Raw genomic sequence first — 107,226 nt, forward strand, 5'->3', positions numbered from 1 at the left:
TCTCTTTTATCTATAGTAAAATTGTATTTTTATTCATTTATCATTTTTAAATTTCAAGACAACAATATTTATCAATCATAACATTATATTTCACTTGATTTTAATTAATTTATACATAATAATTAACATATTTGTAAAGAAAAATGAAAGAGGATATAATAAAAAATGTTAAAATTATTTTATAAAAAATAAAAATAAAAATATATTATATATTTTTATTTGCGTAAGTGAACCTTAAATAATTATTATAAAAAAGAAGAGATTAATAAATATTAAAGGAAGGAGTAAATAAATAAGCAGGATATGTTTGATATTTTGGAGACAAATACTAGTTGTGCTAAAAAACTACTCCTTTTTCCTTTCTTTATCCTTTCGTTTCCTAGCCAGAAAAATAAATGCCTGAAAAGTAGCATCATAATAAAGGATTAAAATGTTTAAAAACATAATGCATGCAACTTTTTATTGATTAGCATCTACGTGTAATAGATTATAAGCTTTAGATAGTCTCAAACTCGAGGCAATTGGTCATTCGTTTAATGGAGAAGCAACAATTTGTTACTTCTTATTTTGATGCATTGCACATTATAAACGATTTTTCAAACATATACACCATTTTTCATGAATGAGGTGTTGTTTTTAAAGTATAATTTTTTCATTATTTCCACATATACCAACCAAGAATTAATATTATTGTAAGACCCACTAATTTTTAATTTATTGTCTTCACTTTATTGGTACCAAACACACCAACTCATTTTCACTTATTTATCTTAATTTGTTCTCTTTTTCTTATTTTCTATATGTATTTATTTGATACAAGATAGATCGTAAATAAAAGTTGAGAATAGATAAATGAATGGAAAAATATAGTTTTATATTAATTATTTTTAATAGATAATTCGATAAAAGAGAATGAAAAAAATCTTATCTAAATTTTTTTTCTCGAATAAGGAGAAATGACGAATTAAATGATAAAAACATAGACACTTTAAATTACAAATTTAACATTATTATTATTATTATTATTATTATTATTATTATTATTATCTATTTTTCACAAAATCTATTATATGCAATTACTTAAGTTCTTATTATGTTATAATGGATTCAATAAATATCAAAATCCATTTACTTTTTTTCATCTCATTTTCTTCTATCTTTTTTTCATATCATTTATGATATTTGTCACTTTCTTTCTATTTATAGCACAACGTCTCTCGCAGTATATGTCAACATACAAATAAAAGTGAATTTATGAAACGATGAAAAGCATATTTTATCAATTACATCAACTCTAGAAAGAAAGAAGAAAAAAACATAAACGATGATCTTAATATGAATTACTCACCTTAATATTGCCAAATGTTTCCATAATTTACTATCAAGTGGGTTTATCTGATAATAAAATCAATATTTTAAATTAAAGTTATATATATATATATATAAAAGATTAGCAACCTTGTTAAAAATGACTAATCAAGTTCATCCATCAAGATTAGTCATTAATGACAAGTAAATATTGCATATTAATAACACGGTTGAAAGAAGAAAAAAAGTTTCCATAATTTTAAGAAAATTAAAATATGTTTTTCGTTGTATATATAAAATTAAAAAAAAATAATTTTTTTAATTATTGATAAAACATAATAATTAACAAAACTCATAGTGTTACAAAAAAATAATAATTATAAATATTAAGAACATAAAATGTAAATAAACTTTTTTACTGTAATTAAAATTAAAATTTATTTATTTTACTAAGTATGCATTACATTAAAAATATATTCATCATGACTAAGTATGCATTACATTAAATATGATAAACATATAATAAGACATATTTTAACAGATAATGTTAACGATCCTTTATGTATTTTTGTCACAAAATTATTGGTAATATATTAAAGATTTTTCCATTAAATCAAGATAATTATGCGTTAGGCACTACTTTTTATGAAGATGTTTTAACTGATACGTACCTTTAAGTTATTTTTTAATAAATTATATTAAAAATTAATAAAGGTTTTGTTTGGAGTTTCATTTGATGGATTTATGTTAAATAAATGACACAATTGCTTATGATGTTTAGTTATTAGACACAATCAAAATTATATCATCAATTTTGAATTTGTGATGGTGTTGAAACATATAAAGTTAAAAAAAAAATAAAAAAATCATACGAAGATGATACATATAATATTTAAAAGCTAACAACTAAAATTAATCTATATTAACTTGTGACAAGGCTTAAAAAGAAATAAATAAATAAAATTGTGCATACAAAAAATGTAAGATTTATAAATATAGTAATTAAAATGTAAAGTTTGGACAGACCAAAACATAAATGATATTTTCAAACAAGACACCTTAGCAAGCCAATAGCACAAAGTTGGACCCCACATTATCATGTCATATTTTTTTAAAAATGGTTTTATGTTACAATTGAAGATTAAAAGATTAAAAAAAAACATTATAAGGGCTATATCATAGAGATTCTAAATATATATAGAAACTAGAACACAGAATGTGAGCTAATATAGAAACCAAATAAACAATTTAAAAAAGTGTAAGTCAAGGATTCACGGCAAATGGTAAAATAAATGTGAACAGAAGATGCATTACAAATCCATTTTCAGCTAATTTTGACCATTGTAGGGTCAATTTACAAACATTTTAACAATATGAAATTGTTTTGAAATAATTGGCCAATGTAGGGAAATGGATGCTAAAAACGTTAGTCAAACTTGTGTTTTTTATACCATGTCATCTTTATTTCATGTAGAACATAGGTGATATTTAGGTTGACTGAATTTCTGTCATCTTTATTTCTAGTGCTAACGTTTTCGGTGCTAGTTTGTACTAAAATATAAACAAACTTAATAAATGGTTAAATTTGTTATAAATTAATTTTCCTAGAGCCTAATAAATATGTCAAAAAATAAACATCTCTTGTCTAATGCATGAACTCCACTGTCAAATCTCCAAAAGGCAATTATTTTGACTAATATTTTTTGTTTGACCAACATATGTATGTTGCGTGAAAATCTTTGAGACAAACACTAGTAATCAATACTAAAAGTCTTTAACAAAAGAAGAAGAAAAAATCAGTGTAAACTAACCACGTCATTCTCAAAAACTTTGCTAGTGCTAAGATTTTTCTCAAAGAAACAAAAAATTTCAATCAATCTAAATGTCATGTGTACTCTTTATATAATAAATGTTACATATGTTTAGAGTTATGAAAGTGAATAATTTAATCCGATTAATTATACGTTGGATAATAAGTGGATTGATTTAACTTAAGTTACCTTTTAGTAAAAAAATTTTAACCCACTCGAATTAATGAATTAATTGGATTGACTCTCTTAAATTAAAAAAAAACAACAAAATTTATTAAACTTTATAAGAAATATATATATTAGTCTTATATTTTAAAATTATAACTATGTAAAAAATAAGACATAAAATTGTAAAAAAAAATAGACATCATTCACAATTATCTTAATCAACTTATAATATTAAATAATATCAAATTAATATTAATTAATGATATCAAATTTAGCCAATAATTTTAATATTATTAATTAATGACATCAAAATTGATATTAATTATTATAATTTATAATTAATATGTACAAAATTTAGCTAATAATTTTAAATATATAATCATATAAATTAATATTTAAGAACTAAAAAAAAGAGTATATTAAGTAAACTAATCTATGAACCAACCTAACATGTCACGGATGGATCCATAATGAATCAGACAAAATATTTTTATAATTGAAGCAAACTAATTTTATTTACCTAACTAAACTTAAATTTATGGTAGATTAAGTTAACTCATGAGATTCATCTCATTGTGACCACAAAATCTTATTTTATCCTTGAAAAAATGAAATGTTTATAAAATAATATACAATGCTCAATTAACCTCCATTTTTTATTCTTTAACCAAATTAACCTCCAAATTTAGATTTCATAACTAGAATTGAGTGGTTAGATTACAATATTGTTATCATTTTAATTCAACCGAAATCGTCGAATTTATCTAATGAAAACCATTCAATACAATTAATTTATTATTATTATTTAGTTTGTTATGTCTGCTTGTATCTATATTTAGAAAGGTCCACATGCATTGAGTAAACAAAATATTTAACAAGTAAAATGGGTATTATTAGACCCACATGCAAGAGAAGATTAGGACTATAAAAAACTACAAACTTCTGTAAAGTAACATGTAACCATGCTTTTATCAAGGAGAGGAGAAAATAAAAACGAAATACCAATTAAAATTTATCATTATTAAACATGTTGAGGCAGTTACTTTGGTCAGGCAGGGTTGTATTGCATAATAATGATACACGTATTTGTACAATATATTGAAATATTATTTTATTGAAAAAGAATTAAGCTAAGATAACAGAGAGTATAAATAGCTGCATCCTTGTAATAAAATTCATTTTTTTTTAATTTTGACGGCGATTTTGCAATGATGCACAAGAATTTGATCGGCGTCATGGAACATTGATAAATTTAGACCAACAAGCTAGTTGGAGTGGACTTAAATTTTTTAAATAACATTTTTTAGACCAATAAAATAATTAAACAAATTTATATTTTTTTATTTATCAAAATTATAATGACATTAGAGTGAAGTAGATTTTAATAGTTAGAATTAAATAAATTTGAGAATATAACATTTGAAAAGAATAATAATTTTAAGAATTCAAAATGGAAAAGTTTAGATAAAATGCATAGTTTATATTATAGTCTCCTACTTAATAATAATAATAATAATAATAATAATAATAATAATAATAGTTGACTTTAGATACAGTTGGCTGTGGAACACAAGGGAGGAAAAAGTACATTTGTACCAACCAATTAAACCGATGTTCACGGGTAAAGACACTTTTGGTCTAATTAATTTAAAAAAAATAAAAAATTTAAATAAAATTAAATTCCAGACAAGTGTACGTTTGATTTAAAAAAAATACCACATTTAAGAATTCATTTACAAGGATAATGCGTCCAATTTAACAAAAAGTGGATTGAAATGAATTTAGCAAATATACAAGTATATATGGCCAACACATATTTTTTAATGCTATATTCAGATTGGTTCCCTCTTTCCGTAAGAAAAGTATTTAAAATTGGTTATTGTATATAAATAATCTTTAACATCAATGTCTACAAATTAACTGCTATAAATAACAAGCAAGCTTTACCTATATAAAATTGGAAGCGCAAAAAAGAACTAAATTAACAGTTTAGAAAATGAATGTAACAGAAGATTAGAAATGGAAGGTATGAGTCCACAATAGGAGAGTCACAATAAGCCAACTAATTAATTAATTAAGTAATTAATGTAGGTTTATATATCGAGGGTGTTTTGGGTAATTCACACAGGAATAAGATCCGCGCCTTGTCGGCATGTCATTATCGCTCAGATTTGTGATGGCGATTTCCAGTTTCCAGTTTTCTCTCTCCTCACTCTTCCCTCTTACAATTCTTAACGTTCCAATGCAGAAAAAGTACAACCAAACGATGCACTCAGAAAGACCCAGGTGGGTGAAAATATAAATAATAAATTCATTCCAGTTGCATGCTCGTCAAGAGTTGTATGCGGCAAGTGGGAGCTTTCAAAGTTTCAATTTTTCCGACACCAAGGTTGATTCATGCTTCATGCTTCATGCTTCTTGCTTCCTGGTTCAGACTTCACTCACTCTCCAACTCCACAATTCATACCAAAGCTCCAAACTTTGTAGTTGTTGTTTGAGTAGAAAGATTGGGTTTCTTGTGAAGCTATCATGGACTTGAAAAAGATTATAACTTGGGAAGGAGAAAGTGAGGCACAGTTGGTGTGAAAAGAAGATTATTAGCATTGCAAGGAATGAGCGAGAGAGAGACTGTGAGGGCTTGACTTGGCTGATGTACTATATTTGTGTGTTGTGTTGTGTGTGAAGTGGAAGGGAGACAACAGCGTATCTGGGAAAATCGTGAAAATTCGATTTAGTTTTGTTATAGCGAAGAAAAAAAAGTAAACAACAGAAAAGAAAAGTAGCCACACACAATAATAAAGGGTATAAAAAATAAACAAGTACATATAGAGAGAGAGAGAGAGTGAGAGAGAGAGAGAGGCACACACAGATCAAGACCAAACTGGTTCCAATTGTTCATTGTACATCCACCTTCTTCTCTTTCTTGTACAGACAGGTAAACAAGGTTTTTGTTTTTTTTTTTTCCTCTAAAGTCTCAACAACCCTCCCTTTTCATCTCTTTCTCTTTCTCATTGGGTTGTGTGCTTCGCTGTGTGTGTATGGTTTTTTGGGGGTCAATCTCTGGCTTTGATTATTAAATGGAGGAAAGAGGCTGAACGTGCTCTTCTTTGTCCTTAAGCAAGCACTAGTTTCACGCCTACTCAGCATGATTATTGATTTGAGTTCTCTTTCATTTTTTTATTCTGATCCTTAACTCTCAAAACTCTGTTGAAACACACTAATATTGACTGTTGGGGGAGGGCAAGGTGGTTCTTTGGAATTTGAGCTTTTTTTTTTTTACATCTTTTGAGACTCATGCTTGTCTCCCAATTTTTCTTCTTTTAAATTCTGGGTCTATTGTCTGAGATGTTTTTCTTTTTCTTTCTTTGGTGGTTTTTGAAATAAGCTTTCTTTAATAAGAGAAAATAAAGAAAAGAATTTGCCCATTTGGTCAATCATTCATGGTGCTTGGTTTGCTTTTGCTTCTTCTTTCTGAGTATTGAATTACGCAAAACAATGCTGCAATGATGCCATACATGGAGTTTTGTTCTGTGGCCTTTTTCTTCCAACTCGCAGAGAAAAGTGTCTAAGTTTTTGCGAGTACTTTCAACTTTAAGCAAAGTGAGGTCCTCCTATATAAGCACTAACCGCAATTATTTTTGGGGCTTCTTCCATCTCTCATAGATAATGAAGAGGGCAGAAAGATAAGGGAAGGGAGAAGTTGTTGGTGATGGGTCTTGGTTTGAAGATGAAGAGCCTGGGGCACCATCCTGTGACTTCGAAGTTACATGAGCAAGCAGGGAGCAATAGAAAGTACACTTTCATTCAGGCACATAGGGCATGGCTTCCCAAGTTTTTGATGCTGTGGATCCTTCTCATGGCTCTAATTGGTTGTTGCATCTATAGTAAAATGGATGCTGACACTAAAGTCCGAAGGAAAGAGGTGCTAGGTAGCCTCTGTGATCAAAGGGCAAGAATGCTGCAAGATCAATTCAGTGTTAGTGTCAACCATGTCCATGCCCTTGCCATCCTTGTTTCAACCTTCCACTACTACAGAACCCCTTCTGCCATTGACCAGGTTGGTGTGCTTGATCTTCCATTTTGCTTTGGATTTTGGAACTTGTTATGGCATGTTGGGCTTGTTTTTTTGACATTTCTGATTTCTGCATCATATGCTTCTAATCTAATTGTTGTGTCTAATTTTCCTAATTAGGATTTTGTATATATTGACTATTGTTTATTGCTCATCAGGAAACCTTTGCTGAGTATACAGCCAGGACAGCATTTGAACGGCCATTACTCAGTGGGGTGGCCTATGCACAAAGAGTTGTTAACTCAGAGAGAGAAACATTTGAAAAGCAACATGGATGGGTTATAAAGACAATGGAAAGAGACCCTTCTCAGGTTAGAGACGAGTATGCACCGGTGATATTTGCACAAGAAACTCTCGCTTACCTTGAATCTCTTGATATGATGTCCGGGGAGGTAAACTACAAACCTTGTTAACATTGTTTCTGCTTATCTTATCAGTCTTTAACTTTTTAACTGTAATAAAATATCTCATTCGAATTATGCAGGAGGACCGAGAGAATATTTTGAGGGCTAGGGCAACTGGGAAAGCTGTTCTCACTAGTCCTTTCAGGCTGTTGGGTTCTCATCATCTTGGTGTGGTTTTAACATTTCCTGTTTATAAGTCTAAGCTCCCTCCAAAGCCAACGATGCAAGAGCGCATTAAAGCAACAGCAGGGTATGTCCTCGTTTCATTCCTTTCTGGCTTGTCAAGTTTGTTTCCACAATGTTTTGGTGATTTTTGTCTTTGTGGCTCATATGAGTGACAAGAGGACGAGGGGCGGTTAAAAGCTTAGGTGCATTATCGCGTGAATGATGCATTTTGAAAAGCATTGGTGGATAGTTGCATGTCATTTTATCATGATAAAAGACAGACTTCACTCTGGCTATTGTGTCCTTTACTGCTACATTGTTTGTACTGTATATCGAAAGATGTAATAGCCATTTCTGTTTCATTTCCATTGTAATTGTTACTTTTGTGCTACCAGTCTTTTGTTATTGTTTGATTTCATAGTTGCTTTCTATATAATACCTGTAGGATAAGTTGGATAACTTTGTAGTTCAATCTGATGCCTTTATGTTTTGCGTAAGCTTCTTAATGCCATGATTTGTTCAATAAACTTTTTAATTGGAAGCAGATATGTTGGAGGATCCTTTGATGTTGAGACCCTCGTGGAGAATTTACTTGGTCAACTTGCTGGCAACCAAGCAATTTTGGTTAACGTATTTGATATCACAAACTCTACGGATCCCTTAATCATGTATGGCAACCAAAATGAAGAAGGCGATAAGTCTCTTATCCATGAAAGTAAGCTTGATTTTGGAGATCCATACAGGAAACATACAATGATATGTAGGTAGGTGCTTCTGGCTGTTGCATAGTTTCTGAAAGGAGGTTCAATGTTTAGTTAGCACATGCTTATCATCAAGTGTTTGAACAGGTATCACCAGAAGGCACCAACAAATTGGATAGCACTTACCACAGCATTCTTATTCTTTGTGATTCTTTTTTTAGTGGGTTATATCTTATATGGTGCTGGAAATCATATTGTCAAAGTAGAGGATGATTTTCATGCAATGGAGGTATTAAAAGTCCGAGCAGAAGCAGCTGATGTTGCCAAGTCACAGGTGCTTTTCCTGGCATATTGTTAGCATGGTTCATTAGTACCTTTGATTGATTACTCACTGGCCACTAAAACTGATTTTTTTTGAATGTCAGTTTCTAGCTACTGTCTCTCATGAAATTAGAACACCCATGAATGGCATTTTAGGTAACTTCAAGATTCTCTATCCCCCCTTAAAAAGTAACATTCTTTTGATACCTTCCACTTTCTCATTTGTGATGCTATCATTAAACTCCATAATCATATTACTGTAGGAATGCTTGGTCTGCTTCTAAAAACAGAATTGAGTTCAACTCAACTAGATTATGCTCAGACTGCTCAAGCATGTGGGAAGGCTCTGATAGCATTAATAAATGAGGTGCTTGACCGAGCTAAAATTGAAGCTGGCAAGTTAGAGTTGGAAGCAGTTCCATTTGACCTTCGATCCATACTTGATGATGTCCTTTCTCTTTTTTCTCAGAAGTCTCGGAAAAAAGGTTTAGAGGTATGTCTAGTTGTTGCCAAACAGATTGTGAAGGCCTGAAGGTCATTTTGGTTTATATGAGTTGTAGAATTTCATAATTCTATTTCTTATTTCCTTAACCATTGATCCTATTTCATTTTCCTCTGTTTCACCCTTCTGGGTTCCTATTCACACTTGTTCTGGCGTGGACTAAATATGGTGTTGGGAAGTATAGCTGGCAGTGTTTGTTTCTGATAAAGTTCCAGACATAGTAATGGGAGATCCTGGGAGATTCAGACAAATAGTAACAAATCTTGTTGGCAACTCTGTTAAAGTAATTGAAAATTTTCAAAGTTAAATCCTCTAATGTTATGTGCATACATTTCCTATATTGTTTCCAGTAATTTATTAGAGAGGTACTACTTTTTGATAACATTACCAATTATTATCTTGCAGTTTACTGAGAGAGGACATATATTTGTGAAAGTCCATGTAGCTGAAAAAAGGATGTCCACAATCAATGGAAAAATGGAGACTTTTCTAAATGGAGGATCAGATGAAGTTGTGCATATGTCTAGTGGTTACAATTTCAAAACTTTAAGTGGATATGAAGCAGCTGATGAAAGGAACATCTGGGATAATTTTAAGCATCTAATTGCTGATGAAGAATTTTTCATTGATGCCTCAGTTAAAAAAGTAGCCTCCAATGAATATTCTGAGCAAGTCACCTTGGTAGTCAGTGTAGAGGACACTGGTATTGGAATTCCTGTGTCTGCGCAAGATAGGATTTTTATGCCTTTTGTTCAGGCCGATAGCTCAACTTCTAGACATTATGGTGGTACTGGCATTGGTTTAAGTATTAGTAAGTGTTTGGTTGAACTAATGGGTGGTGAGATAAGTTTCATAAGCCGCCCGCAGGTTGGGAGCACATTTTCATTTACTGCAGATTTCGGAACGGTTAAGAAAAATTCAATAACTGACATGAAGAAACACAATTTGGAAGAACTGTCTTCAGGTTATAGAGGGCTTAAAGCCATAGTGGTTGATGGAAAACCTGTTAGAGCAGCTGTTACTGGATACCATTTGAAGAGACTAGGGATACAGGCTAAAGTTGCAAATAACATCTATAAGGCTGTTTCTTTATGTGGGAAAAATGGCTCTTTGACTTCGGGGTAAGATTTGAATTCCCGTGTTGGTGTCAATTATGAAGAAACTGAATTTCATAATAAACAAGCGCAGTATCAACATTTTAGTAATTATTGTTAACATATCTTTATGAATTATGAACTAATTCATGATTTTTGCAATACAGTAAAATGCATTTTCTGTCATTAAACCAGGGAGAATATCCAGCTAGCATCTCACCAGATTTTTATGGTTTTTCATATATATGTAGCATAGTCTTGTCTTAATAAAATGCTAAGTTGCGATATGATTTTTTTCCCTTGGAGGAGAAATTATTAGGTGGTTCTGGATTATTATGGATTTCCATTAATCTTCATATGACACATAATTGAGTGTTATCAACTATTTCTTATAACTGAAGACTTGAATACATGTCATGCAGAATTATTCTTAGTTCTACTTAATGAAGAAATTGCATTGACGGGTTCTTTTTAATTACTTGAAGATATTGATTGTGTTTTTTTAGTGAATAATTGTTGTTCTAAATACTAGTTTAGTTTGAACATCCTCATGACATGTTGATGACTTGTCTATTTAGACCTTAAATGAAAAATAATATGCTGGTCTGTAGAAACCATTTGAAGATGTGGAATAAAATAGCTTTTGTTTATGTCTGTGCGGTTCAGTTCATTCACCGAGTTAAACTTCTTGGCTGTGGCAGATTATTTCAGCCGGATATTATTTTTGTTGAGAAAGATTCATGGGTTTGTGGAGAGGATGGGAGCTTCAATGTGTGGCAACTGGACTGGAAACAGAATGGACACATGTTTAAGATACCTCAAATGATCCTTCTTGCGACCAAAATTGACAATGCTGAATATGATAAAGTTAAAGCTGCAGGTTTCAGTGATACTGTGATCATGAAGCCTCTAAGAGCTAGCATGGTGGCTGCTTGTCTTCAGCAAGTTCTGGGAACGGGGAAGAAGAGGCAGCTAGGGAAAGACATGAAGCCTAATGGTTCATCTTTTGTACGAAACTTGCTTTGTGGAAGAAAAATCTTAGTGGTTGATGACAATGTTGTAAACCGGAGGGTCGCTGCAGGTGCATTGAAAAATTTTGGAGCTGATGTCAAATGTGCTGACAGTGGCAAAGCTGCTCTTGAAATGCTTCAGTTGCCTCACAGTTTTGATGCTTGCTTCATGGATATTCAAATGCCAGAAATGGACGGGTACGTTTGTTTGCATCAATTATCTTATCTCACTTCTTTTCTTCCTATCTCTGTTGTACAATTTTTTGTATAAAATTTACGTAACATGCATGAGCAAGAATTGTCAACGAGGAACCATGTTAGAAGATATCAACGAGATTCAGCACAATTGCTAGTAGTTTTGGGTCCTCCCCAAGCATGTTTTGAGGAGTTTGATTCAAGTCATGTGTATGAAGAACATTTTCTTGGGAGAGACAAAATTCATTTCAATGATAACTACGCCTAGAAAGAAATGAGTCTCTGAGTATTGATTGAAAGATATCTTTGGTGCAAACCAAAATACAATGTTAGAAGATTTGAAATAGAACATTAATTACTCCATGGAAAATTTATTGTGCTAGATGCCATCCACAACCAGAACTTTGAAAGGAGATTTGAAATGTGTTGGGTCTACTATCGCATTATAAAATGATAATTTCCTAAGTTTTTGTATATTATATTCTCTGAAGACTTAGTATTTCGTATGATGAACTTTTCTTGCCATTATGACCACCTCATATGGGATGGATTTGATAAAGCATCTAACAAGGATCATAACATTTGCAGGTTTGAAGCAACTCGGCGCATTCGGACGATGGAGAGAAGGGCAAATGAGCAACAGATAAATGGTGAAGGAAGTGGCTGGAAAAATGAGTACCATATACCTATATTGGCCATGACAGCTGATGTAATTCAGGCAACATACGATGAGTGTGTAAAATGTGGCATGGACGGGTATGTATCAAAGCCTTTTGAGGAAGAGAATCTGTATCAAGCAGTTGCAAAGTTTTTCAACCCCAAGCCTTCCTCAGACTCACTACAGAATGGCACTACTTAATTCACTACCGGCATTTTTCATAGTTTGCTGGTAATTTTGATGCAGAAAGTAGGATCAGTTGGTTTTTAAGATATCTGAGGATATGCATGCATGCAACTTGATACAGGCATATGCAGTGATCATTTCTAACCAGCTGAACATGATTTCGATCTCAGTAAATGTATACCACTAGCCCCAACTTGTGTACAGATTCTCCCACGGGATGAGGAAAATCATGTAAATTCAATATTTTTTTATTTTCCTTTTGCATCTTGATACTTCCCTATGTGAAGGGTTCCACTATAGTTTCTCTATTTTTTTCGTCTTATCCTTTTTTCTGTAAAATTGTCTCTTATAAGATTTGGTTAGTTACTACATGAAGAAGTAAAATGATTGGTGCTTAATGCCTACACCTATTGGCTGACTGCTCGTACACCTTTTCTTTTTTTAACCTTGATATCCGTACAAAATAAATATTCTCTATCAAGAGTAGTAATTAATCTCTGTTAAAGTTTATGAATGTATATAAAGTAAATATTTTCTTTTTAACGTAATTTATTTAATATTCAATATCAAGAATTGAACTTGAATTAGTTGGTTAAGAAATACAAGGTATTATTACTTGTGTCAATCAATGATAATTTTTTATATTTTTTTAATTCATTTTTTTTAATTGAAATGCATTGAGGTCATAGTAAACTAAAATATTAACGTAATAAAATTATTCATCTCTTATCAAATTTGTTAATATTGAGAGAAATTTAAATTTTACTTATTTTTAATCATTAAAAAAGGTTATTTGTTATGTATTTATGCATCAAAGTTTAATAATGTTGAATGTGAAAAGATGTGATTAATTAGGATGTTGATGAGTATATGATTTGGTCATATTTTACATAGTAAAAAATATTTGGAAAAAATATGATTAGTCATTAGAAATTGATAAGTTGGAGTAAAAATAAGTTGTTTTAAGAGTAAATTGAAATTTCTGTATTCATTTTATTGATAAGTTGGTAATATTTTATGATTAATTAGAATATTAATATATGAGTACATTATATGTTCATATTTTGTACAATAAAAAATATTTGAAAAAATATGTTTAGTCATTAAAAATGAACTAATAGTGAGAGGTATAGATAATTTATGTATATTCATTTAGTTTAACCTTAATTATATATTATACTAAAAATAAAAGTTGTTGTAGAGTTATAAGTTGGAGTAAAAATACTTATTAAAAAAATTATTAATAATTAAAATAATTTTATATTAAATTATTTATTACAAAATAATCTTTTTTGTCTTGCTAAAATATTAGTTAGATATTAAAATCACAATGTATTAGAAAAGTGGTCGTTTTATGTAAATATTACGTATATATTTTTCAAAAAATATTATATGATTTATGGTATTAGAAAGGCTTTTTTAAAAAAATCCATGAATGAATCCGAAAAGCTAGATAGGCTAAAATACTAATCCACACCTGAATTAGCCCAAACTAAAAATGTAGTAGCAGACGACCCAATTGAACTGCTCTAGGAAAAATGGAAAAAGGGAATATTTTATTTTATTTTATTTAGAATAGAGATATATATACAAGTAAATAAAAAGTGGTAAAAAAAATTGTGAAACTATAATTCGGTGATTCTAAAAATCACATTTTTATTAAAAAATTAATCATATTATGTAATAAAAGAGTGATATTGAAAGTAATAATATTATTGTGAAACTATATGTGTATTGTATTAGTAAAAAAAAAAAAAAAAGGAAAAGAGAAAATGTTTAGTTCGTGAAAGATCTGCAGGTAGGTTTAAGATGGTGACGTGGCTATCGCAGAAGCAATGTGAAGAGACATTTGTCAAGAGTTGGTAGCAGGCACAGTGACGTGGCACCTGAACCGTTTCCATATATACTATGGTTTATAATTATATCATATGACTAAACGAAAACTTAGAATAAGAATGGCACATTATCAGAACCAGTACGGTGCTGTTCCTGCTAGTGCTGCCAAGGATCCAATTCAGAAGGAAATGGAGACTGCCGGAGACACCACCGGCGTCGGAGTTGGTGGCGGCGGTGGTGGCCCTACACAAGTCATAGCTGAAGATTATGAGAAGGAGAAGCATCATGATCATCATCATGGTCATGGGCATGGTCATGGTCATGGTGATGATCATCATGATGGTGATGATCATAGTCATGAGAAGAAGGGAATATTGGAGAAAATTAAGGAGAAGCTTCCTGGGAGTGGAACTCAGCACAAGCCACAACAATAACTCAATAAGTAGCAATACCAATAATGTAAATGTTTTTACTATATAACTATGCATGTATGTGTCCTTCTTCTTTGCTACTACACTGCTATCTAATAAAGATTATGCTTCACCTTCACCCTTTGCTTAGTTAATTCTTCATCTTTCTTTATACGTTTCATCCCTTCCAATTAAACTCTATTTTCCATTTGAAGGACCAGAGGTTGGCTAGAACTAGAACTCTACTTTTCAGCATGGCACCAAAATATTCATTCAATTAATTTAATTTTTCATGCCACGTAATACTTCCTTTCATATAAATATAAACTAAGAAATGTAATTAGTGTTTTATGTTTTATATTGATTAAATATTTAATTCATATTCCAAACTGATCGGGGAAAATTGGTTAAATATCACATGGGAGTAATTAACATAACTTTTTACTATATTTTTAATTTTAAACATAAGTAGTATTCAAAAAAGTTCCCAAATAGCATTATTAAAATTAGCAAGGCACTCTGTGCCTGCATTTTATTAAAAGGAAAAAAAAAGAATAAATAAAAAAAAATTGAAAAGTTACTCATTAAAAAAATAGTTATTACAAAATAAATAAAAAATAAAATGATCTATTTAAAAATAAAAACTAAAACAATTATTAAAAGTGGTATTTCCTATATATATATATATATATATATATATATTAGTATAAATACAAATTATGTATATAAAATCAACGAAAAAAATAAATAGGGAAAAAATAATAAACTAATTAAATGAGTAAAAGTTTGAGAGAAAAACTATAAGAATGTTTGAGAGAAAAAAGTATTAAATTGAGCAGGAAAGTAATGGAAAAATATACAACAGGTAAAAAAATAAACGTAAAAAATCATAAAAATAATATTAAAAATTATTTAAATGAGTAAAAAAAATTATGGAAAATGAGAAAATAATTTATACTAGTAAAAAAATTTATATACAAATGAGCAAATAAAATGATGGAAATGTGAAGGGAAACATCATTTAAATTTATAAAAAGAAATAGAAAAAAAAATCATGTGAATGGATAAAAACTATCGAAAAATTAGATTTTGAAGAAAGTTCTCAGTTATAATGTGCAAATAATTATTAAATATTTATAATTTTTAGATAAATAATAAAAAATATTTTCATCGTTAATTAGTTTTAATTGTTATATTTTGCAAACATAGTTATTGTAATAATACTAATTATTATATTATAATATATTGTTTTATAATATCATAATGTATATAATTTTATTATTATATAATTTACATAATAATGACAATATATTACATAATGTGATAGTCGAAATTTTAAATTATTTAAATTAGTAAAAAAATATATATATACAAATGAGAAAATAAATTATAGTCGAAATAAATTGAAAACAATGATAGAACCATAAAAATTTTCCACTTTTTATTCTCTTACCTAACGTCTTAACTTATTAAAATTATTTTTAACTTTTTAATGTGAATTCCATTGTCATTTCTTTTTCGTTTACAATAAATGTAATGCAATATTTAAAAAATTAAGTCAAGACCATGAATGGTTGCATTTCACACTTCTTCATCAGTACTTCAACAATATAACTTTCATTAAAAAATATTGTACCATACAACTTGATTAAAAAAAATTGACTAACTATCAGTTTGCTTTGGCGTTGTCTTAATTTTAATGTACGTCTTTTAGAAGTTTTATTTTATTTTTTATTTTATTTTATTTTATTTATCATTCGAATGGTTTGACGAATCTAGATTCATGGGTTGACATGGTTTCAGTTTCAATTGTGCTCTTTAAAAGTCATTTCGAAGACCTTAAAAACAAAAATTATGGTAGACCATGAATGTAGAATATATAAACAAGTATTTAACACTTCTTTGTATTGTAGATCTCTAATTATTTTTTATGTGAATTTCTTTTTTAATACTTAAATTCAAATCTAACTGAAAATAGACCGCACAATAACCTTTCTAAGTGATGTTAATGTGTATATTTATGTAAGAATCCCTCAGCATCTGCACCCATATTTTTCTCATGCGTCCAAAAGTGAAGACACCCAATTCGGTCTGTAATTTGTGGCGGAAAAGTTCGATAACAGAGTTCATTATTTTAAGCATGTCTGTTTCAATACAAGTTACTACGGAATTCCATTTCATTATTGTATTTTCTATTTACCAAAAATCATTCCGTTTTCTACACAATTAATGAATATCAACTAGTTTTAGAATAGTATATTACCCAATTCGGTCATATCACGTATATTTTTCTTTTTAGTATTAAATCTTTGTTCTTATATACAGTTTTTAGTATTCATCCAACTTTGATGAGCTTTATTTTGTAATGTGAATGTGGCGTTTTCAATATATGAAAATGTTTAGTATATAGGTAGAACACAAGTCACAGCAGACAAACGACAAAGAATATGTTCGTGTATTAGTTATTGAAAAATGACTATCAACCATTAAAGTATAACATGGTTGATAATAGATAATTTTGTTCTTTAAAGTCATTCTTTAAATAAATCACAATAATTCGAAAAATTAATACTTAGCTTCCGGTTAGAAGATACCCTATTTACCAAAAAAATTACCACCACAATAGTAAGTCATCTTTGTAAATCAGGTAATAACTGTGTTTTTATACCATTTTCATACAACATACTAGATAATAAAATAAAAATTCCTCATTAAAATGCATTCCCTTTATCTTTACTTCGCTATGTAAGAAAAGTGTCAAAAGTGCATATGAATTTCGATGAGAAAAGAACCAGAAGTCTGAAGTAGTAATAGAAAACAATAGAGGCAGTGAACCAGAAAAGGAAGAGGAATACGACAATTCGCTGAGAAAACATTTCGAGTTTAGAAGATGATAGAGTTGACTATATAAACACAACATGAAAGCAGTAGTTTTCTTTTGACAAGTGTTAATATAGCACGTCCGACTTAAAAATGAAAATAAAAGAATGAAGTTATCAATATTCTAAATATAGTATTTGCAATAAACATTTTCAATTCATTGATTCTTTAGGAACTGCTTTTAGAATAGAGTAATCCTTAGTGCTTGTAGTTACAATTAATTGAAAACTTATAATGTATTAAAATTACAAGGCAGTGTTAAAATCATTATATTACAATCAAGTTACCCACTAATATCTGATATATGCATTACGTCAATGAAACAAGAGATGTACTTTTATAAATTGACCAAATTTAACCCAATTCCTTCTGATTGCACGACTACCCATAACCATTAATATTAACAAGAGACGTGAGCATGAACTCTATCAGAAATTCGTGATTGCTAGCTTATAAAAGTAAAACACGAAAGATTAACAACTTTTTAAAGAGAAAGAAACTCTTTAACAGTGTCACTACCCTACAAATAGAATCCTTGGCCTCCATTTGGTGACCACAAATTGGACAAGTTCAAAAACAAATCGGATACGATAAAATGAACACATTAACACAGCAGATTGGCCGCACGCCGCTTCTGCGCCCCACTTTCAAAATATTTAGTAAGAATCAGATCACATATTAAGTACATAATTGGAGCAAAGACCACAACCAGTGCATTAAGTATAAAAATGAAATTCCAAGCCCCATAACTCGACTTCAAGTGGGTCTCACAGAGCACAAGACTTTAACCATTCAGGTAGCTACTCTCCTCGGAATACCCAATTTTCGTAAGCACCATCATATATATTTGAACTATTCGAATCACGAACAAACTCATGAGGTGTATTCAAACGGTTGAGGAGGTTGAGGTTCCTCGTCCACCGCCATAGCTGATGAAGAACTCTGCAATCCTGTTGCTGACCCACCAGCAGCCGACGTGGTAGATGAGGGTGTATCGGTTAAAGCAAGCACTTCTGGCTCAGTAGGACGCAAGTCTTTCAGAAGCACAAATCCTGAAGGTGCCAACTTAACTGGAACGTATCTGCTATCCTGCAAAAACTTGATAAACTTCTCCTGCGCAGGAACCACCCTTGCAGGATTAGTCAGAATCTCAAAAGATGCCTCGGGCTCTGATTTCTTCTCCGTTGTTGGGCTATCAACCTTCAAAAAAATTAAATTTGAAAAAAGTCATCAAACATAAAAACACGGGATGTGACAACTCATAAGCTAACAAAATATTGTAATCAATACTTCGTGTAAATATCAATTTTGTATTAAAGAAAAATTTCTACTATAAATTCCCACACGCAAAAATAAAATAAATAACAGCCAACAGCTTTCGGGGACTGTTTGAAATCCAGATCAAATCACAGCCAAGTTACTTTAACTAGCAATTTAGCTACCTTCCCCCTCCTTACATGCATACCAAGTCTTAGACCTACTTTATAACCACCAAAAAATATAACATCAGTAACACAACTGCAATCCACAATCACTATTCCATCTACTTCAAAATAGACATAATATTAGTCATATAAACTAAAAAATAGCAACATATAATTTAGAGCAGGGGTAATCGGTACCCACCATGCGAACCTTACCCTTTCCTTCCTATGTTCCAAGTCTTTTAAATAGTGCCTCGAATTCAAAAAGATCCAAGGAAAGCTTTCATTAATTAATAAAAAAAAAACGCATTACCTGCATTGAGTCTCCATCCTTCTCAACAGATGACTTTCCTTTTCCACCACTAGGTGCAGCTGATGTAGAGTCAGGAGCAGATGAAACTTCAGCATTTGCCTTCTGTTCTTCAGCTTTCTTATTAGCCCTAGCTTTAGCCTTAGCTGATGTTGACAGAACAGCAGTGGGAAGTTTCACAGTTGAAGTAGTGGTTGGAACAGTAGTAGGCTTAGGGTATTCAAAAAGTGAAGGCTTTGCATGTGACAAGAACTCAAACTTCGGAGATTTCAGATCATAGTTCAAACCAATAAAAGCCGTGGGTGAAAAGGCCAAGCTTATAAAATAGATCAGAGGGTACCAATACCAAAACTGGCTGAAAACTGCAAGGCCAACCACTGCAGTAATTTTATCATGTTTTGTCTTAGAAAGTAGCCTTATGGTCACATTTCTGCCACCAGCATCAAGGATTCCGGAGGCTAAAATTGCTCCCATCTTGCTCATGGTATCCTCATGCTTGTCCAGAATAATTTTCTCCAATTGCCGCCTAAAACACAAGCAATGTCAGGAAACAACAAATCTATTTCCACTGTCCAAAATAAATAGTACTTCCTTACCTAAATGTTCCAACACGTGAGTCACTAGCTTCACTGATCTGAACCATGACCATAGCCATTGCTATAAGGGCACCTTGACGTACAAAATCAACAACATCTGATGTCAAAGGCTCCAATAACGAGATAGCCTCACTGAGACCTGTACCCGCACAGGAAATACCCACAGCAAGAGCTGCTCCATATCTAACATGTGGGTTGTAAGACTCTGACAAAAGGGAAACTATTCGTGGAGTCTGCAATAACACAACATTGCAAATATCAACAAAATATCCACACAAAAGAACAACACAACCAAAAAAAAGCAATTCAGAACAAGGGAACATAAAATGAAAAGGACAGAACTAACCTGCTCTGGATCAGAGTACAACACAAACCCAAGTGCTAGAACAGCAGTCCTCCTGACATCATCACTCACATCAGACACAGCAAAGTGCAGTAACTGGCGAATGGCCTTATTGTTTGCTGTTCCCCTATATGCCAAGGCCAACGCATACATGCCACCATAACGCAATATTGGATCTTGATCCCGGGTCATCTGCTCAATCAAAGTGTCTGCATCTTCTTCTCTTCCGTAAACTGTAAGAGCTATTCCCAATGCTAGCCCCCTGAAACATTGAACAATCATAAATATCAAAGCAAACGAGGCCACAGTTTCACACCCTGTCCAGTGGAACACCTTTACCTAATAATCTTTTCATGTTGTGTTTCATGGGCATAAGTGAGCATCTCATTCGCCTTGTCACTGCCAGTTCCGACCATGAGTAAGCCCATACTTATACCAGCAGCCTCACCAGCAACAGCACTATCAGTGTAGAGAACATTTTTTATTTCTTCATAAATATCCTCATCAGCAGTCCCTAGGGATGCCAATCCAAGACCTAAACATGCACCATGTTGAATAACCTGCCCATGAAACTTGTGTTAAATATAACAATATCTTATTTCTTGTTCTGCAGAAAGAACATAAGCATTATTTATGAGCACCTCAACAGTAGTACTGCGCAGGCTATCACGAAGAAATTGTTTGATGCCCTCTCCATGATTAGCATGAATAAGTCCAAGGGCATAGAGAGCACCGCCTTCTGAGTATGGACTACCACCACCTCCAGTCCCACCCTGAGGTAAGTAGGGTGCCATTAGTGACCTTCCCTGCTGCAAATGACCTCTATGGATAACACCAAGACCAGCTGTTGCGCTAAATTTGGCCCAATTAGTAGCTCTGCTCAACCAATCCTAAAATTTTCAAGTGACAAAATTCTTAAGGATGCAAAGCAATCAAAATGCATGGGAAACCATAGGGGGAGGGGATAAAGATAAAATAATAACTGACCAAATTTTCCCTGAGGAAAGTATCCACAGTTGTTCCAGCATGCATTATTGCATTGGCATATATTGTAGCACTATGACAGACACTATTCCTCATCTCCACAGACTGCTTTATTGTCTTTAGAATAAGGAGGTCGGATCTAAATTCAAATTAAAGCATAGCAGTATAAGAACAAATAATACATCAGTGAGACTAAATCCAACAAAGAAATAACAATATGCTATAACATGACCATAGAAATAGCCTCACTTGTTATGACTGTAAAGGAATTGCAGAGTCAACTGTATTGAAGTTTCCCCAGACAAAATTCCCTTTATTTTGTTTAACCTCTCAGCATACATGGTTTCCATTGGATCCTCGGGTACATTAACTGTAGGTGTAGAAGTGGAATCACCATCTGTCATTTGAACATCATCCTGTCCAGTTGCACTTGCATTTTCAGCAGAAGCTGTCTCACTGGGCTTTGGCTGTGCAGATTCTGAAGGCTGGGACTTAGGTGCTGAAAGGCGATCTCTAACATTTAGAAGAAAAGCTTGGTGCTCATTCTCTACCAAGTCAAAAGCTATTTGGAATGCCAAAAGAGCATCATCTTTGTTTTCAGAACGTAAAAGCTTCTCTAATATGCTTGCAACACCCTCTGGCTCATCCAAGAACATAAGACATTGGCAAATGCTCAGATAATCTGGTGAAGGAAGCTTTTGAAATACTTTAACAAGGAGACGCAGGACCTGAACAAAAAGAACAAGGATCAATGTAAACCTTCTGTCATAATCACTATTGTTAAAAAGTATTTATCACATTGTGTAGTTTGCAAGTCATCCCACAAGCCAATGAGTAGTCAAAGAACAAATTTGATCCATTCCTACGATTTTTTTTAGTTTCATTTCGGATAGTACTAATCAGACTCCTTGATAGTGTAAAGCCATCCAGTGGCCAAATATTCATCTCATTTGAGTACACTACACAATTGATAAAGATGTAATATTCCAATTAAGAATTAAATCCCAGAGGGATATTTTGCAGATAAATAAAACCATAACCCATCTTTATAGAATACAACCCTACAACTAAATTTGAAAGGTGGTGTAAGGAAATGAAAATACCACCAGAGACATACTGTGTATAGAACTTAAATACAACCAGAAAATCTTCATTTCCCTTACCTCCTGTCTGTACTCTCTAAGGTTCACAAAGGAATGAGAGACATAAATGCAGTAAGATAGAGTTCCTTGAACGTTGTCACTCCTTGTAATTGCCTCCTCTAGTTTATCTAATCTCCTGCATTCTATAGCAGTTCCCATAGCTTGTTGGTATTTTCCATCCACAATACACCTAAATTAGGAAAAAGCAACAAAAAAGTGAGGGATGTCCGAGAAATAAGATAAAGAAACCAGAAGAATGATTATGGCTCACATACTTATCCAACAGTCTCTCCACAATTGCTTCCAACCTTGGATCCACTTTGATTGATTCATCACTTGACTCGGCTGCCTTAGACTTAAGACTAGCATATTCATCTATGGCTTTAGCTGAAGATAAAAGTAAAAAAAACAAAATCAAAATGACATTTGGAACTTATAATGGCATGAGTAATCCGTGTTAGGTATATCAACAGACGGCAAGTTTTACATTGCCTTCAGAGGGCCATAAAACTGTCATCAAAAAGAAAAACAAAATCAGATTATAACTCTTACCTAGAAGAGTGTGCACATAGTCAGAATCCTCTGAAACATCAAACAGAGGACCAGCTCCAAGGGCATAAGATAACGAATCATTAAGTTCCCCCAAGTAATAAAAGACCTGAAAAGATTGAGGAGTGAAGCAACATCAGATCATAAAAAACGAGCTATGAAACAAACATCAGAATCTGGGAATAAAATTTTATGCCACTGGGAAAAAATGTACGTCCTTTGGTGACTGCTTCAAAAGTATACTAATATGGAAAAATAGAGAAAAGCCAATACTTATTTCTTATATCTCAAATCTCAAATATTATGAAAAGTGAACCATCTCAAACACAATTATTTCAAAAACAAAAAGGATATCACATGAATTAGCAATAGAAGATGCCAGTACAAATAATTAACACAACACAAATACCTTTGATACAAGAAGGGCAGCAAGTTGTCTTTGATGTTGATCAAACTCCTCATCTTCATGCAAACTCTCGCTGTTCAAAACATATCAAACACACACAGGTTCAATCCTCTACATTCCCATTTCTAACCACGCACACCAAAGATTTAATTCAACCAAGCAACAATCATCAAGCCAAATAAAGACCAAAATTAATAACAAAGTTTACAAATTGCAGCACAAACAAGATTCAGCTAAAACTATTTCCCTTGATTGAGAAGCCATGCTTTCAAGACCACACATTGAATCATGGATTTTTACCACTAAATGCATAAGGGAAGTGAGTTACTACACGAATGCAACGGATCCCCGGCACATTAAATTTGACTACTAAACCGTAATTAAAACAAAAAACAAACCAATTAAACAGTTTTTCATCTTCATTACTTACAAATATACTCATAGAAGCTAAAAGGGCGTATCAATTGAAACCATAATACTTTCACCAAAACAACGCAAAACCCAAATCCAAAGAGGCAAAACGCAGAGATCGAGAGAAAAAGGAAAATGCGCACATCTTTGGGAGACTGGTGGAGATCTCGGGCCAGAAAGTGTCGACCAAGTTGTTGAGGTTGGAAAGAGCGTGAAGCTTGAGGGAGATATGAGGCTCGTTCAGCATCGCCAGCATCCCACCAGCGGAACTCACCAAAGTCGTCGCCATGGTTGTGCGAAGAGGAAGTGAATTTCAGAGTTGGAGGAAGAATTGGAATAGCTAGGGTTAGGGTTAGGGTTTGGGTTTGGGACTTAACGGAACTGGCGATCTCGGAAGGATGAAGAACTAAGAAGGAATTGAGAAAGGGTTTGGTTTGTATGTGTACTTTGCCTTTGTATATTACGACTTTGGAGCATCTTCAATTCTTATTCAACACGAAATGGATCATTTTCTCTATTTCTATAAAATATCAATTCTCCCTTCCTTCTCTTTTTTATTCCAAACACACAATTAATTAATTTCGGCAACTCATGTTTAAAAATATTTAAATATTGGTTTCTTTTTTTTTTTTTTAAAGAAGATTTCATCATATTCAAAATTTAGATTCTAGGGAAAAAACTGGATACCTTATATTTTTTTCTTAAATATGTTTTTATTTATGTCAAATAAATGAGTTTTAATTTTAATTTCTATAAAAAAATATCTTTTAGAAATTTGAAATTATTATTTTTTATTGTGTAAAGTGAGAAATTTTTTATTTTAATCCTTATAAAATATTTTTTTAGTTTTCTTTTCTCTAAAATTTAAGCTCGTTGTTTTTTTTAAATAATATTTTAAACTAAATAACAATATTTGTTTAAAAATTTATAAATAAAAAAATTCTACTCACATACTCACTTAGTAACACAATTCTTATAGGTGTTATTTAATATAGTCATTTAACCTTATGATAAATTCATAAGTAAAAAATAGGATCACATAGACCGGACTTTGCAATAAAAAATAATATAAACCAAAAATAATAATTTTTAATTTTATAAAAATGAATAACTAAAAAATATATATAGACTAAAATTAAAATTTGTTAGTTTTAAAAAAAAATCAATAATTAAATATGAAAAGACTTAAAAAAAATATGCATGCTTAAAAATAAATAATAAAGTAAATGTATGAGTCATAAAAAACTTAAATACTGTGAAAAGATTATATTAAATTAATATAAAAAATTCCAAACATTATTACTTTAATTTCTAAAACAAAAATTGTTAAATTAATTTTATTGTTTTACATGTAGTAGGAAGGTTGTTTTCGTTCCTTATCTTTCCAAACTCAAAATTTGTTATTATATATATCTTTAAGTAATAAAGATTTTGAAACAAAAAAATTGAAATCAAAATTTAATTAGCTAATTAATACCTAAAAAAGAAAATTAGTAAATGAAAAGATGATAAACAATAACTTAAATTATGTAATTTGTGCAAACATTAGTTATTATAATTGTGAAAATAAAATAATAATGGAATTTAATTTACTAAAATACCCTAATTTGATAGATTTTTTAAGGAAAAAACTACTCCAACATTAACAATTTTATATAATAAGATGAAATTTTCTTTTGAGTTAGGTAGCAATAACTTTTTATTATATATAATTTTCATTTCCTTAATTAAAAAGGTATAACTTGTGACTTTTGTTATTCAAAATGTTAATATATAATATAAGAAAATCTCCATGTTACAAAGGGAATATTAAATTAGAAATTGTTATTTAGCTTTCAAGTCTTTTAAGTTCAATAATATTTATAGAATGCCTAAGAATTTTTATTTTTCAAGAATTTGGTAGGAAAAAAGTTTCAACCACTCACCATAGTGAACCAGTGCTTTACGAGGTGAAAGGCTAAGAAACCAAAACGGAAGACATTTAGTGCTTTTATTTAAACTCATCTCAATAAAAAAATAGTGGGTAGTTAAAGGCTTTTACAATTTTTTTCATTTAATTTTTTATTATTTTTATTTAAAAGATTAAAATTATTTCTAATAAAGTGTATAAAAAACATGAAATCCTCATTATATATAGATAGACATACATTATTTTCTATATTATTTCCATTCTAATGGGAACATATCTCTTATTAAATATATCATGTATTCGTATTGCCACATTTGTATCGTTCCCTTGTGATTTGTTTTTTTAGTTGATTGCAGTATAACTATTTTTTTTTTTCAACTTGTAAACCAAAAAATATAATAAACAAAGTGAAAAGTTAACTTATAAATTACCATATTTTGAATTTACCATTCTTATAAGACTCCAAAGTGAATAATCGCATACAACAACACTATAATGGTTTGTACACTCTAGGAAAAATATGTTAAAGATATATCTTTAGAGTTTAATTATAATTATAATAACGTCAATGACTTGGTGGTTGAGTTACATGTAGCCCTTATATGAGATACTAGAGGTAAAAAATTTAATAAAAATTTACGAATAAAAATCTTAATTTGATCAGATTCGACATATTGTTCATGTGGGAAACTTTTGGCTTCAAATTTAAATTTTTTTAACAATTTTTGGTGTTTGACGGTAATAAATTAATATTAAGTTTGTTTTTAGAAATACATTTTACTTAAAAATGAAAAATTACATTAAGTACTTTATGTTAAGTTTTATTATAAACTTTTATTCCAAATATAAATATTTTTAGTTCAAATCTAATTTTAACGTAAAGCAATTTTACAAAATTAAAATCACCTAAAATTAATTTTATAAATGTCTACTATTATAGGAAAGTTTAGCTAGTCGTGCATGGTTGAAATAATTATACTCAAACTATTTTGATCTATGAATGAAAGTTCTTATTTAAAGTAAACACTATTTTTACATTTCAATTAAAAAATTCCTTTTCTACTAATAGACAATAGATTCCAGCATAATTAATAATTTTATATTTAAAAGGTGATGATAACAAATAAAAAAAAAAAGAAAAAAGAAGGGAGGGATTAATAATAAGAATAGCACGTAGTGTTGAAGTTAATTACTACAAAGATTACGTGAGTGGGATAGGAAGATGCAATGCAAACCATTGATTGTGAAAGATCCAAAGACACACACATGCATGTCTCCCCCACCATTTTCTCCCTTACCCAAACAAAAAGAAAAACAACCTCTGCACTTTTGTTTCTGTTTTTCGATTTCGTTTTCTTCGTTGGGAGGGTCTTCCTCCGGCTCCTCCCCCTCCTGAAATACCATGTGAACACCTTCCCCCTTAAACCCTTGGCGTGTTTCTTCCCCTTGCATGCTTTCTGTTTTTCTCCAACCAAAATGGTGAAACCTGCATTGGGTTTTGGGGGTTCCTTGATATATGGCCTCGTCTTCCTAGTTGTCTCAGCCACGTGTCAAGACGCTGAGGTCATGGAAATTCTGAAGAACTCCATCAACGCCTCCCTTACCTTCCAATGGACAGGTCCAGATGTATGCAAATGGAGGCACGTTGAATGTGATTCATCAAGACGCGTGGTGGCTATTCAGATTGGGAACCAGAACCTTCGGGGATCTCTCCCCAAGGAGCTTGCGAAGCTAACCGCGTTGGTACATTTCGAGTGCCAAAGCAACACTCTCTCAGGGCCATTCCCCTACCTCTCTAAATCCCTGCAGAAGTTGATAATCCATGACAACCAGTTCAGCTTCATCCCCGGCGATTTCTTCAAGGGCATGAGCAATCTGCAAGAGGTGAGAATCGATGACAACCCTTTCTCTCAATGGCACATTCCCCAAACTCTCAGCGATTGTGTTGCACTCCAAACTTTCAGTGCTCAGAGTGCTGGCCTTGTGGGCACAATCCCTGACTTCTTCGGGAAAAATGGCCCCTTCGCAGGTTTGGTTCTTTTGGCCTTGTCTGATAATTTCCTAGAAGGTCCTTTGCCTGCAAGCCTCTCCGGTAGTTCAATAGAAAACCTTTTGGTGAATGGACAGAATAGCGTGTCTAAGCTAAATGGAACTCTTGCTGTCTTACAAAACATGAGATCCTTGAGGATGGTTTGGGCTAATGGTAACTCATTCACGGGTCCTATACCTGACATGTCACACCATGATCAACTTGTTTATGTGAATCTAAGGGATAACCAGTTGACTGGTGTTGTTCCACCCTCCCTAGCAGCTCTTCCAAGTCTCAAGTTTGTGAACTTAACCAATAACCTTCTTCAAGGGTCCCCTCCAAGGTTTAAATTTGGTGTAGGAGTTGACAATAACATGGATAGAGGGAGGAATCAATATTGCACAAACGTGCCGGGGCAGCCATGTAGTCCTATTGTGAATGCTTTGCTATCAGCTGTTGCACCTTTGGGTTATCCTCTCAAGCTTGCTCAGAGTTGGCAGGGTAATGATCCTTGTGCTAATAAATGGGCTGGTATAATTTGCTCTGGTGGAAACATTTCAGTTATTAACTTTCAGAACATGGGTTTGACTGGCACTATTTCTCCATCTTTTGCTAGCTTCACTTTTATGACAAAGTTGCTTCTTTCTAACAATGCTCTCACTGGTACCATACCACGTGAGCTTGCTACTTTGCCCCTTCTGCAAGAGTTGGATGTTTCAAACAATCATTTGTATGGTAAAGTACCATCATTCCGTAAAGAAGTGTCTGTTAAGGTAGATGGGAATCATGATATTGGAAAGAATAAACCAACTGTGATTGACTCAGGTTCTAATAAAGATAATGCTGATGGTAGCAACCATGGTAGCAGCAATAATGCTGGAGTCATTGTTGTAATTATAGTGGTGGTTGCTATTGTTCTTGTTACCGGGGTTCTAATACTTTTTAAGTTCGGGGGGAAGTGGAAATATGCGAGGAAAACTAAAAATCCAAGTGGCATCTTGGTTCTTCCTCACTATTATGGGGATGGAAATGCTACGAAGACAACAAGTGGTGGAGGTTATGGGGAAGGAACTACTAGTACATTATTAAGTCCCACAGCTAGTGTTTATCAGGGAGAAGCTGCTAACATGTTAATTTCAATTCAAGTTTTGAGAGAAGTTACCAACAATTTCAGTGAAGAAAACATATTGGGGAAAGGGGGGTTTGGGACTGTATACAAAGGAGAATTGCATGATGGGACGAAAATTGCGGTGAAAAGGATGCAATCAGCAGGGTTGGTGGATGAGAAAGGGTTGAGTGAGTTCACAGCTGAAATTGCAGTGCTTACTAAGGTTAGACACAGAAATTTGGTTGCACTCTTGGGGTTTTGCTTGGATGGAAGTGAGAGACTTCTTGTCTATGAGTACATGCCTCAGGGTGCACTTAGTAAACATTTGATTAACTGGAAAGCTGAAGGGATAAAGCCATTGGAATGGAAGACAAGGCTTAGCATTGCCTTGGATGTTGCTAGAGGTGTTGAATATCTTCATGGTTTGGCACAACAAATTTTCATCCATAGGGATCTCAAACCATCTAATATTTTGCTTGGAGATGATATGCGTGCTAAAGTATCAGATTTTGGATTGGTTCGACTTGCTCCTGAAGGGAAAACCTCATTTCAAACTAGACTTGCTGGAACTTTTGGATACATGGCACCAGAGTATGCAGGTTGTTAGCTACTAGCTAGGCTTTCAAATTCTCTTTTTTACATTTGTGTTCCCTCTCCTTCATAAACAATTATATGCAATGCTTCTTATATCTGACTTTGGTTCTTCTGCATGAAAATGTAACTAAGAAATACTTTAACTGTTTTCGTTTGTGCAATGTGCATATGCAATCACCAATGGCAGACTACAATTTTAAAAAATAAGCCACTTAGCCAATTAACTAGTGACTCTATTCACCAATGATTACAGCGCATGTTTGGTTTTGGGTCAATGATCCACGTTGGCCCTTAAAACCACGTCAAAAAGAGGAAATTGATGGAGAAGCAAGCCCGAGTTACTTTTTGTTGATTTACGTCAGAATATAATTGATGGGTTACCAAACATGCACATAATTTATAGGATGAATAATAGTTGAAATTTTATAACATAAAGTTCATTTTATGGTTCAAATATAAGGCACTAACTTGGAAATTTTGTGAATGATTGGGCAGCCACTGGAAGACTTACAACAAAGGTTGATGTATATAGTTTTGGAGTGATTCTTATGGAAATGATAACCGGAAGGAAAGCACTCGATGATAGTCTGCCAGAAGAGAACATCCATCTTGTTACATGGTTCCGGAAGATGCTACAGAACAAAGATTCATTCCCAACAATCATCGACCAAACAATTGAAGTTGATGAGGAAACCTTAGCCAGCATTAGTACTGTTGCACAGTTAGCAGGGCACTGCTGTGCAAGGGAGCCTTATCAACGTCCTGACATGAGTCATGCAGTGAATGTGTTGTCATCTCTTGTTCAGGTTTGGAAGCCTTCTGAAACAAATGTTGATGACATATATGGAATTGACTTGGATATGACATTACCAGAAGCACTCAAAAGGTGGCAAGATTTTGAAGGAAGTAGCACCACTCAAGAATTAATTTCTCGTTCATCACTGCAACTTAATGGAAATAACACATCTTCAGTTGTAGGTCCCTTTACACCTTCAGATGGACGATGATGTTATATCAATGTAATCACTTATTTTGTCTCCTACTCTACAATATTCCCCCAAACAATACCCTCAGCTTAATGGATTCTTTTATTCAAAAGGAAATAAAAACCCAGGTATTTAAGTTTTGAGCTGCAATAAGATAGAAGTTCTGAATATAGAGTTTATCTTTGTGTTTTTTCCTTTTCAAGGACTTGAATATGATTATAGTAGTACACCATTAGTGCTTGTACCTGCACCTTTCGCAAATGACATTCAAAGAAATTTTGTTCTATTTAACAATAGTAGCATATTTGCAAGTTGCCATAAAACTTGGTATCCATTACTTCTGCCTATACTAATACAAATTACATGTTACTACAAGCTTAATTTCTTGTTAAGGAACCTGTACCTGTTCCGGGTACGACGTGGTCTGACTCCAACTTCGCTCTTCAGTCTTCTTACTTTCCCATCCGGTGCCCAGGTTATACTGAAAGGAGGATATGCTTGCAAACAACACTCCAATGTTCAAGTCAAATATCGGTTCAATACAGATATATTTATGCTATTTATGATGAGACCAGATCCTAATGGACCTTAGTATGTGATTATCAATTATGTAATACGTGATAATCCATGTTTTATTGTGGTTAGACTTAATTATTCATTTATTTTTAATAGTTAATCGGGCAGGTATTCGGCAACACTTAAAATGTTTTGGTGGCTGGGTATTCCGAAAAACATGAATCCTCTTGTCCATAAGCCAAGGTAGCAGTGAGCCTAAAGCTCTACCGGTTATGGTTCGGTGTCTTCGGCTACCTATAGGATTCTAGATATAAGGGAACCAATGATTTGCGACTTTGGTTCTGCACCCTCGGTTTCCTATAGGTTCTAGGCATTCGAGGGTGGTGATGACTACTAGTTGTACCTACTTCTAATGTTGGGTATCAGGGTAACTAAATAATAACAACAAAGATAAAAGATGAGAAAATATAAGGAAAAAAAAAAGACAATAGACACAATGGAAAAATTTTATTATAAGAGAAAATTACACTATATCTAGAGAAAACTCTCAAAATAGGTAAATTAAGGAGAGGAAGATTTGGGATGAGAAGAAGGGAGATCACTAGGCTTTATTTATAGTCTTAGTGGGGTCCAAGTGAGAATGATCCGGATCAACACTACTATTTCTTCTTTGTCATTCCGTACTGCTTATGTTTCTGATAAGTCATATGACAATTGACACCATGTAAACTTATCAGTGTTAATCAACTTTGTTATCACATCTGTCAAGTTGTCTCTAGTATGAATCTTCTGCATATCCACTTTTCCTTTTTTTACTACTTCACAAACAAAGTGGTATTGTATGTCTATGTGCTTTATTTTGGAATGAAAGGGTGGATTCCTTGCAATGTGCAAGACACTTTGACTGTCACAATACATAATAGTCTTCTACTGTTTGTGGCAAGTTCCTCCATTAGCCTTATTGCTTTCTTGCATACTTGAGTAAGTGTCATGTATTCAAATTTTGTAGTAGATAGAGTCACAACAGTTTATAACTTGGATAATCATCTTATTGTCCCTCTAGCAAGTGTAAACACATAACTAATAGTATATTTTCTTTTATCCATATCACCTGCAAAATCTGAACCAATGTAACCCTTTACAACAAATTTTGATCCTTCAAAACATAATGATTTGAGGTTCCTTTAATGTATATGAGAATCCTCTTCATAGTATTCCAATGCTTTCTATCGGGATCTTCCATAAACCTACTAACCATTCCCATTGCTTGTGGAATGTTTTATCTTATATAAATCATGGCATACTTAAGGCTTCCCACCGCTGATGCATACAACACTCGAGACATTTCCTTCCTTTTCGCTTCATTGATAAGACTCATACTTAAAGATAATTTGCAACTAATAGGAAGTGGGGTAAAAATTAGTTTACAATCTTGTATGTTGAAACACAATAAGATTTTCGGTAAATAATTATTCTGAAAAAGCAAAATCTTCCTATCTTTTAAGTCTCGGTCAATTTGCATCCCTAAAATCTTATTTGTTGATCCCAAGTCCTTGATATCAAGCTCCCTAACCAATCGTGCCTTCGGTTATTGAATCCAAATATATAATATTTGTTAGGACTTACCACTAACATGTCATCTTCATACAACAACAAAATGATAAAATCATTGTCATCATACCTATTGTAGTACATACAATGGTATGAACTTAGTCTGATGTAACCAAAACTAATAATGAAGGAACCAAATCTCTTGTACCAACATCTTGGCCCTTGCTTTAAACTTTATAGAAATTTGATCAATCTATAAATCAAGTTTTCTTTTTCTTGTTTTTTAAAACCTTTTGGTTGGGACATATATATCTCTTCTTCATGTTTTCCATGAAAAAAAAAAGCAATTTTTTCATCAAGTCGTTCAAGATATAAAATCAAATGCAACATACATAACTAGAACAACTCTAATTATGATCAATTAGAGAACTAGCGAGAATATCTAATTAAAATTGATACCTTCTTTCTGAACATATCTCTCAACCACCAATCTTACAAAATATTATTTCACTTAATCATTGTCTATATATAAAATCTATAATTGAGAATAATTTGAGTACAAATTCTAATTAGATTGAATGGTTAAAAAAGTAATCCTTTTAAAATTATATATGTACTTGAATACTATGTTGAATAAGTTTTCAATATATATATATATATATATGTATACTTTATACTAAAATTAGAATAAAAAAACCATTTTTAGTGTCTTTCGTAGTTTATTTCAGCGACATTCATACATGTATACATTTTTTTTTAAAAATAGTGTTTTTGTTGTTAATATCGACAACGTGTTTTTATTAAACTTTTTTTTTTATAATTTTAGAGAAAATAGAATAAAAATTTGTTGGGTCCTTAGAATCTGAATCAGACGATTAGCAGCATTCATTTCAAAGTTTTTTTTTTTTAAGTCTACCTTTAGGATGCACGCAATATTAAAAAAGCTAATTAAAGATCAATATGCGTCAGTAAAACGTGGCTTTTGTTATTATTTGATTCCTATTTTTTTTTATGATATATATATATATATATATATATATATATTTTGTATTATTAGGTGAATTTTGTTTTTTTTGAAGCAAAGGTGAATTTTGTTAAACAATTAAAATATGTGTTTTAGTATATATTTGAAAAGTTTACAAAGACGTGATAATAGGTGTCAATTTGCCCCCTAAATATAAAAGTTACATATATTAGTTTTGAGATGTGAAAAATTACACTGAAAACTCAACCAACACACATTATCAATTAGGGGTGAGTACGAGTAAAATTAGATTGAATTCCTGATTGACTGATTTTTTGAAACCCAAACAACCTAACAAAAACTAAAAAATATGAGATAAGATTGAATTGTAAAATAAAAGAAGTAAAAACTTAAATGAAGATATATTTTATGACATATAATTTAAAATAAATAGTTTTATCTTAAATATAATATTATGTTTTATTATTATTGTATAATAACTTAAAAAAGCTTATACTTTTCAAAGAAATATTAATTATTAAATTAAGTTGAGCCGATTTGAAACTTAAACTCATCTTAAAAGTATACAAAGTTTAATTTTAAAGTCTAAATCAATCTTTAAACTCGATAAAATTAGGAAACAAAGTTGATCATGCTTACCCCTTATCTCTTTTGTCAAAAGAATTGAAAGAATTATATATATTTTTGAATTCTTTTTGACCATGAAATTTATTTTAATTAATATTAATATTTAATTTTTAGTTGTTTAATTATTTAATTTAATGTTATTTATTACTCATTACTTATGTATAAAACATGAATAAGAAATATATTTTATTTTAAAAGTATTAAATAACGAGTCCGAAAGCAAACGCCCCGGTATTGCATTTAATTTCAGGGAAGGTTGAATTAGAATCAAATCAAATCAAATGGTATAAAGGGATTTTAGTTTATTTTATTTTATTTTTTCTGTAAAATTCAATCACCGCAATCCTCAATGTTCCGAAACGCTAACCCCTTCTTCCTTCTCTGAAAACCCTAAAATTTTTGTGAATTTGCGTTTGGTTCATGGAAGTGTGATTCTCTTCTTAAACCCTCCTTCCCGATTCATTTGCTCACCTCGAATCTCACGCTTCCCACCTTCCGAGAAATGTCTCTTCCACCCATAGAGTGTGTATACGTTACAGAGGACTATGTTCGCGAATGGAGGAGTGGCAACCCTGCCCTCAAGGTTTCCGAGCCTGTCCCAATGCTTCGCTTCCTCTACGAGCTCTGCTGGACTATGGTTTGTTCCTTTTCACACCAATGAATTAATTTTAATTTTGCTTCTTTGTTTATTTGTTTTGATTGCTTCATTTTGTGGATTGGGGACTGATTTTTTGTTCTGGGTTGCTTCCAGGTTCGGGGTGAATTGCCGTTTCAGAAGTGTAAAGTAGCGTTAGATTCTGTCATATTTTCAGATAAAGCTTCGACTGAGAAAATAGCTTCAAATTTTGCTGATATAGTCACCCAGATGGCTCAAGATGTGAGTTACTTACTGCCGCTGTTTTTTTTTTTTTTTTTTGCTAATCCTTCTTTATTTCTCCTTCTCATGCCTTCAATATGCTGTTATAGCTTTGAATTCGGTCTCTCTCCTAGTTCCATTTCTAGTATATATAAGCTAAGTGAGAAACATGGAAACTTCTAAACAGTGTTTTTAAATCTGAAGAGACACTTCAAGTATTTTTAGCTGCATTTTTATAGTTTTATACTTTTATTTTTGAACTCTACTGAGATTGAATGCCATCATATAATAACTAGGAAGCATAGACCCTTTTAAATAGTAGTTATGTCCATTGTAACTGTTCTGAACACTTGAATATACCCTTTGGAATGTTGCATGGACATGTCAATTACTTGTAGTTGCATATTTAAAAGTGTTTTACTCGTAGTTGCTACGAAATTGAATGTGATAATAGGTAAGAAGCATAGACAGAAGGTTTTAAATTGCGAGAGTGGTTTCCTTGATATTGTGGGAAATGTTGGACAATTCGATTGCTGTAGCCACAATCGTGGTCGTGGAGACTCTCAAAACCTTGATGTTGTGATTGCAATTGCATTTGTGGACCTTTTTCAAAAATCTTACATAGACCCTTTTAAATAGTAGCTGCATCCTGTCGTAACTGTGTTGGATACATAAATTGCATGGTCATGTCAAATACTTCTTTAGTTGTAGCACTTTTGTGGTCAAAATTATAGCAAATATTAAATAATATTAAAAAAATAAAATACATTTCTGTCAAGCTCATAAATTGTAGTGTTTTTGTGGCTAGCTGTGCCTGTCACATGCCACCATTTGGGATAGATAACTTTGATACTTAATGGAAGATAAGAATGTAAGGGAACATTAATAAAATGATGTATTGATATGTGATTGTGAGTGAGTGTCTGATGATTTATGTCTCCTTGGTTACAGCATACAATGTCAGGAGAATTCCGTTCTCGTCTTGTCAAACTGGTCAGTGTTTCGTTGTACATACTTTATTTGATGCTAATCTCAATGTGTAAATCTTTATCTTTTCATAGTAACCATTATGCTATTCATTCCTTGCAAAGTTTCACAATTTATTATAATTTTTTTTATCTTTCTAGGCAAGATGGCTTGTGGAATCTGAAATGGTTCCAGTTAGGCTACTTCAAGAACGTTGTGAGGTTGCTCTCCCCCTTTCTCCCCCTTTACGTATTTCATTTTATAGCTTCTGGTTCCCTTGCTGAAAAACTTTGCTAAGGCATATTAGTTAATGCATTAGTAAGTTTCTTGCAATTAGGAAATATTATTTGTTATTTATTATTTATGTTATGTTATACATTTGTAGGAAGAATTTTTGGGGGAGGCTGAGTTGATCAAAATTAAGGCTCAAGAGTTGAAGGGTAAAGAGGTGAGCTATTTATTTCTGTATATATATGCTATAATACCAGGGGCTTATTTTTATTTCTTTTGTTTTGATTATTCCTATTGTTTCGGCTTTCTTTTTATTTTAAACACTCATAAAAGTTGAGTTTTAAAAGGGGAAATAAATTGATTTTTTGTCCAAAGGAAAAGGTGGAGACTGTTAGCCTCCATCAAAAGGAGAAGTTAGCAATCTAATATGTGTGCATGTATGTGATAGAAAAAATTGTTATAATTTTAGAATTATCCTTCAAAACACATAGTAGCAAAATGATGATAGCAAAAAAAAAACTGAAAAGCTAAGAATGCAGCAAGGCTACGCACGAACAATCATGGACAGAAAGCCAAGAGAGGTTTAAAATGTAATCTTATTTGAAAATGGATTTAACATCTAGGTGGGACTCTCCAAGATGCATTGGTTTAAACTCTAACCAAGGTATACACAGAATATAATTAACTGTATGTTGCCTTGGAAATGTGGCTTCTTTCTTTTCATTAAAGCAAATATAACAAACCATCAGGAACTGCTGCAAGGTAGAAGAACAAACCCATTGCTTATTAAGAAACCCAAAAGATTGTTCCAATGGAAAGTAGTTGACTGCATTGCAGAAATAAGCGATTGGGCATTTCAGAATTAGACTTACCACAAGTTAGGGAGAGCTGTATGATGCCTATGGTCTATATCAATGTAACCAATCTGTCTATCTGCATATCTATATTAGAAAGGCCTTTGAAACAGCTGAGTAGAGCACCGAGGAAAAGCCATAAGCACAAAGTTATCTTGTGGTATATACAATTGCAAGTAGGACATTGATTACCTAACAAATACACCTGATTGCATAAACTGCACAGCTTCTTTGATGTTAAGCACTTGTTGTATCTGGTTCTTATGTTGCCTGTGTCAAACATACAATAATTGTGTGTCAGCATGAATGGAAATTCCATTCTTGAATGCATATGATTCATTTGTGTTGATGATTTCAGGTCCGAGTTAATACCCGACTCCTATATCAACAAACCAAATTCAACCTTCTCAGAGAAGAGAGTGAGGGCTATGCAAAGCTGGTATAATCATAGTTTCCTATCTCTAGACCTTTCAGGATGTTTTCTGTGAATTATTTATTACTTAATGCTTATTACAACCTTTGAAATTTTGGCTTAAGAAGATCTCATCTTTAACAATTATTTTGTTATTGCATGATTTTGTTCTATATACATTGTATGGATCCTTTATAAATGCATGTACCTCATCATTAATTAGGTTTGTTTGCTCTTGATTAATAGTAATGCTTATTTTGTATTTTGGGCGCTTTGTGTTTTCTTTTTTAGTTGTTTTATTTAGACTAAGACATGGCCAATTGAAATTACATTGAAGTATATTCTTTCAACTGTGTGGGCTTTTTTAAGTCATACAGTTCTTTATGATGTCGTTACATGTTGTATGGTTGGGGAGATGCAAGTGTAACTATAGAATATTCACCATAATCTGCATGTTATCTTTAAGTTGGATATTTTGGGAGAATTGCGCATCAGTTTTTTTTTCATATTAGATTCTTTCGTATGTTATATTGAATTTAGTTTAATCGTGTAGGTTACTCTTCTTTGTCGGGACTCTGAAGCACCTACTCAAAAAGCATCTGCTGCAACAATTGGCATTATTAAGGTTTTAATAATTTTAAGAACATTACTACTCTGGTATCATATTTTTCCACGATGATGATCATAATACTGATTTTAATTATTCTGCAGTCATTAATCGGCCATTTTGATTTGGACCCAAATCGCGTTTTTGATATTGTGAGTTGGATCATTTTAAATGGTTTTTTCATTAACTAACATTCCTATCTATTTTTTCATTTCATGTTTTATCTAGCTTCTGATGTTTGTTTTTTATCAGGTTCTTGAGTGTTTTGAACTGCAGCCTGATGATGGCGTGTTTGTTGAGTTGATTCCTATTTTTCCAAAGGTGGATAAAATAAAAGCATAGGTCAACCCTATATTTATTTTGCAATATTGAAGGGACGAATTTTCATGTAATAATTTGTCCTTTTTATTGCAGTCTCATGCTTCACAGATTCTTGGATTTAAATTTCAATATTATCAGCGCATGGAAGTCAACAGTCCTGTTCCATTTGGGCTCTATAGACTTACAGCCCTGCTGGTGAAGCAAGATTTTATTGATCTTGATAGCATGTAAGATGTGTTAATTCACTGATTACAAATCACAAGCAGCTTTCTTATTTAAAATTAAACACATAGTAATCCAATACTGAATCAATTTTTGGCTCCATGATTATAAGTGGTGGTGGTTGCACTGAAGGTGACGTACAAGATCATTATTGTAATTGATAAACTCTCATTAGCACTCCATTTAATGTGAGTTGTGCTATTAACTTTTTTAGGAAAAAATGTTGCATAGAAGGATGCACCATATAATCATACCAAAAACTGAGTAGTAAGTTGTAGATGGGTTTTTTAGAGCATCAAGTTTTTTTTAGATCATTCAAGTTTATTTGGTTATTTTGTCTATTGCAAAATTAAGTAATACATTTGCTCACTTAGCTTTTGTGAATGTGTTCTTTGCTCTCTTTTGGTATTGAATTCTTTTTTGTTTTCTCACATGCATCTTGTCATAAATCAATTTAAGTGATTTTAATTGTTAGATACTTTCTTTTTTCACTTACACTGTTACAGTTTATAGTATTTGGATATTTAGGTATGTGAAAATTAAGTGTATTTGTTTGGCACCAAGTCATGCTTGCGTTAAGCTTATTTGTTTGGGTTACTATTTTGTGTTAATTTGTTTTTCATATGTACTGCTAATGTATTGTGATAATGCAACTGGCATTTGAATCAGATTTATATTATGTGATGTTTGAGAATTTTCTAACTATCATTTTGACAACAGATATACTCATCTACTTCCCAAGGATGATGAGGCATTTGAGCATTACAATACATTCTCTTCCAAGCGCCTTGACGAGGTATTCATGCTTTTGTTGAACATGTGATTAACTTTTTTATGTGTGTATTATTATTATTATTATTATTTTGGGATGAAGAAGTGTTTTATGAGGAAGAAAGGAGATAAATTGAGAAAGTAAATGTGGTCAGTAAAGTTGTCTAGTCTCTTTCCATGCTTCTGATTCAGAACACTCCTTTCTGTCTTGCTTTATCTCAATTAAACCAATTGGGTTGGCTTGTGAAAAATTTAGCTTTGCAATCTCTCTAGTCTCTTTTCATTTTTCTATTGTTTTAACCTCTTTGCATTGTTGGATATTTGATGCTTGAAGCATGACTGTGTCAGTGTTGATTTGGCATAATATTAACATATATATACTTGATTTTTCTTTTAATCTATCATCTATTGTTTTCTTAATTAGTTTTTGCTTGTTCAATTTCTAAAAGGTTGACAATCTGAATTACAGGCTAATAAAATTGGAAGAATAAACCTTGCTGCAACCGGAAAAGATCTAATGGATGATGAGAAACAGGGGGATGTCAATATAGATCTCTTTGCTGCTTTAGACATGGAAACAGATGCAATTGAAGAGCGAACAACTGAACTTCAAAACAGTCAGACTTTGGGCCTACTTACTGGCTTTCTTTCAGTAGATGACTGGTATGCTTGTCTTATGAATCTACTATAGCATGTGATGGTAAAGACTGTAACCATCACAAGCTATGTTGTTTTTCTTCTTTTGGCTTGCTTTATTTCTTGGTGTCTTCGCTAAGTGAATAGGCTTCCACCTTCTATGTTAATGATAAAACTGCTTTGGATACTATGCCAAAGAATAATGAATATATTAAGCTATTTGGATATATAATGAGTTTTAATATGTTAACAATGAAAATAATAAAAATTCGTTCCATTTTGCATGGAGATATTTGTCTTTCATTCTTTTATAAATACACACATTTATCAGTTAATCTTTTTACATGGTGACTTAGTCAGCATCAAGTGTGATTCTTGAACTTTATGGAATTTTGCTTGAAGATTTGATTCCTTTTCATTCCAAATAAGTTGATTTATGGTTCAACTAAATCATTTTTTTGGTACAAGTGTTCTTAGAATTTCTCTCTGATGATATATATATATATATATATATATATATATATATATATATATATATATATATATGTATGGGATCTTTTGCTTTTCCCCTCACAGGTATCATGCACGTCTTCTATTTGAACGCCTTTCACCGCTCAATGCAGTGGAACATATTCAAATTTGTGACAGTTTGTTTAGGTAAAACTTGTGTATACTCTCCCTCTCCATCTTGAATGTATTTATGGTAAAGTTGATTTTTGGGAGAACGCGTTTGCAAAAACATGGCAACTTAGACAAGGATGTCTGTTTATTTTTAATAGAGACTGAAAGACAAAATCTACTTCTCATCAAAATTGCACCCTTGCTATCCAATTCCTCTGCATATTAGAGTGTGAATTAAAAATTCATTCCCGGAATATAACATTCCCATATTTGTTTCAACTTACAAGCTTTAAAACCTTTTCATTTATTTCTTTTTCTGTTTTCCCATTATAAACCTTTTACCAATTTGCCCATATTAATCTTTTGTCTTTCTGGTTTAAGATCATTCCCCCCCTCATTTTTAGTTTGGGTTTGTTGGGATTTAATTTGAGTCTAGTTTAACATTTTTTTTATATATTTTTTTAAAGCATAAAATATAATATAATAAACTAAATAATAAGCTAATTAAAACATAATATAAAATATAATAAACTAAAGATTAATAATAAACTATATAATAAAAGCAATAAAATATACAGTAAACTATTTAAATTATAACAATATAATAAATAAATAATAATAGTAATAAAAAGTAAATAAAATATAACATACAATATAAATAACTAAATAATAGTAGCAGTCATCCTGCATTCTGCTTTAGCAGTTTTGGGACCAGCTTCTGCATGCCGCTATCTGTGGTTGAGTACAGACGTGAAATAGCTATTATTATGGAACATTGAGTGAAGGCATAAAATCTATCTTATCCTGAAACACGGCCAAACAAGATGCCCTTGAAGATGTTACATCGCACACCAACCAAGTACACCCAGAGAACAACACAAATTACACACTATTACCAAAATATGCCTTTCTTTTCTTCCAAAGCGTTTTGAACTAGACCATGAAAAACTATTCCAAATTTTCCAAATTTACATCTAACATTCATGATTTGCCTGTGTTTATAGCATGTGCATGCATTTAAATCCTGCATTATTAGACCATCTAGCTTTGAATTTTATTGTGGTTAACAGTTTTTCCGAATGCTTGTTTATACTATAGTTTTAAATAATATTGAGATCTTCATCCAGGCTTATCGAGAAGTCAATGTCTTCAGCATATGATGTTATTCGCCAGACACATCTTCAAAATCCTGGATCGTCCACAGGTGGTAGCACTGATGTTATGGATGTAGACAACTCTTCAGGACACGATTCTTTCATAGACCTTCCAAAGGACCTTTTTCAGATGCTTGCTTGTACTGGACCTTATCTCTACCGTGATACTGTACTGTTGCAGAAGGTGCATTAAGTTTTGATAGTTTGTTAACTTCATTCTCCTTGCTAATTTCTGCTGATAATGTCTTCTCTTTCTCTTATTTTCCCCTCAAACATGAGCAGGTTTGTAGGGTGTTGAGAGGTTATTACCTTTCTGCTCTTGAGCTTGTAAGTCATGGTGAAGGTGCCTTGGATACTCAATTACATTTTTCTGGAAATCCTCACCTACATCTTAAGGAGGCAAGGCTAAGGGTGGAGGATGCTTTAGGAACATGTCTACTGCCTTCTCTGCAGTTAATTCCTGCAAATCCAGCTGTTGGCCAGGGAATTTGGGAACTAATGAGTCTCCTCCCTTATGAGGTTCTTCTTTTTGTTAGTTGTTTATGCTTTTACATGATATATTATTAGCTATTATCAACGAGCTCTGTTGATGCATGTTATCTATATAGGTGCGATATCGTTTGTATGGTGAATGGGAAAAAGATGATGAACGCGTTCCTATGCTCTTAGCTGCAAGACAAACGGCCAAGGTGTGCAGATCTATTCATGTTTGGTACCATCTGTGCTGAATGTTGCAGGCCTGATTCTTTGTTATCCTGATTTTCTTCACTATTTTCTGTGCAGTTGGACACCAGACGTATTTTAAAACGGTTGGCAAAGGAAAATTTGAAGCAGCTGGGTCGGATGGTTGCAAAACTAGCTCATGCCAATCCTATGACTGTCCTTCGAACAATTGTTTATCAGGTGCTAATTTAGCAGTGCCTGTACACTGAAATTTGTAGATACCTGATTGCTTTTGATGATTTCTATTATTTTAATTTTTGAAATTATGTGATGTGCAGATTGAGGCTTACAGAGACATGATTACTCCTGTAGTGGATGCATTTAAGTACTTAACTCAGGTGTGTATATGGCTTTGTGTTTTTACTTTCCTTCCATGTTTGCTGCATTCATTAGTGATAGCATTATCTGTGATCTCATAGAAAGCAGTAAGACATGAAATATACATTGTATTTGTGGAAATTATTTTCCATTAGTGATGTGAATATTTAGAACACTTTTGCCCCTGACTGAAGAATTAAATCTTTGAAATAATTGATCATGGTTCAATTAGTTATATAGGGTAAGTGAATGAAAAGTAAATATTTTTCCAGGCCTAGTTGCTCTGGATGGGCTTCATCCACTGCTAGTTAAGTTGAGTATTCTGATCTGTTTAATTTTTTTTTTTATATTTTATATTTTCATACAATTTTGGTGCAAATTATATTTTTAGCCACTCTTTACTGGAGAGCATTAGTATCTTACAAGTGTGTTTGAATGGATGAATTTGGAGGGAAAGGGAGAACACTGCCCATATTTGAGAATTATTCTGAAGAATAAAATGAGGGATTATCATGTAAAAGCTTCCAATGGTTCCTCATTCATTTTTATTAACATTTTATAATTTATGAGTCTCTCAATTTAGAAACAAGTTTTTTCTCATCCTTCATGCCCAAACTCTTCCATCAAAATTTTCCATAAGGTCATGTTTGTATTTGTGAAAAATTTTCTGAATGTGCTCAAGTTTTTTCCACTCAGCAGATTGATTGATTTATTCTAAGAATGGTTAAAAAGATAATAAATAACTACTGTTTTCAAGAGAACAACATTGAACTCGGTTAAGCACTAACTAGGCTACTTGGAAGGTGTTAATAAACATGAAATGCTCCTATTTCTAACTGTATTAGAGGTGAAATAGAGAGAAAAGCAAGAAGAGGAAAAGAAATATGAAGAATAGAAGTAAAAGAAATAAAATAGAAGTTATGTTGTTTTGATGAATATAAATAATAACACTTTTTTCTCTTTTTCATTTCAACCAATCAGTGGAAATTTGGCATTTTCATTCATCTCTTCTATTTTCTTCCCCTCTATTTCGATTAAATAAAAAAGTACGGGATTTGCAGTAGCCGCCACACACCCAGGCAATGTTTTTATGCCAATTCACTAAAAATGAGTCTCCCTCATCCTTTTGGCTGAAAAATTATCTAACATAAATAAGATATTTTCTATTCTCTTCCAGTATAGAACTAAGAAAATCTTATTATTTTTTATCCTTTGAGTTCGCCTTACCTTGTAATAACACATTCATCCAGGGAGAAAAAAGAAGCTTCCCAATTAGGTTAAACATGAGCTTAATTCTGGGGCTAATTGTTCACTAATCTGTAATCCTCAATTAGCCCCAGAAAGAAGCAGGTTGTGGATTACAGATTGCCTCCTAAAAGAACGTGTGCTAAAGAACAAAAAAACTGATCCTTGAACTCTACATTATTGTCCACAAGGACACATCAGCCAAATTACCATTTGATCTAATTTTCTTCTGAAACAGGTGAATACAAAAGGGATTAAAATCTTCAAACAGCAAATGAGATGCTGTAGTATTTTGATGAAAAATGTCTTATTTTATGCTAGTTCCACTCATATAAATCATCCAGTTTTTCACTGTATGTTGTGGTGCTTTTCCATTTTTCATTAAAGTCCTCTAGAGAAGTTGGTTTTTAAGCCTTGTGTAAAGTGGTAGTGGGAGATCATGAAGGGTGTTGGAGGAAAGTAGGAAATTATGAAAAAGGATCTCATGGTGAATAATAGACAATTTGGTTTTTAATCAAACATTTAATTCAATAGTGTCGTGATCCTTATGGCCAACATCACATAGTTGGATAAGGTTTTTTTTTTTGTGCATTCAATGTGTTCTTCCTTTTAAAGTTGTTTTTAACATTGGAAGATAGTTTTTTACTCTGAACCTTGTTTACTCTTTTCTTTTAACAGCTTGAGTATGATATATTAGAATATGTCGTGATTGAGCGCTTGGCACTTGGAGGACGTGACAAGTTAAAGGATGATGGCCTCAATTTGTCGGACTGGCTTCAATCTCTAGCTTCATTTTGGGGTCACCTGTAAGTTTATTTGTTTTCTTGTCATTTATATTATTTCCTATGATTGAGTTATGAAGTCAGGTTTATCTTTTTCTGGACAAATTGGCCTGTGCATCTGGATAATTACAGGAAGTAATTTGATCCTTTTGCAGTTTGTCATCAGAATATGTGGCTATATCTTGTTGGCTTGTACATTTTGTTCTATTGATTAAAGCATCAATTTAATACCAACATTATTGGTTTAGAAACAAATTTTAGGTCGTCTTCCATCTGTTGTTTAGGTTATTCTCTTGTCACAGCCATTTCTTGCACGCTCTTATTTTATTGGAGTTATTGTATGCTTAGGTAATATTAGTTGATAATGAATTCATTGGTCACATTTGTACATTTATGCCTTCCTATAGAATTTAGATATATGCGGGATGCCTTGTATTAAATTCCAGGTTGCAGATCAACCTTAGCAAATGCAGGATTACTGATCATAGCAGATTTTTATGGCCCTGAGTGGTAATGTCAGATCAATTCAAACCACTTGGCTTGCTAGTTGGTGGGCATGCACAGACAGCTGTATGATGTGTGATTTCTGGTATCTGCTGATGGATTTTCTTGGAATGGGTATCTGTTGGTTGAAGGGGGTGGAGGAAATTTCTGTGTTATCCTTTCAAAGTTCATAATTATATTAGTCCATTGTCCTTATAACTTTATGAGGGAGATTCAAAGAGTTAAGAAGTGCCATTTAAGATATAGAAGTGACTTGTCAGCTGCAACCACTATACCATGATTGGAGAGTTGTCTGATTTAAATGAAGATGTCATATACAATTAGTTAATGGAGATGAAGGAATTGGTACTTGCAAAATGCAATGACATCTGTTGGAAGTCTTCAGGTTTTTATTATGTGAAGGATGATCTATGTTGTATGCATGATATGTGTGATTCTCAATGATTTTTTGGTCATTTCTAATGTCAATAATGGGATGATCTTAATGTCATTGATGGGGGGTATTATGTTCAGGAGGCAACAGATCCATATTACTTTATGATACTGTTTTCTCTATGCCTAATTCATGATGATTTTCAAAGAATTAAGGGAACAAATTCCTAAGCTGTTGGCCATGTGGACAGGGAGTAACCTGGTTGCTATGTGATAACTACTCATTCTTGCTAAATTCTAACTTTTGGTCATGAATGTTTGGTCCTTGGTGTTGGGCTGATAAGATGTAGGTTTGGATCCATCTGACGAGACTTGAATTTGTAGTAGAATTCTTGTAAGTGGTCTACTCTATTAGTTTTACTTTCCTCTTGTGATTCTAATGGAGGCTGCAATATGTCAAGGAAACCATTAACTCTTTTGTGAACTGTTCACCGTGTATATCTACAAATGGGCCTAATGGAGGAGTTGTATTGTTAGATAGTGTATTCTATTCTTCAAATAAGAGGAAGATGGAAAATTCAGTACTACAGAATGGTTTGGTTCATGATTTGTCTTTATAACACCGAGATCCCCATCTTCTGATGAACGGATAGCATAACAACTATTTTGTAATGTCTGGTCTTACTGAGTTATATACCTCAAAAATGAAGAATGATATGCTTGTGGCTGCACTATTTTTGCTGAGCATTCCCGTTAAATCTCGAACAACTTCGGGTGCCAATATTCTGCTAGGAATTTTTTTTTTGCCTTGGAGGGATGGGGATTGAATTACCTGGAGCAGTTTGGTTTGGTTATCTTCTCTCTCTCTCTCTCTCTACAGTGTTCCCTTTTGTTGTATAAAATATTGAGTGTGTAATAATATAGCATAAATTTGAGTGTGTTTATTACATTTAGCTTTTCTGAATTCCTGTTTGATGAATTGATGTGTATTGTTTTATTGGTTAGCTCCTTCAAGGTCCCTTAATTATATTTATATTATTGGTTTGCCAATTTGAGCTGTAATTGCCTACTGTGCATGACGCAGATACAGAAAATAGATTCTTTAGATTTTATTTCTGCTTAATAAAGTCGTGAAATAAATGTCAAATAAAAATAGGAAATTGGAATGAAGGTAGCGAATCTAAATGATTCAGTACAGAAAAATGACCAAGATCAAAGTGATAAATTAGTAATGTTTGATTCTTGTAAACATATTTATTAAATTATCAAACTAGAAAATTATATAAATTTAAATAAATAGCAGGCAAAGTAGAAAAGAAATTAAAAAAAAAATCAGTCAATATTGTTGGCTGTCAAATATTGTGAACAAGTATAGGATGTAATGTGCATAATGTCTTTGAGTGAATATGATGTAGGTTATGCTGTTGAGTACATTCATCATCTGTGGGTGATAGGAGAATCTGATTTCCTCCCTACAGTGTGATTCAGCAATTTCTCCATATAATTTGGTGGAATTCTTGGGATATGTGTGGCAATTATTATATACCAAGTTAAGAGGGTTTTCATCGACATGGTTCTAGTTAATAAAACTGTGGATTCAATTTCTTGCTGGTTTTGCTTTAAATTATGTTCTGTCCATGTTGGTATTAACTTGTAATTTATAGTTTGTCTTTGATTGCTCATTTTTATCATCGACCGATTTTGTTTTAAAATGAGTAATGTTAGAAGAGAGAAACATATATTTTCCGAATATACTTGAGTGGTTATTCCACCCAGCAGAATAGATTCCTTTATATTAAAGAATATTGCAAAGATACTCAATGCCAACACAAATTACAAAATAAAAGATACCTAGCTATACTAAGTATCTAGGCAACATGGAAAAATAAACATTAAAGATCTAATTTTCTAAAATATTCCTATTTTCAAGGATCTATGTGATTATTACTTCCAGAAGCACAATTTTCTCTGAATGTTTTCATAAGCTCAAATCATTTGTTCATTATAGGTGTAAGAAGTACCCATCAATGGAATTAAGGGGCCTCTTCCAGTATCTCGTTAACCAGTTAAAAAAGGGGCAGGGAATTGAGCTTGTTCTACTGCAGGTTTTCCTTCTTTATCTGTTTTTTCTAATGAAGAATAATCTTATGAGATACGGATTTTGTGAAGAATCCCAATGTTTGCTACAAATAAATATTTTTGCTGGTTTTTCAGGAGCTTATTCAACAAATGGCAAATGTCCAGTACACTGAGAACTTGACTGAGGAACAGCTGGATTCAATGGCAGGGAGTGAGACTCTCAGATATCAAGCAACATCTTTTGGTGTTACTCGGAATAATAAGGTACAAAAACTATGTTTTAGAAGCAAGCTATTAATGACATTGCGGTTTGAATGGATTGAAATTCTCTCCAGGTACGAAAGAGACATAATTTGTTAGGTTTGGCAATTCACTGTGTTAATTTGCACTGGCCTAGTTGGTTGGTCTGAACAGACTGGTTAATTAACACATATCAGATTACATTGGTTTTGGAAAATTTTGAGAGATATCTATAGAATGAGCATTGTCTGAGTTGCATGAGCTTAAAGATGAACTTCCTGAAAGTGAATTAGTATGAACAAATACCTATTTGTTGGATGATCTGCTCCTGATTGAATATTGTGTTGCGTTTGGTGTTTGTGTTTTTATACTCATCATGTTATATAGGTTCTAATAAATCATGTGTTGTGTGATGGGCTTCTGAAGTCTCTATAGTTAAATCTTAATTTTAGTTCTAGTGGAATAATGTCTTGTTTAATTTTTCCACATGTGACTAGGTGGTTGACTTCGTAAGTTAATGAGTTATCTTATAACAAGTGCAGGCATTGATAAAGTCAACTAGCAGACTTAGAGATGCATTACTTCCAAAAGATGAACCAAAGTTGGCGATACCCCTGTTACTCCTTATTGCTCAACATCGTTCTCTGTAAGCTCATAAACTTATTAATATTACAACTAATGATCAAGATTGTGTTCTCAAAATTTAATGTTTTTGCAGGGTTGTCATCAATGCAGATGCCCCCTACATTAAAATGCTTAGTGAGCAGTTTGATAGATGTCATGGAACTCTCCTTCAATACGTGGAATTTCTTTGCAGTGCAGTCACACCAGCATCAAATTATGCCATTCTTATTCCCTCCCTCAATGACCTGGTCCACCTTTACCACCTGGACCCTGAGGTTTTTTTTTTACCCTTCCTAGATGTTGTTTAGGATAATTGCTTCATCATTTTATTATTTTTGGGTTTTGGCAATTGGTTTTAACTTCAGTTGCAGCATTAATGTTACATCATTCTTTGCTTGAACCTGTATTCATTGCTGTTTTTCTCCCCTGCATGTAGGTTGCGTTCTTGATATACCGCCCTGTAATGAGGCTTTTCAAGTCTCAGAGGTATCCTGATGTTTGCTGGCCCTTGGATGATAAAAATACTGCAAGTGATGCATCTATGAATTTGGAGTCTGATCCTTCGGATCATTCTTCTAGTATGGTTCTAAATCTTGGCTCTGCTCAAAGTCCTATCAGGTTATAATTCTAACTTTTTTAATCACGTTTCCTTAAAACTTCCTATCTATACTTTGACATGAATCTTATCGGTGTTGAACACTCCAACATGTCGAAATGTTTTTTATGCCTTTCCAGTTGATAAACTTAAATCAAAAGTGTAAATTATTATCTGTTTCTGATACACAATAAGATGTGCAAAGTTTATTTCTGCTATTTTGTGGATTACCATTACTATTTTGTTGCTGTATGCAGTTGGTCATATCTTCTTGATACTGTCAAAACGATGTTACCTTCAAAAGCATGGAATAGTCTATCTCCTGATCTCTATGCGACATTTTGGGGTCTTACATTATATGATCTGTATGTTCCAAAAAATCGTTATGAGTCAGAAATAGCCAAGCTGCATGCTAATCTTAAATCTTTGGAGGAGCTTTCTGACAATTCAAGCTCAGCAATCACAAAGAGGAAGAAAGAAAAGGAAAGAATTCAAGAATCTCTTGATCGTCTGATTAGTGAACTGCATAAACATGAAGAGAATGTTGCATCTGTTCATAGACGGCTTTCTCATGAAAAAGACAACTGGTTAAGTTCCTGTCCTGACACCTTGAAGATCAACATGGAGTTTCTTCAGCGTTGTATATTTCCACGCTGTACTTTCAGTATGCCCGACGCTGTTTATTGTGCTATGTTTGTACACACACTTCATTCCCTAGGAACCCCCTTTTTTAACACAGTCAACCACATAGATGTTCTGATTTGTAAGACCCTTCAACCAATGATATGCTGCTGCACTGAATATGAGGCTGGCAGGCTTGGCAGGTTTCTGTATGAGACTTTGAAGATTGCTTACCATTGGAAGGTACTTTTTTATTTTTTAAGTTAATTTCTGGGGTTCATTGTTTTTAATATTCACCTTTTTTTTTCTTCCAGAGTGATGAATCTATTTATGAACGTGAGTGTGGCAACATGCCAGGCTTTGCCGTTTATTATAGATATCCAAATAGCCAGCGAGTTACCTATGGGCAATTCATTAAGGCAAGTTCAATTGTGTATTGGTTTAAAGTGCTGTGAATTTTCTCCTTACCTGTGTTATCTAGTTGTAATGGTTATTTATTATCTTTCTCAACTAGTGTATCACCTACGCATGAAGAATAACTAGATATAAAATATGTTGCATTATAATATTTATAAATTTTAATGGAGAAGATATTATCTTGAAAAAGTGTAATGAAACATTAGAGAATAACATACTTATAATGAGAAAATAATTTATCAATAAATATATATAAATTGTTAAGGTAAATATTTTATGCCATGCCTATGAATATATAGTTTAATCAACTTTTAATATTTAGAGTTATTTTAATGAAAATATTTTTCATCCTGTAAAATAATTCAGCCTTAATTAAATATTTAAAATATTATCTCATCATATATGTACTCTATTTATTGATACCATTGAAATATTTTTCATTAAAATTTTATATAATCTATAACTATTATAAAGGGGATATAGGAGATGTAACCGCTTTTTGGTCTCTATTTTTTAATGGACCATTATACCCCCAGATGTAAAAAAATCTTAAATTTTCTTTAAATAATTATACACAACTTTCTAATATTTTATTAATGAATAACTATTAGAGGTAGGGGTGGGCAAAACGAACTGAACTGAACTGAACTTATAAAAACTATACTGAACTTAAAAGTAGTTCATATTAACTGAACTAAACTAAATATTAGTTCAGACGAACTGAACTGAACTATTCTTTTGTGTCATTGAACTGAACTGAACTATACTATAAAAACTTGAACTGAACTACAATTTAAACTGCACTAAACTGTTATGATATTTTGAATTGAACAATTTTGACTCATTGATCTATCAAAATAGGACACATTTGCCAACTTTACTTTATTTTCCATTTTATTTAAATTTTTCAAAGGAAAAAAATATAAAATTAAGTCAAACAAACTCAATGAATTTTAAGTCTAAAAATAAGTAGTTCAACATAACTCAATTAATCCGTTAAGTTCGACAAAATTGATACAAATTTTTTTCAGATCACTTTTTTTCTAAAGTTTTGGTTATTAGACTATCGAGCTAATCCATTAAGACATAACATGTTAAACACATTTAATTTTTATTCTTTTATAAAAATAGTTCAATTTTTATAATTCAGTTCAGTTTTTATAGTTCAGTACAGTTCAACTTTACAACAGTTCAGTTCAGTTTTTTTTTAAACAGTTCAGTTCAGTTTTTTTACAAACAGTTCAGTTTTTTATGGTACAGTTCACTACCAGTTCAGTTCAGTTCAGTTTAGTTTTTTTTGCCCACCCCTAATTAGAGGCACAAAGTGCCTCTATCCCTCTAGTGAGAATAAAGGTAATAAAACTTATATAAATTTTATGTAATAAAAAATTATGTCATGTATTTGAGGAATGATATGATATTTTTTGTACAACATTCATCCTGCATATAATTTTTATCAGTTTATTTGATAATTATTTCATAATGTATTGCTAAAAAGATTGGCAAACAACTATACATACATACTTATATATATATATATATATATATATATATATATATATATATAGGGAGCATATCAAGTGAGAGGAATTTATTATGAGAGGGTAAGAGGGTTAAAATATAACCCTTAGATTAATCAAGTGAGAAAAAATTTGGGATTTAATCAAGTGAGAGAAAATTAATCTAAGGGTTATATTTTAACCCTCTCACCCTCTCATAATAAATTCCTCTCACTTGATATGCTCCCTATATATATATATATATATATATATATATAATTCTGATATTTAAAGAAGTATTTGTATTTTCTCTGAGACCGATATTTATTTTAATGATATAAATATCTTTAATTCATGAATTGTCTTTCTAATCATTAAACATGAATTTTCTTTTCTAATATTAATAAATCTAATCCTAAATAATTTTTTTCTCTCTCATTTTTAGTGTATTTTGAGTGAGATTAAAAATATAGGAAGAGATAATAATAATAATAATAATAATAATAATAATAATAACAATAATAATAATGGGTAATGTATTGAAAACAGAGAAACAAAATAAGTATTTAGTAAGAGATAAAAAGTAATAAATGTGAGAGGTACTAGTCTTGAGAATTTAAGAAGTATTAATGTTACAATTAAAAGGTATGTCAGCTCTTACCAAATGGTACAGTCAAAATCTTCATGGCAATAATGCTAAGCTATTCATTATATATATATGTATATATATATATATATATATATATATATATATATATATATATATATATATATATATCATTTTGCTGAGGCTATACTTTATTTCATTCTGATCAATTGATAGTCTACAGAAGATAAAGTAATGGTTTAAGGACCAGTTTCATATTTGCTTTTTGGCTGATAGGTACACTGGAAGTGGAGTCAAAGAATCACACGGTTATTAATTCAGTGTCTGGAATCTAGTGAGTACATGGAAATAAGAAATGCTCTTATAATGTTGACAAAAATTTCTAGTGTTTTCCCTGTTACTCGGAAGAGTGGGATAAACCTTGAAAAACGGGTAAGTAATCCTTATTGTTGACTTTTGTTGTGCTAGTTATTTAAAATATTAGCATTTAAGTCTTTTCATTTTCCATGTAGGTAGCTAAGATTAAAAGTGATGAAAGAGAGGATCTTAAGGTGTTGGCAACTGGTGTCGCTGCAGCTTTGGCTGCTAGGAAGGTATGCTAGTCGCTTACTAGAAGTTTACTCCTATCTTTCTTCAACACTAATTTTCATCCATTATGCAGCCTTCTTGGGTTACTGATGAAGAATTTGGTATGGGTTATCTTGAGTTAAAACCTGCACCATCTGTGACTAAAACTTCTGCTGGGAATTCAGCAACCGTACAAAGTGGGATAAATCTCAATGTTTCACAGACTGAACCTGCCGGTGGAAAGCATGCAGACTCTGGAAACCCAGCTAAAGATCAGGTAATAAGAACAAAAAATGCTGATGGCAAGTCAGACAGAACCGAAAGCATTACAGCAACAAAATCTGATTCTGGCCACACAAAACTCAAGGGTGGTTCAATGGTTAATGGATTGGATGCTCCATCATCCTTGCCTCCTTCTGTACAACCTGGGACGTCAAAATCTATGGAAAACACAAAGCAAGTGGAAGAATCCATAAATAGAGCATCAGATGAACATGGGACAAGAATTGCTGAGGTAGCATTTAATATCTCTGTTATGCTGTGTGGTTAGCATTTCAAATTGTATGATGGGCTTGTGTATAATTCAATTTGCTTCCTGTGTTGCGTTGTTGACTACTTGGTGGTGATGCCTCCACATAGTTGAAGAACTTTTACTAATTTACTGTTAAATTAAATAATCAACCCTTATCTAAACGTCATTGTTTTAAATCAAACAGTTTGTTAAATTGCATTTATACAGAATAACCCAAGTTACCAACTTAAAAAATATAATAGAACTCCAACTTCAGCACTTCTCTGTGCAGCTGTCTGCACTGCTGTACTGATTTTCATAAGTATATATAATAATTGTTGCATTAATCTTGGTGGACACCTGCCTGACAAGGCTTTTCACATTTATTTAGAGCATATCTTTTTCATGGGTGTGCTGTTTCTCCCCCTGCTAAAATAATCTTTTCTCTTCTAATTTTCAATATTATTGTTTTTCATTTTTATTATTTTATCCATAATAATAAAATTTGTTCTCTTGTTTTCAGTCGAGAACTTCAGCAAAACGTTCAGTGCCTGCTGGTTCACTTTCAAAGTCCTCAAAACTAGATCCCATAAAAGAGGATGGTAGATCTGGAAAACCTGTTGCTAGATCTTCTGGTTCCTCAAGCAGCGACAAGGATCTACAAACCCATGCGTCAGAGGGAAGACACACTGTAACTACTAATGTATCTTCTTCAGTCAGTGCTAATGGTAACACCATTTCAGGTTCTACAAAAGGTTCAAATCCACCAGCAAAGATTTCATTGGATGGTCCTGGTAATGAACCAAAGGCAGAGGTTGGAGTTACCAAGTCTTCTGATATTAGGGCTTCTATGGTGAAGGATGATGGAAATGATATTGCTGACTTCACAAGAGGATCCTCTTCTCGGGTAGTTCATTCCCCTAGGCATGAAAATACAGGTGTTACTTCAAAGTCTAATGATAAAATTCAGAAGAGAGCTGGTTCTGCTGAAGAACCAGACAGACTAGGTAAACGACGGAAAGGGGATGTGGAGCTAAGAGATTTTGAAAGTGAAGTTCGATTCTCTGAAAGAGATAAGCCCATGGATCCTCGATTTGCTGATGACAAATCAGGACCAGATGAGCATGGTCTGCACAGGGCAGGTGACAAGCCATTGGAAAGGCCAAAAGACAAAGGCAACGAAAGATATGAAAGGGAACACAGGGAAAGATTGGACCGCCTGGATAAGTCTCGTGGTGATGACTTTGTTGCAGAAAAACCTAGGGATAGGTCAATTGAAAGATATGGAAGAGAACGATCTGTTGAGAGAATGCAAGAAAGGGGTAATGAGAGGAGTTTTAATAGACTCCCTGAGAAAGCTAAGGATGAAAGAAGCAAGGATGATAGAAATAAATTACGATACAATGATGTATCAGTAGAAAAATCTCATGCTGATGATCGCTTCCATGGACAAAGCTTGCCTCCACCACCCCCTTTACCTCCTAATATGGTTCCTCAATCTGTGGGAGCTGGTAGGCGTGATGAAGATGCTGATAGGAGGTATGGAGCTACAAGGCACTCTCAAAGACTTTCTCCAAGGCATGAAGAAAAAGAAAGGAGACGGTCTGAAGAGACTGTGGTTTCTCAGGATGAAGCCAAGCGCCGAAAAGAAGATGATTTTCGAGATCGAAAACGTGAGGAAATTAAGGTATGAATTAATATTGGTATCAATTCTCTCGCTCTACATGATCTTTTATTATGGAAGTAAGAATATGTACTTTGTGTTTTGTGGTGGTTAGGACTAAAACACAGTATTATGCGTGTCATATATCCTTGTGGATTAGTGTGAACATTATAATAGTTGTTAAGTCAATTTGATGCCAAATGACAGGCTGTCAGGTATTTCACAACTAAGAACTACCAAATTTTCAGTTGATGTGTTGGTGGGTAATATACTAGTTATCACTTGAAGCTGAAAGTGCAACAAATGAAAAAATTATTATGAAAGACATTATCAGGATTTTATTGTTACAGTTTCTGTAGGTTAATTATTGCAAGAGTATAGAACATCAGAATGTAAGATTGCTTCCCATGGTTTGATTTTCTTTCTAATTTATACTGTTACAGGCTTATGCACTTAAATTTTTTGCTATGTCGTAAAAATTTGGGTTTTAGTTTTTGCTGAATATGTTACTGTGTCTATGAGTTGTGCTTCTCAACGTACAATAGCTTCCTTTGGTGTTTGAATATACTGGATAGATGACAGCTGTGGTCTTTATTCTTCTGATGTTTACATAGTCTATGTTCTTTCATGCAGGTGGAAGAGAGGGAGAGGGAAAGGGAGAAATCAAACATTCTAAAGGAAGACTTGGATTTAAATGCCGCTTCCAAGAGACGCAAACTTAAAAGGGAGCATCTACCAACCAGTGAACCCGGCGAGTACTCACCAGTGGCCCCTCCACCTCCTCCCCCTGGTATTGGTATGTCTGTAGGGTATGATGGAAGGGATAGAGGAGACAGAAAAGGACCAATCATCCAGCATCCAAGTTACATAGATGAACCAAGTCTCAGGATTCACGGTAAAGAGGTGGCCAGCAAGTTGAATCGTCGTGATTCTGATCCGTATCCTAAATTGCAAAATGCATATATTGATATTCATGCTTATTATCTAATTCATGTGTACGTGTCTTTCAATATATCTTTTGGTGGAGCACCACTAGACTGTTTACTTCTGTGCTTGATCTGCATATATTTTGTTTACCACCTGTTTCATCATTCATGGAAGGAATCTGCATAAGAAGTCTTAAGTAGATGAGATGCATGATATTGTATGCTATAAGAAATGTCGGGATCACTTTCTGATACATTTTTTTCTAATGGGTTGAAATTTATTGAAAGACACAAAATTTGGTGGGTTTCACACTCTATTTAATGACCCTTTCTCCTAATTTTGTAGTTTTCAATAATTTCTAACCATTAAGAATGAGTGTGTTTCTCTGTATGCTATTTATTCTTGTTTGGATTACATGATGTTCATTCACTTTTTCATGAGCAGAAAAAGAGTTAATTTAAAATTCTAGAAATGCGGCAAAATGATGCTTTTATATATATATATATAACTAGTGTTTTAGTCTGTTCAATGCATAGGTTTGTTTATTATATATAACTAAAATTTTAAAAGAAATTATGTATATAAATTAATACTATATTTAAATATATAAATTATATTTAAAACTTGAATGAGTAGATATTTTTAAATATATAATTTATATTAAAATTTAATTTATGAATAATTATGATAAATAAAAACTGGATTAGATATGAAATTAAAAGAATCTCTAGAAATTCTCTGGTTGAAGAAAAGTTTCTAAAAATGCTTGTGTAAGATAATTGTTTATATTTTATATGAGTTATTATATTGGTTAACTGTCGTGCCCTTAATTGAGTATTAGCTTGTATGACCGCGAATGGGATGATGAGAAGAGGCAAAGAGCTGATCAAAAGCGAAGGCACCGAAAGTAAGAAATCAAAAGGGGGATGTCCCAAGTAAACATATTCAAAGGTTGTTCATTTCATGCACGTGCTATAATGCTAAACTTTGTGCGTGAGTTGAGGTGTTGGGTTCACAAAACTTTTAACTGTCAGCCCCCTCATTTTTCTGGTAACTTGTGTACGAAATTTTAGCTGTTCAAATTATTTAGTCAGCATGAAGGAATTACAGCTTGTCTCAAACACTTGTATATAGTGTTGTATATTCTGGATAGCCGGTGATCATATGTACTCTGAAAATGTGATTATTTCGTCTGAACTTTTAATTTACATGAATAGCCAAACCTAGGAAACATAAATTTTTGTAGACATCGTGGGACTGTTTTGCTGATCTTTCATGAAGAGGCTTGGACGCACCTTTGTAGGGATGAATTGTGTGCATTCTCAACTGTTTTGCTGATCTTCCGACTCCTGAATGTTTGAATCTATGAAATATTAACCTCTCAGAAATAATATACCTGAGGACAGGATCAAGCGCTGTACTTGTTTGGTTGTGAAAACCAAGCTTAGGAATTTTAACCTCTTGACTTTATTATTCTGTGAACAAACTCAAGAATACATGTTATCTATATTTGTGCATTCTTGTTTGCTAATAGACAGAATTATCAAATAAGCTTAACAAATCCAATAGGTTACCAATCAATTAAAACTGTTATTAAGCGGATATGTTTTTTTATTCAAAACGTAACAGTTTTTTGGTCCGCCTAAAAACTAGAAATGGGATACACGTGCAAATTAAATACATAATATTATTTAGTTGGCAGGAGCTTATTCTCTATTTAATTAAATATTTGAGGAGAGGTGTTTTTTGATTCTAACTTGGTTGAGGTATTTGTCTCCAATTTTTCTGTAGGTTTTCAACATCACTCGAAAAACATTCCATTTTACTTCCATTCTTCTTTTCCATGTCCCCAGAGCAGATTTCCGAAGACTACTACCACTGAAGTAGCTGAGTTTTCAAATTCAGATGCATTACCCAGCCAGTTAGTTAACCACAAAAGGAAAATTCAATGATAATAATGTTATTGCTATTTAAGGTTTCATGGATCCAGGGCAAGAAATCCATTATAGACCGTGATATGTATTACCAAGGACTGGAATGGTGACATACAAATCTCGCATATTAAATTGGAATGGAACTTAATTTATTTGCTCGGAGAATATATGGGTTGTAAGCAGTAGCAGGAGATTTGTGAAGTGAGTTTTGGTGTCATCTGCATGCGTATGCTGGTTCTCGTGGCCTTGCTTCACATCAAAGCTATTTTGTTGGTTATAAATCCATCTGATCTGATAGAAGAAGCTGCAGAAATCAGTCTGATAAGCATGACTAAAAGCAACAATGCCTCCAAAGATACACTCCAGATGAAGGGCTGTCACAAATTATGAGTTTCATGGCACACTTCACAATGTGCCGCCGCCCCCACTGGATAACACTCCATCGCCAACACTTCACCCCCACAAGAGTTGGGTTCAGAGAGTGAAGGCGAAGGAGTGACAAGTGGAGGCAGAAACGGAGAAGAGCTTCAAGAGGTGTTGTACCTGTACGTACTTTTCATGTCAGAGAAGCCACTTGCATAGCTTATGTAGCTTCGCTCTTTCACTGCTTTGCAATCAAGGAAAATTCACCAGTTTTGTAATGTCTTTTTTTTCTACAATGACACTATTATTGGATGATTGTTGCGCTCCTTTCAAAAGTCCGTTTAGAATAAAAGATACACACTCTAGACTCGCATACAAGTATCATTTCTAATTTGTTCTTCTAATTTTTAAGTTTAAGTTTTGTAATTGCAATAAAGTTAAATACTAAAGAGAAAATGTTGTCACTCATATTAGTTCTTCTCAACCCAAGCAAAATTATCTTATTGTGAATAATATTTATAGTTTTTAGAAGAAGAAGCAAAATTCACAATATATTTAATGCATTTAGGATTTGCGTAAAAAATAATGAAGTTGTATATTTTTTTTGTGCTGTAAATCTTTCCACTTGCTGTAAATTTTCATTCCACCTTGGTAAGCTTCTACTCATAACATAATAGTAGACCATGGATTAGATCTCAAAAGTTCATAGCAATAGTGATGTATGCATATGTATTGCTCTTTAAAGGAACCATCAACAAGAAATTTGGTGAAATTCCTTGTTCGTAAGGCTTTAGACTTGGTAATGTCAAATGTCCATTTCTTATGAATCTTGTCTTTTATATCAACAATTTTAATGTTAGGATTCTCTTTGACACTAGAGAATATCTTTTGCTTAACTATTGGGATTTCAACAATCTCAATTTATATTCCCTACTACAAGAGTGGTTATTTTCCAAGGTCCTTAACTGTCTTGTGTTCTTATTTGGAAGTTTTGCACAATATACCGATCAAGGACAACCTTCTTTGCAAATGATCCTCATCTTTTTATTATCATTTTTTACAATCTCTAGGTTTCTCTAAGTTGTACTCATCATCTAAAGCTCTCTTTGACAGGTTGATTGGTGCTCTTTAACTATAGTCTATCTCTTATTATTGATTTGTATAAACAATGAGGATTTTGGTCTTTGTTTTTTTTAGTACTTGTGAAGTGTTATTCTTCTTTGTTTCCTCTCCATTCCTAGTATTAAACATTTCAGCATCATTAGTCTTTTTCTCTTCATCACTAAATCTTACTGTAGGTATACTATTATCACTATTTTCACTGTCATTCTCATCATAACTACCAAGGATATTTGATAGTGCAGAAATATCTATCTTTCCACTTGTCATTGTCTTTGACCCTCATCATCCAACACAGTTTCACCTTCACCTTGCAGAAACTCGGCTTGTGAAATACAATGTTCAAAATACAACTCTACCCCCATGAAATAAAATTTCAGGAGTATAGTCTAATTTACTCAAATTAGAGTATAAAGATTAAATGTCTCTAGCAATGTTAATGTTATTATTGACATGGCTTTAAGGTAGCTTTGTGGAGCAATTGTCTTTACATGGACAAGCATTGAGCAAACTAGATGAGGAGAAAAACACATTTCATAGTAATGGCTTGGGAGTTATGAAATATGGTTACCAAATTTTAATTGTTTGGAGTCAATAGTTTATACTCATACATATAAAACGTACATTTTATAGACTTTAAATTAAACGTAAAATAAAAATAATTTTATTATATATTTTTAATTTAATATCACGTTTAATGATTTAAGAAGTAATATGCAAATCACGTAACCAAGAGTACAATTGTTTTCTAAAAATGATATCATAATTATTTTAAATATGTACTTAATTAAATTATATTTTATAAAAGGATACACCCTTACTCAACGTTTATTTTACTATATCTAATGGGGTTTTTAATTAGAAATAAATATAAAATTAAGCTTTTTCGTCTAAAAAAAAAATCAATCATTATATATTAAATATAAATGAGTATTATGTTAGTATTTTTGCAAATTATTTTTTTGACAATTTTTTTTTTAAATTTTAACTTCTTAAATTAAAAATATAACTTATATATTAAAAAATTATTTACAAAATTTTAAATATAATTTATACATTAATATATAGTATTTATTTATTGTATGTATTATTTATTTTAAAATTTAATTATATATATATTAAATATTTAGTCGTACTAGTTAAATTAATTTATCAATTACATTAATATTTTTTCATAATAGAAGCATAGTAATTTTATTTTATTATATTTATTTTTTTGGAAAACATATTGATTTTGATATGTCTATAGAGTTATTTTATTTTATTATTATAATTATATAATTGTAATACTATACTTATTATTATATTAAAATATAGGTAGGGGTGGCGTAATTAGGAGGGGCAATGAGGGCATTTTGGCAGTCTCAAAAACCCTAATTGGGGTGTAGATATATAAAGAGAGAGACACTGATATTTCGCACAAGTGAGAGGCGCAGTGAAAACCTAAACCCAAACCCAAACCCAAACCCTAGCGGCGACAATGGCGCAGGTGCCAGCAATCGAGCAAGTCCAGTGCTTCGGCCGGAAGAAGACGGCGGTGGCCGTCACCTACTGCAAGCGCGGCCGAGGCCTCATCAAGATCAACGGCTGTCCGATCGAGCTCGTGGAGCCGGAGATCCTCCGCTTCAAGGCCTTCGAGCCAATCCTCCTCCTAGGCCGCCACCGCTTCGCCGGCGTCGACATGCGCATCCGCGTCAAGGGCGGCGGTCACACCTCCCAGATCTACGCCATCCGCCAGAGCATCGCCAAGGCACTCGTCGCCTTCTACCAGAAGTACGTCGATGAACAGAGCAAGAAGGAGATTAAGGACATTCTCGTCAGGTATGATCGTACTCTCCTCGTCGCCGATCCCCGCCGCTGCGAGCCAAAGAAGTTCGGAGGTCGCGGTGCTCGCGCCAGGTTCCAGAAATCCTACCGTTGATTTTCGCTTTATCTTTTTATGTTACTGTCATAAGTTGTTGTTCCAGTACTCTGTTATTTGTTTTGCGCTGAGTTGTTTAATCGAATTTTGGATACAGTTATATGATTATGTTTTAGGCAAGTTTAAGTTATGTCATTACTTTAAATATAATTGTTTGGGTACTATCTTTTTGTGGTTGGATTGGTGCTTCTATTGCGCTGAATCCTAAAGCTAGGTTTTGTTGCGTTTTACGGTATATTTATGGTTTAATTATAGTTGGTTCTTTCTGTATTGGAATCGATTTGTGTGCATTGGTGTTGTTATTGCGATGGTTGATGTAAACTCGCAAAGTTGGAACCATGTAATGTTCCACAGATGAGGGATTTTGTCTTGGAGTAATTCACTCGGAAATAGGCACACAAGATATTCGAAGAAATGCATTATGAAGTAGCCGTAACACAAGCTGATACCTTGTGAACTAATATTTCTAGCCATATGCTTTCTCATCACCTTCACAAATTCAGAATCCATTTCCCACCTCTGCCATTCTCGATTCTCTGTCATTTCGCTCTATATGTTTTTCAACTTTCAAGTACAAAATTGTTTTCGATGAAGAATTTTGGCCGAAAGAGGGCTTTCGCAAGAATCATGGTATACGAACGTTTGCCCAATCAACCCCTTTTGTTTTAAAGGTTTAGGTTTTAGGGAAATTATGTCTTCATTCGTTTCCAATCATTGCATATTTGGGTATAATTTTACCGTTTCAACTGTTTTTGTTTTTTAGGATAAGGAAAGGGACAATCGAAATTTCTATACTGCTTATTTTCTATAAAAAATTATTGAGTAAAATCTAATTTTTTTTGTTCATAAAATTAAATATATTAACACTGATTTTCTAGCCTTTTTTTTAAGGGTTGTAGCCAACTTATTACCCAAAAATTATCTGATTCTGATTATGACTGATTGTATATAATCCATTATTGAAATAAACTTATTTTTCAGTTCTTTCAATTAAGTGTAATTTTTGGTTATTAATATTTATTTAAAGAATTAGAAATTATGTTATATCGTAATTCTTTTAAATTAGTCCCTTAAGTGGTAGTTAAATATATTAATCCAAGGATTCAATTGAACAATATTTTACTGTGTATTTATTATATATTTCTTAAATAATTTTATTAGATTTTAGAAATGGATTTGGAAGAGAATGTAATGATGTTTTATGGACAAAATTTGATGATTATTCTTTTGCTATATTAGAGAAGTATTACGGTTCTATTTCATTGATGCAGTTTGAATATCTAACATGTTATAAAAAGTAACTACGATTGTACTACCCGTAAGGAGAGGGGAAAAAGGCAAAAAAGGATTGTTTGTCTAACATGTTATACATACACAGACGCGCTTTAATTTAATTATTTTTTCTTCTCTTTTTCTTATAGTAAATACTGAATTGGTATAGAGTTGCGATAGGTGTCATCCTAGTGAGGTGATATACCTTTTCTTTAAAACCAAAAAAATGCACGGGCTTTAATTTGACTTTGGTAGGGTATTAAAATTGAAATGCTCTCCTTCGTGTGTTTTCAGTCGGGCTGTCTATTAATCAACCCCCAAAATTGTCATGAAAAATAATATGATATTTTGACATTTCATTGGTGGTGTTAATAAAATATTTTTATAAAATAAAAGATTCTATAAAGTAATAAAATATTATTGTTTCGTGAGCGTTAATAAGATTTTTTCATCTAGCTCCACTTTACGATGACATAGCCTTAAAAATTTTCACATGAAGAAAAGCTTTAGAGGATTTTTTGGTGGTATTCAAAGATGCCAAAACATGTAGTAAGTGAAGAAATGTTTTGGAAGGTTAAAAATGATTATAGTTCAGAAATATGTTAATCTTTCTGAGGACAGCCTTGTCAACAAAAACATTTTATTAACCAAAGGAAAATCTAAGTGTCGTATTTCTAGACCTAGAAGTTTGGTGTTGAACCTCAGATGGTAAGAGTTATTGAGTTTATTATTTTTTAATTTTTTATTATATTTTAATTTTCCAAATATAGTATATATAAATGCTTTGTAATATGGTTTTGAAAATAAGCATTATAAATAAAGTTAATCACTGATACACTACCAGTGTAAAAAAAATTTACACTGGTAACCAATTAGATATTTTAAATTATTTTATTTTACTTTTATTTCATTAAATAAGTAAATGACATGACACTATTAAAAGATCTGATTGGTTGTTAGTGTAAAAAAATTTTACACCGGCAGTGTATAGGTGATTAACTCTTATAAATATACACCTGGATAGTTAATTTCATCATGTTGTCATTAAAACATATATTTATTGGATTTTTTGTTTATTCATTGTTAAATATTAACTTTAAATTATTGATTATAACTGAAAAATAATTCTAAAATAGTGTTCTTTAAAAAATTAAATTCTTTAAGAAGTTTATGAGAAAATAACAGTTTTGCTAACAATCATAAAAAAGGTAAATAGAAATTATAAGATAAATTATATATATATATATATACATGTGTCAATTTATGTATATATATAATATAAAATAATACATGTAAGTATTAAGTTTAATAGTATTTGTATTTTATTTAATAATAGAATTTTAATGTAAATATATTAATTTAAAAAACTGTATTTTAATATATATATATATATATATATATATATTAGCATTATGTTCATTAAATATGATAAATAATATCTTATCAAAAAATATTAATTTATTTAAATATTTGTTAAAATATTGTATTAATAACATCAACTAAATAATATCTTTATATTTATGTATTAACTTTAATAAAAAATTTAGTGAATAATTGTTCGATCACAATTATTAAAAAAAGTATTTGTTTTGATTCGTCCCATCATTTCATGTGAAATAGTAGATGGTATCAATTTAGTAAAACTTTTTTTTCATTATACATTCTAAAATAGATAATCTGAAACTTAAAGTTATAAATTATATTGTTTCTAGAAATGGAAAATCAATCCAGGAAATTTATGATATACGTATTCAATTAGTTCAAACTTGTTTAGATGTTTGATAGAGAATATTCTTTAGTGGTTTTTTAATATATATAATTAATATTATATAATAAAAATATAATTTTATCAAAATATTTATAAAAATATTACATTAACTACATTGATTATTGTCATGTGCTTGTATCATCCAAAATGGTACTCACTAATATCACTTATTACTCCTATTTCTTGTAAGGTAGTTAACAAAGAATTGGTCAAAATACTCAAAATCTTTTACTTTAGTAGAGGGAAGATTAGTTTTGGTAACTAAAGTTATATAACTAACCTTCAATATTGTTCAACTTTAGTAGAGGGAAGTAGGAAAGCAAACTTCATATTTATCTAATTTTAGCTCATCTCCAATATTGAAGGAATTTGGAGGAGAGATAGGAAATTTTGAAACATTTTTAATATAATGTTTAAAATATTATTATTTATGTTTTTAAATATAAAATTATAGGGATATAAAGGTAAATTATTTTTTAAAATCTCTTCACTTCCTTTGTGAATCAAACTAACCTTTATAAAATATTTTTAATGATTATTTACTTATAATTTTTTTTATCTAGAGTTATTGAGATACTAACTAGCATTTATATAATATAAAATAAAATAATTTTTTTTTTTTAAAATTTCGTCATATTAAAATATATATAAAAAATTGTAATGCTTACTTATTGACTAATTTAAAATAGTATTTAACAAAGTATGTTTAATACTTTTCAATTTATGTATACCGGTAATATAATTCATTTTATTATTGATAAGCTTTGACTTATTGTGATCGTAACAAAAAAAAAGTGAATAGAGTAACAGCATCTAAAATAAATATTTTAAATTTAAATGAGAAAGTAAGGAATAGATGTGAATTTGTGGAAGTTCTCTAATTAATTAGCACCACTATTTGGGTATGATTCGGGTAAAGGCGAATAGTGCATTCGTAAGAAACCCGTTCCGTACTGCGACGAAAACGGATCGGGTCGGGTCGGGTTTAAGCGTGAGGGTGAAGTTGTATAAGCTTAGCTGAGTGAGACAGAAAAGGAAAAGAGAATTAGGGTTTTAGCAGTGGTGGAAGGTTGTTGAGAGGGTTTTAGAACTTCTCACTCTTCAGATTTGCGTTCCTCTTCTCTCGCTCGTTCATCAATGGCCACCACCGTGCCTCCTCCTCCCGCTCCCGCTCCCGCCGTCGACGCCAAGGTCGATTACTTCAATCTCCCATGTCCAATTCCCTTCGAAGAGCTCCACCGCGAGGCCATGAGTCAGTCATCTCAATCTCACTCCCAATCTCGATTTCAATCTTCGTGTTTCGCTTCCATTTCGTAAACATTTTCAGCTCCTACTTTTATTTTTATTTTTTTTTGGGTAGTGTCTTTGAAGCCGGATCTTTTCGAGGGCATGCGTTTTGATTTCACCAAGATGCTCAATCAGAAGTTCTCTCTCAATCACAGGTACCTTTATTTTTTAAAATTTATTTATGAAATTCAATTGTGAAAGTTCGTTCATTTATTTATTTGTTGTTGTTGGTGTTGTCTGATCAGCGTGTTGATGGGACCTACTGAGATTCCTTCTCAGTCCACTGAGACCATTAAGATTCCCACTGCTCACTATGAGTTTGGCTCAACCTTCATTGATCATCCTAGGGTAACTTTTGCCTTTCGTTGAAAATGGCACTTCTGTTAGTGGCTTTTAGAGTGTGTTCTCACTGATGACGCTGTTCTGCAGTTGTTGCTCTGGGGGAGAATTTTGACTGATGGAAGGCTGAATGCCAGAGTCAAGTGCGATTTGTCCGAAAATCTCACTTTTAAAGCAAATGCTCAGGTGTGTATATATACGCCTTTCAATTATTATGATTTATGAGCAATGCTGCCTGTAACTTTCCCACTTTCACACGCTTGGTGTTCTGCTACTTCTTTGGTTAGTTAGTATATATCTTTTGGACTCTATTACGAGAACTAGAGCTTGTATTATTTTATGGTTTCTACTTTCCAGCAGTATCACTTACAACTTATTGGTACCTAAAAAAGTAAGTAGTTGTGTCGTGGAATGTTAATTCTCTATTTATCTGTGCAGTATTTGGTTTATGGCATCCCCTTGCCACTCCCCATTCTCATGCTTCTTTGCTGTTTGTTTTCGTTATCACTTAGTCTCTTTTTAATCACCATAACCTTCTATTTTCTTGTCGGCTTTGTACAGCTTACGAATGAGCCACACATGTCTCATGGGATGATCAACTTTGATTACAAGGTCAACTAGTTTACCATTTCTCAACTAAATCATCTGATGTGCTTTCCATTAATTAAAATTTGTTGTTTCTAGGACATATATTGTGTTGGAGTTTCTTAAATGAACTCTCACATACTATGCATATGAACTCTCTTTAAGTCTTTTCCTTGTTTCTTAATTTTATTATATTATATTTTTCAGGGAAATGACTATAGGACACAGTTTCAACTTGGGAATGGGGCCTTACTAGGAGCAAGTTATATTCAGGTACAGGATCTGCATGCATTGTGCAGTATTTCTTTATATTTTCTGTTAAATACATTATGCAATATTTCTTTATATTTTCTGGTAAATTCATTCTGCAGTTTCTCTTTTCTTATTTGGTAAATGCAATGTGCGGTGGTTCTATTGCTATTCCTCTTGTTTAAATGCTTATGTAGATCATAAACTGGATGGGATAATAGAACTCCTTGGGCTATTCCTCTTGTTTAAATGCTTATTTTTAGATTTCTCAATGATTCTTTTTTTTTGTGAAAATGAGTAAAATGGAAAAAATGAGTAAAGCAAGTTGGTGTCTAGATTAGTTGCACAACAGATGAGAAGGCTTTCGTTAGTAAACAAAACTATTATTTAGCACCAAGTTCATTTTTGAATGATCTTTTGTGAAGTTTATTGTCTTATGCTGTCAATATTCTGATAAATTGCCCTGTGGCAAGGTTTTTAAAAAATGTCTGCGTTTGCAATTTTGGCCCTAACATTAAGGCTTTTGGACTATGTCTATGTATGTGATCATAATTACAATCACATTTGTCCACAATTTTACTCAGCATCCAAGATCACCACAAAACTACGATCACAATTTAAAACCTTGTTTGTTGTGTATTATTTTGTTGAAGTGTTAGCATTATTCATTAATTCAAGTAACATTTTCTTTTTGCTCTTCTGCTTTAGGTTAATTTAGTATGTTATGCAGGTATAGGCAGCTCACTAAATTTGCATCATAGAACCATTGAAAGAGAAAATTAGGTTAATTGACATTTTTTAAAGTATAAAGCGTATAGTATAATAATTGTACACGCTGGGATTCTACACAAATTATTGCTTTACTATTACGAAGAATGGCTATTTCTAGTGATGCAAAGGCAGTGCTAGATATAAATAATTAAATATTGTAGAAGCTCTCTTTCAAGAAATGGATATATTTGAGATCGATAATTGATGATCAGTGATATTTTAACTGAATAATTGGCTTCATGTGCCTGATGGGAAATATATCTTACTTTTTACCTTTTAGGTAAATCAATAATCATTTATTGGCTGATTGGTTTTGGCTAATATTTGAGGTAATGTGCAAGGCAATCTGCATCAGCATTTCCTTACCAAGGTTCTTCTGGTTTAGATATTTTGTTACCTTTTTGTATTTTTTGGGTGGGTGGATGTAAATGGTTTATGTTTAGCGACATCTTAATTCTTCTTACTTTTAAGTTGTTATTAATACAAGGGTTTTAAGTATTGTGCTATAGTGCCACTAGACTGGTGGTGTGGCTCGTGGCCATTACAGGAGCAGTTCATTGTCACTCCCATGAGTGTAGTGCTTCTTCCTTTGGGCTATATCATTGCCACAGCCCCTTCTGCATCTGTGATCTTTGCCCTATTTCTCTGTGTGAACCTGTCTGCGGTTTGCTCTCCATTTGTATTTGAATCTTAGAACTTCGAAGGGGGAAGGCAGCAGTTAGCTGCTGGGATCTTGGCCTCTTCCCACTGGCTATTCATCGCACTGCCCTTTCTACCCCTTCTGCATCTGTGATCTTTGCCCACTTTCTGTGTGAAGCTGTCTGCATTTTGCTCTCCTGCATATGCAATTGAATCTTCTTTGAACTTTGAAGGGGGAGGCAGCGTGTAGTTGCTAGGTTACAGGAAACAAAGGTTTAGGGTTGGGAGAATTGTGCAATGACCCCAAACATGTTTCAAGTGTTTTGAACCTTTTGGTTTGCTGGGCCTCTATTTGAGTCTAGTTAGCTTCTCTTTCTATTTGTTTTTATTTAAAGAATAGCATATAATATAATAAACTAAATAATGATAGTAATAAAAACAAAATAAAGCATAACATACAGTATAATAAACTGAATAATAATATCAAAATCAGAACGCCAGCTTTCCCACTAGCATATTTTGGGTCAGCCACTCTATGCTGCTATCCAGGATTTAAAACACTAATGAATATTAATATTTGACAGTTTTCGAAGTTTTCTCATCTATTTTGCTTCTTTTTTTTAATCGGCTGATGTGTAGTGTGAGATACATTTGTTATTGTTATCAGTTTTTTTTTCATTCTACCTTGGAATTTTGCATTGTTTTATGTTTTTATTGTTAGTGTCAGTTTGCTATATTAGGTCTGTTTGAGTATTATTCTGCTAAAAAATTGCGGAGCATTACTCACTCTTAATTTCCCTTAACAACCTACTACTTGATGTGGTGCAATTGATGGATGTATATGGTCTCATCTAAATTATTACTGAAAACTTTGGCTTTCTGCAGAGTGTGACACAGCATTTATCATTGGGTGGGGAGGTATTTTGGGCTGGTCAGCATCGGAAGTCTGGTGTTGGTTATGCTGCTCGCTACAACACTGATAAAATGGTATGATGGCTTAAGACTTGGCCTGCATGTATTATTGGCCATTTATCTATGAATTTCTAATTTTCTATATTGATATTTTCAAGACAGTTATGCCCTGTACTATATTTCTGCATTACCACCAGTTTTAATATTTTTTGTTTTGTCTAATCTGCCTTGATAAAAACAATTATACACATGCACAAAATATTGAGAGAATATAGCATTTTTTTATTTGTCCACACTTCAACCATTGGTTATGCAAATTTTTATTTTTTTGACTTGTATTTTTCCCTCCTTTTTTTATCACTACTAAAATCTTTCAATTTGCTCACCTGGATCCAGGTTGCTACAGGGCAAGTTGCTAGCACTGGAATGGTTCTTTTAAGCTATGTTCAGAAGGTATCTGAGAAGGTGAGTCGATGAAGACTTTGTTGATTTATGTTGTTTTCAATTGAAGTTTTTCTCTTATACGAAATGTTCCTTTCAGGTTTCTCTAGCATCAGAGTTAATGTGTAACTACTTGTCAAGAGATGTCACAGCTAGCTTTGGTTATGACTACATCCTTAGACAGGTAGTTTTTTCTCTTTCATGAATGCAATCATGGATTGAAATTTGGAACTAATGCAAGAGAAATGTGATCACATGGACCAGTTGGCTTTATATTGTACATTGGTTATAATAGGGCTTGCTTGTTCATCTATATATCAGTACATTGGGAGTAAAACTTGCAGGAATGGAAAGGGCGGAAGAAAATTGACAATTATTAGTCAGTGCATCACATCTAGATGCCTTTTCAAGTTTCCCTCCTCCCATGCTGTCACCTCCATTTAACTGCAGACATAATAACACCATCAAAACTTGCAAACTTTTGTAGTATGCTCACTTCGATCTCCAATGATCGGGAGACAAAAAAATACCCTTCTGGAACAAGTGGCCAGTAGCAGTAGGTAGTGCACTAAATGTGTAACTTCCCATATAATTTTCTCATCATCCTTACCTTTTTGCATCTTTAAATATGCACTATAGAGGCAAGTCTAATTTTTTTACAGTATTTTATCATTCCTTATTCAGAATTAGTTTACTTGTTTTAGACAGATGAACAATTCTGCATCCTGAAATTTTTATTTGGTAAGATGGACCTGCATTTTTGGGTGTCTGGTGTAACAGGTCAAAATTTGAGAGTTAGCTAATCTTGAACTATTAATGGCTTCTACTCGAACAGATATGATGTGGCATTTAGAACATTGATGTTTCACCTTTCAACAATGCAAAACACCATTTTCTTTTACAAAACTAATGAATATTTTTCCTTGGCTGATTTTAATGAGCAAAGCTTTTTTTTTTGTGTGTATTTTGTGAATTGTAATGGGGGATTAATACTAAGCAATTTCAAGTTACAATGCGAGGTAAAAGGATGTTAGCTGAATTTTAAGAATATGCAGAAAAAAAACTGACCCTACCTGTGATTCCTTTCAATCAAAGAAAAGGGAAAATAAATTTTTAAAAAAATTGGTGAAGCTCTCCCCTCATTGAAGGTAACTAGGATCACTCGGACATTAAAAGCATGCTTTGATTACAAGAGATCATTTGGATTACTACGTAGTTGATTTTGGATTAGTGAGTTCATTACTTGGCTGTAAAGTCATTTAAAGCTCTGCTTTTGAACTTTGATAATAATGATGCATTGATAATTGATATTGTCCACATTTAAGGTAATCATATTTTTATCTATTTTGCACATCTTGTCTTGGTTATTGTAGTGCCGCCTTAGGGGAAAGATTGATTCCAACGGCTGTGTTGCTGCTTTTTTGGAGGAGCGGTTAAATATGGGTCTGAATTTTATTCTTTCTGCAGAGGTCAGAGACAATTTTCTTTATTCTTCTTTTTTAATTTGTGTAGGGATGTGTGTAGTATGCATGAAAGTCTAGTTGGTGGGAAAATGTGTAATTAAGTTGGTTGGATTTTGCAATGCTGCCTTGACATGGCTTTCATTTTTATGATTGCAGCTTGACCACAGGAAAAAAGACTACAAATTTGGGTTTGGTTTGACCGTTGGAGAATGAATAAGCAGGACTAGAACTGCTTCCATTGCTGTAGCCAGCTTAGCGAGGTTTCTTGCATCTTTTTCCTTGTCGGAGATTTTTCTTTCCAAAAAAGAAAAGAGGAAGTATCGGTTGTGTCGGGAAACACTATTTACAATCAACAAGTAGCTGCAGAAATTCCAGTAGTCATCAATTTATTTGGAACTTGGGCCGAAGAAACTTAATTTATTTGGAACTATTGCCCTGTTTTCCCTTGAGGGGGATGTAGAGTGATATCAGATTAATGCATATTGTGAGATTCAATTTCAATAATTTTTCTGGTGTTCGTGTATCTATCCATGTCATATACTTCTCATGTTTAAATAACCCATGGGACCATCGCATCAAGAATGCCTTGGTGTGCCGTTTTTTCATGTTGAAGTCAAAGCATAATTTAGTGGTAGATTAACGCTTAAATCTCTCTTTTACAAGCAAAAATTAAGAGTCTTATTTTAGAGATTATTTGGAGAGATTCCATTTTTACACAATGGTAAATCAACAATACGTAAAAGTGGTTTCCTTCTTCAATTCGTTGGCCTACCCAAACACAGACTAAGGGGGGCCACCGTATCCTGTTTAAATTTGTTGGCCTACCAAAACCAATAGATTGAGAAGTGAAGTGCTATAAAATAGTTTATTATAATGGTTTTTATTTCAATTCTTTTTGTCTGCAAATTAAGTGTTGAATCCCATCTTATTGTAAGGAACATGAAATGATATTGCTGAAGAAAAGCATAATATTTTAAACAACTTGAGATACATTATGGTGAGTTGCATGATATGTTGGTATATGAATAAATATTTTTCTTTATGATCATATCAAGTACATAAATGACTCAAAATTCTAGTAGTAGTCATTTCTTCATAAAGTCTTTGTTTTAACACTTCAAACAGGTTAGTTATTATAACTTACTGATTTTCCTACAGTTAAGTCTAGGGGTGTTCTAACATTTGTTAGCTTTGACCATTGTGTATTTTCAATCGAATCTTTAATCCTTCCGGTATAAGTAAAGTTACACGTAGAAAAGCTTGGTTTGCCAAGTTACATCTCATGGATTAAAACTATATTGGTTATTTGATTCAAAACCTTATGGAGTATCTTATCTTTACTTTTATAATTCTAATTGTATCCTTTAGAATTGAAACGTGTACATTTATTAAATTCTATTTTTATAATTTTTATATTTGCACTGATTTTAAGTGTTTTTTTTTTTATACCAAACACTTGTTCAATTTTGCAATTCATACAACCTTTTCAGCCCTTTTTTACTGGGTAATTTGGTTAAACAAATTGATTGAATTTCTTCAACTACCTTGTAAAAAAAAAAAAAAAAAAAGGGAAATGGAATTTTTTGAAACATCGGAAAAATTTCAATGACTCCCCACTAACATTTTTTTTTTCACCTATACCGTAAACAATACCTTTATCTTTATTATTGAGTTACTCTTATTTGCTACTCAATAAGAACTATGTAGTTTTTTCGTTCATCCATTTCCATTATTTTCATTCTACTTTATATACCTTCTATAACCTAGTGTTTTGCTTGAACATATTTTACACATTCAATTTATAAATAAATAAAAAAAATGCAGGTTATAAGGTTACTTCAGAAGCAAAGCCAACAAATCTGGTGAAAGGCTTACTTATTCCAACATGGAAAATAAAAATGAAATCAATTTGAAAAAAGAGCACTAGTAATACACTTTCTATTACTATTAACCTGTTTGGTTATACGCTAATTCAGTTGATACGCACGTTCACTTTCCACATCTAACTAGAAACTATTTTATATATCTTCCGTTGTTCACGTTTTTCATGTGAGTCTGGGATTTTTGAGGTTGAATCAAACACGTTACCTTTATATAGCCTCAATTTGTCTAGTTTTTTCAAGCAAGTTTAGGGCTTTGACATGAAATATATTCTTGTACCCATTGCCAGACGCAGGTCATCAATGATAGCCCAAAGCTCTTCAGTATATTCAAGGTTATTATACACACACTTGATAGATGTAAAATATTGCTATATTTGTACAAAATATCCTTATTTAATACAATCAATGATATATGTATTGACTTGGGTTCTTAGTGGGGGCTACGAGATAATCCCACAACCCTTTGAATCAAGACTAATTTTATATCGATTATTAATTATATTTAAATTTTATTATCATTATGACAATAGAAATAACAATGATGATAATAAAGATTATAATGTATTATCATTTTATTATTATAATTAATGTTATTTTTCTCATGTTATGGTGAATAAAATTTATTAGATTGAATGATTGAAATTTGGTGTCAAATTCAATTGACAATTTGATGTCATTTGAACATATCTCTCACGCTTACTCTCTCACACACATGTGTGCGTATGAGGAGGAATTTACTTATTTTAAGAGTAAGTTTCATCCAACTTTTAAATTAAAAGTTTAAAAATTATTTGATACTTCATTTCATTAATTTAAATCAATAAATAATCATAAAAATATGTTATACGTTGATTTAAATTTATATAACAAAATATCAAATAATTTTTAAATTTTTTAAAATTTGTAGACACTATCTACGAATTAAGAACTTTTAATTTAATAGTTAAATTGTCAAAATTTGTTATAAAATGAGTTATTGAGTACAATAAATCTAAATAATTTTACTCTTGAAATAATTGAATCTCTCTCTATATATATGTGTGTGTTTTAGTCTATGATCATGGTTCAAGCAGTGTCCTAAAAATGACAATCAAAGAATTAAATATTATTTGTTAAATAATTTTAATAAATATGTCAATTCTTGTTATTTTATATTTATTAACTATTTAAATAAATAATTTTACCAAACATTTATAATTTATTAAGATAACTTAACATCTTTAAGTTATTAATTAATTTTTCAATTTTCAATTACTTTTACCAAACATAACATTGGCGAGACTTTGACTTTCTTCAACAGTTTTGAAATAAAATAAAAAAGGACTAAATCATTATATATGAAACCAACATAATATTGGTTGCATTTAATATGATTATAAGTAGTGATTTGTTAATTATAAAATATATAATTTTTTTATTTTTACTAAATTTTAAGTAATAGTTGAGAAAGAATGTAGTATAAAATGTCTTGCTATGATAATTTTGAGTGTGAAATGCAAAACCTTTCCGTAAAAGTAAAAACTCAAAACAAGAGTCTTAAAAGCCTCGCCACATGAGGCTGGATGGTATTCTCCGACAAAGCTTCAACTTATGACTTATCTTCCACACACCAAACCCATACCATTTTGACCCACAAATCGTGCAAAAAGTTGCATGCCAACACTTTAATATAAAAACCAAGTTCTAGATGTTTTCCACGTGTCTTTCAGATCCTGCCTTTACTTTTTTAGCTTTTAACACCCTATTTTGTACAGATTTTTCCTTTGAAGAAATCTGCAGAGATTTCTTTACTAATAAAGCATAAATTTGAAAATTGAAAGAAGCCTCACACCTAACAAAAACAAAGGCAGAAATAAAATGAATGCCACTTAATGCTTCAATTCAAATACCACGGATTGTCTTCTTCTCATTTTTATTTTCCCCCTTCTCCCATCCACCCAATTTAAAGCCGCATTCAAATTAATCAATATTTCAATGCAATAGCTTTGTGTACGAAATCTAGCTGTCCTCAAGCAAACATTAAACAAATATGCCAAAAACAAACAAGATAAAGGTCGGTGGATCGCTTTCAAACTAAGCATTTAGAATTTTTATTTCCTAACCATGAAGTGATTAATCTCTATTTAAGTTAAGGATCAGACAGTTATACGGACAACCAGTGTTGGTCTAAGCATTTATGGTTATAAATGTATCTATATGCAGCTTTTAAACCAAGTTGAAATTTGTCCACCAAAAACACCAAGTTGAAAATCATTTTAAAGTGAAAATACTGTTGATAAAGTGAATAGGTAAAGCTGTATCTATTTCTAAACTTTTTTCTGAAAAGACTTTAACTTCTCATTCACCTTAAGTGAAATCACGCACTTCTCAAACCAGAATCTTTATTCTGCTGAATTTAGTTACCAATTTTCCATTGTTGAAGATTTTTCTAATGCATTATGTTGTGGGGACACCAAATCTTTGTACCCTATTCGCTTAACGACCTTATGAGTTTTGCCGTCCTTGCTGCCTGCCACATTGTAGGGGAAATAATATGCTATACAAATTTTTGCTTGTCCTTTGAGGCCGACATGCCTGATCATAAATATATTAAGCTTTAAAGCATATTTTAATACATATAATTCACCCTTATATTAAATACAAATAACTATCTTGTACAGTTTTTTAAGAAAATATTTTTAGACACTTTTCTTTAATAAAAGGATTTTTATAAAAAAAATTTAACATCTAATCTATTTCAATTTGTAATTATCATATTTCTAAACATGCACGAGATTGCAAGTGTGCAAAAGCAAAGGTTATGCTTCACTAGATATTAGTGTTTTAAAGTAAACATTAATAATAGATATTAGATATGGAGCTAAGGGATTACAATAAGACGCTTAAGACAAGACTATACAGATATTAAGTAGCGTCCGAAAGTGTGTTAGTAGCATTACCCTTGTGCTGTACAAGCTCAGCTAGTTACTTTTCTAATAGCAACTGAACCTCAAACTCCCAAGTTATATACTTAAATCCCAATATGGGAGCATCATAACGGGGTTGAGCTTCTCTCAAATGTTCAAGAAATCTTATTCTTCAAAAATGGAAAGTTAAAAACAAAAAATAGGAGAAGATATTAAGAAAACCATTCGAGTAGTGATATCTTCTAAGACGTGAAGACAAAGACAGGCCTCTGAGGGGTGCTTTTCCTTGGACGTTTTCTGAAATTCACAACTTCAACCCACCCATATGGCTCAGCTTCAGAGATAGATGACTCAGGTTCTGAATTATGGTAATCGTTCATTGTAAAGTCAATGCCTTCAGGTTTTGCAGTGATGATGCTTCTAGCACTTTGGTTTTGTGAACATTGATTTTGACCTTGGTTTTGGGTCTCCGCTGGAAGCACTGAGATCTAAAATTGCACATGACTTGAGTGAACAAATATACAAGTAAACAACGAAACTAACATTAAATCGGAAGATTCAGAACATTGCTTTTACCTTGCATGTAATGGAGCAGAAGCGATTACGCTCATCTTGTAAGTGCTTTCCACATTCTTCACACGTGCCACCCGACTTTTGTCTTGTTGATATGCTGGTTTCTTTAGATTTAGACTCGGGGCTAAGATCAGCAGATTTAGGTTTGACAATTGAAGGCCGGGGTTTGAGATGCACAATCCTTTCATTATTAGATATGTAAGTCTGTAAATCACATCACCATTGTAAGCAGAAAATTACGTCCATTAATCAATTTTCAGTTAGAAAGTTAAGTTCAGAGCTTACTATTAAGAGGACAGTTAGATTTACTGAGTCAGATATACCAATTAAGCAAAATGAGGTTTCAACAGAGTTCAACAAGTAAAGTGCAAAGGGAAAAAAACAGATCTTATTTCACAGATAAACAGCATTATAAAATCAATGATAGAATACTTCATTCATTGGTTAAAGATGGTGACGAATAAAGGACTTCTGGAGTTATCCCATTTGGAAAACTTAGTCAATGAAAATCCAACAAGTTATCACACCATTAATGTCTATGATCACTAAGGAACAATTACTCAATCCACATTCTACACTCATCCATTTAAAAAATTAAAATCTGCATGTAATTTCCATTATCTGAGGAAAACAAATCAAGCACAATATAGCAAAATTGAACAAGATTAATACGAAGAAATTAAATTGATCAAAGTCAGATAGAAAATCAATCAATCAGCCCTAACAATGAACTCATTACTATTTTTGTGACAAAGAAGTGAGGACCTGAATTTTTGAGCAATCAAAATACTTCTGCAGCTCGGCATGGCGAAAGACATCCTGATAGGAATACTTGTAAATCTGAAACCTTCTATGGAGGGAATGAGCTTCCTTACAGTGCCTACACATCCTAAGTGCACAGTCTACACAGAATACATTTTTCTCATTAGATCGAAGGTCATGGTGATAATCACAATAACCAAAGCTGCTGTTCATAAGAACTCCAATCCAATCTCTACTCCTTTCTTTTGGTGAAAGATTCTGCCCCCCCTGCAAAATCCATAGTAAAAGGAATTCAATAACCCTTTAAAAGCAAAACACAGTTTAACAATCAAGGATCAAAATAGTAAATTTTCCTCAACATGTTTGCAGCTTATCATTCTCCAAGAAATCTAACCCTACTAACTTAAAATGGCACCGAAAACACAATATCCGAGATACAATGACAAACTAACCTAATCTAAGGACACAATTTGCAAATTTGATGCAAACAGATACCAAATTTACAATAGAAAGATTACTCCAACGATCAAAATGAGCTTTTGCTAAACAGAATCACCAAGAACCACACGCATCCAAAATGCAAAGAAAATGAGCTGGCATCAAGGATCATGAAATTAAATGCAAACAAATCACAGAGAAAAATCAAAACTTTAACACAACCCATTAAAAATTAGTGTCCAAAAAGCATAGAATTGATGATTCGCTTACCATCTCGTTGGGTTCAGATTGGGTGCACAGTAGCAGTTGCGGCTTGTGGGCAAGTGAAGAAACAGAGACTTCTCTTTCTCTCACTGAGAATGTGAAGGGATTGAAATAATAAGGAAAAAAGGGTATTATGGTTTTTATAATTTAAAAAAGTAGATTAAAAAACAAAAGATAATGCAATTATTAAAAAAAAAAAAAAAGTAAAAAGGGAAAATAGAAACGAAATCGCTTCTTTTTCTGCAAAGAAATATTGCCGTACAATCGGCGGGAACGTGAACGCAGTGGCACCGTTGGATGGGAATTTGATCGTACGGTGAGATGGGTTCAGAGTGAATGTGAGGTGGGACCCACAAAGGAGAAAAGAGTGGAAAACCCAAAAAAGTCGCTAGCTGCCTCCCACCCATTTCCCGCCAATTTAACCGAAATTCTCGGAATCCCTAAATTTCTTATTTATTTATTTATTTTGTATATACGAAATATAATTATGTGGTGGCCCAATGGATGCCATATTTTTATTTCTTCCTCTATTATTCGTAAGTGGTAGCTCAATGTGATAAAAGAGTTCACGGGAATTCACTTTCTCACATTCAATTCTCACAATTACTACTTTTTTTATTTATTTTTCCTCTCTTTCATCACTAATATTAATATACATACCTCTAAAATTCTTCTTTACCTTTCACCTCTCCCTATACTTTCCACATAATCATACTTTCAACCTTCAAATTCTTGTCATTATCCATACAATTTCTTTGTTGGGACTCCTTTCATTTCTACTCAATTTCAATTTCATTAGAAAAATAATATCTCAATATATTTTGCTCTAACTTTTTACTAAATTATTATCAAATAATTTAAATAATGATGAAGAATTTTATGTTTATTTTTAATGTGAACTAATATATATTTGAAAAACACCTTTCTTTGATATTTGTTAAGATTAATATAAGTGAAAGAGAATAATGAATTATAATTATAAAATATTCGCGTATTAACATCAACATGTTATTTATTTATTTATTTTACTTTTCTTAACATCCACACTAAGATTTTTCAAACAAAAAAAAAAGTCATGGTTATTAATGCCCTTTTCGGATAATCTTGGAATTCATAACTGGTTAAAAAAATACCTGTATACGTTGACTTTATAAGGATACTAATGACACCCTTTAATATATTGGAGGTGCAAACATTTAGTTGAAGATGGAATATGAGACACTTTCGGTGGGATAAAATAACATGATTTGATCTATATAAGTGGTAAATCAAGTATAATAAAATATAATTTAATTATTCGAAATATACTTATTTATAAAATTATTATTATATATTAAGATAAACAGTGTTGATTATTTAAGTTTTTCAAAAATACAGGATGATCGAGAATATTCAACTGTATAAAATAATTCTATCAAATCCTAATAACTTCTTAAATTATTTAAATCACTATCTGATATTTTAAAATTTGAGACCATTGACTCAAATAAATGAAGAAGAAAAAAAGTTCACTGAAATCAAAATGTCAAAGATGATTTATTATTAATATAAAAAAGGAATAATAGTATAAACACCATAATTTATTATTGCTGTTTTATGTATTTTGGATAAGAAAGATAAAAAATAAAAATAAAAGTCTTCTTTTACTAAAAAATAATAATGATTGAACTATGAAAGGCCAAAGATAGATTATAATTGCTATTTGATAGTGCTTTTCTCGATTTAACTGTATTACATATAGTAGTAACCATTCCTTTCTCAATTATGTATATATTTTATATATTTTTCTCTATATATTTATGACAAAGGCATTATCACACCGATGGTAAAAAAAATAATAAATAAAAAGTAAAATAGGAAAGTTCAGTTGACAAGAGGAAAAATTCTATCGGTGATTTCAAAATCAATTAAATTTTTGTCTGATTAAAATTTTTTTGTTGTAATGATGGTTTCCTATAATTAAATTATTACTATTTTTATTGTCATTTAAAATTAAAGTTAATACATAGTTAAATGTTTATTTTCTTTTATATTTAGATCTATAACATTTCAAAATTATTCTTATGTAACACATTAATATTTTATAATCTTATATTATTTTAAGATTATTAATGTTTTTTTTATAGAAGAAATCATTAATGTCGTGTTAAAGATTAATATTACATTTATCAAAAAAGGTTAATATTACACATTATATAAATATTTTTATATTAATTGTATCTTTATCTATTTAATCTAGCTTAATAAATGTTAACAAAATATTTATATTTTAATTTTTTTTTTCGTCCCTAGATTTAACACGGCTGCATACAGAAAGTAAGATTACAATCCTTGACCTTGCTTAAATATTGATCAACTCTATCGCTGAACCACACGCTTGAAATTATTTATATTTTAATTTAGCTTTAGAAAAATAAAGTTCTCGCTGCATTGACCTATAAGTCTACATGTTTAAGTTTCATTCATGTTCTAACTATAACCTCTATCATACAATTAATTAGTTAAAGAAGAGATTAAGAGTTCAAAATTACTTAAGAGGCTCGATTGTTGATGTTTTTGTGAAACAAAAAAGCCATAAAGCGAAAGTAATTAATAAGTACTTTGAAGTCGATACCCAACAAGGCAACAACTAATGGATGTTTTTCTTTTCTTTTCTTTTTTTTTTGGTAATAATCAATGGATGGTTTGAGTTATTGTTTTAAAATATAAAAAACTGTAAATTGTAGTTAGTCTTCTATTTTAAGGCACATAGTTCCCGTAACTATAACGTTGGTGTTCTATTTTTTTTTTTCCTGAATTGTTTCACAAAAGTGATTTGTAAAAAAAAAATGTATCCCAAATCCAAGGCTGTGAGTGTCAACTTAATATAACCTTTTAATTAATAAATAAGTAATTAAAATATTTTATATAATAGTTTTAAATTTTAAAGAGATGAAAAAAAAATACTAAAATAAAAATAAAAAATTACATTTTGTGACACTAATTTTTTTTTAAAATAATAGTCTCCATTGCAACAATACATAAATGAAAAAAAATCAATATACATAAAATATTAACATTAAAACGTAATTTATCAGTACATATAATATTAAATTTGTCATTTATTATTTTACTAATTATTAAAATGATATTTAAAAAATTGCCCAGAAGTAAACACAGTCCATCATAGGCTAGGTCATTATGAACTACTAAAAATTCAGGTTAGACTATGTCAAATTAATTGATCTAAACCTACCTTTTTACAATACAACTCAATCTATTTATTTGATAATTGAACTAGTCCATGGGATAAAAAATATTTAGAAAGTTCTATTAGGGCATTTCTAATGGAAGCAACTCATTTGAGTTGCTTTATGCATTAAAAAATGAAAAAAGTGGTCTTCAGTGTACCATGTCAGCATTAAGTAACTCAAACACAAATTTACTCCAATGGTAAGAAACTTTAAGAAATTTAACTTTTAAATTTTTTTTCTAATCATTTATGAAACAAATTTAAATCTTTATTAAAAAGGATAATTACACTATAATGAAAGAAAATAAATTACGAGAAAAAATAAACAATAAGTAGATATTAGAAATAAAATAAAGCAATAGTAAATACATAAATATTATACGAAATTAATTTTCATCATTATTATTTCTGAAATGTTCCCAAATATGTTCAATAAGATCTGCTTGAAATCTGGTAAGGAACGGTTACTTGAAAAATCAACTCTCTCTCTTCTTCAAGCAACTCATGTTGCCACGTCAGACTCCTCTAATGACAAGAAACTGGGGCTTGAATTGTTTCATGGGACAAACAACTCCCATTGAAGTTGCTCTTAGGTAATGCTTATAATGTTGGTTCATTTACTAATTAATAATTGTTGGGTTAAGAATTAAATGAACGGGCTTAAAATTGGCCAATAACCAATCCAAAAAATTTGGATTAAACTGGTCTTTTCATTTTTTTATTTTCAAAAAATATTTAAAATATTTTATTATATATATAATAAAAAATCAAATTTAAATAAATTATCTTGTATATCATTTTTAATAATATTCCTATAAAAATATAATTTAGTCATTTGTATTAATTTATATTTTTTATATCGTGATATTTTATATCTTATATTGTATTAATTTGATATTTTCTACTCTAAATGTAAATATATATTGTTGTATTTGATTAAAATTTAAATTTAAATATTATATTTAGACTTTTATACAACTCTAAAAATAAAAATATATAAAATTATATTTTATTTTAGTTTTAGTATTATAAATTATGATATTATGTTTTATGTAACGTTAAATATGTATTATTTAAATATTATTATTTTATTAACATCAATTTGATAATGATTAAATCATTGAACTTTTAATTAGTATTTTGACCAATCGTGTTTTAAAAACATTGGTTACAACGTCTTTCATAACAGTGGGCTGAATTCGATGGTTAACTTACCAAACTCGTATATTTTTGGTAGATTGAATTGGATCAATAAACCTACCAACTATCTCCAATCTACCAACTTGGTAGGGTGGGTATACGAGCTCAAGCCCATAGGCTGATTCGCGAAGCCCACAACCTGCATGGTTAACGGGCCTATCTTTTAAAAATTCACATAATTATAGAAGAAATTAAGTTCGGCCCGCGAAGTTCACATATTTTATGGGCTTTATCCGCGAATCCTATGGGCTAGCCCATTTAAGAGAGTTTTTTTTTCTTTTAATTTTATGAGAGATTTAAAATAATGAGTGATTTTAGTATTTTGTTAATAAATAAGTATAAGTAATAAGTATTGAATTTGATATATTTAATATTTAAAGTATATTACACTTTTGCTAACTTAATATGTTTTAGATTTTTTTATACATAAACATGTTTTAGATTAAATGTACAAATTTCATATGTCAATATTTTAATATTTTTGTTTAAATGTGTAAATCTTTGTATGTTAAGACTTTAATTTTGTTTTTTATTTTAGATTATTTGATGTTTATATTTAATATAATTTTTCAATATATTTCTCCCACATATATTATTGGCATAAAAAAAGGAAGTTTTTTTTCTAAGCCTGCAGACTTACCCATTTTATCACGAGCTTCACGGGGCAGATACGAGCCTTTAAAAAAATTATTTATTTTACTGGTCGAACTTATATAACCCGTTAAAAATATAGGCTTTGTGGGTCAGGCTTTAAACAGGTCGGATTAGCCCATATACCCACCCCTACAACTTGGTGGGTTAAATCCACCGACCCACCTTTTTATGTTCTTAAAAAATAAATTTAGAGTAGAATTTTGTTATATCAATATTCATATTTTTATAGTTTAACTTATCTTTTCAGGTAATTATTCTTATTTTATTTGAAATAGAATTATATTATTTTAATCACATATTTTTTACTAATACATTTTTATATATAGTCTTTTTTTTAATATATATATATATATATATATATATATATATATATATATATATATACTACTTGCACCCTTTACATAAAAAGTATAATCCCTTTAATCAATTTTATAAATAATTAAAAAATTATAAGTCGAAGTAAAAATGTATAAAATATTTTAATTGTAATTTTTTTAAAATTAGGTTAGTTAAAAGTAATTCAACTTATTAACCTATCATTTTTAACTCAAACTTATTAAAATGAGTTAATTCATGAATTTACTATCAAACAAAGTGACATACATATTTTAACATATCTTTTTAGTGAATCAACTTAACTTATTATGCTATAAATGAGTTGTCTCGCTATGATAAACTTTAAAAATGATTTTTAATAGGTTAACAACTTATGGGTAGGTATTGTAATTACAAAGTAGGGTTTATTTTTTTTACAAAATTCTCTGTAAACACTTAACAATAGAAAGAAAAAAAATTAAAATAATATATATATAAGAAGATAACAAACAGGTGAGAATAAGCTTAAAAAATGGCTTATAATAGGTTAACAACCTATCCTTAGGAGGAGAAACAAAAATTATTTCATCTCAATATTTATATAAAGTGTTTATGAAATAAAATCGTCTAAAAAGACAGTATGAAGCTAATTTGGGAGTACTATAATAATGAAGGGAAGTTATGGGTGCAGCTAGTTAAAGCCAAGTATCCAGGTGACTCGCTTCAGGAGTGTTTACAAGCAAAAGGATCTTTTTTCTGGTCCTCCTTATCTAAAGCCTTTGGAATTCTTCGGGAATGTTTCCATCTGCAACTAGGATGAGGTGATGTTTCCTTTTGGAGAGACAGATGGCTAGACGCTTCTCCTTTGTGCTTAGCTGTCCCGTATGTCCATTATCAAGATGTAATGTTGATGGTGAAAGATGTCTTTGTTCAGGGGCAATGGTGCTTACAACAACTTTACACGCCAGTAACGCCCATGTTAAGTGATAAGATACTTTCGAGTCACGTATCTCTACACGCCTCTTTACCCGACGTTGTGGTGTGGAAGGACTCACTATCAGGTGTCTATTCTGCAAAATTGGGATATAGATGGCTGTTGGCTCGTTCTGGTCGCGCCTCAGGGGAGTCTTGGACTTGGCTTTGGAGGTTGCAGGCACCGGAAATGCTGAAGATGCATATTGCGTATAGAGTTGAAAGTTGCTACGTTGTTTAAAGTTGTTAAAAGTTGAGATTGATGACTATAGTTGTCTATTGCTGTAAAGTTGTTAAGTTGCTTATTGTTGTAAAATTGTTAAGTTATTTATTGCTGTAAAGTTGTTAAGATGTCTATTGTTGTAAAGTTGTTGTGATGCCTATTGCTGTAAAGTTGTATTGTTCAGTTGTAAGCTGATTAAGCTGTGATGATAAGTTGTTGATCACTAGGACTAGGGGAGATGTTTTCGAAGTTGCTCATCCCATTGTGTGGATTGAGATAGTTGTGGTGCTCTGAGAGCCCAATTTATTATAAAACCCTCCTTGGGAAGTTGTCCCTTGGAGTGGTCGTTGTGTTTTTCTCCTCTAGGACTTAGTTGATCCCGTGTGTGGACAAGGTTGAGGCACACGTGTATAAAGTGACCACGGTATATGGGCAAGGTCAAGCTATACCGATTATAAAGCGACCACGGTATAGGGGCAAGGTCGAGCTATACCGATTATAAAGCGACCACGGTATAGGGGCAAGGTCAAGCTATACCGATTATAAAGCGACCACGATATAGGGGCAAGGTCGAGCTATACTGATTACAAAGCGACCACGGTATAGGGTTCAGGTCGACCTATATCGATTACAAGTGACCAATTTGAGTAAAGTACAAAGTCGGGAACATAGTTCCTAACCGAGTACTATACTTCCTTGTTTAAGTGGCCAAGTATGAGAAACCATTATTATGTTGTGGATTGATATCCAAATTTGTTGTGTTGTCGGTTTGGTAGGACCTAGCCACTTAGACTACTTATCATGTTGTAGGAGATCTCCGAGTCGAAATGCGTGACGACACATAAGTTGTTGAGGAGTTGATTTGTTGTTGATATGAGTTGTATATTCGTTGTTGTGTTGTTAAGCTGTGATTGTGTTGTAAGTTGAAATGATGTTAAGATATATAGTATATATGTTGTTTATCTCCTGTGTTGAATGCGAAGATGATTTTATAGTTGTTATGTTGCCTATTAAATTATTATGAGTTGTTTATTATCTTTAGCTTACCCTTGCATGTTTCCATATGATTTGAACTGCGATGATCATACGTCGTATGAGAGCATGGCAGGGATAGACTGGAGATAGCTGCTAGAGGCTACAGGAGGTGCCTGGAGATAATTTTTTTTTGTAGGCTACTTTATGGTAGCATATTTTGTTGTATATAATTAGTTGTTATTGGTTGCTTGATTAGCAACTTGTGTTGTAAAAATATTTTATTATACTCTTTTAATATATATATTTCAGTAGTGTAAGGTTGTTCGTAGTGTGACGGTCATGGTGGGTCGTTACAGGACTGATGGTATTATGGGAAATTTGGTTGGCAAGGAACTCTTTTCTATTTAAAAATAACAAGATCCCAACACATGTGATTGCTTCACGTACTTGGGGTTTATATGGTCTAATCTTGAGGACTTTTCGTCAATTGGCTGTACACCAGGAGGAAAGATGGGTACCTTGTCTCCTTCCTAGTTTGGCCCAGGTTGTGATTCACGTAGATGGGAGTGTGTTGGGTTCTCCTGGTCCAGCAGGATACGGGGGATTATGCAGGGATAACTCTGGGAGGTGGCAATGTGGTTTCTATGGTATGCGGGAATTACGAATAATCTTCATGCAGAATTGAGAGCTATTCAGAAGGGATTAATGATTGCTTGGCAAAGAAACTTTAGGAACGTGATATGCGTGTTTGATTCCCTCAATGCTATCAACCTAGTTTTGGGATCAAGGGAGCCTTTTCACAGGTATGCGATGTTGGTCCTAGAGATAAAAGATTTGTTGGGTCGTGAGAGGAGGACGTCGTTGATGCACTCCTTACGCGAAGGTAACCAATACGCTGATTTTCTATCCAAGTGGGGTCCAAATTGCGGAAATGAGCTAGTAATCATTGACGACATCCCTGTGGGGTTGCAGCCTCTGCTTCAAGTAGATAGTTCGGGTGTTTTGTTTAGAAGAGTTTAGTTTCTTTGTGTCTTTTTTTTTTTTGTTTTTTGCCTTGTATTACCAAAAAAAAAAAAAAGTTTGACCTATCTACGCTCTTTGAAGTAAGCAATCCAGTAAAGTCATCCACTGAAAATTGGAAAGTTTGAACGTTTTAAAACAGAAACACATACTGTTGCAATAGTTGGCAAACAAAGTTAGAACAAATATTACACATGATTCTTACGAAAAGGACGGGACAACGCCTAGGTAGGACCAGTCATTTATGAGATTAACATCGGCATTGGCACATTACCAACAACTAATCCACGTATACTTAGACTCCTTCAACATTTTAAAACATTAACCCGTAAAGCCAAATATCGCTTTTCTCAGACCCAAAGCACCGTAAATTTCCACATCAACGGTGGAAAAGTGATTTTCCACTTACTCTCTTTATATTTATATAATATCTATCTTCCCCTAACCACTTCCTTGTTATTTTTGTTGGAAACAATTATGCTCCAAACATATACTTTTCTAACCTTCTACTTTTCTCATAAACAATTATATCTAAATAAAAAAGGAGAAGGTTACGTGGAAAGAAAAAAAAAATAAATAAAGGAGAAGAGGGGATTTAAGACGCAGTGGGAAAAATCGAGGAAGTTGAGTTGACTGTTTGTTGGGAGTGAGGGGAAGGGGAAAGGGAGAAATTAAGGTTGGATATTGAATTGCATTAGCAATTAGCAATTAGCAATTAGCAATGGGCGTGTCTTCAAACGAATCCATAGAATTGTGCATTTTCGATCTGAGGAGAGGCCAACACGAAGGTCAAGAGCTCGACAAGATCCTCTTTTTCTTCCCCGCCGGTTTGCCCTTCTCCAAGCAACTTTCCGTCATCGGCCTCAGCGAAGGCCTCATCACTTTCACTAGGTTACCTTTCCTTATTCCCTATTCAAATTCAACTAATTAACCATTTCACTCATCATTCCTTTTCAATTGCAGAATCTTCTCTCCAGAGGCCGCTTGCGAGCTCATCGAAGCCCAAAGTCATTCTCATGTCTTTCACGAGCCCGAACCCGATATCTGGATCGTCATGGTCCGTTCTTCCTCACTTCTTTTCACTTGTGTGCAATTTCCGGTATTAATGTCAACTCCTTACCTTGTAGGTCGTCGACAAAAGCAATGATTCTGAACCTATATGGAGAGATGATGCATTAAGAAAAGTTCTCAAGGAAATTCACTCGCTTTTTGTCATGTTTCATGGATCTATTAGAGCAATGTTGGAGAAAGAGCCTGGTGGAGAACTAACAAGACGTCATTTATATTCCTTTATCATGGATTATCTGAGGGGTAAGTCATCACACAATACCATGCCTATGAAATTCATAAATTAGAGTTATGATTCAAAATATTTCATTGTAAGTCATAATTGTCAGCATGTAAAAAGCGGTCTCCGTGGGATAATTGCTGCTGTGGTAATGCTGAAGTTGCTCTATCAAATGGTTTCCTTTGGCTCTGTGCTACCTGTCTCATGCTGAAGTAGCTGTCTCATACCTTAATTATGAATTTTCTCTTTGAGGCAGATTTTCTTGTGGGGAAAAAGCTCCTTTTACCGTCATTCCGTGATTGCTTAAAGGAGCGTGGAACTGTGCAGATGCTGACGATAGGTCGGGAGGCTGCAATTGAGGTTCAGGTTAGATAAGTTTTAAGTTGCAGTTTCAAAATCTACAAAAGTCATCCAAAACTAGGGTTATAGTGCTTCGGAGTTTTTATTTTGTAATTTTATTTAATTGTTAGATCACGTGTTCCCATTGTCTTGGGTGTGCTGGTGATTTGTATATCATCTATTGTATTGCTGTCTCTCTGCTTCACTCTCTCCCGTCTTATTTTTCTGGTTGTTTGTAGTCCTGTTTGGTGTTTGCAGATATATTGCCATCATCCTATTTTTTGTTATTTTATTTTGGGGATAACAGACACTTGAGTTCAGTATTACAAGTTTCTTTAAAATTTGGTTTTCAGTTGGAAGAGGGAGAATATATGATGTTTTAAACAACATAGGAAGATATGGGAGAGGCTGAGCTGGTGTTTTGATGTGTTTTATTTGACTTAGCTGTGCTGTCCCAGGATCCCAACAATTCTAAAAATGGTAGGATAATGAATTGCCACAATGAACAAAAATTTTAGTGGACAAGTTTTGTGGTTATCTAATTCTTTTTATACCACTTTCCTTTATTTCCTCTTTCATTATTTCCTTAATTAGCCTACAAAATCATTAACGAGCCCTTGTTATTACTTTAGCCAATTTTCTTACAACAGTTGTAAGTATCAGCATATTTACATAGTTCTCATAAAGTAGATGAAGTTTATAAAGTTTGATAGTTGTCACTTATTTTAAATTGTAAGTTAATGTTGATTATTGTATAATATTACATACCTATGAATGTCCAATTTATCTAAATTTTGATATACATGATCATCAAGATAATAATTATGCGATTCAACAATTGGTTTGGTTGAATTCATGTTCAGCAATTACTCATTGATGATTAGTTTATTAAGATGAAACATGATTATATATTTACATTTGTTGTATACGTTTGTGTGTGTTACATAAGTGGTTTTAAACTTTTCATGTGTATGAATGTCTGTGTGCTTTCATCCCGCACTTTGGATCACGTGCCCACTTAAGCAATTGATTGCATCAAGTTTGATGAAAAAATAAAGAAGTTTGGCATATTAATTGCATTCTGTTTTGTTGATTTCTTCTTGTTTTGGCAGTCCCTTGTCAGGGTGCTTGAATCTTCTGCTGGAAACACTCCCTGCTACTCTTTGATTTTATTTCAAGACCTGCTAGTGTCCACAACTCTATCTCCCGTATGGTTTACTACTTTTTTTTTACTGAATTTGATTGGGCAAGATGCTTGATCATTCATTAAGTTACTTAATTAACCTTGACTGTTTTGTCAGGATGACACCATAAATTTATTTACATATGCTGTGCTAAGGTTGACTCCACATGCTCTATCTTCTGGAACAAGTTCCTGGTCCTACTTACGGAAAGGAAGTACTGCATCCAACATTGCTGCCGAGTCTAATGTGGCCCATCCAAGCTCTATGTCTGAAAGTTTTTATGGCACATCTGATATATCCTCTGGTGAAGATAACCACTATCATGTTGTGAGGCCCTTGCAGAGAGACAAATGGTCTAAAGGAAAAGATGGTTATCTTTTCACTGATTCATGGGGCGCAGAAGTTGGTACATGGGTGTTTGCCACTCCTACTGTTTGGCTTCAACAGACAGGAGAGAAAATGTATCTCTGTGTTTATCAGCATAGAAACCTCACTTTGATGCTTCTGATTCCTGTATCATCCATACCTAATGGGGAGCAAGGTGTGTCGGCAATGAAGCAGCAAGTTCTTGAAAATGTTAGTCTTCTATTATAGTGATTTTTTTGTTTCCTAACAAATTCTGACAAGATTTTTCACATAATTTGAACTGACACATAATATTTAGTGTTTTCCGTTATAATTAGTGTTAAACTCCATGCGTGGTACAATTCAATAACAGGACCCTTTTTGCTGTTATGTTATGCCTAAACATGTCCCATCGGATTACTTTTGTATTGCTTTCTGTTCACATGATTATTATGATATCAGATATTATATATGCAGGCATGTAACTAAGGGAATTTGTTAATAAATGCACGTATATCCTTAGGATAATAGAACTTTGTGTTTTTCTGGATCAATGTCTCCTCTCTCCTGTAATAAACAATGAAATGGTTTCATGTGACACATTGAAGTTATGGAGAAGGAGAACCAGGAAGATATATAGATGGTTGTTGATATTGGTGACTATATAAGGATGGTAATATATTACTTCAGAAAAGAAAACAAATTGTCTGTACTTATTTTTGTTATTCTAATCATTAATTGAACTCCAGATGTCTGGTATCTTAAGTGATATGATGTTGAGACATCTATTATCATGTGCTCGTCAAGCAGAATACTTACATGGCTATTTTTTAAATACTCTCTAGTATTTAATACTTTTAAGTGCTCAATTTTTTATCTGCTGCTAAATATTCATCGGTGAACAGAATTTTATTTTGATCTGTTTGATAATGCACTGTCGTTCTTCAGTTGGGAAGCATATGAAATTGAACTGAGATGTTTAGCAAGTATATCCTTTACTCTGATCATAATCTGTTTGTTTTTTTTTTTGCTGCATACATCAGGCATCTCTTAAGATATTGAAAGTTGAAGAGAAACTTTCCAAAGGATGGGGTGGTGAGAATGCATATCACGTTAGTGGGTACCGCTACTTATTAATAGATGGTGATAGAAATGTATCCAGGGCTTCTCCAGCAACAAAAGTTACAACTTTAACAAAGGTTTAGTGTTGGCATCTGGCTGTATCTTGATTTCCTTTTCCCAAATTTTGTTATCAACATGTGATATTTATTTTATAAACTGAAAGATATAACTTGTTATTCAAGCTTCTGATGGCCCTTCTTTTTTGTGTTTGGCACTATAATGTGCTTGTCAGCAGTGCTCTCATTGCCTGTGAATTGATTGACTTGAGAACATTTTAAATTTTGGTTCATTTTTAACCTGTTGCAGGATTCCTTACTTGCCATGAATAAGCTTAGGCAAGAGGTGGAATTGGAGAAGAGTAGAGCAAAACTGGATAGCTTAAATTGTGAAAAAGATTTAGAGATGTGCATTAGAGCAAAAAATAATGCATGGGTTATTTCTCGTGTCACAAGGGGGAAGGAGCTTTATATGGTTTTAGAGAAAGCCAATGAAACCCTTCTATATGCCTCAGATGCTGTTGAGAAGTTCAGCGACAGGTATGCTATTGGTTTCCTATCCTAAGTGTGCCTAATAGTGTACTTCCTATGCTCAAATTGTTATCCTTGTTATCATGATAATGATGCAAAGAAAGAAAGAGAAAAAGATCTTTTAAAAGAGCAACTTTTGTTTTAAATGAAAAACAAGCTTTTAAGGAAGATAGTTAGAAGTTTTGGTTTTTACTTCTCCTTTTGCCTTATTTCAAATCCCGAAATCCAAAAATAAAATACGCTACCCAAGAAATTTTTACTTTGAAGTAACTTCTAAGCTTAAAAACATAACACAATTTTCAAACAATAGTTTGAATTAGAGTTTAAGGTTAAGCTCTAATATGCTACCAGAAAATCCTTTAAATTTCAAGCCAAGAACTTTTACTTTGCCTGCGTGAACAATATTCTTCCCTGGTATTATTTTTCATTTTCTGTTGGATTATGAGGATTTTGGCTATAATAACTTAGCAGATTTGAGCATCTCTGAACTAACTGAAAACAAGAATTGTAATTTTCTTTCTTGGTCGAGTATCGCAGGTATTGCGATGGAACATTTTCACTGGACTAAAGAAAACCAAGAATGTGCGACCGAGGAATAGCACGCTAGGTCTCCTAACTTGTTTTCCCCAAATAAGGTTGGGAGAAGTTTTCTGCTGTTGAATTTTCTCACCAGGAAAATCAAGAAGGAAGAAAGAATACTACCGTGTGTATATCTCTGTATATTTAGTGTAATTTGATTAAACTTGTTCAAGGTTGCTACATAAAATATTGTCACGGTTAACTTTTTTTTTTTAATCCGAAATTTGGTCAATTCCCAGGGAAAAGTTTTCCTAAAAAATTTCGTTTATTTCTCATTAGACTTTCAATAATTAAAATTTGATACTACGTTTTTAAAACTTTAATTTTGGAAAATATTTTCTTTAATTTTCATTCTTCTAAAACATAATATTATTTTTTGTTTTTAATGATTATTTTAAGAAAGATAAATATCATTTATTTTAAGAATTTATGAAATATTTTAGAGGTGTTATACATTTCAATTATATCACTAATGGATACCACTTGGATGAGCATTTGACATTTTAATAAATAAATTAGTTTAAAAAATCATATAATTGTAGGAAATAAAATTAGTAATTTTATTTTAGAGGATGAAAAATTAAAGAATTCTTTTATAGAAAATACAATCAAAATTTGATAAAGTTTAAGTATAATTTTTGCTCTTGTAATTTATCATTTTTTCATCTTTAATCCCTATAATTTTGTTATTGTCATTGTTATTTCATTCCTAACATTTTATAATGTTTCATAAATAGTTTCTGCTGTTAACTTCTATTAAAAAAAAATTATATGAGAAATATAATACATATTATATTCATTATATTCTTCTTCACCATTGTCACATAGATAAATGGATTTTAAATTTTTTTAGACAAAATTCTAAAACATATTTCATCATGCTCTTCACGTGTACTCTCATAAAATTATGGAATGTTGTGTCCTAGCTATTGCGACGACTACAGTAAGTGGTGATAATCTTAATGATTTTGACAATCTTAAGCTAATCATCACAATTTTTCTTAGTCTTGAATGAGGTGGTGACATTAGTAAAGTTGTGAGCGCTTTTGCGATGCATGAGTTTTTGTACAATGGAAGAGTAGTTAAGCATGAAGTCGAACTCCTCCATGATGAGATGATGACCAATAAAGATCTTGCAAAGGTAGTGATCATTAATGATAAACTCAACCTTGTTGTTGAGATTGTGAATTATGATAAATTGTTCTTTGTCGATTGCAATGTTGGATTTGGATTGAGAAGGGGAAGTGTAATTGCGATGGTTAGGTGTGAGTTTGGCATAATGAAATGCATTTTAAAATTTTGTTTAAAAAACTTTAAAATCAATTTATTTATATGACAACAATGGAGTATAATATATTGAATGTAATATGCATTTTATTTGCCATGTAGATTTTTTTAATAGTAATCAATGGTAAGAATTATTTTTGAAATGTTATAAAATGTTAGAAAAGAAACAATAACAAAAAAAAAATAGAACCAAAAGTAAAAAACGGTAAATTACATAAATAAAAATTATATTTAAATCATTTACTAATTTTGAGAGATTATAGATAAAATATATTTAAACCATTTACCAATGTTTGAGAGATTATAAATATATTTAAACCACAAATTTTTTATTTGATTGTTCAAATGAACAAAAGGTTAACTTTAAATATACTACAAGTTTATAAGTTTTCTTAAAACTTTGTTAGCTTGCTCAATTTTTTTCCCTTTGCAATAATTCATTTATATGTACTAATATTTTAGTAATAATCCATTTATATGTACTAATATTTTAGTATGTGCATGTGTGAATTATATATGACTAAAGTTTGTGATAAATTATATATGCAAATAAATATTCTATTTTAATATATAACTTATATTTAAAATTTGTATATATAAATATTTTTAAACATATAATTAAATTTTAAATATAAGATAAATAATTTACATTTTATGCAAAATTACCTTCAATTACCGATATTTAATTTAATAAATACTAAAAATTATTTCATAAATAAATATAATAAATTAAGTCATAAATAAATATGAAAAATAAAAAATTAAATTCGATAAAAAGTTAAAAAAATACTTTAAAAATATTTTCATTCAAACTAAAATAGTTAATTTGGTATGGAAGTTTATTTTAGGAGTTTATACCTTATTTCTATAAGCTAACTAAAGTAGTATGTAACTAATAAGTTCTTAGTTTTTTTTTTCTCTTTTATTTGTTATCGTCATTAATTTACTTGAAATGTTTTTTTACCCTTTCTAATCTATGAACTATTTTATCTACATGTTACTCTTTTTATTTTTTAATAAAAAATAAATATGTCATTTTATATTAATTATCTAACTCATCAACTAATTTCATTAGACACTTTCAATTTAATAAATTAGTTTATAAACTTCCTTTTCAACCTCTAATTTATAGTTTATAAGCTTTTGATTAACTTATAAGTTTTAAAACAATTTATAAGTTATTTCTATCAAACACGTCTTTAATATACATGGGTTGATGTTAATTTTTAATTTTTATTTTTTTATATAGAACTTGGCTAGGAAAGTAAGAGAGAATATTGTAATTTAATTTCAATGGGATTGTTTTGTTATCATAGTAGGAAATGAAGTTATCTATATTTTTCACCTTTTTTCTATTCTAAATTATATATCGATTTAAATATATTTTTAGTCATTTAAAATGAAGGTAAAATTATTTTTAATCCTTCAAATTTAAACTTAATTTTTTTTATTTTTTGTAATTTGAAAAAAAAATCTTGTTTCAATTTTTATATTTAAATTTTGTTTGAGAATTTGTCAAGTACTGTCGTGTAAAATCTACACATTGATATCTCATTAGTGAAATATAACATTAAACTCAATAAATATCGCATAAGTGTCTCAATTTATCTCTTTTAGATATGTTATCGGTAATATGAGATTCTAAAACAAGATTTTTTAAAATTTTAAGATTAGAAAATAATTTTAAATTTGAGAGAAAAAATAAATGTACTTTAACCGTAAGGGACTAAAATTATATTTTAACCTTATATTTTTAATAAATTTGAAATGTTTAATAGAATCTTAAAATAGGGGAATTTGAAATTTGATTAATCGAAGAATATAGTGTAAGTTAGTGGTTGATGTCTTTTATAAGTTTTGCTTTATTTTTTATTTTTTAATTTTCTTTTGTCTAAATTGAATGTATCCTTTGTATATAATATGTATGAATATTAAAAAAATATACATATAAATATAACAATATATATGGTCATTAATATTTTAACTTTGATTATTTATTTATTTTTTTATTGTATTACTTTTTTATAGAATTTATTTTATTCTAATTTGTTCATGTAATTTTAAATAGTTGAATTAATTTATAAAAAATATGGATTAATCTTAATGAGAAATTTTACGCAGTAAAGCCTTCTTGATTTAAATATACATGATTATATTTTATAAGCCAAAAACAAATCATATTTAAATATTTTAATTTGTGACGAAGAAATAAAAGAAATTCGTCTGTTAAAAAATTATATACAAACAAGTGTTTCGAAAGTTATAACTTGATTTAATTTTATATCATTTTTTATATTTAAAATTAAACAAAAATGACGCAGCATTAATCTAATTAATATTAATGTCATGCTTTATATTAATGTTCTTCTAATCGATACTTATGTAAATGTGATATTCATATACATAAAATGCTTGAATCTTGTTAAAGCGTGCAACATATTACAAAAAAATGCATTGGCAGCCTCAAGTGTTATATGAAATTTGATCTTATTACCACAAATTAAACATAACAAGATAATTATGAGGACAAATCCTATAATTATATAGTCTAACTTCAACTTGTAAAAGTATCAACTTTATGATTCAATTCAAATATTCTCATTCGATTTCTTCCAGTTAATTCAACTGTACCTGCTTCATTATCTTCACCAATTCATGAAAAACAAGAAAAATTATCTCCATCAAGTTGTATGAAGAAAATTTACAATGTAATTAGTTATGACGTTTAATCCAAAATATCAAGTCACAAATTATATACGTATATCCATAATGGAACAGTATAAACTTATCCAGGGTAGTGGGCCGAAAGGAAATGGGCCTACCCAACCGTGTTCGCTTTTGAACTGAAACCCCAAAAAATAGAGGAGGCAACAACTTAGGGTTTATCGATTTCACACTATAAAACAAAATGAACTGAGTCTGCTGCTTCACTCTTCTCTTCCACACCTTTCAGATCTTATTCGACCTCTCAACTAAGGTATTCTGCTCTTACTACTCTTCTTAGTTTCTTCTAGATTTACGCTTCTATGCCTCAATTCCTGCTCCTAGCTCTGTATTTGCGTAATTGATTCTGGAAACGCTTCTGTCTCTCATTACGATCCGATTCAGCTATAACTTTTATTTTTTCTAATGCCTCGTGATTCATCATTTCTGATTATGATTTAGGGTTTTCTGCTAAATTTTTAAGCATTTTTTTTTATTTTTATTTTTTAATTTCGAAGAGATGTTTTCTTTTCTCTGTTGGTTTAATTCCATGTCGTTAGCGTACATAGCCTGACCTGTCATCACAAAACTAGGTCAAAAAGTCTCTGAGGATGATGAAAAAGTAACTTTCGTTCTTCCGAGTTTTCCATGCGGAAAATATATGGAGACCTGAACTGAGGAGACTGTGTAATGTTTGTTTCCACATTCCGTCTGTCCCTTTGCGGGTGATCCGTCTTTTGTTCACAATGTCAGTAGATTTAATTTTAATTAAACTTTGTAGTAGATGATAGTTTTTCGATTGCTTAATTTCACTTATGGATTTTCCTATTTACTTGTACACGCATTGTATGTACTTTAATTCTGAAGTCTGTACCTGCCTTGAAAGCCTCTGAGGATGATCAAAAATATAACTTTCGTTCTTCCGATTGTTCCCATGCGGAAAATAAATGGAGACCTGAACTGAAGAGGCTTTCTTATGTTTGTCTTCTTATTCCCTATTTCCCGTTGAGGCTAATGTCACTCTTGTTCACAATATTTAGTCGTTTTGTTTTAGAGGATAGGTTTATGTTCGCTCACAGATTCATGCGCAGATTGCCTTTTTTTTTTTTTTTTTTTTTTTTACTTTTATACACATTTCAAGTCCTATTACTCCGATGTCTTTCCCTGTCTTGAAAATCGAAATTAATCTAATTAGCCTCTGAGGATGATCTGAAATTTAACTTGTTTTTCCGAGCCATTCATGAGGAAAATACATGGAGACCTGAACTGAAGAGGCTTGCCAATTTTTTTTTCTTTATTGTTTGTCCCTTTTCACCCCTCTTCCTTTTTTTTCATTATTTATTATGTAATTAATTTTTCTTTGCAACTTATTTGATGCTTTTCTTTCATGTTTCAATTCAATATTTGATTGTTATGTTTTCTCTTATTTCAGGTTTAACTGTATTTGAAGAGTTTCTCAACTGCACTCTCCTTTGAAAATGAGGTATCAGTTCTTACTCCTAACCTGCTGAATTCTTTTGGTACTATTATAAATTTTTTGATCTTTTTTGTTATCAAGTACTAATACTCTTTTGCTTTTCTCTTGACCTTCGCTTCACTAGCCGCCCAATGGAGGAAGATGTAAGTTCTTTTAAGCTTATTTATTAAATGTTTGTCCATGTCTATATGATCTTTGCACTGTATATTGTTTTGCTTGTTTGTTCCCTATCTATCTGCAAATCCAGGCTTCTAAATGTCTGTATTTGACTATTCATGCCAATTCAATCTGTTTTGTATAATTTAACTTGATTTTCAATAGTGTAATCTATTTTTTTTTCTTTTCCTATTTTTTAATTGCTCATATGTAACAACCAACCATCCTAGCTTCGGAAAGGAATTTTAGCTTTTGATATGGTGTCATTTTGCCCCCTTAATTGTGTGAAAAAATGTAAAGTTATATTTTCAGCCTTGAAATTTAGTGGCTACATTCGAAATATATGATTTTATGACGTGATTGTAATATGGATCAAACATTGTCTTTCTTGGTGGAATTAATCGCCTTTGTATGAAAATGGTTTATCTGTTGTAGTTTCTTTATTTTTTAGTTTGAGTTGCTTTAAACTGGATTACTATGCTTTAATATATTTGACAATTTAATATACTTCATTTCACAGACTGTGGGTAAGAACGAGGAAGAAGAATTTAACACCGGACCACTATCAGTTCTAATGATGAGTGTTAAAAATAACACTCAGGTATGTTCGTTTTTATATGATACGCTATGTGATGGATTTTGAGGCAGGCCCAGGGGTATGCAATGCTTTGTTGTGCTAAACATTTTCTTTTTTCAGGTACTGATAAATTGTAGAAATAACAAAAAGCTTCTGGGTCGTGTTAGGGCATTTGATAGGCACTGCAATATGGTGCTTGAAAATGTTCGGGAGATGTGGACTGAGGTATGGTTTTTGGCATTTAGATTTATTTGTCTTGCACTTGTTACCTCAGCCTAATCGATTTGTGTTCTCCATTAGGTCCCGAAGACCGGTAAAGGGAAGAAAAAGGCCCAGCCTGTTAACAAAGATAGATTTATTAGCAAAATGTTCTTACGCGGAGATTCTGTCATCATTGTTCTTAGAAATCCAAAATAATTGTATTAACTCGTAGTTGGTATTTTGATGACCGCCCGGGAACTGTTAAACTAATTTCCGCATCTTTCATGTACTTATTAACGTGTACATCTATTGATTGTATGGAGTAGTTTTAATATGTTATGTTCTTTCTGGTTTCCCTTGTTAATTTTTCAATTTCACACCTTGCTCGATTATTGATTATTGGATTGTGTTATTCTGAAATGTTTAATTCACTCTATTGGATTGAATAAGTAATTTTAAGAAAATTAAACGGTGGAAATTATTTTGTTTCATTTTTGTCCGTTTTTACCTTTAGTTTTTAGAATTAAAAATAATTTATTATAGATTTTATGTATACTATTTTTGTTATTTTTTATTTTTTACAGTTTAACATTTTTATTTTTTTTTTAAAGTTTTTACATTGATAGATAATAGAAACTAAAAAGGAAGAAAAATTATATGTAAATAGAGATTAAAATAGACTTTTTAACTACAAAAATTAAATTACATCGAAACATTTTAAATTATGGTTGTATACACAATGTGGGAATGGTATATATTAGACATTTTAAATTCATGAAACTAGAGATTTTAAAAGTAATTAAATTAAATTATTGTTTCACACAATGTGTATTAGAATATAAAATTATTTCTTTGCATCTGTGCTAAATAGAAAGAAAATATTATTTCTTCACGTAATCTATGTATATTAGAATGTAAAATCTTTATTTTTTTATAGCCGTCAAATATTTAGTTAAGATTATTTATGTCTGTACATCGATGTAATAAAGGTTATTTTTTAATACTTTATTCTTATGAATACTTCTAAATTAATTTTTTTTGTTGTTTTTGTTCTCTATATTACACAAACTTGACTATTAACCATACAGCTTTGCAGTCATTGATTTGCGATGCCTTGACCAATAATACCACATGCAAATCTGGGTTGTACAAAAAAGCCTACATCTTGGCCATTTTGCTTCAAATACACTGCATCAAGCGAGTAAAGCAGAGACCTAAATTAAAGATACACGAACTTCCTTCCAGCTGGACCATGCTGCAAGGGTGTTTAATCCAGGACCTATAACTATTAGAATTTAAAGATCTGCATTTCAACTCATCTTTGTTATCTTAGAATATATCAAGAGCATTAAGGAATATATGGATTAAAGAAACAAATATAGATATATGAAACTCATTATAACGCTTCAAAGGACTTCGAATGCGATCCTAATTTAAAGGATTATTAGTAATACCTTTACAGGAAGATAAGTCGTTGTAGATTTCCAATTGTATGTGGGACAACACCAGATAAAGACAACTAATAAATCTGAAGAATAAAATAATTTCCAATTGCATTGTTAGAGTCGTGATAAAATTTAATCACATTTGGTTCACAATGAATAAAGTTTTTAAGAACCTTCAAAATTATCTTACAGATAACTACAATTCAGATAACCTCTCTTATCCTTTGTTTAACCAATTAATTTGGATTGACCATTCTCACGATTTGTTTTGGTGCTAGAAAATAGCCTTCCACATTAAAAATAAATAACTTATTTTTTCACGGAAAGTAATGGAGGCCTTCTTGAAATTTCCGGATCAAATATGCTTACTGTGAGTGTGAGGGAATTAGTGAGGGGAATTGGTAGATTAAAATGAAAAAGGAAATGGCATGATTTGGTTTTCATCTTACTAATGTTTAAAGACTTATTATAGGGCATGTTTTATGTCAAATAGAATATTCTATACTCTATCTTTTCATTTTCTTAAAGGATTTTTTTTCATAGTTATCTGATTTTATTTTAAATTTCTTAAATTTCTTAAATTTTTATATTTATTAATCCTTTCTCTTAAAAACATTAATAAGTTGTGATAAACAAGATTTTCTTTGAAGTGAGTGTCAGAAAGTGAGTGTCAGAATTAGACAAAGAAGGTTCGAAGTCATTGCGTATTAAATTGTGGGTAAATTGTAAATTATCTTTTATGATGAATTCACTAATGCGAAAAATCTTAAATTTTGGCATTTTATTGTACTGGCGATTACAGTTGCTGGGGGACTAAGTCAAATTTTATTATCTTCGCAGCCTGTTTATGTAACAGTAATGACCAAAGCAAAGATGTAGCACTGTCCCTTTCAGCTTCTTAAAAATCAAATCTAAGATGCTTAAACGAGCATCTAAATTACCTAACTAAATAAATTAGATGACAGGAATTGCAAGTTTTGATTAGGTGGCAGGCGGTATCTTTCTAAGTCAGAAATAGAGTATCATTAAATAAAAATAGTTAACAATTTCTTCATTCAAAAGATCAAATAGGTGATTCTCCTTTGCCATAACCAATGCTTATTATTCCCAAGGAAAAGGATTACATTACGGAAGACCCAAAAAAATTGTTTCCACCTAGTGTACTACCACAACGTTGAAAAGATCCTTGGACTAGTTAAATCTCACAAAAGAAATGAATAACCTCATACAACTAACAGATACAAAACTGATTCAAAAGAAGCATAATCTTTTAAGTACTACATCATTGAAAGATCAGAACTCATAGCAACATCTCAGCAATCTGGATTGCGTTAAGTGCAGCACCCTTACGAATTTGATCCCCGCATACAAAGATGTCCAACCTGTGTGCATACCCACCATTTTCATGAGAAAGAGCAACACTAATTGAGAAATGATCATATATTACCATGAAAAAGGTTTACCCTTTATTCCCATCCTGAGACAGGTCACGGCGAATCCTACCAACAGCAACATCATCTTTGTTTGACACTTCCAATGGAGTAGGAAAATGATTGGATTGACGATCATCAATAACCACTACACCTGGAGCATTCTTCAAAATATCTCTTGCAGTATCCTGAAGAAATTAAAAAACAAATGAACTCACAAATGAGATAAACTTCTTTCTTTGGAGAAGTCTTCTCACCCAAAGTCATTTCATATTTTTTCCTCGTACAACTATGATTTTGGGCATGCAAAGAATAACAAGACCCGTTCCAACAGACTGAATACATCATGAGCCATAAGGATTGCTATCTAATACCATTGAAAAAAATATAGTAACAAAGACCCTCAAGATATGAAAATAAAAAAATGTAAAAGCGAACACATTGAAGTCAAGTTTTATCACTACAATAGGAACGATCATGTCCAATAAATGCCTTTTTCTTTGTGAGCCCACAATAATGCTTAGCTCAATATATTTATCCATCACCATAAAGTTCACATGCAGCGTGTCACTAACAACAGGACTTTATCTATCAATTGTAAACCCAAAGAGGCAAATACATAAACAAAGGTAGATGCTTCAACAAGGCAAAAAACATGTGAGCTTTATAGGAAGTTTATCAGTTGCCCATATATGCCAATATTTTTTTATTTCATCCAGACTTTGCATATCTGTCCTATATACACATTTGATATTTAAAAAGATTAGCTTTCATTTCATACAGTTAAAGTCTTATCCATCCTGCATCAATTTTTATACAAGTGAAAGTTATAATCCTAAAATTAATTCTAGCAACTCCAGGTATGTCACATACTTCAGTCATCAAAAGCCCTAGAGCTGTTGAGTAACTGCTATAATCACTACATCAAATGCCAGTTATCCTTGACATTCTGAAAAATTAGCACAATGCTGCCTTACAAGTCAGCTGTGGGCTAGTTCTCAAGTCTGATCTTAGCCACACATAGCAGAGGACAATATGAAGTACCTCATCAAGGGGTCTTTCAAATTGAAGATTGACACTTTCAGCATGAGCCCGCATGACAGGAACTCGTATGCATGTGGCGGTTACTTTAACGTCATTGTCATTCTGCAAAAGTGTAAAGTTAAACACGCAAGGTATAAGTATTCCACAATGTGACACACACAAGCTAGTAAACAAGACAATAACATTCAATTTCAACTTACCCAGATTTTCCTTGTCTCCTTGACCATTTTCATTTCTTCTTCATTATACCCATTCGAAAGAACAGATGCATTATGCGAGAACAGATTAAAAGCATACTGCAAAACAACAACACCATCAAGAAATAGTCCTCGAATCATCAATCACGAAGTCAAGAGGCATATGCAGAACTATGCAAACCTGTTGATTAAATATTTTACAAGTCGGCTGTTTCCCTTCCAACACCTTCAATTCAAAAGGGGAAAGAAAAGGAAAATCACAATCTCATACTAAAAATAAAAACAATTTCTCCATTTCACACAATCCCAATAGTAGAGCTCAAACCAAGATAACAAGCTATAAAGGTAAACTTTGACCTGATTGGATAAATTTCTCCATAAACACTTCTATGAGAAGAAAGCATAAAATTTAGTTCATACTTGCGCTAAAAGGTATCTTAGAAAAGCTAATACAAAAAAACTCGTACAAATTAACTTATGCATAAATTAATTTCATTTTTTTTTCATAATTGTTTTTGGAAAAACTTATCCAAAAAGACCCTTCAATGCAAACCTCACGAGTTTGCAGCTCAAGCTCCTCCATTGCAGCAGCACCAGCACCACTGGCAGCTTGATAGGTGCTAACAACCATACGTAACACCTGCAACATTCATCACTTAACATATAAAATTGCATTAAAGAAATAATTTTAGAAATTAAATAAAACTGCGAAATGGGACCTTAGCTCGTCGATGAAGAGGGGTAGCAGCCATCAAGCAAATAATGGTGGAGCAATTAGGGTTAGCAATGAGTGCGCCCTTTCCCATTCCAGCTTTGATATTGTGCATGGCTTCAGGATTCACCTCGGGAATCACCAATGGCACCTTCTCGTCCATCCGAAACGCCGAGCTGTTGTCCACCACCACCGTCCCCCGATCCACCGCGACGGGGCCGAACTCCCTGCTGATGGAGCCGCCGGCGCTGAAGAGCGCGATGTCGACGCCGTCGAAGCTCTCCGCCGTGAGCTCCTCCACGACGTGGTTCCTGCCCTCGAAGGTGATGCGGCGGCCGGCGGAACGCTTCGACGCCAGCATTTTGATGGAGCGGTAGGGGAAGTCGCGGTCGGAGAGCACCGAGAGGAACTCCTGGCCGACAGCGCCGGTGACACCGACCACCGCGATGGAGGGGCCGTTCTCCCGTAGGGACATTCGGATCCTGGTGGGCCCAGAGAGGGTGGGCCTGAAGCGGGCCGGGAGAGGGCCCGAGAATAGATGGTTGTGGCGCGAAACAGAGAGTGAAGCCATGGACTTACTTGGGTGAGGGTGGGTTTAGGGTGAGGACTGAGGAATGGAAACAACCACAGACAGAAAGAAAGGGTTTTAACTTTTCATGATGTTTTGTTTTATATACTCAGACCAAGCTTCTATTTGGCGGCTCGTGCATCTCGCTAAGTAACTTTATTTATTGGATTTTTATATGCAACAATTTCTTTTCTATTTAAGTTTTTCTGTTCAAGGTCAATAACACCAAGTAAAAATATTTTAATAAAAATATAAATAACCAAATTATTATAAAATATATATAAAGTAATTTAAGAATTTATATTATTTTTTTAATCAAATACAAAATAAAAAATTATTAAACTTTATGTGATAAAAAAGTATATTAACAACTCAAACTCAAAATGAGTTATGTCTTCGAAAAGATCCTCTTTTACTGAATTTAAAATAGAAAGAAGAGGGCGGAGCACAATTTTAGTTTGATGTCCTCACCAGTCACCAGTCAGTATTTACGTTGAAGGGTTATTTTTTCTTAATTATGTTATTAATATGATCAATGTTCTTCAATGAAATTCTTGTTTTTTTTAATTACATTATATATATATATATTTAAATTCAAGACTTTATTTTAAAAATTTGAATTTGATAATAATATTATTCAGATCGATGACTTACTGATTTGATATAATACGTTTAATTGATAATAGAAAAAGAAAAGGGGTGAGCAAGTTTAAATTTTAAAATAGAATTTAAAATTTCATATTTTAAAAATATTAGTAAATATTTTAGCATGTATAATATACATAATAAATATTTATTATATATGACTAAATTTATAATAATTATATATAAATAAATATTATGTATATATATATATATATATATTATATTTAAATATTTTTAATCATATAAATGATATTTTAAATTTATGATACATAACTTATATTATATATTTTTGTTTATTTTATTTTAAAAATATTAAATTTTAATTTATAAATAAGTTTTAAATATTTTTTTAGTTTTTAAAATTTAAGATATATTTATTTTTGGTTCCTCAAATTTAAAATTGTTGTTTTTTATCTTGTAATTTTTAAAAAATTTGTTTTAATCTCTTATGTTATCAATAACATATTTAATAGTGACATATTAAGACAGTTATACAATATTAATCGAGTTTAATTTAATATTTTTACTAATAGAGAGATTAGTAAGTAAATTTTATATGATAATATTTGATAAATTATCTAACAAAATTTGGGTATATAGACTAAAATAGGATTTTTGAAATTACAAAAATTAAAAAAATTATTTTTAAATTTGAAAAGCTAATAATAAATTTATTTTAAATTTAAGATACTAAAAATATATTTAATCCTATAAATAATCATGAAAAATAAAAATCGAGTTATCAAATTTGAAAAGTAGCGATTTATCTAAGCAGATTTAGGTTTTTTTTATTAAATGAGTTTATTAAAATTTTTACATTGATTTTATCTTATTAATTTTAATTTATTTTCTGCAAAAAATATGCCATCTTTTTAAAAAATTACGTATTTTTTATATAAAAATTGTGTATACTTTGAATCTTTATGTTAAATATTATTTTCTTACACTAAGTGCAGCTCGATTTTCAAAGTTTTTTGCATTGGTTTTTATTTGTTATTTTTATAATTTTATATATTTTTATAAAATTAACTATTTTAAAAACAACCGTTACGATCAAAATTCCTCCGCTTTATAAGCAATCCTTTTGTTCTTTTATATTGTGCGCTCTCAATTTCGCAACCCAAATTTTTGACTTATGAAAGAGAAAGAAAAGAAAAACTAAGGGAGGGTGTACTGATTTAAGATTTCGTAGGATTTTAAAAAACTTTTTTTGAGTAAAAAAATTCATTAGTATTCAATCGGGATTTTATGTCACTTAAAAACAATCCAGTGGTATTCAATCTGAATTTTCAAGATTTTTTAAAGAATCCATTAAAATTCATTGGTATTCATTTGAGATTTTTTACAACTTAAAAATAATTCATTGGTATTCAAAAATATAAGGATTTTAAAGGATTGTTATGTGAGAGGGATTTTGAAGGATTTTCTAGTGTTATCTATAAATATCAAATTCATAAAACAATCTCATCCAAACCCATCGGATTTTGAAAGATTGTTTGAAGTGACTTTTCAATAATTTTTAAGTGAGTTTTTCATCTTTTTTTTTATGCTTTTATCTTCTCCATTTTTTCTCTGCTAATAATATTGCACTATTATTCATTGCTCATATATAATATTGTAATACTGTTTTCATCCCATTTCTCTATTTTGTGAAACTCCGGTATGTAAATGATAGTGTCATTGACTTGCTCTATTTTTCTGTTCGTTTTCTTTAATTGACTTGCTTTATTTTATTCTATGTAGTTGAATTTGTTCCTTTATATAACAAAAAAAAATGCTTGAAATTTCAACTTTTAAGTGGTAATTTTTTTTATAACACACGTCAAAAAAAGAAAAAGGTGAAAGATGAAATTGATATCATAATCTCTACAATATATATATATATATATATATATATATATATATATAAGATGAATTTGCTAGGGTTTCTGTGAGTAGAATGAGATGAAAATAGAACTTAGTTGGGGGAAGAACCCTCTCAGCATAAAAATTGCGATCTCTCTCCTTCCCTTAAGTTTGTTACTCTTATCCCTCCTCTTTTTATGACTCAACAATTATTTTATTTTTTTTACTATGATTTTTTTTTATATTGTGAAATTAGGACTTTTTTATATTTTAAAAAACGAAAATTAACATAAGACATTACAGTATCTAATTTTTTAGGGTTTAGGATTTATGCCTTCATTAACTTATTTTTTAAAAAAGAAAATATTGTTAAAATATTTGCTAGAATAATTTACATTTATAAATATCGTTAAAAATATATAACTAAAATAATATATATATATATATATATATATATATATATATATATATATTCTCTATATCTAAATTCTTATTCTTTAAATAATAATAATAGTAATTATAATTATAATTATTATTATACTAATATTATATATATTGCATATGTAATTAGGTAAATATTTTTTTGGTAAATTGTGGATTTCTTAATCGACGCCAATTTTTAGCTCCATTTCAAGGTATAAAAATATCATCTACAAGATTTTGCAGGTCAGGGTAATGACCCTGAAAATTAGAAAGCATTGTTCAATATTCGTCATGCGTCTTTAAGAAATGTGATCGAGAGAATATTTGATATTTTTAAATCAAGGTTCATAATTTTTAAGTCAGTACCTCCATTTTTTATTTAAGACACAAATAGAATTTGTGTTAGTATGTGCAGCACTACATAATTTTTTACGTAAAGAATGTCGTTCCGATGAATTTCCAATTGAAGTGGTGGATGAACTTTCATCCTCAATGTTACCGGTTAATGAAGATCAT

General features: G+C 31.6%; 10 protein-coding genes and 3 non-coding genes across 18 annotated transcripts; 10 read left to right on the plus strand and 3 right to left on the minus strand.

The window, feature by feature from the left end:
* Positions 1 to 5,485: 5,485 nt before the first annotated feature.
* Positions 5,486 to 12,999, plus strand: LOC109803427 (histidine kinase CRE1). The gene is made up of 12 exons (XM_020365001.3): positions 5,486 to 6,222; positions 6,951 to 7,344; positions 7,518 to 7,751; positions 7,844 to 8,013; positions 8,474 to 8,692; positions 8,777 to 8,963; positions 9,055 to 9,106; positions 9,214 to 9,443; positions 9,637 to 9,735; positions 9,858 to 10,573; positions 11,248 to 11,754; positions 12,340 to 12,999. The coding sequence occupies exons 2-12, from the start codon at positions 6,997 to 6,999 to the stop codon at positions 12,608 to 12,610; spliced, it is 3,033 nt and encodes a 1,010-aa protein (XP_020220590.2). The 5' UTR covers positions 5,486 to 6,222; positions 6,951 to 6,996; the 3' UTR covers positions 12,611 to 12,999.
* Positions 13,000 to 18,180: 5,181 nt separating this feature from the next.
* On the minus strand, positions 18,181 to 24,367 carry LOC109803383 (26S proteasome non-ATPase regulatory subunit 1 homolog A). Its single transcript, XM_020364928.3, has 13 exons — positions 24,030 to 24,367; positions 23,479 to 23,548; positions 23,073 to 23,178; positions 22,796 to 22,907; positions 22,542 to 22,710; positions 21,628 to 22,106; positions 21,382 to 21,517; positions 21,036 to 21,284; positions 20,734 to 20,954; positions 20,398 to 20,656; positions 20,052 to 20,284; positions 19,459 to 19,981; positions 18,181 to 18,921 (listed from the first exon to the last, which is right to left on the minus strand). The coding sequence occupies exons 1-13, from the start codon at positions 24,173 to 24,175 to the stop codon at positions 18,595 to 18,597; spliced, it is 3,030 nt and encodes a 1,009-aa protein (XP_020220517.1). The 5' UTR covers positions 24,176 to 24,367; the 3' UTR covers positions 18,181 to 18,594.
* A 2,696-nt stretch (positions 24,368 to 27,063) lies between these two features.
* On the plus strand, positions 27,064 to 31,168 carry LOC109804299 (receptor protein kinase TMK1). Of its 4 annotated transcripts, none has more exons than XR_003804506.2 (3): positions 27,064 to 29,531; positions 30,022 to 30,640; positions 30,889 to 31,168. XR_003804506.2 is itself a non-coding variant. In XM_020366109.3 (2 exons), exons 1-2 carry the CDS (start codon positions 27,272 to 27,274, stop codon positions 30,531 to 30,533), a joined length of 2,772 nt encoding a protein of 923 aa, XP_020221698.1. In that variant the 5' UTR covers positions 27,064 to 27,271; the 3' UTR covers positions 30,534 to 30,686. The 4 variants fall into 4 exon arrangements, 1 of the variants encoding a protein (XP_020221698.1); XR_003804507.2 differs by having other exon boundaries at positions 30,906 to 31,168; XR_014431784.1 differs by having other exon boundaries at positions 30,988 to 31,168.
* A 3,285-nt stretch (positions 31,169 to 34,453) lies between these two features.
* On the plus strand, positions 34,454 to 57,653 carry THO2. Its single transcript, XM_020365014.3, has 32 exons — positions 34,454 to 34,828; positions 34,943 to 35,068; positions 35,999 to 36,040; positions 36,175 to 36,234; positions 36,399 to 36,461; positions 37,457 to 37,537; positions 38,064 to 38,135; positions 38,222 to 38,269; positions 38,370 to 38,438; positions 38,532 to 38,665; positions 39,381 to 39,456; positions 39,901 to 40,094; positions 40,644 to 40,724; positions 41,816 to 42,026; positions 42,125 to 42,361; positions 42,451 to 42,531; positions 42,626 to 42,745; positions 42,844 to 42,903; positions 44,807 to 44,934; positions 47,795 to 47,891; positions 48,001 to 48,129; positions 48,648 to 48,751; positions 48,824 to 49,004; positions 49,166 to 49,347; positions 49,582 to 50,188; positions 50,260 to 50,364; positions 52,745 to 52,900; positions 52,981 to 53,061; positions 53,130 to 53,549; positions 54,070 to 55,233; positions 55,843 to 56,147; positions 56,978 to 57,653. Exons 1-32 carry the CDS (start codon positions 34,694 to 34,696, stop codon positions 57,045 to 57,047), a joined length of 5,619 nt encoding a protein of 1,872 aa, XP_020220603.1. The 5' UTR covers positions 34,454 to 34,693; the 3' UTR covers positions 57,048 to 57,653.
* A 3,301-nt stretch (positions 57,654 to 60,954) lies between these two features.
* Positions 60,955 to 61,749, plus strand: LOC109804063 (small ribosomal subunit protein uS9). The gene has a single exon (XM_020365818.3). It carries the CDS (start codon positions 61,033 to 61,035, stop codon positions 61,471 to 61,473), a length of 441 nt encoding a protein of 146 aa, XP_020221407.1. The 5' UTR covers positions 60,955 to 61,032; the 3' UTR covers positions 61,474 to 61,749.
* A 3,783-nt stretch (positions 61,750 to 65,532) lies between these two features.
* On the plus strand, positions 65,533 to 71,722 carry LOC109804238 (mitochondrial import receptor subunit TOM40-1). The gene is made up of 11 exons (XM_020366030.3): positions 65,533 to 65,765; positions 65,874 to 65,955; positions 66,046 to 66,148; positions 66,230 to 66,325; positions 66,701 to 66,751; positions 66,932 to 66,997; positions 69,269 to 69,370; positions 69,692 to 69,760; positions 69,837 to 69,920; positions 71,110 to 71,205; positions 71,356 to 71,722. The coding sequence occupies exons 1-11, from the start codon at positions 65,651 to 65,653 to the stop codon at positions 71,410 to 71,412; spliced, it is 921 nt and encodes a 306-aa protein (XP_020221619.2). The 5' UTR covers positions 65,533 to 65,650; the 3' UTR covers positions 71,413 to 71,722.
* A 4,175-nt stretch (positions 71,723 to 75,897) lies between these two features.
* On the minus strand, positions 75,898 to 78,176 carry LOC109804210 (protein RGF1 INDUCIBLE TRANSCRIPTION FACTOR 1). The gene is made up of 4 exons (XM_020366002.3): positions 78,032 to 78,176; positions 77,327 to 77,590; positions 76,565 to 76,765; positions 75,898 to 76,476 (listed from the first exon to the last, which is right to left on the minus strand). Exons 1-4 carry the CDS (start codon positions 78,032 to 78,034, stop codon positions 76,231 to 76,233), a joined length of 714 nt encoding a protein of 237 aa, XP_020221591.1. The 5' UTR covers positions 78,035 to 78,176; the 3' UTR covers positions 75,898 to 76,230.
* An 8,980-nt stretch (positions 78,177 to 87,156) lies between these two features.
* On the plus strand, positions 87,157 to 92,245 carry LOC109804399 (vacuolar fusion protein CCZ1 homolog B). Of its 2 annotated transcripts, XM_020366216.3 has the most exons (10): positions 87,157 to 87,507; positions 87,580 to 87,673; positions 87,744 to 87,927; positions 88,014 to 88,052; positions 88,161 to 88,270; positions 89,356 to 89,451; positions 89,545 to 90,003; positions 90,816 to 90,971; positions 91,201 to 91,430; positions 91,959 to 92,245. In XM_020366216.3, the coding sequence occupies exons 1-10, from the start codon at positions 87,338 to 87,340 to the stop codon at positions 91,987 to 91,989; spliced, it is 1,569 nt and encodes a 522-aa protein (XP_020221805.1). In that variant the 5' UTR covers positions 87,157 to 87,337; the 3' UTR covers positions 91,990 to 92,245. The 2 variants fall into 2 exon arrangements, with proteins under 2 accessions (XP_020221805.1, XP_020221806.1); XM_020366217.3 differs by lacking the exon at positions 88,014 to 88,052 and having other exon boundaries at positions 87,169 to 87,507.
* Positions 92,246 to 96,131: 3,886 nt separating this feature from the next.
* LOC109804086 (uncharacterized) lies at positions 96,132 to 98,745 on the plus strand. 2 transcript variants are annotated; one of them, XM_083068970.1, is made up of 7 exons: positions 96,190 to 96,264; positions 96,584 to 96,738; positions 97,423 to 97,473; positions 97,592 to 97,610; positions 98,144 to 98,224; positions 98,321 to 98,425; positions 98,501 to 98,745. In XM_083068970.1, the coding sequence occupies exons 3-7, from the start codon at positions 97,469 to 97,471 to the stop codon at positions 98,615 to 98,617; spliced, it is 327 nt and encodes a 108-aa protein (XP_082925096.1). In that variant the 5' UTR covers positions 96,190 to 96,264; positions 96,584 to 96,738; positions 97,423 to 97,468; the 3' UTR covers positions 98,618 to 98,745. The 2 variants fall into 2 exon arrangements, with proteins under 2 accessions (XP_020221444.1, XP_082925096.1); XM_020365855.3 differs by lacking the exon at positions 96,584 to 96,738 and having other exon boundaries at positions 96,132 to 96,264.
* On the plus strand, positions 96,592 to 96,674 carry LOC114916258 (small nucleolar RNA Z159/U59). Its single transcript, XR_003804649.1, has one exon. It is a non-coding gene; the product is annotated as a small nucleolar RNA Z159/U59 (small nucleolar RNA).
* LOC114916257 (small nucleolar RNA Z159/U59) lies at positions 96,876 to 96,960 on the plus strand. Its single transcript, XR_003804648.1, has one exon. It is a non-coding gene; the product is annotated as a small nucleolar RNA Z159/U59 (small nucleolar RNA).
* LOC114916260 (small nucleolar RNA Z159/U59) lies at positions 97,185 to 97,266 on the plus strand. The gene has a single exon (XR_003804650.1). It is a non-coding gene; the product is annotated as a small nucleolar RNA Z159/U59 (small nucleolar RNA).
* A 2,182-nt stretch (positions 98,746 to 100,927) lies between the features above and the next one.
* On the minus strand, positions 100,928 to 103,888 carry LOC109803603 (semialdehyde dehydrogenase family protein). The gene is made up of 7 exons (XM_020365244.3): positions 103,237 to 103,888; positions 103,071 to 103,157; positions 102,699 to 102,743; positions 102,521 to 102,616; positions 102,321 to 102,422; positions 101,310 to 101,464; positions 100,928 to 101,228 (listed from the first exon to the last, which is right to left on the minus strand). Exons 1-7 carry the CDS (start codon positions 103,798 to 103,800, stop codon positions 101,147 to 101,149), a joined length of 1,131 nt encoding a protein of 376 aa, XP_020220833.1. The 5' UTR covers positions 103,801 to 103,888; the 3' UTR covers positions 100,928 to 101,146.
* Positions 103,889 to 107,226: the final 3,338 nt, after the last annotated feature.

This window comes from Cajanus cajan, chromosome 2 (genome assembly GCF_000230855.2).
Source record: "Cajanus cajan strain Asha chromosome 2, NIPB_CcT2T_4, whole genome shotgun sequence".
Classification (NCBI taxonomy): Eukaryota; Viridiplantae; Streptophyta; class Magnoliopsida; order Fabales; family Fabaceae; genus Cajanus; species Cajanus cajan.

Coding starts and splice junctions, on each gene's coding strand:
- LOC109803427 (XM_020365001.3), top strand. CDS start 6,997: ATGGGTCTTGGTTTGAAGATGAAGAGCCTGGGGCACCATCCTGTGACT. Junction 8,964..9,054: donor CTGATGTTGCCAAGTCACAG/GTGCTTTTCCTG, acceptor TTTGAATGTCAG/TTTCTAGCTACTGTCTCTCA. Junction 11,755..12,339: donor CAAATGCCAGAAATGGACGG/GTACGTTTGTTT, acceptor TAACATTTGCAG/GTTTGAAGCAACTCGGCGCA.
- LOC109803383 (XM_020364928.3), bottom strand. CDS start 24,175: ATGGCGACGACTTTGGTGAGTTCCGCTGGTGGGATGCTGGCGATGCTG. Junction 23,549..24,029: donor TCCACCAGTCTCCCAAAGAT/GTGCGCATTTTC, acceptor TGTTTTGAACAG/CGAGAGTTTGCATGAAGATG. Junction 22,908..23,072: donor CTATGTGCACACTCTTCTAG/GTAAGAGTTATA, acceptor TTTTATCTTCAG/CTAAAGCCATAGATGAATAT.
- LOC109804299 (XM_020366109.3), top strand. CDS start 27,272: ATGGTGAAACCTGCATTGGGTTTTGGGGGTTCCTTGATATATGGCCTC. Junction 29,532..30,021: donor CATGGCACCAGAGTATGCAG/GTTGTTAGCTAC, acceptor ATGATTGGGCAG/CCACTGGAAGACTTACAACA.
- THO2 (XM_020365014.3), top strand. CDS start 34,694: ATGTCTCTTCCACCCATAGAGTGTGTATACGTTACAGAGGACTATGTT. Junction 37,538..38,063: donor GTGAGGGCTATGCAAAGCTG/GTATAATCATAG, acceptor TTAATCGTGTAG/GTTACTCTTCTTTGTCGGGA. Junction 52,901..52,980: donor GGATAAACCTTGAAAAACGG/GTAAGTAATCCT, acceptor TTTTCCATGTAG/GTAGCTAAGATTAAAAGTGA.
- LOC109804063 (XM_020365818.3), top strand. CDS start 61,033: ATGGCGCAGGTGCCAGCAATCGAGCAAGTCCAGTGCTTCGGCCGGAAG.
- LOC109804238 (XM_020366030.3), top strand. CDS start 65,651: ATGGCCACCACCGTGCCTCCTCCTCCCGCTCCCGCTCCCGCCGTCGAC. Junction 65,956..66,045: donor AAGTTCTCTCTCAATCACAG/GTACCTTTATTT, acceptor TTGTCTGATCAG/CGTGTTGATGGGACCTACTG. Junction 69,761..69,836: donor TTCAGAAGGTATCTGAGAAG/GTGAGTCGATGA, acceptor TGTTCCTTTCAG/GTTTCTCTAGCATCAGAGTT.
- LOC109804210 (XM_020366002.3), bottom strand. Junction 76,766..77,326: donor TTGATTGCTCAAAAATTCAG/GTCCTCACTTCT, acceptor TGTGATTTACAG/ACTTACATATCTAATAATGA. Junction 76,477..76,564: donor TCTGCTCCATTACATGCAAG/GTAAAAGCAATG, acceptor GTGCAATTTTAG/ATCTCAGTGCTTCCAGCGGA.
- LOC109804399 (XM_020366216.3), top strand. CDS start 87,338: ATGGGCGTGTCTTCAAACGAATCCATAGAATTGTGCATTTTCGATCTG. Junction 87,508..87,579: donor GGCCTCATCACTTTCACTAG/GTTACCTTTCCT, acceptor TTTCAATTGCAG/AATCTTCTCTCCAGAGGCCG. Junction 88,053..88,160: donor GTGGGATAATTGCTGCTGTG/GTAATGCTGAAG, acceptor TCTTTGAGGCAG/ATTTTCTTGTGGGGAAAAAG.
- LOC109804086 (XM_020365855.3), top strand. Junction 98,225..98,320: donor GTGTTAAAAATAACACTCAG/GTATGTTCGTTT, acceptor TTCTTTTTTCAG/GTACTGATAAATTGTAGAAA. Junction 98,426..98,500: donor TTCGGGAGATGTGGACTGAG/GTATGGTTTTTG, acceptor GTTCTCCATTAG/GTCCCGAAGACCGGTAAAGG.
- LOC109803603 (XM_020365244.3), bottom strand. CDS start 103,800: ATGGCTTCACTCTCTGTTTCGCGCCACAACCATCTATTCTCGGGCCCT. Junction 103,158..103,236: donor CTCTTCATCGACGAGCTAAG/GTCCCATTTCGC, acceptor TGAATGTTGCAG/GTGTTACGTATGGTTGTTAG. Junction 102,744..103,070: donor TTGAGCTGCAAACTCGTGAG/GTTTGCATTGAA, acceptor TTTGAATTGAAG/GTGTTGGAAGGGAAACAGCC.